A 142,818-nucleotide genomic window follows, 5' to 3' on the forward strand; every position below is an offset into this window, starting at 1 on the left:
ATGTCATCATCAATTATAAATGCAGTGTGTGTGTGTGTGTGTGTGTGTGTGTGTGCACGCGCACGCGTGTGCGCATGTGTGCGCCAGTCCTGGGGCTTGAATGCAGGGCCTGGCTGCTCTCCCTGAATTTTATGTTCACGTTCTACTACTTGAGCCGCAGCTCTACTTCCTCTCCTTTGGAGTCTTACTGCTTAAATTGTTATGAAGATTCAACTGCCAATTTGATTTTTTTTTAAAGGAGCATTGTTATTCCAAGGAAAATGGTGGCCCAAGAGCTGTAAATCTATGAGCCTCCCTCTCTGGGGATAGGATCTGGGCTTTTCTCTTTTGTGTCCCTACAGCACTGTGCATACAACTTGGGGACAGCTGCACTCACCTCATGCTTGTGGGAGTTCCTGGCTTCTACGTCTCCCCTGGAGATGGGGACTGAGTTTCACATATTGTGTCTCTGGCATCTGGGCAGAGCCTGGCCCAAAAATTGAGGGGGCCACTGAGCAGTTCTCTTAGGGGGTTGTTGCTGGGAGAATTCGTGATGTAAGCACGTGTAGGAGTTGGACACTGGAGACAAAAGCAGGGGCTTGGCTTTTCCTGCCCAGCCATCCTCCATCAGTGAGAAAAGGCAGGAAAAAAGGCAGGAAATCTGGCTCGTGTGGCTGCTGGCTTTGCAGGCCAGATTTTAAAGTAGCTCTTGCATTTTGGGGGGACAAATAAACAAAGAAAACTCCAAACTTGTCCTGTGTGAAGGACAACCCTAATCAGGCTTTGTCTTTTGTAAGTTTGGGGGTGGGAGAGTGACATGAAAGTTGGGTAGCATGATATGGAAGTCTTAATGGGGACATTGCATTTTTCTGGAGCTGTGAGGTCTCTACAATCCAGACAAGTCTGAACCAGACTGGAGGCAGCAGAAGCTAACGACATGAAAGAGCAGGGCCAGGACAGAACATTCCTCTTCCTTCTCTGGCTCCTGGCCCCACTTCACCCTTGATAGTGTGTGTATGTGTATGTGTGTGTGTGTCCCGGGCTTGAACTCAGGGCCTGGGCACTGTCCTTGAGTTTTATGCCTAAGGTTAGCACTCAACCACTTGAGCCACAGCTCCACTTCTGGCTTTTTGGTGTTTAACTGGAGATAAGAGTCGCATAAACTTTCTTGCCCAGGCTGGCTTTGAACCACTATCCTCAGATCTCAACCTCCTGAGTTGCTAGGATATCAGGTGTGATCACCAGTGCCCTACTCCTGTGTAGACAGAGGACTGTGTATCTGAAATCAGGCTAGGTAAAGTGTCTGCTCTCACCTTAGACTTAGCTGTAATGGGAGGAGGAAGAGGGTGGGTGTTGCTGATACAGCAGGAAATTCTTCCCTTAAGGTGGGTGTTCTGAGGGCAGAGCAGGTGTTAGCCTTCTCAGTCCTCTCGGTCTCTGCTCGGAAGCCTCCTCATGTCCCCTGAGATCTACCAGCCACCAAGCCCTGGAGCCATGGTGCTTGTGAAGAAGATGTGACCAGAGAAGCAAATGTCTGCTCACAGCACCAGGACTTTCCGTGGTCCTCGCTGGGAGTGGGCTGGGATGCCTCCTTCCGGAGCTGATCCCAGGGCCCTGGCAGGAGGGTGGAGAGGATGTCAGTGGGAGGCTAGAGCAGGGGAGAGGCAGGCATCTGCCTTTCAGGTGAGCAGAACCGTGGGGAGGGTTGGGGTTATCTTACCCATCACAGTCCTCTAATTGTCCTCCATGGTGAGCAATTTTATTTTGTTTGGAGCAAGCACTTTCTTTTTGCTGTCTTGTGTGTCCAGGACAAGAGCTCAGCAATGGGGCTTGGATCTGACTATACCCCTTTACCAGGAGGTGAGTCCCACTGGGTGCACGTGCACTGAAGCTACATCAGCCCTCTGTTCCCCCTAGATCGGCAGTCACACACAGGTGGTATGACCCTGTTGACCTGTAAGCTAGATCATTGCAGGCCTCAGGTAAAACCTTGCAATGAGTTCCTGCTTCATGAACACCAAACTTACCATGGCCTCTAGCTTCTGAGTTTATCATTTTCACTTTCCCACTTAGTGACTCAGTTCCATCCCTGGTCTCCCTGCAAGGCCTCCTGCCTCAGGGCCTCTGCACTTGCTGTGCTCTGTGCCTGGAGGCCCTGGCCTCCACATCTTCACCTCACTCGCTCTCACGTTTTCTTCAGACCTCATGAATGGCTTATATCTTGCCCTCCCTATTCCCTTTATTCCACCTTCCTTTCCCCCCTGGCCCTTATCACCCCTCCACTTGATAAATAGTTCTCTCTTCTCCATGAGGAGAAGTGGTCAGGGCTTTGTGCTATGTATGCTCAGTGCATACAACGCCTGACAACCAATATTGTGCTTGTGCACTGAATGACGGGCCAGCATCCAAGGGTAGCAGACAAGATCCTCTCAAAGACCTGGGGGAGTTCAAGCTAGTTCAAGGCCGGGTCTGAGTTAGAAAAGAAACCTATGTCTTGTACTTTAAAGGCATGGAGCAGTTAATCTTGGTGGTGGTGGATACAGGCAGCCTATCTGTGCATGCAGTAGTGTTTTAATTCATGCACAATTGAGCTATGTTCCAGGGGAGATAAAGGCATGAAATAGAACCTCCATTTAGCCAGTCTCCTCTGGTTATTAATAGTGGTTAAACACTAGAGTAAGAATGGAAACAGGGTCAGAGCCGGAAAGACCCTGAAGTGACACAGCAAATGGACAGCCGGGTCAGGATTAAAACCCATTCCTTCTGCTTGCCCTTAGGGCACGTGACGCACTTGACTCTTCCTCGCATTTCACACCATGCCACGGACTAGATCACAGCATTTCCAAACTGCTGTTCATCCAATAGCACATTTCACAGCCGAAGGCTTTCATTTCTCTACAGAATTAGTTAGATGAGTGTTTTGGATGGCTGGACTCTATAATCACGAAGATTTATTACATTTTATTTCTGCATACTGTTGATAACTAAGATAGGAGCTATTTGAAATGGGGTCCAAATTAGACTTGCTGTGTGCATGTGTATGTATATGTATACTTTAATTAATTAATCAAACGCTCACCCAGCTTTCTTATTGGGCTCTACTACTTCAGCCATGCTTCCATCCTGGCTCTTTGTTAACTGACGTGGAGTCCATGGACTTTTCTGTCTGGGCTGACTACCAACCACAATTCTCTGGTTGCAGCTTCTTCAGTTGCTAGGATTCCAAAAATGAGCCACTAGTCCAGCCCTTTTGCTTTTGTTTTTCAGATAGGTTGTGTTTTTCTTGAGATAAACTTGAAATGTGATCTTCTTACCTCTCTGCCGGCAAAGTAGCTGGGATTACAGATGTGCCTCACCATGCCTAGCTTGCTCGTATAGTTAAACATACAACTTGTTACAATATTACTCAACTTTGGAGCATTTTAGTGCTGATTTACATTTTTTATTTTTTTGTGCCAGTCCTAGAGCTGGAAGTCAGGGCCTGAACACTGCCCCTGGGCTTCTTTGCTCAAAACTAGCACTCTACTACTTGAGCCCCACCTCTATTTCCAGCTTTTTGCAGTTCAGTTTAAGGTAAGAGTTCCTCATATTTATCTGCCTGAGCTAGCTTTGAACTGGATCTTAGATCTCAGCCTCCTAGGAAACTAGAATTACAGGCGTGAACCATGGTGTCTGGCTTATTTTTTTGAAATTATAATCGTAGCATTTCAGCTTGCAGGGACCTTAAAAAGAAGCATGTTCAGTCTTTAAGTCATTTTCATTTTCAAAAGCTACAGCTGATCTGCAAGTCGGCAACCCTTCTTTAAAGAAGTGCTATTTTTGTCAAACACCTGTAGGCCCTGAATCATCTCTGAGGAGTCTCTTTCCAAGCTTCAAAGTGTGATCTGAGAATCATTTCCACACATTGATGGTCCTGAACAGATGGGAAACCAAGCAAGGAAAGAAGCGGAGCTGCGATCAGGACATGCATGCCACCTGTGCAACAGTGGATGCTTCCATTTCAAAGGGGCCATTGTTTTCCTGCTCGTTTCCCAAGGGTTCCAACCTTTCCCTTTTCTACTGGTTAATGATCTGTTGGGGAAGATGCTGGCAGTCTGGACTTAAATGAAGGGGTCTGGGTGACTTCAAATATATTTGGTCTCCCTCTTAGGTATGGCTGAAGGAAACTGATAGTTCCTCACCCTTCACTCCCTAGACATACTTCCTCTTTCAAGGTTTTTCTTCCTATCTTCTTCCTGTTTTTGTTTTTGTGCTGGTCCTGGGGGTTGAAGTCAGGGCCTGGGTGCTGTCCTGGGCTCCTTTTGGTCAAGGCTAGCTCTCTATCACTTGTGTCACAGCGCCACTTCTGGCTTTTTCTGTGATTTAATTGGAGACAAGAGTCACAGACTTTTCCACCCAGGATGACTTTGAACCACGATCCTCTGATCTGACTCCTGAGTAGCTAGGAGGAGTAGAATGAGGCACCTGGTACCAGCTTCCTTCTTCCTTTTCCTCCTCTCCTTCCCCACCCCTCATTGCCCCCATTTTTCTTCACCTTGTTTTGTTGTTTTGGAGACAGGTCTCACCACATGGTCCAGGTAAGCCTTAAACTCAATACCCTCCTAAGTTCTGGGATCACAGGCATGCCCCACTACCTCTGGCTCAAGTAAAATGTCAATATATACTTACCGTGAATAGGCATAAGGGTTTGGAGATGTAGTTCAGTCTAGAGTATAACTATGTCTTGTGTAACTATGTCTGGAGTTCCCTATCCAGCATCACAACATAGGAACAAACGAAAAGTAAGTAGGCCAAGACATGAAGATCTGGAATTTTACAACACTAAGTCCAGTGTCATATTCCTGGGTCTAATACGGCCAGAAAATGTAACTGAGCCAATTTTGAAAAAGCATATGCTAGAAGGAGATGGTCATCTATGTGGTCTTAGAGGGTATGTTGTTACCAGGCACTGGTGGCTCACACCTGTACTTCTAACCAGTCAAGAGGCTGAGATCTGAGGATTGTGATTCAAAGCCAGCCTGAGCAAGAAATTCCACGAGACTCTTATTTAACCACCAAGAAAGCCAGAAGTAGAGCTGTGGCCTAGACCAGTGCTAGTCTGGAAGGGGGTGGGGGGTGGGGGGGGGTCAAGGATAGCACCCAGGCCCTAGGTTCAAGTCCCAGGACCAGCACAAAGAGAAATAAAAAGAGGGGGCATTTTTGTCCACAGGAGCCAGAAGAGATAGACACATCTCTGGGAATGTAGTGGCACCAGCCTTGCTTAGGCTCCATGAGAAGTTAAACTTCTGGTTATTTCATTTCTTCAGTGGAAGGAAGTATGGGCTAGCATTTGGGTGTTGACACTGTTTTAAAGATGGGGGCGGAGGCATTTCCTTCCTTCATCTTGTTTTGCCTGGGAGATCTTATTTGAAAAAAGATTTAAACATAAACACTTGTTTATGGCTGGCTCACCTCAGGATTCAGAACTAGAAACGTCCCTCCCCTGACCCCCATTTTGAAGATGAAAGCTTTTTGGCCTACTCAGCTAGTAGGCTATTATTTGTGGCTTAGGTTCATGTTGGAGAAAACATGGCTCATGATGGTTCATGCCAAACAGAGATAGCAACATGTCTACATGTGTTATTGACATCAGATTTCCAAAGGTATTTGCTGGTGAAGAACATGTCATTCTCATCTTCCTTCTTACTTTTAGTGATGGGAATAGTCATGCACACACTGGTCATGATCTGGGGCTGGTACTATCTTTTTGACAGCCGACGAGTCCTCTTTGGTTCTACCACAGAATCAGTCAGGGAGTGAAAGGTCTGGCCATGTGTTTGCATGGGAAGGAACCAGGGCAGATCGGTAGAGAGCCTGGAACCAATCCAGTGACTACAGGGAGAGAATGTGGTAGTGAGGGAGGGGATTTCACAAACCACTACTAAATGTAATGGGCAAAGAGTTATCTTTAAAACTGGGGGTAGGGAAAAAGATGGAAGAGAAGGGTATGTCCTTTCCACATTCACCTGAGCAAGGGGCTGAGCTGGCTGTCCTACCGTATTCCATAGTGATATCTGAGATCTCAGCCAACCTGGGCAGATCAACTCAAGCAGATCAACTCAAGATCAACCAACAAAAAGCTGGAAGTGGAGTGGTAGTTCCAGTGGTAGAACACCAGCCTTGAGCAAAAACAAAGAGAGAGATCTCTGGCCTTGATTTCAAGCCCAAGTACTGGCACAAAAAGAAATAAACAAGTAAAATAGAAAAGGAGAATGTTCTCCAGGCTGCCCCTTTCCTATCCCTCCCAAGACTCTAGTGTCCAAGTTTCTGGATCATGGACTCTACTTACCTCTGTGGGCAGTACAAAGCTTGTTCTCTAATGGGTCGAGATTGGCAACTCAGGCAGTGAGGTCCCAGGAAAGCAGGACAGGATGAGAGAAGGCTGGGTTCTGTGCTGACACCAGCAGGTGGCTGTGACAGTGCCTAGCTCCAAGAGGAACAAAGAGTGGAGACACACGGAGGACAGCACGGTGCCGTGGACATGGGTTTTTATTCTCAGTGCATGACAGTATCGGTTTCTGCTCATCAGCAAAAAGCTTTATTGGTTCAAAAAAAAAAAAAAAAAAAAGAAAAGGTATCCCTTTGAAAACTCCTCTTCTTCCTGTCTCAGTGGAACAACACATTTGAATTTCAGATTTGCCCAAAGAACCATATAAATACATGCAAAAACACTGTACATAGAGCTTCAATAATATCAAAATGCAAATACGGATTTGGGTGCACTGTTAAGCTGAACTGCAAATTATGGCTACACACACACACAAGGATACACAGTACTCTGTGATCGCCGTTTGCCATGCGGACCACAAGAGTCAATCCTCTGAGGTTGGGGGTCTTTGTTTTCTGTTTTTTTGTACAAAAATACCAGTGCTTGTTATATTAGTTACCGAAGAGAAGAAGAAACTCAAAATTCCTATCTGCATGCTAATCTGAAAAGAACAACGTCCATTTGTTGGCACGTATATATGGCATAGGCAGATCCACATATGGCGTATATACAGATGGGCAGAACACAGGAACCAAGGGCCAGTTGAGCTGTGGCGAGCTCATCTCCCTCTGCCTCTCGGAATCCAGAGGGAAGGGGCTGGGCAGGCCTAACTGCCGAGTTGGGAAGGCAAAAATTCTGGCACTGAATTAAGTGGAAGAGGTCTGGTCTATTCTGAGGAAGAGGCTGGAATGGCTTAAGAATAACAGCGGCTATTTATAAGTGCCCACCATCACTGGTGCGTGGGGTGGAACCGAGACAGGAGAGGTGAACAATCGTGCGTGCACACTGGGATGGTACCATGGGTGGCTTGGGTCATAAGGCAGGGAAGTAGGAAAGAGAGGGCTGCCTTAAGAGGGTTTGGGCCCCTCTGGGTTTTCGGCAGTGAAGTAACTCACTCGGCTTTATCTGTGCAAATTTCCCCCGGAAGCTGGAAGGGAAGAGGAAACCCAAACTTTGAAGAGCCCACAGTGCCCAGAGGCGCCTCTAGGTGGTCTTGCTCTTAACCCCAATGGAGCTGGGGAATCATTTTGGAGGACACCTAAGGGAAGGACCTATTCTGAGATTATCACCTAGGACTGGAATCAGCCATTGTATCTCCCCCCCCCCCCCCCCACGGAGCTCTGTCTTACATCTAATATATTGCACAAAATCATTCTAGGGGAGGGAAGCAGTCACAGATCAGACTCTTGCACAAAGACTCACGAATGGAAAAGTCTAGGGGGAACAGGAAGTGAAAGAACCATAAAAAAGAAATGCAAATTCCAAGTCAGAGTATCCTTGAAGATCCACAATGTCTTTTGTACCAGTCTGCCAGCCAGCTGTTTAAGAAACACCCATCTAAACACAAGGCCCCTGATACTAACCACTGTTTACCAAGAAGCCTGGAAACCCATGTGTTGGGACAACACATCCAGTTCCTGGCTTCGGTCAACTTTCTCCTTCCTTGTTTTCCTTCCTACCAGTCATTCACTTCCTGTTTTTTTTTTTTTTCTCTAGGTTTATCAAGAAAGGAATCTAGGATATTTCCTCCACCTCTCCCATTGGACCCTTTACAAATCCAAAGCACCATTTTGGGGAAAAGCGTTATTTAACTTATGCCATATTCACTTACTGCTAGTGACACTGAATAGAAAAACAATAACAACACTACCGAACTATGTATTAAAAAACCATATGCACAGAAACACAAATTGACTCAACCCCATAGCAACAAAATTTCTATTAAAAAAGTCTAGAACCCAACAAATTTTCCCCCTAAGTATAAAGATGGCTGTTTGGAGAAAAGAAGTGTGGTCTATTGGCTTTTAAACCAATTACGAATATACTAACAAAAGTCATCTGTCATGTCCAACGCTCCCTACCACAAGGCTATGTGGTACACAATGACAGTACTTTATTCTAAATCCTTTAAACAAACTACATATGACTGACTCAAAAATATCAGTTTCTGAGCTAAAGAAAACTATGTTTTTGCATAATATTTCTATATTATTTCTTACTATGGAAACTAGGACATACACACACGCACACACGCGCACACACACACGCGCACACACACACGCGCACACACACACGCGCACACACACGCACGCACACACACACACACACACACACACACACACACACACACACAAAACGGTTGACTTTAAAAAAGTAGACACAAGCTGTGAGAAGTAGCCCAACAGGGTCTGCGAGGGTGTTTTGGGAGCAGAAATGGTAAAACCGCCTTGGAAGCTTGCTATTGGCTTGCTTTTGTTTTTCTTTAAATGATCTGAGGTAATAAAAGACTTGACAGAACTAAATCCTCCAATGTACTTAATACACATGGGAACACTGGATGCCTGGGTGAGCTGCTCTCCCCTCCCCCCACCATGAGTGTTTAAGACAGAGACACTGTTGAAGCAGGTGACCCTGACAAAAGTGAAATCACATCGGGTTTCTTGTTTCTTACCGATGGATGTCGGAGTGATGGGTACATTTCTTGACTCCTCCCACCTTGAACAACTCAGGTAAGAGGAAGCAAGAAGGAAGGGGCAGTAAAAAGGGCTGGAGTAGACAGGCTCCAGGTCACCTCCCCCTCCCAAATAGAAAAGTGGTAGTTGGGAGGCTCCAGTGCCCTCTTCTCACTGCCACTGCTCAGGACAGTGGGGGTTGGGGGGGGAAGGGATGTGCCTCACTGATCTCATGGGAGATGGGACTTGGGGACAGGACAGCTTCATTCGATAGCATCAGTGGGATTGAAAAAAAAAAATCAAACCCAAACTGGTACTCCTGTGAAGGTGAACGGGGTTCCACCTTGTCCCAGAGTAAGGAACACTTAAAAAGCCTCCTGGCAAAGTCAACTCCTGCGAGGCAGGTGGGCAGGGGATACGCTGGGCCGTGTTCAGGGCAAGAAGGCACAGGGTTTTCCTGGGCAGTGGCCAGAGTGGGGCATGTGAGCTCAGGGAGGAGAGGGGGTCGGTTTGCCTGAGGTCAGCACAATGTCACCAGAGCCTCTCCCTTTGGGTATGTATTTCCAAAACCAGAGGATCTTTGGGAGTTTGGAAGTGTTCTCATGAAGATGTCAATGGACACAGTGAAGAGGAGAATGAGGAAAAGTGGGGGGAAGGTCGGAGCTGGTACACAGGCACCTAGGCTCAGGGTTTCTGGGGTCTGCAGGGAGGCCTGCTCAGATCCTGTCAGAATAGCTCTCTTGCTCTACCCAAGGTTTCTCAATTACTTGCTCCCCCAAGAATCAGGTTCTATGAAGAACTGTGGCAGATGGCTTTGAAAGAAATGGTGGGCTCCATGGGAGCCCTGCCTGGATGGCCTGCCAGCGTCTGGCCCCAAGTCCCCAAGAGCAGTGAGGAGGCAGCTCTCCTTCCAACTCAGACCGATGGTAATAAAAACTACTGATCACACACTCGCAAGCCCCACAGTCAAGGCTGATCTCTCCAGCAGCTTATGTAATGGTGGTTTAGAATTAGAAGCCAACCTGGTAACAAGAGGGAACTCCCGCGGCCCTACTGGGAACTTTGCCTTTGAACGGAGAGACCAGTCGACCTCTAGGACTAGTCCAAGGGATCATAAGAGCCAGGGGGGATGAACGTTGACTCACATCCATCCACGTCCCATTCATTCTCTTAATTTTCACAACTTAAAAAGAACAAGAAAGAAAGCAACAAAGAAAGAACAGAGTGAATGGAGGGAAGGGTCACACCAGACCAACAGAACCTTGGAAAAGAGTGAGAGGCTGAGAGAAAGGGTAGAAATAACTAGAGACCTTCAGGTGTAAGTTTTCAACATGGAAACAAAATACCTTAACTATAATCACTCTACTGGCTGATTTTATACATTCCATCTCTGCCCAGACACATTTCACTTGTGGATATCTGTCACTCTCAATTTAGCTTGTAAATAACAGAGACTTCTAGGATCACTTCCAGATGTCAGGAGCTGGTGATGTAGGTAGAAACACCATGAATATTTAGGTTGGGGAGGTGCCAGGAGGATTGCTGTTACTTCTTTAAAAATGACAATTCACCAAAGGAGGTGGATTCTACCATTACCTGCCTGGGGTTTGACTGGGTCTTGCTACAAACCCCAGCTCAAATTGCAGTTGAAATCCTTGTGGGTGTGTGCGCTTGTTCTTTGTGGTCAGGTGAGGGATTTTTCTCACACTCGGGAGCAGCTGACATGACAAGTCCCATCACCACCATCATCGATGGGATGGATGCAAAGGAACTTAGAGAACAAGCAGGGGTGGGAGTCGGAGGATGAAAAGTTCAGACAGATGTCTCCAGGCTTTGGAGAGGGCTGTCCAAAGGGGAGGCCACGATGGCATTGTTGTTTTTGTTAGCATTTGGAGAGGCCTCGCCGTCCAGCAGGAGCACCCTGGTCCCACTCTTCGAACCCTTTTCAGCATCTTCTTCCTGTTGGTTCTCCAGGAATGGTGTTTGTGGCGCCTCCTCATCTATGGAGAATTCAGGGGTGCTCATGAAGTTGTGGATGGACACTTGGCTCTTAGGTTTCTTAATGAGTTCGTGGACGGAATTATGGAATACTTTGACCACTCTGATCTATAGCCGGAGAAGGAAAAGGATGATAAGAAAACAAGGAGGTGAGAACTGGCCAGCAGAACAAGGAAGGAGTGGTGCGAGGAGAGAAATAAAACCCAAACTGTAAAACGTAATTGCTCCACACAACCCCAACCAAACACGTCAGAAGCACGTCACGGGGCACCGGCAACATTATACAGCTCCAATCTCAAGCAAAAGGGCAGGTGAGTAATGACGGCACACAACGAGAATGTCTCAATGGTTACATTCACAAAAAAGTAGAAAACCCAAAGCAAAGTTAGCATTCCTTCCTCCTCCCCCCACAATGCACTCTTAAAAGAAACCAGAAACCAATGGGATTCATTAGTTCTTTTGGATAAGAGGGCAGGATGCATTGGAACTGAGTGCAAATTAATAGCCGAACTTAACAAAGGATTCGCATGGTGGCTTTCTATGCCGAGGCCAAACATTCTGTGCATGTGGAGTAGAAAAGTGACACACTAACAGTTTTGTGAACCGCGTAAAACTCTCCAAGAGCCAAGAGCTACCAGTCTTCACATAATACACAATGAGTGGCATGTGACCAGAGATAATTGTGCAGCCAGGCAGACGGACCAATCTTCATTCAGCAGCATGCAGGAAATTAAGTAAACAAAACCAACAACTATTCAATGTAATAACTGGCCTCTTCAGCCAGAAGTCATGCATATATTTATATCCCAAACCTCCACCATGTCCTCTCCTCTCAAAGGAAGCAGAACGCCACTCTATGTCCTCCCCCAGAAAAGGTGGACCAAATCAATAAAGGTGTGGAAAAGATGGCTTCCCTTGCTCACGAGGAACACCTGGCTCTCATGGCTCCTGGGCATATCTGTGGCTCTGTTGTACTGCCATGGTGCCCCACACCGGCTGCCTGCTCCAGCTATTTCCATACTGTGAACAGGAGCATGGTCTTATATGCAGGAGGGAAAGTAAGGAACCAAGAGAAAAACCTAGTCTGGGAGCCAGGCTACAAACAAGTGTTCTTTCTGATGGGATAGATGGAGAGGGGGAAGGGGAAGAAAATACAGTTTTATAGGTTCATTGGGTAAAGGGATATGCTTTGCCCTGCACCAAAGTCCTTGATCTGTTAGCCCAAAAGGAAGGGGTTAATAAATAATTTGAGAGTCAAGAGAAAAAAAAACTAATGATGGATTGCTGAGAACAGCTGTTGTTATTCCACAGCTCATTTGGGAGTTTGGCTTTTCTGAACTGTAGGTCTTTCTGGACGGTGGCTTAGAAGCTACACTGGGAGAAGTGAGAAGAGGAAGGTGAGAAAGGAGAGGAAGAGGGAGGTGGGGCCCTGGACACCGGAGAGGGAGCCCAGGGAAAGGGAAGTGGTTGTAGGCTAGTTTAAAAGAGATTGAGGGAGGTGGGAACTGCTAGTCTTGTCTAAAAAAGTCTCCTTCCCTCAGAAAACAAATGGGGAGGAGGACAGAAAGGTACAGGGGGATGGATGTTGGGGCAGGACCCCTCTTTCATTCCTGTGTTGTTTAAACAAAGGAAGTAGTAGAGCACAGTAGAAGTGAGGCTAACTCACAGGGTGAGGTTCCTGTGTCGGCAGGGCACTACCACTGTGCATGGAGACACTACACAGCCTCACCAGCAGGATGGCCGCCCATCTTCTCTGGGGAAGGCTGGGCCTCTGCAGGCTCAGGTGTTCCTTCCCTCTCTCTTCCAGGCTGCATACCTACCCAGGACTGGGGGTTCGTTAGAAGGAAAAGACCTCCTCATCACTCAACTGTATCAGCTTAACACCTTGACAAACCTGGCTCACCCCCACCATGTGAAACTGAACCACTTTCCCACCTTCTTGTGATGCCTATTGACCCTCAGATGGTGAGTTTACCCATCACACAGCCTGTGCTCCAGATTTAGGTGCGATCATTGGGTGGAATGGAGACTCTCTAACCCTTGGAAGGTCCCAAATTCTGGTGACGGGCAACACATCTCATAGAGAGGCAAGGTGACTGAATGAGTCTGAACTCGAGGCCTTCTCCCTTGGTGCTGGTACAGACCCAGTCACTGGTCAAGGGAGGAGTTCAAAGCCCACCCATCCTTGTAGGACTGATTACAGTCTGTGTTTTTCAGATACTTTTAGATGATACAATTTCTAATGACTCCTAGAGACAGCCAGCACCTGCTCACTTGCTCTTCACTGGCTTCTTTCTATCTTGGGGATTTTTTTTTTTTTTTTGGCTTGTCCTGGGGCTTGAACTCAGGGTCTGGGCTCTGTCCCTGAGCCTCTCTGTGCTCAAGGCTAGAGCTCTATCACTTGAGCCACAGTGCTACTTCCAGCCTTTTCTGTTTATGTAGTGCTAAGTAATTGTACCCTGGGCTTCATGCATGTTAGGCAAGCACTCTATCACTAAGCCACATTCCCAGCCCCTCTCGATGATTTTAAAACTTCCTGCTTTTATTTTATTTTATTTTTGTTGGTCATGGGGCTTGAACTCTGGGCCTGGGTGCTGTCCCTCAGCTCTTCAGTTCTACCACTTGATCTACAGTGACACTTCCAGTATTCTGGTGGTTAACTGGAGATAAGAGTCTCACGGACTTTCCTGCCTAGGCTGGCTTTGAAATGAGATCCTCAGATCTCAGCCTCCTGAGTAGCTAGGATTACAAGCGTGAGCCACCAGCGCCTGGTTTGCCTTTTTTTTTTTTTTTTTTTAAAGCAACTGAATACTCAGTTGAAATAATTATATGTAAAATCCAGGATAACAACAGCTTTTGAACATTAGGTTGGAGTGAGGTTCTAGAACCCTGCTTGCTGGCTTTTTCTTTTACCTGTCGGGGTGACCAATCAGACTGTTATGAAATAAAGGTGAACTGAGGGACAGGAAGGTACAGAACATAGGGAAAACTTGGGGGCAGGCTAAGAACAATCATTCAGCTAGACTGCAGGACTCTGGAGTCCAGGGAGAGCCAGTCACCTGTAAGGGAAGCCCAAGTGAAGAGGAGTCAGTGGGCTAGGGATGGAGACAAGGAAGAGGAGGGGTGGAGCGCATGAGGGGCTGTGCTAGAATGTTTCTCAGCACCCACATGGGCTCAGAGAATACATGTTGATGAGCAATCACATAAGGTATTACCAGCAGCCCTTCTGGCAGCAGGGGGGGTCTGTTGTGAGCGGTGGGCGGGCACAGGGCCTGGCTACTGAAGCAGTGTGGGGACAGCCTCGTTCGCCATCCATTCAGCCCTATAAGTCCTGCTCTCCCACAACACTGTTTTGCAAAACCTTTGGGCCATGAGCCTGGGGCCTGACAAAGGGGCAACTTTTCGTGAACACAGGATCTCTGCCTCCTGAAGTACCAGGATAGGAATGAGTGCAAAGACCACTCTGGGGGAGCTGAGCAAGTGGTCTGATGAAGAGTCTACTTTCCCCAGCTGGGACTCAGTCGTGTTTGGGGAAGAGAAGGATTAGGGTTTCCCTCCAGAGGAAAAGCTCAGCAATTACCTAACAAAGACCAGACACACATGTGAATCCATCTGGAGCTCTAGAACGGGAACAAAGGCTTTGAAAACTCCTGACTACAATCTCTAGGATCTCCAGGTAAGTGCAGGCTTTGGCCTGTCTCTCTCCCCATCGTGTAGACTTTGAAGAGGATACCCCCTTCAAGCCTCTTTGAAAGAGCTACTGGCCTCTGTGGCCTGCTTAGTTGCCTTCTACCATCTAATCACTGGGACACGTGACAATAAGCCTACCCCCTCCCCCCCCCCCCCTGCCCTAGAGGGATGACAGAGCAAAGGTAGAAGCCCAGTAGAAGGGGATGGAAGAACTAGGAGAAAAATGGAATTACATGAGGAATCTGGAAGGACTATAATGAGGGGGTCGTGGCTTTGACTGACTTTGAACCTGAAGACATAATGTCTTCAAGAATGCCAAGACCCTACACCACCCACAAGAATGTTTGTCACTGGCTAGAAAGAAAACCAACCAACAAATATAACTCTGGTCATTCTTCCCAGCTTGTAATCATGTGAACCACAAGCAGTGTATCTGTTCTTTCTTTCCTCTGTCCCAGGCCTGGGGCAGAAGAGGATAGATTAAACATTAAGTATTAACCTTAAGTATCACAATATATTCAATACAGTGGAACTCCTTCCTCATCAGATACCTTAGTAGGCTGCCTCAATGTCTCCCATTTGGGAAAGGTAAAATGGCCAGGAAGAGCAAGGTGCTAGCAAGGGTCTAACAACCTATCAGTGAGTGCTAGGACCTAAGTTGAGAGTATTCCCATTGAAAGACTGGCAAGGAAGGGGTTCCTAAAATGTTACATGTGAGATATGATATAAAGTGCTGGTTGGGCTGGGCATCATTGTGTCTCACACCTGTAATCCTAGCTACTCAGGAGGCTGAGATTTGAGGATCATGGTTTTAAGTCGGCTGGGGCAGGGAAGTCTATGAGATTCTTATCTCCAAGTAAAAAACCACCAGAAAGCCAAAGTAGAGTTGTGGCTCAAGTGGCAGAGTGCTAGTCTTGAGTGCAAAAGCTTAGGGATAGCACCCAGGCCAGGCCTGCATGTGCATGTGTACGCGCAAGTGCGTGCACACATACAGACACACACACACACACACAGAGTTAAATAAAGGGCTGGTTGGTGAAATAAACTACAGCAGAGGAGGAACAAAATGGGTTGCTCTTAAATTCCTTAATTTTTCTTTCTTTTGAGATGGGGTCTTGTTGTATAGTCACCTCGAATTCTTGATCCTCCTGCCTCAGCCTCCCAAGTCCTGGGATTATAGACATACAATTATCCTGCTCAGTTTTAAAACTTTTAGTAAATAAAAAAGAAAAGTTGATTTTGAACTTTTCATAGAGTTCTGATTCCCATATGTGAATTACTTCTTTTTGGGGGGGCTGGGAATAAGACTTGAACTTAGTATCTGACACTTTTGCTTATTGGCTGGCACTCTACCACCTGAGCCATGCCTCCAACCCCTAATTAATTCCTAAACCACAATCTGGTTGAAAGTCCCTGAGAGTAGGATAACATGGATGCTCATTTCTCTACCTCTGAGCTACAACTTTTATTGACATCAGGGCTGGTTGGAAGGATTGTTATTACAGAGCAAATTCAACATGGATTCAATTAGGCTAAGTCCCATGGCCAGTGCAGAGTAGGTCCCTACTACCTTTCTTCAGGAGTTCCCAAACTTGCTCCAGGTAGAGTCTCTGGGTTGATATTTGTCCTAATCTTACGTCTAAGCTTAGGAGATACAGTTGAGATTCAGAGGAGCAAGAGGAGGGGAGAAAAAAGAAACAAAACAAGAACAACAAAAAAGCAAAAGCCAAAACCCAAAAAGAAAAGAATGAAAATGAAAAGCAAGCAACAACAACAAAAACTCAAAGGGAAGAAATAAGCAATGCAGAGGAACATTTAGGAAACAGGATGGTTGAATTTACCATGGTGAAGATTTAGTAGCTTTCCAACATGAAAAAAAATAAGGCAATATGACCTGATTTTAGAAGTTGAATTTGTGTCTTTTCTTCCCTTAAGTCCAAAGATTGAAGAGAAAAAAAATCAAAAGAAAAGGTAACTACAAAGTGGATGCCACGTGCTCTCTTGTGGTCATTCTAGCAAATCATGCAGCACAACGGACTATCACTCACTGCCCATAGGAGATGAGACAGCAGCAGAGGTGGTGGGGGAAGGTTTGACGGGTCCAGCTGCTGCATAGGACGAGCTAGGACCCATGGTCTGTCGCTTTATGACGCCCTTAAAAGTGGCTCCCGTCTGGAATGTGTTAATTACTTCGATCTGCAAAGAACCAGAGGGTGAGACAGCTTTGCTCCACAGTCAGAGAGGAGAGGGGAAGGAAGAGGCAGGCAATGTCTGGAGGGCTGGTAAAGGGGATGGGGATGGAAAACAACAGAGTCCCTCATCCACAACTGGGGAGTGTGGAAGGGAACATGAATTGTGTATCACGCTCCCTTTAAGGAACAATTCGTTGTGGACTCCAAGTGCTCAGCCACAATCTAGTATTCTCTCTCCTCAAATCCTGGGTGGATATCTGAGGTACACAGGTATCCAAGGATCTTGAGAATTTAAAATCCTATCTTCCAAATAGCTAGACAAAGACCAGCAGCTTATCCATTGCTTTGACTGTACTCTTTTTATTTTGGGGGTCCGGTTGTGGGGCCTGAACTCTGGGCCTGGGCACTGTCCCTCAGCTCTTCAGCTCAAGGCTAGCGCGCTACCACTTGAGCCATAACACCACTTCTGGCTTTTTTTTCTTTTTGCTTATGTGGTGCTGAGGAATCGAACCCAGGGCCTCATGCATTCAAGACAAGCGCTCTACCACTGAGCCACTTTCCCAGCCCGATTGACCTGTACTATTAAAAATAAAGCATGTGCTGGGTGCTGGTGGCTCATGACTGTAATCCTAGTGACTCAGGAGGCTGAGATATGAGGATTAAGGTTCAGAGCCAGGCCAGGCAGGAAAGTTTGTGAGATTCTTATCACCAGTGAACTACCAAAAAGCTGTAGGTTCAAGTGGTAGAGGACTTGCCTTGAGCAAAAAAGCTCAGGGACAGCACCCAGGCCCTGAGTTCAAGCCTCAGTACCAGCACCAAAAGAAAAAGTTAAAAAAGGCATGTAATCTGAGATACTGAAGGGCAAAATTCATATGACTGAATTTCAACTCAATTAACTATACATTTGTTTCTGGATTTCCTAGAAAACTAACGTGTTTAAAGGAAAGCAGAGGCAGTGGAGTGGCCTGGGTGCCGTGGCCCTGGTAGAAAGGGCTGAGGACATGAGGCACTTAGCTCACCCTCTGCTAGGGGCTCTCTGAGATACGTTTTCTCCAGCTAAAGTGGAGTGCAGGAATCCACAGGCAGGGCACTGCAGCACTATGCATGGGAGATCCTGAAATCTGACAGGTCTGCTGACAGAGGAGGAGGCCGGCAGGTAGAGCTGTGGGATGGTGGTGGGGAGTGACTATACCAATATTCTTACCAAAGACAGGCAATTCATTCCAATTTATTTCAACAATGGCTATGCTCTGGGCCTCAATGCAATCCCTGACCCCTAAGCAATGCGGAACATATCAAAAGAGATCCAGGGGTCCAGGGTGCTCATGAGCACGCTCAGCCTCCTCAGCTCACAGGGTCAGGTGCCCAGTAGAATGGTACTGATTTGGCCAGTGGCATTCTTTAACAAGTTGCCTTTGATACCTGAGTTCAATGCTGTTCTAGTTCAGCTGCCTCAGGCTTCAGTGGGGAAAGGTCGACTGCGTAAAGCTATGCAGGCAATGAGAGCACAGAGAACAGTAGAGGAGATGGAAGTTGGCAGTGGAGGGGAAGAAGACCCATAAACCTCTGTCCCCATGGAGAGGACACTGGTATAGGAGTGAGGAGGCTCTGGAATGGAACGTGGGGAACCTGACTAGGAAAAAAAAAAAGAGGAAGAGGACGCAGATGATCCTGAAGGAAAGAAAAGCAAAGAGGTTATTTGGAAAAGAGCAGACCCAAGGGAAAGCACTGGGGCTTTAGAGACAGAAGCTAAAGCACCAGCTTCTGGGGGCACCTGATGGACTCAGAGGCCTGGCAGGTGGGTGGGGGCAAATCTTGACACCACGAGGCAGCTGGTGCAGGTCTCCTAGGAGGAGGAACTCAGGACGGGAAGGAGCCCCATGCTTCTCCCAATTTCCCACCTATTGTGTTGCCCATGGGAGGTGAGTTCTTACTAGGTGCGTGGTTTGGAATAGTCACAGCACCTGTCATGCTAGAAAATTAAAAAAAAAACATCTGCAAGGCCAGTTTTGGGGAGTGGAACATTTTTGGGGGATCACCAGCCAATTAGAAGAGAAATAAGCCTGGGCTCTTTTAGCAAACCTTTGCGATCTTAGAATGGACAGTTCCTTAAGATGGGGAGCCTGGGACTACAACAGTAAAGGAACATGGGGTGGGAGCATGGGAAGAGAAGTAGAAAGACCTAGGCCAGCCCATCCACCCAGAAGGGAGCCACAAAGGATGCATGCATGGAAAGGGGGAAAAAGTTACTGCAGGGCTAAGGCCAGGCTACAGGTGGGGACTTAAGAGTGCCTTCTACCCCAGTTCAGAAACTACAAGATAGTCTGGAAGGGTCTGGAGAAGTGATAGCTTCTTCCATGTCAGGAAGCAAGTCTGAATGATGTCAAGGATACTCAGGCATCGAGAGACTGCTGTTGTTTTTATACACTTAACCATCAGATTCCCCATCACGGCTTTAAACTGTAGGAGGGTGCATGTCTGTTACAGGAGCCCTCCCAAGAGCATGTGTTACCATGACAGCAGCACAGCCAGTCACAGAAGTGACTACTGGGGCTATTGGCAGAGGGATGCTGTCTGCTGTCTACTCCTTTTCTTTTCCCTCTTCAAGACAGGGTCTAGTTCCCTAGTCTAGGCTGGCCTCAAATGCATAATTCTTCTGTCTCAGTCTCCCAAGTGCTGGCATTACAGGTATGTGTCACTACACTCAGCTCTATTCCTTTAGGGCTAGTGGGAAGCTTGCTCAGCCAGCAGAAGGACTCTGCTAACAGTGGCCCAAGGCTGGGTCTACTGTCTCAAGAGGAACCCATGCACACACCCCTGCCCCTGTTGTCCGAATCCTAGGATAGAGGGCTGCCTTGTAGTGGTGAGCCTAAGGAAGGGAAGAGATGCAGGGCACCAAGACCTGCTGCCTTCTGCACCCCTGCAGAAGGTGAAGCCAGGCCAACAACTTAGTACCTGAGTCTGGATACGGCTCAAGCCCCGGCACCAGAGGACCTGGCCACGGCGTAGCTCCATCTCTGCGAGGTCAATCTCTTCGAGGCCCTCTGTATCCTTGGAGATCTCATCATTGGAAATACCATGGCCGGCCTCCTTCAGGAACTTCAGAGACTTGGTAGGTATGGCAGAGATGACCTAAGTAAACGGGGTGCACCAGAATTGGGGGAGAAGAGCCGTCAGCTAGTGTGAATGTCATAGTCAGAGACCAGAGAAATGCCCTTGCCTGCCACCCTTCCCGCCAGAGAGCAGCAGGAAAAGCACTGGTGTGTTCAGGAGCCAATCAGCAAGTGCCCCAGCTGCCCAGCTCATATTTATGGATGCATGAAAGAGACTTGCTTATAACACCTGCTTGGATAGATACTTCCTCTTCCTGCTTCAGTTCTTCCTTTCCAGTGCACTTTTTTTTGTGTGTGGGCCAGTTCTGGGGCTTGAATTCAGGGCTTTTGTATTCAAGCCTAATGCTCTACCACTTGAGCCACAGCTCCATTTCCAGCTTTTTGGGAGTTAATCAGAGTCTTTCCTGCTCAGGCTGGCTTTGAACCAGGATCCTCAGATCTCAGCTTCCTGAGTAACTAGGATTATATGTGTGAGCTACCAGTGTCGGGTGTGTCGTCTTTTAAGGGAAACAGGACTATGAAGCAGGGCATAGAGCAGGAAGGGCAGAGATCAGGACCAGCACTGGGGGAGGAGGAGGCAAATCCGGGGAGAAGATGGTCCTACTACACGTGATAGGTTAGGAGAAAGGAGCTGGCCTGTTGGTGACATGAATGGATGAAAAGATGGGAAGTTTCCCTGGGCTTGGGTAAGGAGGTGGGTGGCACAGACCATGAGGGAATGGGTGTCTGGCTATTATCAGAACACGTGGCGTGCTATGCTGCACTTGCAATCCAAAATGTATCACTGGGATCCATCAGCCAGCACTTTATAAGTGCATGCTTTATGACAGAGCTCAGAGGGGCCAGAGGGACTTCCCAGGCAGGCCAAGGTAGAGCCCACAAATATTGATTTGGAATGGGAGCTCTGGAATGTGTGGTGACGCACAGCAATGGCTGCTACCTGGCATCCGGGCTCTCAGGAGAGAGCCTCAGACAGAAGGTGAAGCAAGAGCAGGGGTAAAACTGCTTTAAGGACTTCCTGGGTATCAAACTTTAGCTAGCAGACCAGGGAGGACGAAGTGGGCTGGGCACAGAGAATGAGAGTAATGAGGAAGGCTTCAGGAGCTAGCCTCGGGGAAGCCCTGTGGCCCAGGGAGGGACCTTGGAGACTTGTTAAGGTGCAGCCTCTATGCCCCAGGTGGCAGGGCACTAAAGGGTTATTAGCTGAGATATGGGGTTTACAAAGAGAAGCACAGCCTGGTCAGAGCTGAGTGAGGATGGCATTAGAAAAGGAATGAAACTCTTACCACACTTCAGAGTCTAAGAACTACTATTAATATCTACCAAGTACCTCGTACCAGCAGGTAGTAAGTAGCTCACAACAGCCCAGTTTTCCTAAGTTGGAACACTGAGGCGGAGTGGTTAAGAAACTTGCCCACAGTGATCTAGCTTGTGAGCAGGAGAACTGGGATTGAACTCAGCCATTCTCTCAGCCCATGCTCAGAACCATGTGCCATTCTGCTTCTCCCAAGGCCTTGAAAATCTGAATTTATCTCACGTGAGTGTCACATGTTCCGCTCCGGTAACCCGGCGTGAGGCTGGGGAGCCCTGAATTATGTTTGTACTGTGGCCATACTGCTGTTCCATTAGAATAAGATTCCTTGGTTTTTAGAAAAAATGGGTTGAAAAACTGGAGTCTGTCTCAAGAGACACCAGCAGGTAGGAGCAGAAGAGACCTGAGTCTCTTAAGGGACAGGTGGTGATTAACCATTGGAGGGTTCCATGAATTGGAGCTAACCTGGAAACTTGGGAGGGAAGGTGGGGGAAGACAGCTCTGTGGGCCGGGCGAGTGCACTGGAGGGCATGCCATACTCACCTGCCCCCACAGAAGCTCTCCAATACCGATGAACAGACACCACAACCACTGCATCAGGTTGAGCTTCGTACAGCTGAAGGGCTTACCCCCAAATTCCACGATGAAAACCTACCACAGAGAAAAAAAGCAATTTGCTCTCCAGACGCCACATGGCTTTTGGCCCAGGGGTCCTTGTGGTACAGTTCCTGATTTGCTTACTGAAGCACTGGAAAGAAGCAATCTTGAAGGAGTTAAGGAGAAACAGATCCGGTCTTTGTAGACAGATAGACAGATGGAGTCTTTTGGTCGATCCTGGGCTTGAACTCAGGGACTAGGTGTTGTCCTGGGCTCAAGTAACCCTAGCTTCAGTCCCCCTTATTCGTGTACTCATTTTCCTGAGTGCTTAGGGACTCCTGGCCCCCAGCTAAGGGCTTGCATCTTTCAGACCTCTTTCTGCAACTGTGGATGGCCTCTCACCTGGGCGATGAACGTGCCTAAGACTACAGAGCAGAAGATGACGTTTCGGTGGATGCCTGCGAAGACGTTCTTTTCCCCGTGGATCTTTCGGGAATTGATTTCATTGAAGAGCTGCATCAGCACGAAGGTGTTGAAGACGATGGTATAGTGCTGGCTGGGGGGCGAGTGGAGAGGTGCCTTTCTCCCACTGTCCACGTCAAACAGCTTCTCGCCTGATAGGGAGGACAAGCATGGAGGGGCCACTGTGGCCTCAATTAAGATTCAGGTTTATTTTATTTTTTCCATTGTGGGGCTTAAACTCAGGGCCTGGGCGCTGACCCTGAGCCTCTTTGTACTCAAGGCTGGCACTCTACCACTTGAGCCACCACCACTTCTGGTTTTTGGGTGGTTAATTAGAGAGAAGACTTTCATGGGGGCTTTTCTGCCTTGGCTAGCTTGCCATCACGATCCTCAGATCTCAGCCTCCCGAGTTGCTAGGATTACAGGTGTGAGCCACCAGCACCTGTCTTCAAGTTCATTTTAGAATGTGTGGAGATAGCCATGTCAATGGCTTATGGATATTATTATTATTTTGTGCCAGACCTGGAGCTTTAACTCGGGGCCTGGGCACTTTTTAGTTCAAGGCTAGCATTCTACTCTTGACCTATAGTTCCACTTCTAGTTTTTTGGTGGTTAATTCGAGTTTCATGGACTTTCCTGCCTAGGTTGGCTTTGTACCTGGGCCCTCAGATCCCAGTCTCCTGAGTAGCTAGGTTCACAGGTGTGAGCCACCAGTGCCCGGCTGATCAAATATTTTAAATTGCAGCCCTGGTTTCAATTGATCTAACTTTGTGTCTTGGTTTTCTCCATTCATATTTACTTTCTTGCAAAAGGATATGGTGGACGGTATGTGCACCCGTTGTATAGTGGGAATGCACAGGGAGCATCTGGCGGGGGGTATCGGGGTGGGGTTGGGTGGGGCTGCTCTGCCTGGTCTGGGCTCTACCAACCCCATGTCACCTTCTTTCCTCAGGCTATTCTCTGTCCCATCTCCACTAGCAACCCAACTGCATGGCTGACCTCTGTGGCTCACCAGCAAAGACAAGGACAAAGATGACAGTGAGCTGGTAGACGGCATGCCCCAGGATGTTCTTCATCATAGTGCGAGAGATCAGAGGTTTATTTCGGCCATAGGGGCGACGCCTCAGTAGGGACTCTGTAGGGGGCTCTGTGGCCAGGGCCAGTGAAGCAAATGTATCCATAATTAGATTAACCCACAACATCTGCACGGCTTTCAGTGGAGAGTCCTGTGGGAGAGAAGAACCAGTCCTTCAAGCTTCCCTGAGAAGCCATCCTGCCTCCCTCACCGGCCCCTCCTTCCCTTTGGCTGGCTTTGTTCTCATTCCTGGTATCCACAGAGACTCTGAATCCGGCCACCAGTGACCTTGAGAAAATTACTCAGTGTCTTCAAGCTTGGGTCTCTCACTGGTAAACTAGCTTTTTAAAAACTAGCTTTTTTTTGTTTTGTTTTGTGCTGATACTGGGGCTTGAACTCTGGGCTTCGTGCTCTGGCTTAGCTTTTTTACTCAAGGCTGGGGTTCTACCACTTGAGCCACACCTCCACTGCCAGCTTTTTGCCAATTAGTTTAAGATAGATTTTCTTGGATTTGTTTGCCCAGGCTGGCTTTGAACCACGATCTTCCTCTCATAGTCTCTTACATAGGATTACAGGCGTGAGCCCAACTGCAAGCTTGCTTTTAAAGACCATGGATAACACATCATAGTGGCTGACACCAACATGCTCAACTAATACATTATTAATCACTCCACATAAGCAGATGTGCACAGTGGACTTGGTTGAGCGAACTTGTATCCCCACGTTACTGGGGAACCCTTGTAGACAACTGAACATCTACCCATAATCCTCAGCCTCTGCTTGCCCCTCTGATGTCAGCCCAGCTCATGCCCCTTCACCTGAGTGATACAGGCTCCAGTGAAGGCCACAATGACGGCCACCACGTTGACGGTGAGCTGGAACTGCAGGAACTTGGAGATGCTGTCGTAGACGTTCCGTCCCCACATCACAGCCTTCACAATGCTGGTGAAGTTGTCATCAGTCAGGATGATGTCAGAGGCCTCCTTGGCCACATCTGTGCCTGCGATACCCTGTGGGGTGACACGGGGAAGGAAGACAGTAAGGAGCAGACAGAGCAGAGCCCAGGCTCCCATTTCCTGACCCACAGGAAACCTCAGAACCAGGTGCGTCCACTAGAGGGCTCATCAGCCACACGGAAGAAAAGGAAGCTGTCAGGTCACTAGGCTGGGCCCAGATGCCATGGCCTGACTCCTGCATACATGCGGGGAGATCTCTGATCTCTGATCAGCCTTTTCCTACTGCCCTCCCCCAGAAAAGGGCAAAGTCCTATCTACCCCATCTCCAAATTCTTAAGTTTCTTTGGCTGCTACCAGTATCTCACTTAAGTCATTTTGTGCTACTAGTAGTGCTCTCCAGAACATTCTATCCTTCTTCAAAATCCTGCCACTGGGGAACCATGGAAGGTTTCTGAATAAACACAGCAATGGTTGGAAGCCATGCTTCGGACACAGTAACCTTTCCAGCCTGTCCTCACATGGAAGCCCTGATTCATTTTCTCAACCTGCTCTTATGTAACCTTTCTGCTCAACACCTATTGGCATATCTAAAATCTCCAAATCTCAAGCTGGCTGCTGGTGGCTCATGCCTGTAATCCTAGCTACTCAGGAGGCTGAGATCTGGAGGATCAAAGTTGGAAGCCAGCTGGAGTAGAAAAATCCATGAGACATTTACCTCCAATTAACTAGCAAAAAGCCCAAACAGGAGGTGTTGCTCAAGTAGTTGTGTGCCAGCCTTGAGTTAAAAAGCCAAGTGAGTGCATGAGGCTTTGAGTTCAAACCCCAGGACTGGCACAATAAACAAATGAATAAATAAATATCTCCCAAATCGCTCGTTCATTTCTAGAGTCTATGCTTCTGTTCCCACCATGTACCCCACGCCTGAAACATCCTTTTCCCCCATACTTCCAAATCCTGTCTACCCTTAGGGCCCATTCAATTAAACCCTAACTGCTTCAAGAAGCAAACCAAAGCCATATCTTGAGATTCCTGTAACCCTCTGAGTTGCTCTTTCCTTACTTTGGTAGCTATTTGTTCTCTTTACCTAGTATAGTATTGTCCTATTCAGACTGGAACAAATGAAGATTCATTACACAGTGTAATTTAGTTTCTCCATAAATCAATTCCCTAGTGTGGGGCTTGGTGGTGTACATTTGTAACCCTAGCCCTCAGGAGATTGAGGTGGGAGGATTAGAAAGTTGAGGTTATAACGCAAGATCCTGTCAGAAAGAAAGCAAGAAAAGAGTTCCCTAATATAGTGACACATTGCACTGTGGAAAGAAATACAGGGTCTATATATAACTATCATGATGGAATAATCTAATTAGTTGTTAACTGAATAAAACAATTAAGTGGAAGAGTGGGCAGAATAGAGACACTTGTCTACGGAGATAAGATATAAACATACCACACATTTGATTATAGCACTAAAGACACAGGAGAAGAATAGGCCAAAACTAGGGCAAAGGCAAAAGACAGAGGAGCCAAGCATGCCTTGTTTTGTATACTTGACTGCAGCACAATCTATTTTATACAAATAGAAAACACAATTAAAAAGCAATCTCTAAAACAGAAAGCAACATGACATAAATGAACTGCTTCTACCAACTGGTAGCACAAACTAAACCAAAGACAAATGTTCAAACTGCTTCTTAATAATAAATTTCTGTTTGGTAATTGTTAGAAATAATTATACTAGCCACGTGCTGGTGGCTTATGCCCGTAATCCTAGCTACTCAGAAAGTGGAGATCTGAGGACTGAAATTTGAAGTCAGCGAAGGCAGGAAAGTTAGTGGGACTCTTATTTCCAAATAACCATCACAAAGTGGGAAGTGGAACTATGGCTCAGTGGTAGAGTGACAGCCTTGAGCGAAAAAATTCAGGGACAGCGCTTAAGCCCGAGTTCAAGCCCCAGGACCAGCACACACACACAAACTGGGGATATGGAACAAGCCTGAGGCCCTAAGTAAGCTCCATCTCTAATACCTCAAAACAAACAAACAAACAAAGGACAAAATAATGTCTTGGATTTGTTCAGTTAATTCAGCTAAGATGGGTGCAGTGGTACATGCCTGGAATCCCAGCCACTTGGAAAGCTGAGATTTGAAGATATAGGCAAAACCTTCATGACACTTCTATTGCTGGCTCACACCTGTAATCCTTACCGTAACTCAGGAAGCTGAGATCTGAGAAGTGGAACCAGCCTGGGCAGACGAATCCTTCAGACTCATCTCCAAATAACTAGCAAAAAGTTAGAAGTGAAGGCATGGTTCAAGTGATAGGGCAATAGCCGTGTGCAAACAAGCTTATTAAGAATTTTAAGGCTCTGAGTTCAAGCCCCAGTATGGACCAAAACAACAAAAACAAAAACAAAAAAAAACTCATGAGATTTCATCTGAACAGAAAGAGCTGGATGTGGTAGCATGTGCCACCAGCTACAGCAAGATGCATAAACAGGAGGATGTGGTCCAGGCTGGCTAGGACAAAAAGCAAGGCCTCTATCTCAAAAGTAAGCAAGGCAAAAAAAGCTGTGTGCATGACTCAAGTGGTAAAATACCTGCTTTGTAAGCTCAGGGCCCAGAGTTCAAACCCCAGTACCACAAAAAAAAAAAAAAAAATCAGCTTGAGGCAAGGAAAGTGGTGAAGTGGTATTGGGTGGGATAAAAAATAAAGGCTAAAGGAAGGCAAGAGTTGAAACTGAGTGACAGACAGGCACATGGGAATTCATCATAAGATTCCTATTTTGCGTATTCTTAAAGTTTCTAGAATTAAAGCTTTGGCTTTTAAGTATAGAATACATCTTAAATTACCTTTTCTGCTACTTAAAAATCACCAACAGGTTAGTCTGTACGGGAGGCTTTCAAGCATAAGCTACTTGAATCTGAGGCCTGTACTTTGCCATCTGGGGGCTTCTAAATGTCTCTTAACATCAGAATCAGCTAGGGTGTTTGCTTAAAAAAAACATACTCATTATCTGACTTATGGAATGGTAACCCTGTTGTACAGTATCATAATAATAACAGTAAAATTATATTAAAAAATCAAACACTTATAGCACCATTTTCAAATGGCACTGATGCTCTTGGCCTCACAAAGAAAAAGCAGAGGATTGGGAAGGTGGCTCAATGGTAGAGCGCTTGCCTTGCATGCATGAGGCCCTGGGTTCGATTCCTCAGCACCACATAAGCAGAAAAAGCCGAAAGTGGGGCTGAGGCTCAAGTGGTAGAGTGCTAGTCTACAGCTGGAGAGCTGAGGGACCGCTGTCCCAAGCCCAGAGTTCAGGCTCCACAACTGACAAAAAAAAAAAAAGAAAAAAAAAGATAAAGCAGAGTGGCAAACGTCCCTCAGGCACGGTCGCATGGGGTTCTTGTAATGTGCCTAGGCAGACATCACCATCATGCTCAAGTTTCAGTTGGTAAGGGGCTCTAGGATTTCCCTGCCTGCCATCTTGTTTTCATATTACAGCGCACACATATTGTTGGCCAGATAGGGAAGAGATAGAGTTAGAGATGTAAGGGCTGCAGGGCAACAGACTGAGGGAGGCCTGTCCTGACTCCTGATGGAGAAGGTTCTGTGCACACATGGAGACTCGCTGTGCTGAGCTTACCATGGCAAAGCCAACGTCTGCTTTCTTTAGAGCGGGCCCATCATTCGTGCCATCGCCAGTGACAGCCACCACCTGCCGCTGATCCCCAACAGTGCTGTCAATGATGCCTGAGAACAACAGATATACGTCACAATGAGCCTACATTTGCCCATGGAGGATACTTGGCAAGGGCAAGACTCTCTTTCCCAGGAGAAGGGCTCTTCCTCTTCAGTTCACCTTCTCTACTACCTCCCACCCCTTCTACCTCTTTCCTACCTTTCCCCTAAGCTGGAAGTCTATAGTAATCACCCAGAGCAGCAACTGATTCCTGGGTAGCACTGTGAGCGAAAGAAGTTAGTCCTTGGCTGGATGTGGTGGCTCACACCTGTAATCCTAGCCATTCAGGAGGCTGAGTTCTGAGGATCACGGTTTGAAGCCAGCCCAGGCAGGAAAGTCTGGAAGACTCTTTTCTCAAATTAACCAGAAAAAAGCTGGAAGTGGGGCTGTGGCTCAAGTGGTAGAGCTCCAGCCTTGAAAAGAAAGTTCAAGGATGGTGCTTTGACCTTGTGTTCAAGCCCTAGTACTAGCACAGTCCAAAAAAAAAGTCTTCATCTAGTGACCTGACAGAACTAGAGAGAGAGAGAGAGAAAGAGAGAGAGAGAGAGAGAGAGAGAGAGAGAGAGAGAGAGAGAGAGAGAGAGTGTAGGTTAGAGCTGGAGAGGGAGAGTGGCACATGAATTTGAAGGCAGATACTTGGAGGTCAACTGCATTCCTTCTGCCTACCTACTAGGCAATCTGAGTAAGTTACTTGTCATTTTGGCTTCCAACTTCCTTACTGAGAAAATGGGAATGGTCTTACCTGCCAGGCTTAGTTCCTAGTACCTCTCATAAATGTTTTATTCTTAATTAATTTTTTTAATTGTAAAAGGCTTTATCAAGAATAGAAGAGAGAAAAGATTGGGACAGCAGCGAGGAGCAGACCTGACCTCACAGGGAATTAATTATTTTTGCCAGTCCTAGGCACATTCTCTGAGCTTTTGTGCTTAAGGCTAGTGCTCTACCACTTGAGCCACAGTTCCATTTCTAGCTTTTTTTTTTTTTTTTTTTTTGGTAGTGTAGTAGAGATAAAGAGTCTCATGGACTTTCCTGTCTGGGTGGCTTTAAACCATAATCCTCAGAACTCAGCCTCCTAAGTAGCTAGGATTACAAGCATGAGCCACTGGCGCCCAACTGATAAATGTTTTAAAACCCAACTTTATTCTCTGAATACTCCCCCAGGGCTCAGATGTTTGCTAAGCTGCATCTTCTCCCATTAGCCTGAGAGTTCTCACAGGACTCCCGATTTGGAACAGGAGGGTTGCTTTGGCTCTTACCTGTCCCCACCCCTCAGCTATGGCAGACACTCACTCAGGAGCCAACCTCACCTTTCACCAATGTGTGCTTATCTGTGGGAGAAGACCGTGCCAGCACCCGAAGCTTAGGCCAGATCTTGTCCAGCTTTTCTTGCTCCACCTGCCAATACCAGACCATGCCTGGGTCAGTCAAACTCAGATCAGCTCTTGTCCACCCAAGCCCAGCTTCTGGGAGTCCTGGAGACCCCAACCCAGTGGGAAATAGTATCCTGTCCTGGCCTCTTGGGGGATGAAACCCACAAGGCATTCTCCAAGAGTGGAGTCACAAGGCATTCTCCAAGAGTGGAGCCACTGATTAGAGCCACTCAGTGCCTGTGTATTTTCTTTTTCTCCTCCCAACTTCCTAGCAGGGTACCAAGCCTTTGTTCTAGAAGCCTTGCCCAGGAGGTGAGCTGGGGCCAGAAGTTGGCTCCGGAGGCTCAGGTAACATTTCTAAGGCCTCATGTGTATGTGATTTCTCTGGAGACCAGGAATCTCTGGTCTACTTGACACTTACGCCACATCCGAGTACAAACTGTAGCCACCTATTGGCTACCGGGCAGTGACGTGGAAGGTGTTAGGTAGTAGGGGAAATCTAAAAAACCATCCCATGACTGAAAGGTAGGAAGGCATGCAAAAGATCAAGTGATTTTTGTCTCACAAGATAACTTGTGAATGAAGACAAACACCCCCCACCCCCTTCACCATCTGGACAGCTTTTGTAGCAAGAGATGTTTCACTATGAACAGATTTCTGTTTAGAAGCCACCCACCTGCCCAGATGCCCCGCCCTCAGCAGCCTGAAGGCCTGGCTCCTCCCACCCAGGACCCACCTCTCCCTTCTCATTGCGGATGAGTCTGTTGAATTCTTTCCCTTCTAAGCACAAGAATTCGTCTCCAGGTGTCAGAATGCCACATTTAGTGGCAATGGCCCGAGCAGTGTTGACATTGTCACCTGTCACCATTCTGACAGTAATGCCAGCTCGTTTGCATTTGGCAATAGCTTCGGGTACCTATGGAGAAAGAAGAGAGGTGGGTATGGGGCTAGTGATACCTCACCTAAGTAGTCACACCTAACCTGCCACTGTCCAGCTACTGGCTGTACCTTATTTCTGTCCAACCCTGTATTAGTCACATCTGAATTGTTCTCATTGTCCTGCAAGTTGAAGCGAAATACCGCTTCAGAAGCCAGGTTTGAACTGAGGTGTCCCCTTAGTCCTGCAAGCTATTGGCAGGTCAGGGCAGCATCTGGGGACGAGGCCATAGCTTTCCTTCTGAGCATAATCTCAGACCAACTCTCTGTCTACCAGCCCAGGTGCCAGCACCTCATCAGCTCTTTGCAATCTCCCAAGTTCAGGACGCCCTTGCTGGACTTGGCCTTGACCAAGGCCAGCCCATCTGTCTGCATGGCTTGGGGCATGAAATGAGAAACGGGAGGCACAGAAACACCTGTATCTGCGCTGCAGCAGTAGTGGTCAGGCAACTTTCTGGGGGTCACAACTGGACTCAGAACTAGCTCTCCCTTCCTGGGACTCCATAAATGGCGTCTCATTAGGCTTGTGCTTAGGCTAGCAGCTTTTTTTTTTTTTTGGGGGGGTCTGGTCGTGGAGCCTGAACTCTGGGCCTGGGTGCTGTCCCTCAGCTCTTCAGCTCAAGGCTAGCACTCTACCACTTGAGCCACAGTGCCACTTCCGGCTTTTTTTTCCTTATGTGGTGCTGAGGAATCGAACCCAGGGCCTTGAGCATGCAAGGCAAGTTCTCTACCACTGAGCCACCTTCCCAGCCCTAGGCTAGCAGCTTTTGGGAGATAGTGGTTCATATTTTCTTGCTTTTTCTCCAAGACAAAGCCTCACCTCTGGACGCACAGGGTCCTCAATGCCCACTACGGTGATGCAGGTCAGCTCCGTGAGGATTTCATTCTCATTTTCCCACAAGGGCTCTGCATCATCGAAGTCCCGGTAAGCTATGCAGATGGTTCGGAGTCCCTCGCTGGCCATGGGCTCGATGACAGTGTGGACCATGTTATCTCGGTCCTTGCTCCTGAATGGCACCACTTCCCCTTCCTTGTTAAAGATTTGATTACACCTGGAAAAGCCCATAGTCAGACATCAGTGTTTCCTTCCCTTCCCACTCCACTGGCTTGCACAATCACAGACACTATCCCTAAAAACAGTCCTCTGTCAAAGTTCTCCTTTATCCATCACCCAGCTGAGTCCCTCTAAGGAGACAGGGATCCCAAGGATCTGTGGGGTATAGGTGGGCAGGGCACAATGTAAGACACTTGTAGATATCTGCTCTTCTGAACTCTTAAAAGTAGAGAGATCTTTTCAGCCAGGTACCAGTGGCTCATGCCTATAATTTTTGCAACTCAGGAGGCTGAGATCTGAGGATCATGGTTTGAAGTTTAGACAGAGCAGGATAGTCTGTGAGACTCTTAGCTCCAATTAACTACCAAAAGGCTGGAAGTGGAGCTGTGGCTCAAGTGGTAGAGGACTGGCTTTGAGCAAAAGAACCTGGGGACTAAGCCCCTATGGGCCCTGAGTTCAAGCTCCAGGACTGGCATGTGCGTGCACATGAATGCTCATGTGAGCGTGCATGCACACATGCTTGCCACACTCCCCCCCCCAAAAAAAACAAACAAAAAACACATAGGGTTGCTAAATAGGAATGTGTTGATGAAAAGAAGTTGGCTGAAGTCAAGCTATATGTTGAAGTTGGGGTGCTGGTTAAACTAGCTCTACTTGACCTATACTCAAGTTGGTTCAACTAGCTACTTTATGTGTGTGTGTGGGGGGGGGTATGGTATTGAAGGCTTGAACTCAGGGCCTCAAGCTTTTTTTTTCCTTTTTCACAGATGGCACTCTACCATGTGAGCCAACACCTACACTTCTAGTTTTTTGTTGGTTGGCTAGAAATAAGAAGCTCGAGGATTTGTCTACTGGGGCTGACTTTGAACCAAGATCCTCAGATCTCAGCTTCCTAAGTAGCTAGAAATTCTATTCTCTGGATCTCCTTGAACAAATTGCACAACTGCCTTGGCACCTATGTTTTCTCATGGTAACAGAGGGGTGATCGCTATGCACCTGAGTTGGGAGGATTAAATAAAAGGAGCCATCTGAAGTACTTCAAAACCAATGTTTGGTCAGTGCTTAGATGTCAGTGAGGTGTCACAGGCTGGCTGGAGGGCTTGCTCATCATTTAGAGTGGCTCAGTGTGGGGCCTGTCACCACGACCTTCCCAAGGGGATCATGATGAAGGCAAGGAGAAAGGGGGGATGGGTACTCACTTGCGCAGCATGATTTCAGAGGCGCCCTTGCTGAACATGCGGAAGCCCCCATCAGGCTTCTTGATGACGGTGCTCATGGACTTGCGCACGGAGTTGAAGGTGTAAACCTTGTACAGCGACTCCTCGGGCACCTCGTTGCGTATGGCCTGGTAATCCTGCTTCAGATCCTTGACAAAACCCAGCAGGGCACACTCCGTCTTGTTGCCCACCTGCCGTGGGAGGCCTCCCTCCTTCTCAGGAGGCTGAGAGGAAAAATATACACGTGATGAATGAATGACACACGGGGAGACAGAGGGAGAACTCAAGAAGGTGAATGTCCTGGGCAGACCCCAACTCCCAGGGAGGCAGTGTTTGTTTTTGTCTTTTCAAAGGTAAGCGTGGGTGGGGAAATCTTGATCCCAAAGCCATCCAGGTTCGAAATTTTAAATTCATTCTAGTAGCAGTGCAGGTGTCTCATCCTGTAGGGTTTAGTTTCTAAGTATTTTACTCCAGATAAACCAAGTCTGCTAAGAACATGGGATCCCTCAGAGATATCGCCATTACAGTGTAAATGGAGGACCCTCAACTTCTTTTTTTTTTTTTTTTTCCTGTGCCAGTTATAGGGCTTGAACTCAGGGTCTGGGTGCTATCCCTGAGCCTTTTTGTGCTCAAGGCTAGCACTTTACCACTTTGAGCCACAGCTCCACTTCTGGCTTTTTCTGAGTAGTTTATTGGAGGTAAGAGTCTCATGGACTTTTCTGCCTGGGCTGGCTTCAGATCTCAGCTTCCTGAGCAGCTAGGATTACAGGTGTGAGCCACTGGTGCCTGGCTGGGGCCCTTGATTTCTACAGGCATCATCCCCATCCCTCCATCTACTCCCATAGACTGATCCCCACTTTTTCCTCATACATGTTCAGTCAGGAGTGAGAAATGGGACGTGGGATGGTGATGCAGGAAGAATAAACAAGAAGAGATATGTCTCTGAGAAAACAAATGTTCTCCTCCTGGTGCCCAGGTGAAGGCAGGTTGGACTTACCAGAATCTTGGAGGTATAAGCACTGTTGATGGAAATGCTATTGACAATAAGGTCCAGGACCCTGGGCACAATGACATCAGGGCTTGGGACCTGATGGTGATGGGTCTCCCCAACATAAGCTTGTACCACTGTCATGCGATTCATGGTCAGTGTGCCCGTCTTGTCAGAGCAAATGGCTGTGGCATTACCCATGGTCTCACAAGCATCCAGGTGTCTCACCAGGTTATTGTCCTTCATCATTTTCTAGAAAGGAAAAGGGAAAGGACTTGAGAGAGGACCGACTAGGATCTCCCAAACATAGGTCAAAGGCCATGTCCTGGACAGTATCCCTCCCCATGGTCAGATACTCTTTCTATAAGATTTCATTTTCTTTCTTTCTTTCTTTCTTTTCTTTCTTTCTTTCCTTTCTTTCTTTCTTTCTTTTTTTTTGTTGGTTGTGGGGCTTGAACTCGGTCTAGGCACTGTCCCTGAACTCTTCAGCTCAAAGAGAGCACTCAACCACTTGAGCCACAGTGCCACTTCGGGTTTTCTGGTGGTTAACTGCAGATAAGAGTTTCACGGACTTTCCTGCTGGCTTTGAACTGAGATCCTCAGATCTCAGCCTCCCGAGTAGCTAGGATTACAGGCATGAGCCACCGGTGGCTGGCTTTTTTTTTTTTTTTTTAAAGAATTTACTGGTTTATTTAATCACTGAAGAAATGAAAAGCCATTGCCAGGACTTGTGTTCTTATGAGATGCTGCCGCAAATCTGAAGCAGACAGAATAGATTATCCTTCCACCAAAGAACAGAATCATTACCAGAATTATTCTCTTAAGAGATGCGTATAATTTCTTCTAAAATTTAACCTTAAGAAATCACTATAGAAATTAAATTAAAAAAAAAAGAAATCACTATAGAAAGATATGTTCAGAAGGAATGAACAAACTCTAGGGTAGCAGCGTCAAACTAACATCAAGCATCAAAATGCTACCTAGAGACCTTGTTAAAAAGTATGTGCTTCAGAGCCTGACCCTTGCCCTATAAAAAGCATGATCTTTGGGGTTAGCATCATAGAATTTCTGGTTTGAAGTCCCTCAAGTAACATTTTATTTGTCATCCCCATCTTTTAGGACACAAGCTCTAAAAGGTCGGGGATGTAGGGTTTTTCCATTCATTGTGGAATCCTCAGTGCTATGATCAGTGGCTGGCACACATTTTACTGCTCATTATTGGCTAGTGGAGGGAACAAACTATCTTCTTATGCTTTGGAAAGTATTGGAAACAGAAAATGCTTGGTTTGAATATCAACTCTGGAAACTATTAGCTATTTGACTTTGGGCTGTTTCAAGGTAATTTTGAAACTTACTGTATTTTTTTTTTAGAATTTAGAATTTATAGATTTGAAGTTAATTATTTATCACCTTAGTAAAGAAAACTCTGAAGTCAATGTAAGGATCTGAGATGACATATGTTTAAAAAAAAAACCTTTTGAAAAGGGCAGGGGATCAAGAGAAAGGGGTGGACAAATGAGTAGAGGGAGAGAATGCATTCAAAAATCCAATGTATATTAAGAAGAGTGAGGGAAGGGATAGGTAAGAGCGAAGATTTAAAGGAGTGACATTGATCAAGATATGTTATAGTCATAAACTGCTTTGTTAAATAGCAACTCCTTTGTAAACCACTTAAAGGATATATTTTTTTAAAAAAGGTTACACCCAGAAAAATCCTTCTCAAGAACGGCATCTATGATTTCTATTTAAAAACAACAACAACAGAATTGTTCCAGTCTCACCTTCACAGAATAGGCCAAAGAGATGGTGACAGCCAAGGGCAGCCCCTCTGGCACAGCGACCACCAGTACAGTGACACCGATGATGAAGAACTTGACAAAGTACTGAATGTAGATGGGTGTGCACTCACGTAGCCATGGCCTGCCCTGGATGATGAAGTTGTCGACCACAAAGTACACAATCAGGATGAGGACTGTGATAGCAGACATGAGCAGGCCTGTCCAGGAAAAGAAGGTATAAATGAGCCAGGCTTGAGGGAGTTCCCAGGGCTCCAGCCACAGAAAGACCAGCCCCAAGTTGTAGCCTTTCAAAGTTGCTTTAAGACCACCAGCTTTAGGGAGTCAGACTAAAATCTTTTAAGTCAATGGGTCTAAAGATGAAGGTTCTATTCCCAGGCCTGCATTTGTGTGACTCATGAATTTGAATTAGCCATTGATTCTCATGGGGTCCATGTACTAGATTACATTTCTCATTCATAAATAAGAGGATTGGTCTGCTTTCTGAGACAGCATCCTGTGATTCCATTCCACAGTCCCTAATACAGACACTGTATTTGTCCATTTACTGGTAGCTTATCAATTCTGACTTGTCATCTCTTAGCCTACAAATGTGGGACAATTTACAACTTTGGTGACAAGGACACCCCTGTAGCCCTAGCGCATTATCCATAGTGGTCAATCTTCTATTTCAGCACACAGGAAAGATGGCAGCAAAAATGTATATGGTGCCTGCTATGGGTCAGATGTGTCCTTCACCACCACCTCACAACCACCCTATAAGGTGAATTACTGTTTCACCCCCTCTGGCTCACCCACTTCTCTGATATTGGAGACTGATTACAGGGCCCTGTGCATGAGAAGCAAGAGCTATACCACTGAGTTCCATCCTCAACCCCATCACAGCCTTTTCAAGGTGATAAAATTAAGGTACACAGAAGCTTCTGCTATGGCACACTGGTAGGGTAACAAGCATCCTATATTGTCAAGTTTTGCCCTTGGCTTTTGCTGAGGGCCCGATGATTCAGAGGCCTCAGAGCAAGGCTGGGGGTAATGATACCAATGGAAGTGTATTCATTTGTAAGTTGGCTTGATTAGGACCAGGACAGTCACCTGTAGCACAAAACTTAGGGAGGTGCTCACTCTCTGGGTGGGGTAAGGCACTTGCCTCCTCAAGTCCTGACCTGATCTGACATATAAAACAAGCAGTAGAGACTACTGGTCAATCTTCAGAGAGCTTGCACCCCGAAGAATAATGAGGAACAGCTAGAATGGGGTTTGGTGAGGTCTCTTTAATGTTTCAAACCTGTGGACCAGATTCAATAACTTGCCTCTGTATTTCATCCCATCCAGGCTGAGTTTATATGTGAAGAGACTTCAAGATAATCAAAATTAGGCTGGGACAATACATGCCTATAGAACTTTCTATGGTGCCTAAGATGTTCTCTCTTCGTGTTGTCCAATACACTAGCAATGCAGAAGCCCTGCTTTCCTTCTGCCAGCCTTAGTGGGTGCAGAGGAGGATACAGAAGCTGGCCATCTCCAGCGACAGGCAGGCAGCGCTGGCTGACTCACCAGCTTTCCCGATCTGCACAGCCAGGCGCGTGAGCTTGCCCTGCAGCACTGACTTCTCCTTCTTGGGTAACTTGGTTAACTTCTTGTCCTTCTCCTCACTGTCTGTCCCCTCCTGGCTGTTGAGTGGTTGGATTTCCAAGGCTACCCCATCCTGGGTCTTTGCTAGGGTGTACACATAAATAGATGAGTGAGCAGACAAGGTGGTAGCTCTGAGCAGTAGACTGGTAGAAACAACAAACAAACAATAACAACAAAAATTCTATCTTCTTCTTGGAGTGCACCTTGGGCCCTGATATTAGTTCTGAGACCACCCGTCTCCCCACCACCAGGGCCTATGGAATGGTAGGCTAACAACTGGAGAGGGAGAGAGAGAGAGCGCGCGCGCGCGTGCGTGCGTGTGTGTGTGTGTGTGTGTTGGGGCATCTTTAGGGCCTGGACTTCCTCTTCAGTGGCAGCTCCCTGGCACCACTTCAGAGCCCCAGGCTAGGTTTATTCCAGCAAAGGGGCTTATCTTGCCACTAAGTGTAATTACCAACGCCATCCTTCCTGGAATCCAGTGTTTAAATAGTCAATGTTTACTGCAGAAAAGGACTAAAAGGGGAGAAGCTTCTAGAAGGTCTTAACGTACTTTGTTAAAAATGTTTCTCCCTCCTCTCTTCCTCTGCAGCCTCTCAGACCCAAGACACCTTCCAGTCCCTCCTTATGTAAGTTAAAGGATGGGGAAGGAAACCCCCCTTTTCCCTCCCAGATGTGGTGGGGGAGGGTCCAAGAGTGGGATCTGGGATTAAGTATTCCAGGGAGGGGAAAGATGCTGACATAAAAGGATCCTCAGAGTAAGAGAAAGCTGAGATTTTTGCTTTTAGAAGAATTAAAGAGATCTAAAATTAAAGCACTGTTTCCGTTCAGTCCTGGTTCTCTGACTAGGTGAAGAATTAACTGTGATGTGCTAACAAAGGGAAAAGGGTCTCTCACCACTGCTCAAGAGAGTGCTTCCTGCTACATCCCCTGATTATAGCCCAGGCCCGAGGGGTCCCATCCTGAGGGGCGCACTGTGGTGTCACACACACACAAACAAGACAGAGACAGGATGGAAAGATGGCCACCAAAAAGAGAAACACACACCAGATCAGGAGGAACAAGATAGACTGTGGCAGGAAGAAAGAAAAGAGTGGGAGAGTGAGAGGAAGGGCTCTCTCCAAGCACCCTTGAGTTAGACTAGTGCAGAATCCAGACAAGAAGACACAGATGAGGTGGCTGGGAAGAGGAGGGTGCAGGATTGTTTGGTCCTCTGCCCTCCCTTTTAAGGACTGCCAAGACATCTAACCCAGAAACCAATGACAGTGGGCAGCGAGCACCCTGGGAAGAGATCCATCCTCGCATACCCAAGAGAAGCTGGAATGTGAGTTTCTGCAAGCCAACAGCAGAGGGTGCTGCTGTCCTGTCTTAGATCCGGACTAGGACCTTTAGCCCACCCCAAATCTCTGCACCTTCCTCAGAATAAAGCATCTGGACCAGGGGTAGTAGGTAACAGATTAGTGAGAGGGAAGGGGAGAAGGCAGATGATAGCCTGGAAAAGACTGGTTTGAGCGTGGGCAGATAGAAGTGGTAATAAATGAGTGGGTGGAGAGGTTACCTTTGTTGCGATTTTCAGAAATTCCTTGTTTTTTACCTGTTTGAACAAGAAAGAGAAAAGTGGGGTGGGGACCCAAAGAGATGGGAAATGCAATTTGTTGGTCCTGCCATCAGCCCAGAGGGCTACAGTGAAGGAACAGATTGTAGGACAGGGAAATAAAAATAAAAAGACTCCCATATTTCGGCTCGTTCATTCTTCCTAAACATTCTAATGAATCCTTGGGATGGCAGGCAGAGTGATCACGTGGGTGTTCGAGCTGCTTTCTCTTGAAGCATGGCTGCCACTTGGAAAAATGCAGTGGAGGCCAAAGAGAGAGAGAGAGAGAGGTGGGCACTGTTTCTGCCCTGTGGCAAAGGCCCTGAAAGGTATCTCCATGTCAGTGCGACATCACTAGGCGACCTGCCTCCTCATTCACCTGCAGGCAGCGGTGGCAACAGTCTGCTTCTGGGATTCAGAATGTGGGCACCCACTGAATGGCCCAAGATGGTCCTCGGGCCCTGGGTGGCAGCAGCAATCCTCCTCTTCCCGAGGGGAAGATGGAAGGCTCAGAAAAATGCGTTGATTTGGTTTTCGAATCTTTTTTTTTTTTTGCTACTTCAGGAAAAAGTGATTGCTATTTCAGGAAAAAGTGATTGCTACTTCAGGAAAAAGTGACCGGCAAAGACTGGGCTAATGTTTAAGGGAGAAGGGAATGACACTGTCTGTTCCCACTCTTCTAGCTGTGTCTTTCGGCCTGGAGAGCCCATCCTTTCAGCAGGAACCAATTTTATCCTTTGAGTCAGTTTCCCCTTAATTATGATGCTTCATTTACTCCCTGATCTTTGGGGAAAAGGAGACCTGGAGTTAGAGCACCTAGCAGCTCGCTTTGAGCCAGACTGACTCAACCTTTCACTGCCCACCCAAGACACAGGGATTGAGGCTCAAATGACACCTGGCTTGGAAGCCTGGAGTCAGCATCTGGCTTCTATCAGGGCTTCCCCAAGAGCTGAGGGCTACACCTGGATCTCAGCCCAAGGAGTCTGGGGCTCTGCCTTTTCATTCTGGTAGATATTTTCATCTGGATCTGTTCTTTGGCTTTGAGTTCATCCACAGGGATGAGAAAAAAGAGAATCCCATTCTGCATGTTCTTTACCTTTCTTCTTCTTCTCCTCCTCCTGGTTATCATCATCACTGGCCCCTAAGAGGGTGAAGATGATTCCTGTCTGGGAGTTGATCCCGACAGCAGTTACTACTATTCGTCCAGAACCTTCCATCACATGGGTTCCTAGAATAGGAAAGAGAAAAGATGAGAAGGGGTGTTATTTATCCCTGGACAGGATTTTGTATGAAGCACAAATTTAAAAGAAAACATCACCCCTCCACATCACTACCACCTTTCTTAGCAGAGCGTAAAAACAAAAGGTCACAAACTGAGCCCATTTAAAACAGCCCAAGCAAGCTGAGGTTAAAGTAGGAAATGTATTTAACTTTGCAGCAATCTCTCAGGCAGCAGAGTCCCTCTAAGGCTTCTAGAAGTGCCTGCCTGTCTCATAGAAACCTCTTTTAGGTTCCCTAATACCTTTGTGTTTAACTCACTAATAGACTACTGCCCGAGCTGGTCCCAAAGGAAGAAACAGGACAGGGCTAGGAGAGAGAGTGTGAGGGGAGGAAGTTAGGCAGTAAGAGGCTATACCTGAGAGCAACATGGGGTCTTTCTCCACGGTCTTCTTGACATGGTCTGATTCTCCTGTCAGAGAGCTCTCATCAATCTTCAGATCATTCCCCTGGATCAGGACCCCATCTGCCGGAAGCAGGTCACCTGGTGCACAGGGGGAAGGAGACCATGAGGGCGAGAAGGTAGGAATCCGGTAGAGGTGGGGACCTCCAGCTTCTGCACTCCATCTCAGGCCTCCTCCAGCTGGCCCTCCCACCATAGTACTAGCCTAGCGAGAACTCATAAACTTTAAAAGCTAACTCCAGGCTTGAAGGTGGCACACTGTAAGAGTGCTTGCCTACAGTGTATAGGTCCTGGGTTCAATTCCCGAGAGAAAGAGGGGGGGAGAGAAGGAGAGGGAGAGAGAGGGAAAGGGAGAGGGACAGGGACAGGGGGAAGGAGAGAGGGAGAGAGGGAGAAAGAGAGAGGAGAGAGAGAGAAGAGGGAGAAAGAGAAAGGCCAAAGAAGGAAGGAAGAAAGAAAAAGAGAAAAAGAGAAAGAGAAATAAAGGAGTAAGGAATGGAGAGAGAGAGAAAGAAGAGGGAAAGGGGAAGGAGAAAGGAAGGAAAGGAGGAAGGAAGAAAAACAGCTAAGTTCATCAGGTGGGAACAGATTTCTTTTTAAACTCAAATGATTACTGATCCCCCAAAACAAACAAACGAATACTCCCCCTGGTCTGGCTATTACATATCCTCAACTCTAACACAGAGTACACAAGTCTGACCAATTTGAGTTTCAGCAACTGCTTTCTTTGAAATTCCTTCTATTACTTCCTTAACCTCTAGCCTAGAATCCAACACAACATCATGTGCCAGACATTTTTATTTTTAAACTTCTTGAGTCTTCTCAAAACCCAGCACACAATGGTCCTACTCCTCAAATGGGTGTGTGTGTGTGTGTGTGTGTGTGTGTGTGTGTGTGTGTGTGTGTGTGTGTGTGTGTGTGTGTGTGTGTGTGTGTGTGTGTGTGTGTGTGTGTGTGTGTGTGTGTGTGTGTGTGTGTGTGTGTGTGTGTGTGTGTAGTTGATATAAGACACATGGCGCTCTCACCGTATTTGATCTGGGCAATATCTCCCACCACTATCTCAGCCACAGGCAGCTGGATGAGCTGACCATTCCGGATAATGGAGAACTTTTGCTCCTGTTCGATGCGGCTCTGCAGCCCCCGAAATTGCTTCTCTTTGCTCCAGTCGTTGAAGGCGGTCACTAACACCACGATAATCACCGAGGCCAGGATGGCCGCCCCCTCGATCCAGCCAGTTTCTGCTTCCTCTGAATCTTCTGAGCTAGCTACGGTTTCACCACAGACTATCCAGGGAAGGGAGAGAAGGAATCACTGAGGGGCTTTTGTTGACATAAAGAATTCTAAAGTGGAAGGCCAGAGGAACAAAGCACAAAACTCCAAGGAAATCAGGACAGCAGGGTGAAGCACTGTCTCACCACCAACATTAGATCTGTTTACGCTACTTGGAAGGAAGCACATGACTAAAAAGCAGACCCTTTGTCAATGCGGGTCACACGGAAGGACTGGAAGGACCCTAGGACTCCCAATGTGGTTGGGCCCTTTCTGCTCTGTCCCAGAGTGCCATGCCACAGTGGAGTAGCAGGGTCTTGACAGTTAGCTAAGGGCAGAGGATGGATTTGATGGGAGGAGGGGAAACAAGGATGAAGTCACTGGGTTTTCTTTGAAGACCCTGACAAATGACAGTCATGTGTTGTTTTTTTACGGGTCCTTGGGCTTAAATTCTGGGGGTGCTGTCCCTGGACTCCTTGTACACAATGCTAGCACTCTACTACTTGAGCCTCAGTGCCACTTCTGGCTTTTTCTGTGATTAAGAGTCTCATGGACTTTCTGGCCTGGGCTGGCCTCAAACCACTATCCTCAGATCTCAGCCTCCTGAGTAAAGTAAGTAGGATTACAGGCATGAGCCACTGGCATCTGTCTAGGCATAACTTTTATTCTATCACCTGCAAACTACCAACAAAGGGAAAAGGCAGGGGCCGGGGGGGGGGGGGTGATCAGAGCTATTCACATACTCACTTTCATTATCTCCACCAGGGGGGCGATAGAAGGACAGGACCAGCGAGATGATGGCTGCGATCTCCAGGATGATGAGTGTGACATCTTGAAGTGCTTCCCACACTAATTCTAAGAAGGTCTTAGGCTTTTTTGGAGGGATCAAGTTCTTTCCAAACACATGTCTACGTTTCTCCAGGTCTGCAGGGTTCCCTGATAGACCTGAAAAAGAGATAGCAGATAAATGAATAAATGGATGAAAGAGAAGTGATAACAGAATGTGGGTATAAAGAGACCCTCTAAAAAGATCCCTTTAAAGAAGAGTTCTTGGTGCTGAGTGTTGGTAGCTCACACCTGTGATCCTAGCTACTCATACTCAGGTGGCTGGGATCTGAGGATCGAGGTTCAAAGCCAGCCTGGGCAGAAAGTCTGTGAGACTCATCTCCACTAAACTACCTAAAAAGCCAGAAGTGGAGTTATGTGGCTCAAGTGGTAGAGCTAGGCTTGAGCAAAAGAAGCGTAGGGACAACACCCAGGTCCTGAGTTCAAGCCCTATAATGAGTGTGCGCACATACACACACAGACCTCTTGGCTTTCTCATCTGGCTATGGGATCGACCCAGTGAGGGTGGCCAACCATCCTGATTTGCTCAGTACTCCATGGGTAAGGAACTTTTAGTTTAAAAAAATGGGCCAACTTCAACAAGTTGGCCTTAAGACAAGAGTCTCTTGTTTCATTTAGTAACCAGGATGAGCTAACCCAGAACCCAATTTTCACCTGTTCCCATGGATTACGCTCCAGGCTCTATTTAAGAACACTAATGCCAAAATGTTCCTTGGAGGCACACAGAACTTTCCATCAACATGGAAAGGCTGGTAAATGCTGAGCTAGCTCCCAACCAAGGTGTACAAATGAAGGCCAGAAACACACACACACACACACACACACACACACACACACACACACACACACACACACACACACACACACACACACACACACACACACACACACACACACACACACACACACACACACACACACACACACACACACACACACACACACCCCTAGGCCACCTGCTCCAGACCATACGAGGTGGAAACAGAGCCTGCCCACAAGTCCTGATGCCAAGTGCCTGAAGCTGCAAGGGGTCATGGGAGCAGAGGCTTGGAGACTGCAGTGGACAGGCAGGTCCCCCCCCCCCCCCCCCCCGCCCCAGGCAGCCCTATCCTGGGGCTTTCCTCTGTCTCTCACACACACTAAGTAGTGTGCACCTGTTAGGTATTAAATACTAACTAGTTCTAAGAGACATACTACTATGTAGGTTAAATAAAAAGAAAGGCTGAGCACTGGTAGTTCATATCTGTAATCCTAAGGAGGCTGAGATCCTGTAATCCTAAATACTCAGGAGGCTGAGATCTGAGGACTGTAGTTCAAAGCCAGCCCAGGCAGAAAAGTCCATCAGACTCTTATCTCTAATAATCTACTCAGAAAAAGCCAGAATGGTGCTGTGGCTCAATTGGTAGAGCAAGAAAAGTTCAGGGACAGAACCCAGGCCCAGAGTTTGGCAAAGCCCCAGGATTGGCAACGACAAACAAAAAATAAAAGAGAAAAGGCAAGGCTATGAAGATTGTGTGTGTGTGGTGTGATGTGTGTGCACATGCACACGCACGCATGCCCATACCCCAATACTGGGACTTAAACTCATGTTTTCCTTACTTGTTTTTTCACTCAAGGAAAGTACTTTCCTTACTTGAGCCACACCTCTATTTCTGGCTTTTTGCTAATTGATTGGAGATAAGAGCCCTGGGGTTTTCTCTTGCTTGGGTGGCTCTGAGATCTGATTCTCAGATCTCAGCCTCTTGAATGGCTAGGGTTACAGGAGTAAGCCCCCAGGCCCAGCTCTACACAGTTCTTGATTACCAGCTTCCTCAATCTAAGTGTGCTTGGATATCTGCACACTTGCACCACACACACCAGTCACATCCGCAACCCCACGTCACCCTGACTCACCTACCACATGCTGTACACACCAGTCACATCCACAACCCCATATCACCTGCACTATGTATCCTGCATGCAACACACACAACCCGTGACCACATACCTGGCTCCCCTTGTAGGCACAGTCCCAGGAGGATAAGACAGGCAGAATTGTTCTCAGTTGCCCTCCTGAAGATTTAAGGCCTTGGAACTGGACCCTAGAAAGGGTAGGGGTTCCTCCAGAGCCCTTAGCGCCAGATGGCACTCATCAGGTTGTTTACATACTGCAGCAAATTAGTCCTGGCTTGGGCACTGGAAGCAGTTGGCTGTCTGTTTGATGAGTTCCCTGCAGGCAGGGTAGGGCAACCTTGCTCTTAAAAACAGGTTGGCAGGGGGCAGGTGAAGAACTGGGGAAGGGGAACTTCCACTGAGCTTTACCCAGAGCAAGAGGAGAAGGTGGCCAAGTGGAAGCTGTGGGGATGGGGGGGGGGGTCTGCACTGAATAGCACCCAACAGCATGACCTCCAACAGCCATGAGCAGAGATTTGAGTTAGACCTCAGGAAGACATTAGGACAAGGAAAGCTCCTGAAGATGGGAAATGGTACGAAAGCAGTATTGTCATTAGGGTCTGAGACTGCTTCCATTTCCTATCCACAACAGAAGCGTTGGCCAGGCCCCGGTGGCTCAAGACTGTAAGCCTAGTGACTTAGGAGGCAGAGATCTGAGGATCCTGACTCAAAGTGTCAGGGCAGAGAAGACCATGAGCCTCTTATCTCCAACTAGCTACCCAAAAGCTGGAAGCAGAGCTGTGGACAAAGTGGTAGAGAGCCAGCCTTTAGTAGAAAAAGCCAAGCAAGAGCCTAAGATCTGAGTCTAAGCTCTCATGGAAACCCCCTTCCCCACTCACCAGGCCAGCGGGAGATATTCATAGATCTGGGGGAGAGGCTGGGGAGGCTGCTTGGAGGTGCACAGGGGTGGGAAGGATCGGGCCTCCACTCTGTGTGGGGAGGGTTGAGGGACAGTGGAGAGATGGTGCCAGAGGCTGTAAAACAGGCCCCCTGGCAGCCCAGGGTGAGGCCTCCCTCCTGGTCCCCTGCTGAGTGGCACAGCTGAACTCAGCAGGAGAGCAGAGTTTGGACAAAGTCCTAGAAGCAAGTTGAACTGCCTTCCAGATGTTCCCTGCTTCTTCCCCCAATGCCCTGCACAGTCAGGTTCCCAAAGGAAAGGAAAGCAAGGGCCTGGGAAAAGAGAGTCCAGGCAGGGCATCTGGATCCCCAAGCAGGCAGAGAAAGGGTGCCAGGGGGCAGGTCCTTGCTGGTTCTCCCTCCCCAGAGACCAGAGATGGTAAGGCTGTGCCAACCGGGACTGCTATGTGGGAGGGTCGAGATTGCTCAAGGGAAGCAGGAGTTCTGATAACGCATCAATCCAACTGGAATGGCTGTTTTGAAGAAGCAGGAGGATTCACCACGTAATGGGAGAAAAAGACCTTCTCTTCTTTAATAGCATATCTGGGCAGGTCTGTAATCCCAGCTACTGAGGAGGCTGAGACTCTTATCTCCAATTAGCTACCCCAGAGTTAGGAGACCATTCTGTGGTAAATCTTGACACAAGATGTTAAAATCATTTGAAGGGACATCACAATAGCCGGGTATCTGGGAGCTATCCACTCTGGGTATAGGAGGCAGCTCCATAGGAAAACCCTCTAAGCATCTCCATCTCCCAACTTCTCTTCTCTTCTTGTCTCTTCCACTCTTGCTATCTGGTTCTGTCTATTTTCAACACAGTAGCCGGAAGGATCAGCACATAGCACTCATCTACTCCCCGTGGCTTTTGCTTGGAGTCAAACTGGGTATGGAGACTTTACCATACGCTCCAGGAAGCCTAGAAGCTGTGTCACCAAGCCCAGTTCTGCTCCTTCTACTCAGAAAACACCCTCTGCACATGCTTCCATTCCAGGCCTGGGCTCCAGCCCCAGTGTCCTCTTCTCAATCCTCCTCACCCTGGCTTTGCTGTTTTCCTCCCAGACAAGTCTCCTCACCCTCTGTGCTAAGGACTTACTCATTTATTCTTTGTCTCTTACCCACCTCTACAAGGGCAGGGTTCTTTTTTCTTTTTCCCTCAGGATTGTAGCAGTACCTGGCACCACATAACACATACAAATCTACTGAGTAAATGGAAAGAAGAATAAACTAGGGTATGAACATCTGGGTGACTACTGTGTGCCTTTTCATTGAAACATCACAAACCCCAGGAGGTGCTACTATGAACCCATTTAACATACAGACAAACTAAAGCCTGGGGAGGGGATGGGGCTTTCTGATCTAGAGGACAGGGCCTATATCCCCCACAGAAGGTGACTGGATGCCAACCTATACCCAGCTGAAGCTTCATTCTGGTTTTCTGGGACTTGCTAGGTATTGATGGAGTTCTGGCCTCCTGAGAACAGCCCTCAGTGCCAGCCCACAGGGTGCTTGGCCACTCTACTGCTTGCATCACAAGGTAGGTCCACGTGTGTGTAGCTGTACTCCTCACTGTGAAACAGTCAGCACAGCTCCTGTGGTCTATAATTGGGGTGATTAGTCCTGGTGTTTTTCCTGTCCTCAGGGATAGTGACATCAGGTCTGTTAAGAGTCCAACCCATGAATCTCATACTTAAGGCCTTCTGGGGGCCCCAGCAAGCAAGGCATGACACATTATGGCCCACATAAAAACTCAGGCCTGTTCTTGCAGACATGCCATCAGTTACACGTTTGCTTCCTTTCTGCCATTTTCTCCACAAGTATCTGATCCACCTTAAGTCACCCTGAGCTGGGATAATAGCTACCTTAAGAAGTCAAGTGGCTGACCCAGTTCCCAGCAAGCCTTGCGGCAGGGTGGGGCAGGCTGGGGCTGTGAGCTAGATAGAGTAGCCTTGGGAATCCTCTCTGACACAGAGCTACAGGGAAAGACATGTGGGCTGGGAACTCGGCCAAGCTCCAATTTTTGGGGCTTTCCATTCCATTCTTTTAGCTCCAGAGGGGATCTGCAACCCTGATCTGGGCAGCTGTAATTTCACACCAATACTGTTTGGGGCCCTGATCTCTGCAGGGGTTTCTCAAATGCTTCCACAGCTTCCTGGAGCGAAGAAGGAAAACTTGGCAGGAGAGGATGCTGCAAACACAGGAAAAGGGTTTCCCCAAGAACTTCATGAGGAAAATGAGAGGAAATGTGTCCTTAAGAACAGCAGAGAGAATATCCCACCCAAACCACAAGCACTATTGGCCCCAGAGAACCGGACTGCACCCATAAGCTGGAAAGGCAAGGAGAAGGTTCAGCCATGAAGTCATCGCCCCCACCCGAGGCTGGAGCCTAGTTAGAGTGAACATCCATGTCTACTGTGAGCCTGTGCAGGGCCCAGAGCCTGGGAGAAGTGGAGCTCACCCAGCTCCCCCTCTCAGGGGCCTCCGGGAGGGAAGGGTCTGGACCACATCCTCAGACAGTAAGGGTAGTGTGGGCAGAGACACCCTTTTTCAGAAACCATTCAGCCCCAGGAAGGGTGGGGTTGCTGGGGCAGGCAGACATCAGGAAGGACTTCCCAGATGTCTGTTGATACCTTGCCAACAGAGGCAGTAGAAGCCTCTCCCACACAGATAGTACAAGGCAGAAGTTTCTCAAGGTTGACTGGCAGGCAGTTCATAGGAACAGGGATCAGAATACTTTCGAAGAGCTGGGGGTGCAGCTCAGGGGTAGAGAGCCTGCCTAGCATGCAAAGGGGTTACATTCTCAGCACCCACCCCCTCCACACACAATACATGTTATAAGCATGAACACTCACACATCATACATACATCCATTCATATATCATAAACACATGTGTACATGTATGTGCATACACACATATAAATAACAAAAAGTGCCTTTTGAGTCTTGCTTTAAGGTCCTCAACTAGGTACAAAGGGAAGGGAGTAGGTTAGAGGACCTGTGGGGTGGAGCCAGCTCCTGATGAATGCCATCCTTTCAAGGAGAGTGGAACATTTTCCCTGTTTCTGAATCTCCAGGTGACTCACTATCTGCTAGAATCCACTGAGATAAAGCAATTGAGCCAAGATCAAGGCAAGAAGATACTGGACTAGACAAGGCTCCTTCCTTTCCTCTTTGGCTCTACAGAGCCTGGCCTGCCCAGTGGGCAGTTTCCCCAGGGCATGCCTCCCTTTCTCTAGCCCCCCCCCCCCAATACTCTCTGCCTTCTTTGGAAACCTTCAGCTCTGCTCCAGAGAAGAGAAAGCTCCTGGGGGCACACTCCTCCGCCCTGTGCTCCATCACCTTCTAGACTGCATACATGTTCTTCCTTCTAACCAGTAGCACATCCCCAGGGCTCACACCTTGGAGCTAAATAGAAAGAGGGAAAGCTCCACTTCTGAGGGCAGGCACAGTATCAGCCTCAACCCAGGAAGGAGCCGTCTTCTTTCCTGCCCCCAACTGAGGGTTCAACACAAGGGCACTACAAGAAGTTTACAAAAAAAAAAAAAATCAAGCCAGGAGCCAGGCACAGGTGGCTCACACCTGTCATCCTCAGAAGGCTGAGATTTGAGGATTGAAGTTCAAAGTCAGCCCAGGTAGGAAAGTCAGTGAGAATCTGATCTGCAAGTAACTAGCAAAAAGCCAGATAGTAGAGCTGTGGCTCAAATGGTACAAAGCCAGCCCTGAGCAAAGAAGCTAAGGAACAGTGTCCAGGCCCTGAGTTCAAGTCCTAGTAGTGGCACTAAATACCTAACTAAATCCAGGGGCTGGAAGTATAGCTCAGTGGTAAAGTGTCTGGTAGCATACACAAGCTTTGGGTTCCATTCTTGGCACTGGGGGTGGGAGAGAGGTAAAGGGGAGCCCAAACTCAAAGCAAGTTACAAAACTTGCTGAGCTACAGATGGGTAGCTACATGGAGGCCTGGAGGAGGAGGGAAGAGTGGAGTGAGGACTCCTAGGTTTGGAAGATTTAGCCACATTTTCCCATCAAGATCTTTCTCATCCCTGCCTATCAGTATCATGCCAGTGAGTCCAGAAGCTAGCTACAGCCAAGGGGGGTTGGGTTGCAAAGAAGAATGAGCAGCATGCAGTTGGGCTGGGAAGACAAGGCTGACTACTGTGGCAGCCTAATTCAGCCCTAGGCATGAAACTTAAAGCAGACAGGGAAGTTCCCTTCTGGGGAGGAGGGACAGGGAGGGGACTTCCATTCTCCCCGGTCTTTCCCATTTGCCACCACCTCTTCCAGGTTTTATGAGTCCATCCCTGCTACCAAGTACTAAGAATTTCTTTCCCTTTTCCCTCCCTCCTTCTTTCTTCCCTTCCCATCTCTAAGCTTTTCTGCTCAAGGCTAGCATTCTACTTCTTGAGCCACAACTCTACTTCTGCCTTTCTGGTGGTGAACTGAAGATAAACATCTCAAAGACTTTCCTACCAAGGCTGGCTTCAAACTTTGATCCTCAGATTTCATCCTTTTGAGTAGCTATGAGCCACAGGCATTGTTGTTAACAAGTTTAGTATACTAGAAATTTCAAGACTGGGGAGTATAGCAAAGTGGTAAAAATAACTTGCCTAGCATGTTTGCGGTCCTGAGTTTAATCCCAAGTACTGTACACAAAATTTTAAAAAATGAGAAAGAGGCTGGTAATGTGGCTTAGTGGTAGAGTGCTTGCCTAGCATGCATGAAGCCCTGGGTTCTATTCCTCAGTACCACATACATAGAAAAAGCACGAAGTAGTCTGTGGCTCAAGTGGTAGAGTGCTAGCCTTGAGCAAAAGAAGCTCAGGGACAGTGCCCAGACTCTGAGTTCAAGCCCCAGGACTAGCAAAGAGAGGGGGGGATGGGAGGGAGGGAAAGAGGGAGGGAGAGAGAAACAGAGAGAAAGAGAGAGAGAGAGAGAGAGAGAGATCTGCATTTTACTCTGAAGAAAAGCCCAGTTCCTGTATATCCCAGCTAGTGGCTACATGACAACTCTTTTAGAATATGCCATTGCCCTGAAAAGGCATGGTGACAGAAAACCATAAAATCCCAGGAATCTTAAGGGAATGGGAGACACTGATCTAGTGCTGAAGTTAATGAACCACAATCATAATTCAGGCTATCTTCAAACAGATTCTTTTCATCTTCTGCCATCAAATCCCCAGAGAATCTCAGCTTCCTGCACCAAGAAGCTACTAATAATTATGAAAGCGAAGATGCTTGAACTGTAAGCCAGAAGCATTCAGGAAATGGTACAATCACCATAGAGTGTGGCCATGCTGGAGCTCCCTTGGGTAAATCCTAGATGATACAGGAGTTCCATCTCCAACCTCTATGCCCCTTCCTCTCCATACAATCCCTCTAGCTGGGTGCTCCCACAATGCCCTGCTCTCCAATATGGGCATTCTGATACAGTTTCTGAAACAGCTGCCATTTTCATGCAACTTCTTTTAGCCTGGAAGCTCTCCAGAAGGAGGAGCAGAGTCTACCTTGTGCCCCTGGTACAAGTTATGTGTGACTGAACAGGATTTGTGCCACACCACCGCTCTGTAGAGGAGATGAGATACAGGCAGGTACATGGGAACACAAAGTAGAACATCCCACCGATGTCTATTGGAAAATTATCTTTAGTCTTTTGAATGATGTTCCATGATTGATGATTTACTATGTATTGAAAACCCTCTTTTTGATGGATATTTCTAGATTTCAAGATTCCCCTGTTTCTGTTGTACTGTGAGGCACAGCATTAATAGGCTAAGAGCTAGAAAACATGAAGCGTTCTATCACATTCTATCTGGTACTAATCCCACAGGCAGGCCACTGGAATTCTTTAGCCTAGAGAAAGAGAGATGAAGTCCACCTCCATTTAGAGTTGTGTAAATAAGGGTAATAAAACCATGTTAGTGTCAGGAATGGTATTAATCCCAAGTTCCAGGGCCCTTTAGTAGCTATGTCTAAAAAAATTTTAAAAATTCCTGTCAATCTATAATATACTATTGATTCACAGAAAATACAAGGAAAAAGGTCTATATTCTATGAACCATTATCCTCAATATCTATCTGTCTGTCTGTCTGTCTGTCTCTCTCTCTCTCTCTCTCTCTATCTCTCTATTTATTTCTGAATTTTTCTATGTTGCCCAGGCTGACTTGAACTCCTGGGCTCAGGTGAATCTCTCAGCTTTGGCTCCCTGAGTAGATGGGCTGACAGGCATTCCACACCGTTCCTGGCTCTAATCTCTTTAATCTATTTCATCTTGGCATCCAACTAGAAGAAGTCAAGCCCTAGGTAAATAACTTTACTCCTATTATTAGACTGCAGGGGCCTCTGCAGGTGACAAAATTATGCTAGGCTGTCAGGCACCTGAGTGTGGTCTTCTGTGAACAGGCTAGCTTTTTATAGCACCAGCTCAAGGGGCATCTGCATTTCATGTTGTTGTTCTTCCTGCTGGCCCAACTAAATAGCTCAGGATCAGTCTTGTTGTGGGTAGAGACTCCTATATCTTAGCTGTTCGGTGTCTCCTTTGCTACCACTCTATTTCTCTCACAAACAAAGAGATCACTGTTAGAATGAGGGGCTAAAACTTAGCAATGGAAGGTTGCTTCCCGAGCAGATGGATTCTCCAGTTCTGGGACGTGCAGTATGGTAAATCTCATATGAAGATGAGTCAGAAACTAGGTGTAGTAGCAAATACCAGTAATCCTAGAACTCAGGATAAAGCAGAATATCAAGAATCAGAGGCTAGCCTGAGCTACACAGTGAGTCCCAGGCCATACTGAGACCTTGTCTTAAAGAGGATGAAGTATGGCTCAAGTGGGAGCTTGCTTGCACAGCAAGTGTAAGGCCCCAAGTTCAAACCCTAGGACTATCACTCAAACCAAACCAAGCCAAGTCAAAAAACAACAACAAAAAGACAAAACCAACCAGTAACAACCAAAATTAGGACACATATTTGTGATCTAACGAAGCTGAATGGCAGGGGGTAGCTGTGCCACTTTGGAGTACAGGGATGCAAACATGGACAGAGTCTGTAACCAGAGTAGTTCCTGCTGTCAGAAGTGGTGGCTTTTTAACACAAGACTGAAACCAGGAGTAGAAAAGAATCTAGCATCATGTACCGTGTCTATGACAGTTGATTTCCAATGTTGAGAGAAAAGTAGAAAAACGTGCTTGCTTTGGGGATGGGAGCTCCTGGGGAATCAGAAAGTGAACTGTCATGGCTGCATAAAGGGATCTGAAAGATGGAAAGCCTGCATGCATCCTGCTATTAGGACCTCCCCAGGGTACAGCCTATCTGAGCCTCTGAGGTCCACTTTAGGGGAGAAACATCTGACCAAAACAGCATGAAATGAGAAAAAGAAAAGACCCTGCTTCAATTTTTTTTGGGGGGGTCAGTTTGTGGGGCTTCAACTTGGGGCCTGGGCACTGTCCCTGAGCTCTTTTTGCTTGAGGCTAGTGCTCTACCACTATGAGCCATAGCTCTACTTCTGGCTTTTTTGGTGGTGTGTTGAAGATAAGAGTCTCATAGAGTGGCGCTGTGGCTCAAGGTAGAGCGCTAGCCTTAAGCTGAAGAGCTCAGGGTCAGCACCCAGGCCCAGAGTTCAAGCCCCACCACTGACAAAAAAAAAAAAAGAGCATACTGTATTTAGCCGGGTGCTGGTGGCTCACACCTATAATACTAGCTACTCAGGAGGCTGAGATCTGAGGATCACGGTTCAAAGCCAGCCTGGGTAGTCCATGAGACTCTTATTTCCAATAAACCACCAGAAAACCAGAAGTGGTGCTGTGGCACAAGTGGTAGAGCTCTCTCCTTGAGCTGAAGAGCTCAGGGACAGCATCCAGTCACAGAGTTCAAGCCCTATGACAAAAAAAAAAAAAAAAAAGTCTCATGGACTTTCTTGCCAGGGCCAGCTTTGGACCGTGATCTTCAGATCTCAGCCTCCTGAGTAGCTAGGATTACAGGCATAAGCCACTAGTACCTGGCGCTGCTTCAGTCCTGATGGGTGTTTGTAAAGCCTTGTATAATTGCAGTGAAAAGAGGAGGAGGTTGAAATTCACCTTAAGATCAATACTGCTTCAAAAATTGGTGAATATTTGAAATGTAGCTGGCAAGAAGTGGGCAATGTCCAAAGGCCTAGGTACCAGTTAGAGGCCAAGATTGCCATCTTAGCTAGATTTCTTTTTTTTCTTATCTTTCTTTCTTTTCCTTCTTTCTTTTCTTTCTTTCTCTCTCTTTTTTTTTTTTTTTGGTGTGTACATGTGCCAGTACTAGGGCTTGAACTTATGTTGCTTTTTTGTTGAAGGTTGATGCTCTACCATTTGAGCCAGAGCTCCACTTCTGGATTTTTTGGTGGTTAGTTGAAAATAAGAGTCTCATGGAATTTTCTGTGCAGGATGACTTCAAAAGGTGACCCTCAGATCTCAGCCTCTTGAGTCACTAGGATTACAGGCATGAGCTACCCACACCTGGCTCAGATCTCTTTTTTTTTTTTTTTTTTTGGGTCCGGTCGTGGCGCCTGAACTCTGGGCCTGGGCGCTGTCCCTCAGCTCTTCAGCTCAAGGCTAGTGCTCTACCACTATGAGCCACAGCGCCACTTCCGGCTTTTTTCTGTTTGCTTATGTGGTGCTGAGGAATCGAACCCAGGGCCTCGAGCATGCAAGGCAAGCGCTCTACCACTGAGCCACCTTCCCAGCCCTCAGATCTCTTTTTGAGATCACACCATGAGCAGGGAAGATGGCAGCCTCAGTTGCACATGCAGTAACTGCACCAGATGGAGATAAACACTGCTCTTCACACGCTCTGACTCATGTGCTGGGACACGTCCCCAGACACACTGGTTCTGTTTTAATCTGAGACAATTCATTTATTGAATCCCTACTATAAATTTGGACTTGTATAAACATTATATTCTTTAATTCCAATATCTCTAGGAGCTAGATATCACTAATATTATTTTTTAAAGAAGAAATAGATTCAGGAAGGCTGAGTGAACTCTTCAGTATTATTCTGCTAGTAAATGACTGAGGCAGGAATACATGAAGCTGGATTCTTTAGATTCTCCTTTAAAAATAGATTAAGAAGAACTATATTAGCTTGCTACTAAGAAGGCTGAGACCTAGAGGATGGAACTTCAAAGCTAGCAAGGGTAGAAAAATCAAAAGGCTCCATCTCCAAAACAACCAGCAAAAAGCCAGGCTGGAGGTGTGGCCCAAGTGGTAGAGTACCAGCTGAGCAAACAAGTTAGAGTGAAAGTGAGAGGCCCTGAGTTCAAACTGTGGTATTGGCCAAAAAGAAAAGAAAAGAAAGTTTATTAGACTAAGTGGAGTGGCTTATGACTATACTCTGCAGCTCCGGAGGATTAGAATTAGAGACCAGACAAAAGGCTAGTGAGACCCTCACCTCAACAAACAATCTGGGAGGGGGTACACATCTATAGTTGTACCTATTCAGTAGGATTATGGTCTGAGCCTAGCCCTAGGCAAAACTGTTAAGACTCTATGGGGGGGGAGGAGGGAGGGAGATTGGAAAAATAACCTAAGGGCATGGCTTAAGTAGTAGACACCTTCCTAGGAAGTATAAGGCCTTGGGTTCAAAAGCCCAGTACATACATACAAAAAAAGTATATCAGGCAGGTTCAAAAATTTTCATTGATAATACATGACAAAGAACAGATATGGTGGACACAACTATATATACCTTAAGATTTACCATCCTACATCTGTGTACAGTCCAATAAAGTGTTCAGATGGCTAGATGGAGAACTAGAGGAAGAACTGTGTCTTAAACTGTTTTGTAGTCAAAGACCGATATAGAATAAAGAACTTGAGTATTTACCAATAAAAGAGTTGGTATCATAAATAATTTATAAATTAAACATCCTCCTTTCTGTATACTGATACAGAAAAAATAATAAGGGGAAAAAATGGGCTTCAGCTGGGCACTGGTGGCTCATGTCTGTAATCCTAGCTATTCAGGAGGCTGAGATATGAGGATCCTGGTTTGAGGTCAGCCCAGAGAAGGAAAGTCCCAGATTAACCACTGAAAGGCTGGAAGTAGAGCTGTGGCTCAAGTGGTAGAGCCCTGAGTTCAAGCCCTGTGACTGACCAAAAAATATGTTTTTAGAGGATACCACAGTCCCTAAACATCAGCAATGTGGGGCCAACCCTCCTCTCCAGGCTTTAGACTTCATACTTTTCCACCAGGCAAAAACATATTAGTTGGCTCACCAGAAACGTACCTTCTCTAGAAGCTCGAAAATTCTATTTTGAAACAGCCTTCTTTTCCCAACTGCCCACCCCTAAAATGGCCTTTACCTTCCACAGGAGAGGTTTTCAGTTTAGCACAGAGATTGGCGACATTTCCGTAGCGGACACTGATATGGTTCAGGGCATCCGTTGAACGTAGTTCCATGAGCTTCCTTAGTTCCATCAACGTACAACCAAATTCCCCATCACGGGTCTCAGATACTGAGTTAGCCGGCACACTTTGTCCCGAGGAGCTCGTCATTTTGCCTGCAGTTACTAGTCCCTCAACCACAGAAGATGTGAGGTTTTCTTTTCAACTGGCCAGTGTCACCTGTGTTCTTGTCCCCACTTCTTTCTGTTTCTTCCTTTTTTCTGGGGGCCCAGTTACAAAACAGACGGACTATATCTTGTTCAGGAAGCTTCAGAATAGAAACCCCAAATCTAGATCCTTTCTTCTGAAGCCTGACAGGGGAGGGGGGAGGAAGAGGATGGGGGAACTGAGTAGAAGATGGACTTTGTGTCACGATGATTGGTGTCCCCCCCTGGAAGGGGGTGGTGATGGAAGTAGCTGTCCAGGGCAGGTAGGTTCCTAGCTTAGACTGATGTGGCCAGATGGAGGTGTAAACAGGATGAGCATGTTACCATGGAGGCAACCTTAGCAACAATCAGCAACGGTGGTGGTAGAGCGTCAGCAGGAGGAGGAAGAGGAGGGCTCCCTGGATACAGATGGCAACTGGATCTCTGGAATAAAAATTCAAAGACAGACAAAAAGAAATGATTAGAACAGCCATGAGGATCTAGGGTCTGCCAGGGCAAAAGGTAGTCAGTCATTGTAGCACAAAGGTTGAGGCCTATGCCAAGTGACCTGACCACAAGGGGCCCCAATGATGAAATAACTGAAACAGAGAGGTTATTTTAGATAATCTGTCTTCAGGCCTTACCTCTCTTATCCCAACCACATAAATCCCTCAATTTCAATGTTTCAGTGTTTCCATTTCTAATGTTCTCTGTCTGAGGGATCTGGCCTTACTTGTAAGAGGTGAGAAGAGATTAGGAAGGCAGTCCAGACCCAAGTGATCTAGAAGGTAGCCTGCCAGTGTGCCACCCTCTCCCCTGCTCCACATTCTTCCCCGCCCCAAACAGACATTTACAAACCAGAAAAGTGTCCCAATAGAAGATCCCTCAATCCACCAAGGTCCCTTAGAACAGCCTGTCCTCGCTGTATGGAAACTTGCTGTCTGAGACAGTTATCAGCCAATGATGTTGGGGCTTGGGGGCTAGGCCTACCCTCCTCCCTTTCCCAGAGGCTTCTGGGGTGGGGTGGCGGGGGAAGAAAAAAATGAAATGCTCTGGCAGTTTATGATACAAGGTAGAATCTTTTTTTTCCCCTTTCTAAAGGAGATACATATAGTTCTGAGGAGTGAAGATAGTGGGTATGCAGCTTATGAGAGTTAAAGTTTCTACAGTGTGTGAAGGATAAGGGAGCTATCAGCTCAGATAGAGCACAGGGCCCCTGCAAGGTCATCAGGAGAGAGAAGCTGGCCTGCATGTAAGGGATGCTGGGGGGGTCACATCATGATGCATGTATATACATCAGACAGGGGCAGGCATCTCTCCTGAGCAAGACAAGTGGCATTTTACATACATGCTCACTAAGGCATGGGGATGGAGCTATGGGTGAGGCGGGCAGAAGACGGAGCTGAGCTCTGTTCTCAGCTTCAGAGAGGTGCTGGCAGTGTGTCACATCAAAGGCACTGTCACACACCCACCATTCAGTATAAGGGGCTCTTTCTGAGGCCCTGGATACAAAGTCCTGATTGTCTGCTATAGGCTGATCCAGAAACAGACATAGCAGGTCAAGCTGTTCAGTTATGAGGGGGAGGCAAGGATACCCTGGGTTGGCTTATCTAATAAACACAACATTTTTTTTATCAGTTAATTTCCCCCCAAATCATAATGGCCAGAGTCTGGTTTCCAGTAGGTTCCTCTGGAACATAGATTGTTACACCCCTCTCTCTTTCAACATGCCTCCGCCACCGTGCCTACTGTTCCATATACAAAGATTTAAGCGGGCAGGGTTTTGTCTGTTTTAAATATATTTTAGATGCCATCAGGGAATCCTGGGGAACAAAATCAGAGAAGAACTTGAGCCATGGTTCAGCGTCTCTTCATTTAGCCTGATTGAAACAGGCAGGAGGGTAATCTGTTTTTATTCACTGCCCGTAGAAAGCGGATGAGGATGAGATGAGAGAGAGACAGAGAGACAGAGAGAGAGAAAGAGAGAAAAAGAGAGACACTGAGAGAGACAGAGAGAGAAAGACAGACAGAGACAGAAAGATCATATTCACATAATTTTATTCCATTTTATCTATCTATCTGTCTGTCCGGTATTAAAGTTTGAAACCTCTTACTCTCTCATGTTCACAGCTCCAGTTCCATGTTCAATTTTATTAGTTATTGTTGATTTTTCATTATGCCTCATTTATAAATTAAACTTAATCCTAGATATGTTATGCTTAGGAAAAATATGGTATGTATAGGCTCATATTATCAATAGTTTCAAACATCCACTGAGTTATCTTGGAACACAATCCAGTGGATCAGGAAGGAGTACTGTACCCAAGACTTTCTCTCACTTTAGCTTCTTCTCCAAGCCTGAAAGGAGGGGGAGGGGGACCATACCAGCAAGAAGCAAATCTTGATCCTTAATTAGAACCCAACCTTTCAAAAAAGATGCTAGGCCAAGAACTAGTGGCTCACACCTGTAATCCTGGCTACTCAGGAGGCTGAGATCTGAGGATCACAGTTCAAAGCCAGCCCAGGCAAAGAAATCTGCGAGATTATCTCTGATGAACCAGCAAAATGCTAAAAGTAAAGTTATGACTCAAGTAGCAGACCTCCAGCCTTGAGCAGAAAAGCCAAAGATGTTGGGAAACTAAGACTCGGAAGGTGTGACTTGTTTTGTGTCACCGCTTGATGAACACAGTGATTTTTCCCTATTTGCTCCCTAGTGCCTACAAGAAAACTTAACACACAGTGGCCACTCCGTTGACATTTTCTTTTCTTTTTTAAATTTAATTAATTTATTTTTTGGGGGATCCGGTCGTGGGGCCTGAACTCTGGGCCTGGGCACTGTCCCTCAGCTCTTCAGCTCAAGGCTAGCACTCTACCACTTGAGCCACAGCGCCACTTCCAGCTTTTTTCTTTTACTTATGTGGTGCTGAGGAATCGAACCCAGGGCCTTATGCATCCAAGGCAAGCACTCTACCACTGAGCCACCTTCCCAGCCCCTCCGTTGACATTTTCTAGGTCACTTCAGATGCAGAATCAGGTGTGCCCTTTCCCCAGCCAGTCACCTGTTGGCAAGTCCCTTCACCTTCTGCAGACTAGTTCCTCGCAAACTTTTTGCAACTAGGAAATGAATCACATTATCTGAAGAAAGTAATACGTGAAAATGGTATTTTAGATTTAAAAAATTCTTAGAAAGATGTCTAATGCCACTCAGGTAAGGGGTGGGGGGCAAGCTTCATTTGATCTGAAGGCAGTCTTTTTGACTTCTCCCTTTAAGGAGAAGACCTCTCCTCCAAAGAATGGAAAATTACGGGCTGGGAAGGTGGCTCAGTGGTAGAGCGCTTGCTTTGCATGCCTGAGGCCCTGGGTTCGATTCCTCAGCACCACATAAGAAAAAAGCCGGAAGTGGCGCTGTAGCTCAAGTGGTAGAACACTAGCCTTGAGCTGAAGAGCTCAGGGACAGTGCCCAGGCCCAGACTTCAGGCCCCACAACTGGACCAAAAAAAAAAAAAAAAAAAAAAAAAGAATGGAAAATTCCAAGGCAGTTTTCTTCACAATAGCCATTAATTAGGTTATAACTATTAGCAATGGCCTCTGGCAGATACAATCGAGGGACTGTAGAGTAAAAGAAGGCATAGTTTGAGTCCAGATTCCTTGCCATAGGTACCAAAGGAGAGAGAGAGTCTTCCTCTCACATAGGGAACAGACTGGAAAGGGCGCATGAGAAGAAAAGCCATGGGTCTGAAGCCTGAATGTGGAAATAGCTGAGATGTGGTGGCTGTGGGGTCAACTGGGCAGCGAGTGGTTAAGGTGGACTCTCCACAGATCTGTTGAAGTAAGGAGGTTTATCATGGTATCCAGACTTCTCTCCAATCCCTCTGAAATATGAGCTCTTTGCAACTGCTGAGCTTGCCTGGCCCCTAACCTTATTAGGCAACTGCCGAGGCACAATCTGCCCACAGCCTTTCAGCCAGGCAGGGAGGCGCACTACCTCTGTCAGGTCAGTTAATCATTTGGAGAAAGGTATTCTGGGTAAGGTATGTTCTCACTCCTGTGTCTGGCTTTTTGCCAACCTAGGGGTTGAGAGGATACAGGGGTGAACTCTCCCATCCCTCCTCCTGGGGCAAAAAAATTATATGATCATTGTATCCTTTTAATTATTTTCCTCTTAAAGTCCTGTAACATGTTCTATAATTTGTAGATAACACGTAAAATAGGCATTCTTGACAGGACCCTGCTGACCGCTGACTGCTGACCTTTGACCCCCAATACAGGGAGGCCCAAGAGAGAAAAAGTGATGGGTCTTTGGCAAGTCAAGGCCTTGACTGCCTGGTGATCTTTCTTTTTCTTCTTCTCATTCCTCTGTCTCTCCCCTTCCTTCCTTCCTTCCTTCCTTCTTTCCTTCCTTCCTTCCTTCCTTCCTTCCTTCCTTCCTTCCTTCCTTCCTTCCTCCCTTCTTTTCCTCCCTCACTCCCTCCCTCCTTTCTTTTTGTGCTACTACTAGGGCTTGAATTCAAGACCTTTCTCTCTCTTCTGGCTTTTTTCTGGTTAATTAGCAATGAGAATCTCCCTGGGCTGGGAAGGTGGCTCAGTGGTAGAGTGCTTGCTTTGCATTCATGAGGTCCTGGGTTCAATTCCTAAGCACCACATAAACAGCAAAAGCTGAAATGGCACTGTGGCTCAAGTGGTAAGAGTGCTAGCCTTGAGCTGAAGAGCTGAGAAACAGTGCCTAGGCCCAGAGTTCAGGCTCCAGGACTGACAAAAAAAAGCCTCCCTGATTTTTCTGCCCCAGCTGACTTTGAACAGGGATCCTCGGATTTCAGCCTCCTGAGTAGCTAAGGTTATAGGCGTGAGCCACCAGTGCCCTCCTTGTGTCACACTTTACTTCCTCCTTTTCTGAGAAACATCTGAGAAGCTCCTTGCTTTTGTCCTTTGGTAGAGGGGTGACCTTGAATTCCTAGGCTCAAGCGATTTACCTGTGTCAGCCTTCTGAGTCGCTGGGACTGCAAGCATTCACCCACCACCACACCCAGCTTATGAGATCCCTTAAAAGAGGCCTTTCCAGGGTACAAAAATACATGCTTCTAATCGGGGATGTCTCACCCTTTCTCTTTTACATTTCAGAGTTAATGACATCCCAGGTAACACAGTAAACTAGTCCTCTGCACTGCTGAAAAGCACAGGTCCCTCTGCTTCCTGCTAAGCCAATCTGGAGCAAGGCTCATTAGCAAGTCCCCAAAATAAGGAGCTTCCAGTGACAAAGCCCTCATGCCCTAAAGCCACCCAACTGCCAACAGCAGCCAGACACTAATTTCCTCCAATTCTGTCCAAGGAATCCCTTTCTCTTGGAAGTCTTCCCAGAGTGCTAGAGAAGAGAAAAGGGTAACTCCCTGTGGAGATTACACAGAAGGGCATCTTTGGAGATGTGGAAGAACTCCCTCCCCCCACCCCCAAATTTTCCAGGCCAAAGGCTCTTCTTGAATCTGGTGAGGCCCAGGAAGCACAGGTGGAAATGGGGAAAGGAAGCAGGGAGTGGTAGTGGTGGTGGGGGTGTATAGGCCTTGGAGCTGGTACAGCTCTATAGGACATGCCTGAAATAAATAGCAACTGCCCTCACCCTGTCCTGCTCTCTCCCTGCTTGGGATCAAGATGGTAGGTAGCATTTGTGGACATCTGGGCATCAATTCTAGGAAGGAAGTGAAAGATGAAGGGAAACCCTTGGAGGAGGGAGGTGGGCTGGTCCCACCTGTGTTCATATCCCCCATGAAGCTGAAAGCCTCCTCCGGGCCCCCAGCAATAACGCTGATCTTCTCTCTGACCCAGACTTGCCCTCATCCCATATGAGGCTCTGCTTCTCTTCAGGGCAAGGAGAAGTGGGAAGGAAGGGAGGTTATATTTCTGGAACATGTCTAACGTGCCTGGTGCTGTACTAGATACTTTATGTGAAAATTAGAGCACAATTAAATGCAGGTAATATCACTGCAAAAAGTGCCCACACAGTGGCTGACATGCAGCAGCTGATCTGTGAACAGTAGCTATGATCATTTCTACATATAGGAAGGGCCAGCATGCTGGATGGAGGTAGCTCACACCTGTAATGCCAGCTCTTTGGAGGTATATAGGAGACTTGCAGTTCAAGGCCAGCCTGATCAAAGTAATCTAAACCTTTTTCTTTTTTTTTTTAAGTTGAGGATTTAGGTTAAATGACAGAGTGTTAGGCCCTAGGTTCTACCCACCACCACATTGCCACCATTCCAAACCAGATGCCCATGCCCACGTCAGTCTAGTACCAACCAAAACTGGGATGAGGGGGCGAGGACGTGGGCTTCCTCCTTCCTCCACACTGTCATCTCCCACCCTTGGCCTTGCCACTCCCAGGGATCTGAGAGAGCCTCTTTGTGCTAATTCCTATGTGTCATCTGGACTTTTCCCTTGTGTTGGTACTGGGGACCAAACTCAGGGCCTCACAATGCTAGGCAAGGTTTCTACCATTTAAGTCCTTTTTTGCATTTGCTATTTTCAAGAAAAAGTCTCACTTTATGTCCAGAATCCTCCTCTCTGTGTTTCCTGTCACTGGGGATGACAGGTGCATGTCACTGCACCCCACTATGGTTGAGATGGAGTCACATGAACATCTTTTTTTGTTGCTGTATGTTTGTTTGTTTTTGGTCACTTGTGGGGCTTGAACTCAGGGCCTGGGTGCTTTCCCTCAGCTTTTTCGCTCACAGCTAGTGCTCTGCCACTTTGAGCCACAGCAGGACTTCAAGTTTTTTGGTGGTTAATTTGAGATAAGAGTCTCACAGACTTTCTTGCCCAGGATGGCTTTGAACGGTAACCCTCAGATTTCAGTCTCCTGAGTAGCTATGATTACAGGTGTGAGCTACCCACATCCAGCATGAACGTCTTTTTGTTGTTGTTCAGGTTGGCCTTTAACCTCAATTCCCCCTTCTCCACCTTCCCTCGAAGCAGGTAAAATTACAGGCTCAGGTCACCAAGACTGGGAAGCACCAGAATGTCTCAAGCTTTTCTGCTTCCCAAAGGGCTGTTTTCTGTCTAAAAAGTTGGCACGAACCTGGCTTTGCAGGGTGTGCTGGTGCACATACAGGAGGTTGAGGCGGGAGGATGGGAACTGTAGGCCAGCCTGGTGTACAAGACGACTCTGGCTATGGTCGGAGCAGCGTGCTATACCTGAAACAGCCTGAGCTGGCCTTTCTTGCTGAAGGCATGAATCCCACTGGAAGCTGCTCTGCTCTCATTACTGACCCCTTATTTCTATGACTCAGCTTCCCCCAAATGTGGCCACCATCTGTCACATGGCCTAGTGGCCTTCCTTGCTGTGGCCTGGGTCCCTCCTTCCTTCCTTATGCTTGTCGTGCTGAGCTAACACTGGCTGATTCACAGAGCTAGCCTGAGTACACAGCCTCCGTGGAAGGCATGGGAAGAAGGGCCCAGGGTGCAGGTGAAAGCTCAGGCAACAGCCACACTCATGGCACTTTGAGGCCTGGGCTAGAGAGTCAATGCCAATACTCTGTTAGCCCCTAAAAGGAGAACATTTGGAGAACACTGCTTCTGGGTTAGGAGGGAATATGTGTGAGCTTCCTTGCTTTCTCTCCCCTTCCTGAAGTCTGCTACTCCTAGAGTACCCTCTTCAATTCAGCAACAGAAATACAGAGCAAGAATTAGAGCAACTAGTGGAGAGAATATGTCAACCTTTGACTCCTGGGTTACAGGGATGCAGGATTCCTTTGACTCCTGGGTTACAGGGATGCAGGATTCCCCTCTCTTCCCAGAACACTTGGATGCTTCTTAGATAAATGAAGTCTATGCACACAGGTGATGCAGCTGTCTACTCGCAGCTGTATATCCCAAAGGAGCTTTCACATAGGACTCAAAGAGTGCGCATGCCAGGATGTTTATTATCCTAGTGTATCATTTGTAGTGACAGGGAAGTTGGAAGCAATCTGAGATTCACTCTCCCAGTGATGGATCACTGCAATATACTAGCTAGGGAGCATGGACTGTTAGCAACAGTTAGATGTACAGATTAAAGTGACAGTACTGGGGATATTTTTTAAAAATGCGGTGCCAATGGAAGAAAAAAAGATCAGGTCACAGCTTTACAGAAATTAAGCACAAGCATCTAAACAATGATATACATTTGAAGATATACATAGACCAATATCTACCTATATATGTGTATATGTAAGAGAGAGAGAGAGAGAGAGAGAGAGAGAGAGAGAGAAAGATCTAAGCAGGGATTCTAGTTCTTTAGGAGTCTGAGATCTGAGGATCCTTGTTCCAAGCCAGACCTGGCAGACAAATCTTTGAAAGATTCTGGAACTGGTGCTATGGCTCAAATGGCAGAGCACCAGCCATGAGTGAAAAAGCTGAGCGAGTGTGTGAGGCCATGAGTTCAAGCCCAGGACTGGCATATTACCCTGGCCCTCCTCCCCATCATCTTAGCATATTAGAAGGCTTCCCATGGCAGGAAAAGAGTGAGCAAAGAAGGGTCCTCACATAGATCACTGACAAATCCATAGGGCAATGGACTCACTCCTCTGCACCTGAAGTCCAAATGTACGGAAAAAACACACACCATGCTGCTAAGATCCTCAGCTATGAAGTGGTCGTTGAGTTGTCTAGGAAATGCTAGGAGGAGGATGGCAAAAGTTCTCAGTGGTGTCCAGATGCCTCCAGAAGGCAGGGGAAAGGAGCAGGTAGGACTCACAGATGGGACAAGTCTTCTCCACACAGTGATACCAAGAATTACCCTGGGGATCAACAGCCTGCTCTGTCATCTGACCTGCTGAGTCCCAGCCTGGGTGGGAGCCCCCAGGATGCTCCACATAACCACAGAAGTTCGGTGGCATGGGCAGGAAATAGCATGTGGGTGGAAGCAGGAATGTGTGCAAGCAAGCAATGTCACCCCCTGGGCTCCATCCTAAAATAGCATCAGTATTATAAGATGAAAAGGGCAGCCCCTTGGGCCCAAGCCACAGGGAAATCACTCTCTCCTAACAATCGGGGTCACATTGGCCAGGGTCACCTCTGTATCCTCCTGTGACTTGGAGGAGGGGCGGCAGGGGGAGTAACTCAAGGCAAGCTAGAGCTCAGGAATTAACAGCAAGCTCAAATGTACAGAATGTAAGCATAATACTGACCATATCCTTCTGTTGGTTAAGAAGGAAGAGAGCAGGTGTTAGGTGGGGGTGACTGCCATCTACAAGGCCTGTTGTTTACTGAGGGGAGCTGGCAGCCTCTCATCCCTGCCACCTGATGGTGGGAAATGCTCAGGGTAAGGGCTGGTCTGAGATCTGCTTCACACTCCTTAGAATAGGGACAGGAAGCCACCAGGCCCCAGACAGGACGCAGACTGGGGGCATGCCACTCATGCGTTCAGTTACGTACGCATGCTCTGGGACCACAGAGATTGCCTTTCTTGGGGCTGCTGGTGGTTTTTCCATGGTTTGGTTCCAAGGGAACAAAGGGGCTTTTTAGCAGCTGGATTGGATCTGGGATTATTTTTAGAAACGAATTTCAGCAGATACATGTCATGCTCCTGGAGAGGGAGAGGAGGTTCAATCTCCCCTGGCTACAGGGGTGTCAGGACCTGATCCATTCCTAGACCTCATATGGAGGAGGCCTCATCTTACTTAACATGAGCCACAGAGGGCTGTGGACAGCTGCTCTGTCCCCAGAGGCTCAGCAAAGTAATTCCTGTGGGACCTAGATTCGCATGGGGCGGGGAGGGAAACTGGGGATCTCCCTGGCTGACATTCCCACTAGCCTCTCTACTCCCTGATGACCCCCACCCCCTGCTTGTCCCAGCCTTCTCTCAGCCCCACTATCTCCCCAAGTGACAAGCAAATGAGCAAAGGCTCCGTGCTGAAGTTTATGAAAAGGGCCAGGGGCACTCCCTCCCAACCTGGCTCTTCTGGGGCCTTGTTTAATTCTTCCTTGTTCACACAGCGCACAGCCTGCAGCCACTAAGGTGGCCTGCCCTTTCTCCAGGAGACTCATCCCAACTCTCTGTACTTGTGCAGGGTTTTAGAGGAGTGATTCTCAGACATGGGTGGGGGGATGATGGGGGGGGGAGTGGGAGGTGGTGCCAAGACCCCTAGGGGGATGGTAGTGAAAGCCTAAATGCTGTGCCCTTCCCAGAACCTGGGAGGGTTGGGGCCAGACTAGACTGGACATTAACAAGGAAAGGGGCTATGGTTGCCTCAGGGAACACACTTTGAGAACACCATTGAGAGGGAGGGTGTCCCTGAAGCATGTCTGCTGCCCTGCTCAAGAAGCTCTCCAATACCACCAGGCTGGGTGCTATGAAACCTGAATGGCCAGGCCTGCCTAAAGTCTCCTCCATCCTCTGGGGAGGGTGGTCTCCCTTCCTTCAGCTTGGAGGAAAATCTTAGGAGATCCATGGGCTTCCCAAGGAAAACAGATGCGGGGGAGAAGGCATCAGAGTACGCTATATCACAGGGTTAACCAGAGATTCCAGACCCCCTGCCTGGGCCTTTTCAGATCAGAAACAAGCCCCACACACTGGGGTCCTGAGTCTCCATGGGAGATGAGGGCCAAACAAAGCCAGGGACACCCAAGACTCGATTCCCTTCTGCTCCTGTCCACGTGGACCCCAGGCTGCCTTCTCCCTGACCCCAAGGACCAGGCCCAGGGCCTCAGCAACACCCCCAGGGAGCTGCCCACTGCTCCCAGGCCAAGGGCTGGCCGTGCTGGTGGGGCGCAGCAGCTGCTGTTTTCCAGGCGGGCTGACAGCCTGTTATAAACACTCGTTTTAGGTTGCTATGGTAAAGGGAATGTGTAGCCCAGGCTACGGTGAAGCTATTTATGTGCCTGAAATGGCAGAGTGGTCTGTTTTTTATTATTTTACTTTCAAAGTTTTTCCTTTCCCAACCCCCTAAAACAGCTTAAAAAAAAAAGGTAGCAGTGTGTGTGTGTGTGTGTGTGTGTGTGTGTGTGTGTGTGTGTGTGTGTGTGTGTGTGTGTGTGTGTGTGTGTGTGTGTGTGTGTGTGTGTGTGTGTGTGTGTGTGTGTGTGTGTGTGTGTGTGTGTGTTATAATCACAACTTTCACAGGAGAAAAAAAGAGCATAGGCCAGGAAGGAGAAAAAAAAAAAAAAAAGGCCAGAAACCAGCTTATGCTTTGAGTCAAGAAGGGAAAGCTGGAAGGAGGATCCTGGATAAGCTCCTGGGAAGAAGGCTCTGGGCCACAGGCCTGCTTGATCTCCTGGGAACCTCCGCCCCACCTCCTAGCATCTCAAGGAGAGAGGCCAAACCAGGCCCGTGTCACATCCTCACAATATCCCCTTTGTCTTCTTCCTCCAGCCACAGCATTCCTCACTGTCCTAGCCCCACCTGCCTCCAATCAGGTGGAAGAGCCTCAGATCCGACCGGAACCGTGGGAAGAGCCTCAGGGCTCCCCACGCCCTCCCGCAATGGCTTCCCACTGGAGGTTTGCAGGGAACAACATCTAGAGCTGCTTCTAAAAGTCACCTGGCTCTGCACTTGTCCAGAAAACTTTCATCTAATACTCATCTCCCCAGGAACCTTGGGGTGAAGAGATATCCCTGCATAGCCCATCTAAGATGGAAGCCTGGGGACTTCTCTTTGGGGACCCCCTTGGGATGCAGAGTCTTGTTACTTTCTTTTATGGTTTCCCTTTCATTTTCAAGTAAACTCATTCTGTTTACCTTAGAACATTTTTTTTTTCTGTTCAGGCCAGGAGTAGGGGGAAGGAGAGGGAGGGACACTCTGGCCCCTGCCTTTTCTATTCTCTCACTCCAAAAGAAAATAAACAATAAGAAAAAAGAAAAAGAAAGAAAGAAAAAAAAAGGAAGCCAGGCCTGGTGGCAGCTACATATAATCTCAGCCCTTGAAAGCCTGAGGCAGGAGAATCTCAAATTCTAGGCCAGCCTAGATTACACAATGAGTTCAAAGCTAGTCTGAACTAAAGAGAGAGAGACAATAAGAAAGATTCAGGAAGCTGAGATATGAGAATCCAGTTTCAAAACCAGCCTATGCAGAAAAACAGTTGAGATTCTTATGTCCATTATCCAGCCATATCTCCAGAACTGGAGAAGTGATTCAAGTGGTAGCATGCCATCCCTGGGTGAAAAAGCTAAAGTCAAAGTTACTAGCTAATATGGTGAATGTAACACACACACACACACACACACACACACACTCTCTCTCTCTCTCTCTCTCTCTCTCTCTCTCTCTCTTAAGCTGAAAGTGTGTACTGACAGACAAACATGCTATAGGTTACTACAGGTAAGATATACCTTCTAGAAATCTCTGGTTGGAATACAGAAAATGCTGTAGGATCTTAACCCTCTTCTCCACAATATTCTATATGCTTTCTGATTGGTATGTCCTTACTAGGACAAACCTTCCCACTGCCAATGGGCATATTAACCAGATTAAAAACAAGTTTGATGTGGTTCAGTGGTAGAAAGGTTGCCTGCTAAACAAGTCGAAGGCCCTAGATTCATTCTCAAACACCACAAAATAAATAAGTAAATAAATTAACAAAATGAAGGCAGTGTTAAAAAAAACAAAAACAAAAACAAAGAGCAAAACCCACAGACTGTCCTAATTCCTTCCATCTCAAAGATAAAAGAATGCCTTCCTGATGCTGGCAAGGCTGGGGAAGGATATGGAAAATAACCCTGGTGGGGAGAATGGCGAAGGTTCCAAAAGGGAACCTTTTGCTGCCCCAGGAGAAGTCAGAAGTCCTCACTGACAGCCCTGGTTAGCTGTTAAAGTCGTGTTGGAAAAATCAGAACTTGCGATAGATATCAGTCTTGGCAGAACCTTGAGGTCAAAAGAGCAAAGCGGCCGGCATTTTGGAGCCTGTCAAACCCACTGTCATCACCACCCAAGTCCCCTGAGGACCGAAGACGGGAGGGGTGAAGAAAGGATCCAATGTCCTAGACGATGTAAGTAGGCGCCTGCTATGAACTTCAGTTCTACAGAACCAGTGTCTCTCCTAGGACCAGGGACATTGACTCCAGCTGGGTTGGCCATTACTTGGGAAAACCTAAAAAGATTACAGACACAGATGTGTCTCAGAGTCCCAAGGTAGAGTAAGCTTCCAAAAACTATAAAGAGCTATAAAGAGCATCTATTCAAAAGGCCTTGGCCCACAGTGATGGACACAGGGCGTCTTGTGGAGATAGACAAAAGGCAGGCAAAGTGGTGACTCAGCCCCAGCTGGTCACCGTTGATGGCAGTCTCTCAGGGGAAGAGAGAGTGCCGGTTCCGTGTATTTTTCTCCTGAAAGAGCTGGGGAGTTCTGCTGCCTCTCGAACTCAACCCAATGAGGCTCAGGTGTGGTGCACCATGGGCCGTCCTTTTCTTCTCTGAGCATTCATTTCCAAGGGAAGGAAGAGGAGGGGAGGTCCCGAGGGGTCTCCATCTTCTCCAAGGGAGATCAGCTGCTGTGATTCTCTTCAGTACTTCCCTCTGGGCTCTGATGTTGGTAAATTGAGGGCACTTCCTCCATATTTTCTGAGATACAGTTCCTACAGTTTGGGGGTAAGAGGAATAGTGGGGTGTGTCCAGCGCTGTAGGACTCATCCGCTCTGTGGGAACAGGCAAAGGGAAGGAGTGGAAACCATTCCATACTGAATTCCTGTGCTTGGCATCTTTTTTTGTTTTGTTTTTAGCAGTACTGGGGTTTGAACATGGGGCCTCACACTATACCAATGAGCCACGCCTCCAACCTTTTCTTTTCTTTTTTGGTGCTGGTTATTTTTGAGATAGGCTCTCATTTCCTGTCCAGCCATGATCTGCCTATTTCAGGATACAACAGGTGCATACCATAGTGCCCAGCTCTCAGATGGAACAGTCTGGCAAACTCCCTCCACCCCAAGCTGGTCTTGAATCACGATCCTCCCAATCTCAGACTCCCAAGTAGCTATAATTACAAGTATGAGCCACTGCATCTGGCCTGCACTCAGAATTCTGAGCAGCACTATCCCACCTTCAAAAAGAACCTGGGAGGAGAGGATTAGTGTGGGCAGGGAGGAGAGTAGCAGCAGGAAGTAGCAAAATCTGGATGTTTTCTGGATGATTTTGTTGTCAAGAATCATGGGGGGAAATACCTAGTCATCACTCTTTATACATCTTCATTTCTCTCTCTACCTCAGTGCTAAGCCCTGACTGTCTTCTTTCATCTCTTGGCATATCTCCCCCCAATGTGTCTATTTCAATCCTTTTCATTCTCTCTTTTTCCACATCAAAAGGGAAAGCCTAATTGGGCAGAATGTATCTCTTTTTACCTGGTTAATTCCTGAAACTGATCAGTCCAGTTCAAGTCCACACTGGCTCAGACAGAGGAGAGAGAGAAGGACGTGTGGAGAGGGTCAGGCACTGTGGGACACCAGAGCCTGCACCAACACCGAACCAGATCTGTGCCACAGCATTCATGGTCTACACAACAGGCCTCCGTGGCCACTCAGCATTCTTGAAAGTCCACCTGCAGTGCCTGCCCAGTCACATATCCACATGGCTTGTAACGACACTTGCAGCAAAGGTCAAATGCTCAGTGAGACCCAGAGGGAGGACTGTAGAGATGGAAAGGAGGAGGGCTATAAAACCATCCCTGTGGACTAACAACAAAGTCAGCACGCAGGATCCTCAGCCAAGCTCCTGTTCTAGCAGAAACAGGGGAACAGCCTGATGGAAGAAAGGGCTGGGAGATGGGGTTCTTAGAAGAGACCCCCTCAGAGCTATAGTGTGACCTTGTTCCGTTCTATGTCCCCAGAGCAAGCTGAAGATTCAGGCCCTGAGGACAACAGGCTGATTCCATCCGACCACAAGTGGCAAGATGGCTTCTTTGTCCCACCTTGTCTGAGCCTTCTGACCTTGCCTTCTGTCTCTTCCTACCCCAATGCAAGGATTTCCAGAGGGACAGGAAAAGAGGGGTGACAGGCACCCTGATGGGGATAGAGTCAAACTTGGGCAGGCCTCACACACTGCAGCCAGCTACTATGAATGAGTAAGAACTTCATTACCAGAGAACAGCCTTTTTCAGAGTGGGAGAGGGGCTGTGTTCTCCCTTTAGGGTTTCAGGCACTGAGCCTTCTCTCTGCCAGCTGCTGGCCTAAAGAGAAGCCGAGGACACGGCCTGCTGCTCTCCTCCCCCTCCAGGACCAGCTGGAGAGAAGGCTCTGCCTGGAGTCCCACGGCAGGCTGGGAGGGAGGCTACAGAAATTTGCCGTCTAAGGCTGTGGAATTCTCCCACTGGGCTCCGGCAGTTAATCATCGCAGCTCTCTGGATTCCCAACTTGGGGCTTTAAAAGGTAGCACCAGAGCGAGAAGGACAAACATGTCAGGGAAAAGAAGAAGAAAGAAAAAGAAAGAAGAAAAAGAAAGAAAGAAAAGAAAGAAAGAAAGAAAGAAAAAGAAAGAAAGAAAGAAAGAAAAAGAAAGAAAGAAAGAAAGAAAGAAAGAAAGAAAGAAAGAAAGAAAGAAAGAAAGAAAGAAAGGAGGAGGAGGAGGAGGAGGAGGAGGAGGAGGAGGAGGAGGAGGAGGAGGAGGAAAAAAACAAACAAACACTGGAATCACAGAGTAATGGAGTCATGGTGAGGAGGAGAAAGATGAAATGAGCCAACAAAAAGTAAGCACACATAGACAGACCCTGCTCCAGAATTTTCTCCCAGATTCCTAGCCAATGCTGCCATATGGGTGTGTACTCTAGACCCCACTGAGAGCTTTGCTCCTCTTGCTGAGACCCCTCATAATAGGAATGTTTTGGGGGGGGGTTGCATCTTTTAGAAGTTTTCTCCTTTTTAGCAGATCTAAAAAAGCCAGAGGTTTCTGACCTGCTTTGGGGGAGGAAGAGCCAGAGAACTCTGGGATTTGAGTCCCAGAGTCTGGAACATTCCCAAAATTGTACAAGTGGCCTCATAGGCCAGTTTGCCATGAGGATAAACAGAAGTTTGCTCTAAAGCAGGGGTAGGAGGGGAAGTGCCTTTTAGTTCCTGTGGGAATAGGTTGAGGAATAGAGCAGGGAGACAGATGTGGCAAAACGAAACGCTGCTTGCAGAGCAGGAGAAAGAACACAGATGGCCCTGCCTGGCCCCACGTGCCCTGTGAGTGCCAGAGGAAGACCTCACTGCAGGCAGATGAGGCCCAACTCAAGGCGTGAGATCACCCACAAGCGATCGGGTAGACGAGCATGTCCACCACCCCAATCTACAGGCAGGGCGTGCAGAGCTAAAAATGAGCTGCTTTGGGACAGCGAAGGCCCTCCACGGGCCCAGAGCTTCGCCTGCAACAGGCTCGGTGAGTCAATGTCCCCAGAGTGATGGGTGGAGACGCTGTTTACCAGAGCTTGGGCCTGCGCTGCTGCCCACCCGTCCATGGGCATCCCACACTGCCTCCTCATGTCCCCTGCTGACTCAGGACCCTCTTGTTCCTAAAATTAGGGTGGTAGCTCACTATTGTCAGCGGAACCCTGACATCTGGCCAAGGAACCCCTCCCGAGAATGCTCCTCAAGTGGTGGTAGCTTGACTCCCCCTAGAAAGGTGGCTAGGAGACGGAGTTGCTCTGGACTCTGCTCTCCTCAGAAGCTGAGATTGAGGTGCTGTACATTAAATACCACTTGCTCCTTGCTGCCTTCTCAAAGCAGAGGGCCAAGGGAGGGCCACAGCCAGGAGGTAGGTAAACACATTAGTAAGTTCCTGGCCTTTTCTGGGAGCGGGTCCTTTGTTTTTCTCACCAAAAAATCAAACAACTCTCAGAATCCCAGAATTGAGAAGATACTGGGGAATGTCTACTGCAGTCTCCCTGACTTTACACTTAGCATCCATGAGGCAAACACTGTCCACTAGAACACAGAGTAGAGGCAGAAGCAAATAGTGTAGAAATCTGAACTGGATGTCGAATGAAGTACAGAAGTACTCTCTGACCTTTCACCTGTCCATATAAAACACCTATATGCCCACATGGCAAGCCAACCTGGGCCCATGAGCTGTGGCAGGAGACTCACTCACAGCCAGGACATACCCTCAGAGGCTAGGTCCTACCACTGAGATGAGGACACTTTATTATCTCTTCCCAGGCTGCTGTGCATAGCTGTGTGAGGTGCACCTCCCATATGGGAACCAGCAAGGAGGTGGTTATGAGATCAAACCACAAAGTTTAGTTTGGATGGGCCTCACACCATGGGCTATAATCATCTTTCTAAAATCCTTAGCCTTCTGGGCTAGCAACTGTATGTAACTATCAATCTGGCACATCCCCTTGGACCACAAAACCCTAAGAAATATCCACAGAAGTGAATGCAGCTTGGCCAGGGATGCACTGGAGGAGCAGGGCTGGAGATGTCAAGGCAGCCAGTACCGTAAGCCCCTGGGCCAGGTCCACCTGGACCCATGCCCAGGATGTCAGAGCTGTCCATCCTTAGCAAAGCTCCCGCTCCCACAGCTTATCGACTTGGTCCTGACAGTCCTTCCCAATCTATTCTTCCTAAGCCTGAGTTGGCCTTACCTAAAAAATGGAAAAAGTAATCCAACTGGCTGCTAGTAATCCTAGCTACTCTGGAGGCTGAGATCTAAGGGTCATGGTACAGAGCCAGCCCAGGCAAACAAATCTAAGAGCTTCAATTAACCATCAAAAGCCAGAAGAGGGGGTATTGCTAAAGTGGTAGAACACCAGACAGGAGTGAAAAAGCTGTGCTAGACAATGAAGCCCTGGATTCAAGCCCTAGTACCAATGTGCATATGTGTATGTTCTAAAATCTGTAAAGGGAAAAATATTGGGTGCATGCACATACTCAGAGAAACAAACAAAACCCCAAGGCTGGGATAAAAACTCACATGGAGTAATGCATCACAGTTTTCAAAGTACTCTGATATTTCGACCTTTGTTAGTTTGGGTTGCTTTTTAAGATGGGGCCTCATTATACAGCTCTGGCTGACCTCGAACTCATAATCCTCCCTCAGCCTCCTGCGTGTTGGGATAATAGATAAGAGCCACCACAGTCAGTGTAACAATCTTTTAAATTGGACAGGAGTGACAATATTTTTCCCTTTACAAATTTAATAACACATGGTCCTAACCATGCAGCGACTCATTCAGTGATGGACATGTGACCACAGGAAGAGCATAGAAGCAGCTAAGAGAGGCCACAGCCTCGAAGGTCCTATAAAGAAAGGGAGAGAATCAGTAATAAGTGAACAAGACAGCAGCCCATACAAAAGCTCAGATAATTTTAGGCCTGATCAGGACATTGGTGCTGGGGAAATCCTGCACTGATGAGCTCAGAGCTTTTCCAACTTCCTCTTGGAGCTGCCTGAGACACACACAGTACACATTGCTGTCTGTGGTCTCTGGACAGCTCCTGATGCACTGAGGAAAAAGGTAGAGGAAGAGCCAGAGAAAGGAAGACGGGGGCCCTTTGTCTTAGGGAACCCCCAGTTACTGAAGTCTAAATAAAAGAGACAGGAAACACCCACATTAAGAAGACCTATGCTTCTAGGATGAAGCACACAGAAATTCTGCAGGGCCTCAAAGCCAAGTGGGATGCCTTGAAACAATAATGAATGACAAGGGAAGAAATGTAAAGAAACAAAAACAAAATTGCAGGAAAATAACAAAAAAGAAAGCAAGAAAACCCTCTAGCCTCAATGGCTCAAGAAAATCAAGGATGGCTAGAGTGACGATACCCCATCGCTTGCCCCAGGCACATGAAATGTGGGCAAAGGCAAGGAGGGGACCCTGAGAATCACTTTTCTCCAGGTAGTGCCTCCGGGGCCCAGTGATGCCAGGCACATTGGGAATCGGCTGAGAAGAGACCCCAGAAAGGCCTGTAGAATGACACACCCCCAGAAAAGGCCATATAATGGCATATCATCCAGGAAGGCCTGTGCAACTGTGCAACCCCAGAAGGCCTGTACAATGGCACACCCCCAGGAAAGGCCATATAATGGAACATCCCTCTTAGAGGCCTGCACAGTGGCATATCCTCCCAGAGGCCTGTACAATGGAGCATCTCTGCCCCACCACCTCAAGGAGTGGTCTCCTCAGGAAGAAAAAGTCCATGCTTCCTCTCTCCAGCTCTCCAGATAGAGACAGGCCCATGGGCAGAGGAGTAAACAAACACATACAATAGAATTAGAGGTCGAGGAAGGAAAATCTGACACATGCTCTAATATAGATCGGCCCGGAAAACACTGTGCTAAGTGAAATAAGGCAGACACAAAAGGCCAAATCCTATTCATCCTGTTTCTATGCAGCAAGGGGCAATGCTGACTGTAGCGAAGGATACCAGGGCGGGATGAAGGGAGAATGATGGCTACTGATCAGTGGCTACAGAATTCCTGCTTGGTAAAAAAACTGAGTGGCCCTGAGCTGCATACTTACACGTGCTTAGAAGGGCAAATGCTGTTTCCTAGAGATTATCACAATAGAAAAGCTGAAGAAGGGAGGACAGCAACTGGGACAAGGGCTGGCATGGAGAGGTAAAGAGGGCAAAGAAGGCAGGGAAGAACTAAGTTCTGGGCAATGGCTCCCAGCTGCTGTTCTCAACCCCATCACAATCACGGAAGTGGAGGCCAGGGGACCAAGGACAGTCACCACACAATGGCCTCTGACAGCCCAAGGGTGAGAGCCTACAGAGGGTTTGGGACAACATCAAATGATTCAACAAGGTGCCTGCTAGGCTCAGGGCCCATCCGTGGGCAGGGGCTGTAAATACTATGAGGTGGGGGAAGGGTGATAAAGGGGACTAGGCAGAGGTGGCAAGTCACCTTTTCAAGGAACAGGAGAAAGAAAGTCAGTTTTCACCTGCCCATACTCCAGCCACCAGCCCAGGGCACAGACACCTGACTTCAACAGGTAAAGCCGTGGCCTTCCTGCTCCAAGATAGAGACAAGTCTCCAGGTGTCCTGAGGATCTTCTATATTCTATTCTCGCACTTGACCGACACCAACCCTGAGAAAGAGGTGCTACTGCCCCCACTCTGCAGAGGAGGTGCAAACACCATTAAACACCCATCTAATGTGAGCCAGACCAGGCCACATTTTCCCCTTAATACTTCTTTTAAGGTGCTTGTGAGCCATGAGGGCTCTCTCTCCCAGAGACCAATCATCTCTTAAAGCATCACACAGTGGCCAAAGGCACAGGCTGAGTTTACGGCTGGGCACAGAATCCAGATATACCAGCCTTGACTGTTTTCAGGGATACTTAATGTCTTGTTCTTCAGTGTGGACTTTGATAAAATGTGATTAATAATACGACATAGTTCACAAAACTTGAGATGGTTAAACAATCCACAGAGCTCCCAAATATGGATGTATTTCACAAGATTTGAGATGGTTAGATAATCCATAGAGCTCCCAAATATACCTAGTGTGGTTGTACATACTATGTGTGTATATGTGTGTGGATGCAGCTCCAGGGATGGAATCCAGGGCCTCTTGCATACTGAACATGTCCCCTACCCCTCAATACTGTCAGTCCCAGCATTTCATTGGTTAGATCTGGAGCCCTCAGAAACTGCTCACCAGTCAAAAGTGAGGAAAAGGGTAAGGGACAGACAGCTGTTTAAGGTCTGTGACTTTGGACATGTTCCCTCCCAACACGGTGTGCCACAAGTGATCTTCTAGCATTTAATGAGTGCCATTCTGTGTCAAGCATTGCTTTGCTCCTTTTTGGGGAAAGAACTCTGAGGGGAGCAAGGCCCTGTGTTCATTCACATCCCAGGCATTCCTAAAGAGAAGAGGCAAGATTCTTCTTTTTCAGAGCCCTAGTTTGCAAACCCTTAGATTAGAATCAATACCCATGCAATCCGTTCTGTAATAATTGTGAGTCGTTATTTTAGTCTGAGACCTTGTTTCAGGTTCAGAAATCCAGTAATAAATAGAAAGCATTTTTTCATGCTTGCCTTGCACTTGGCACTATTACATATATTACGTGAAATAAGAAGATGAATGATTCACAGTGACTAATGCAGCAGCTACTCATAAAGGGAACAGTTGTTATTTTCTTTTGTATCACAGACCTTTTTTTCTGGCAATACTAGAATTTTAATGTAGGGTCTCTCAGTTCTAGGCAGGTACTTTACTACTAGAGCCACACTCTGTATCCTTTTTATTGCTTTAATTTTTAGATAAGGTAACAGTTTTGTACAGGGCTGGCCTTGAACCAATCCTTCCATTCTGTACTTCCAGAGCAGCTGGGATTACAGGCATGAACAACCACACCCAGCCCTTAAAACTGTGGGTTTTTTTTTTTTTTTGGTCTGTATGCTTTTATTGTCACAATTAAAACTGTCTTTAACTGTCACATTTTCTACTTTATCCATGTGTTTCATTTTCTTTCCTTTTCTTCCTCTCCACTAGTTTTAGAATTTACATTAAAAAAAAAAAACAACTTAGCAATCTTAACACCTATACTTAAGTTAAAAACCTGTGATAATATCTCCAGCCTCTTCCCACCCCATACAGGGATCTCAGAACACTAAAACTCCAATTACTCTGTCCCACTTATGTGCTATGGTTACTGAGGATTTTAATTATAGCCTTGTTTTTATCTTTATAAATTAGACATTGTTATCTTCCTCTTAAGCAATTTTCTTTCTTCTTGAGCTATATTTTCTTTGTAAGCTTTTCAATGTGGGTCTGTGTGTGGTGGGTGGTGACAGGGGAATGTCTATTGGTAGAAATCTCTGTGTCTGCTTGTGTCCAAAGGAGACAAGGTTTTGCTGATGTTTTTGTTTATTTCTGGCAGTGCTGGGGTTTGAACTCAGGCTTTGCACTTGCCAGACAGGTGCTGTACTTCTTAAAGCCCTGGGCCCTTGCCTGACTGTAATTTGCCTTTTTCATACTTTGCATTGTAGCCAGGATCCCAGGTGAATGCCACCTACCGATCCCTTCCGCTGAATTGAAGTTTCATGAACTCTTTATACCCAGACTAATCTCAAATCTCTAGCTTCCAGACCTTAGCCTCCTAAGCAGCTGAGATTACAAGTTTGAGCCTCGGGTGCCCGGTTTACCTGTATTTGTGATTTTTGTTTTTAAACTGGTGACAGCATTCTATAGTATGATGGCTATTTTCTTAGTACTTTAAAAATATTAATTGGGAGCCAGGCACCAGTGGCTCATTCGTATAATCCTAGCTACTCAGGAAGCTGAGATCTAAGGATTGTAGTTCAAAGTCAGCCCAGACAGGAAAGCCTATGAAACTCTTATCTCCAATAAACTACCAAAAAAAAAAAAAAGTTAGAAGTAGAACTGTAGCACAAGTAAAATAGAACTGCAGCACCAGTAGCAGAGAACTAGCTTGAGCAAAGAAGCTCAGGGACAGTGCTCAGGCCCTGAGTTTCAGCCCTAGGATGGGCAGAAAATAAAATATTACTCTATTATCTTCTTTTTTTTTATTGTTCATGTTGAAAAAGTAACTGTCAGGATAATTGTCATTCTCTTTAAGATAACTTTTGGTTTTACTTTAACCTTACTTATCCTATTACACTGTGTGTAGGGGAGAATTTTAACTTACCACCGGTATAATTTGAGTCCATATGTATGACAGTTGTAGTTATCAATTCCTAGACTTCTTTGAATGATGTCATACTCCTCTCCTTCCACAGCATTCATTAAATGTATGTTGCCATTTTGAACTATGTTCTATGTGTTGGTAAATTACAGCACATGGGCTAAATTCAGTCTGCTGCCTGTTTTTATAAATAAAGTTTTATTGACACACAGCCACACCCACCAGTTACATGTCTATGGCTGCTCTCACAATACAGCAGCACAGCTAAGCAGTTATGACAGAGACCAGGTGACCACAACAGCCTACAAGCTTCACTCCCCGGCCCTTCACAGGAAATGTTTGTCCACCCTGCTCCTATTCTCCAAGCTCTCTGCCTCTAATTTTTATCTTCATCTCTTTCATCATCTATATAATCTCTTCAGAAATATCTTTCCACTTTACTAACTTTCTCTTCAGCTGTAAGATACTATTCATGTAATGATGTCAGTATTAATTTCTGAAGGTTTGGGGGTATAGTTCAGTGCTTGTTTTGGGGGTTTGATCCTCAGCACCACTCCCCAAAAGGGAGGATCATAAAAATATCAGCTGTTTTGGTCAGTCATGGGGCTTGAACTCTGGGCCTGGGCTCTTCAGCTCGAGGTGAGTAACTCTACCATTTGAGCCACAGTGCCACTTCTGGCCTTTTCTGTTTATGTGGTGCTGAGGAATGGCACCCAGGGCATCATGCATGCAAGGCAAGCACTCTACCACTGAGCCACCTTCCCAGCACCACAACTGAATGTTTTGACTCTCTATCCTTTTTTCAATACCCAGCTACTGAAGTCCACAGTTCCCACGAGTCTGGTTTGAAGGCTATGTCTGCACCTGCCTCACTGGTAATCAGGAAATATAAACCAAGAACATGAAGAGATATTAATATCTTGACAAAAGCATTCAGTTCTGATAAGTACATGGGAGGGAGCAGATCCCCAGCATCTCTTAGTATCACTGGCGGGGTAAAATAAAACCAACCACAGCCACATTGAGAGATAACCTGTCATTATCTTGTAAAGTTCAAGATTTACAAACCAAGAGCCACTATTCCCCTTCAAGACCCATACCAACTACAGACCTACATATGGCATCAAGAGATTTGAACTGGAGTGTGTGTGGCCTTGTCATTCACAAGGATAAAGAAGGCAGATGCTGTCACCAAGGGAATGCTATATAGCAGTGAACATGAATGAGCTACAGCTATGTTCAATGGATGAAATAAGCAAGATCCAGCCCTTAGGAAGCAAAAGTAAGAGAATCTGGGCTACATGTAGAGACCCAATCTCAAAAGCAATCAGAAATCTCTCTTTCTCACTCTGTAAAATTAATGATACAATTGGCAAATAAAATGCTGAATAAAGCCAGGTGCTAGTGGCTCATGCCTATAATACCAGCTACACAGAAGGCTGAGATTTGATGATCATGAGTTTAAAGCCAGACTGGGCAAGAAACTCCAGTTAAATACCAGAAAACCAGAAGTGGAACTGTGGCTAAAAGTGGTAGAGCACTAGCCTTGAGCAAAGAGCTAAAAGACAGTGCCCAGGCCCTGAGTTCAAGCCTACAATTGACAAAAAAAAAAAAAAAAAAAAGCTGAGCTGGGCACCAATGGCTCATACCTGTAATCACAGCTACTGAGAAGACAGATCTGAGGATCACAGTTCAAAGCCAGCCTGGGCAACAAAGTCTGTGAAACTCTATCTCCAATAAAACCACACAGAAAAAAACGGAAGTGGTGCTGTAGCTCAAGTGTTACAGCACTATCCTGGCACTGAAGAGCTGAGAGACAGCGCCCAGGCCCAGAGTTCAAGCCCCATGACTGGCCAAAAAAAAAAAAAAATGCTGAATAAAAAAATTAAAATAAAGGCTGGAGAGTGGCTCAACTGGTAGAATGCCTCCTTAGCAAACAAAAGAATCTGAGTTCAAATCCCCAGTCTTGCCAACTAATTTAAGAATATATTAATCTATACCCAAGGAACAAAAGGAATACATAAGCCAATGAATGTTCATATATTATAAACCATGAGTTCTGACTTACCCAGTTTTGTGTACTTGAGAAAGAAAGCAAAAGTATAGAGGTAGGAGAGATAAGGGGGTAAGGAAGGAGGAAGGGAAAAAGCAAGGGAAGATGAAGGGGGAAAGAGATGAGGAGAAGAAGAGAAGGAAAAAAAGAAAAAGGAGAGGGGGAGAAAGAACTAGAAAAATGGTTTTCATGTACAATTTGTGTATGTGTGTGTGTGTGTGTGTGTGAGAGAGAGAGAGAGAGAGAGAGAGAGAGAGAGAGAGAGAGAGAGAGAGAGAGAGAGGAGAGAGAGAGAGAGAGAGAGAGAGGGAGAGACTGTACTGGGGCTTGAACTCAGGGGCTGGGCATTGTCCCTTAGCCTTTTTTGCTCAAGGTAGCACTCTACAGAATTACAGCTCTACCAAAAGGTGATTAATTGGAGATAAAAGTCTCACAGCCCTGATTGGGCTGGATTTGAACCCTGATCCTCAAATCTCAGCATCCTGAGTAGCTAGGATTTATAGGCATGAGTTGCCAGTGGCCAACTCCATCTGCAAAAATTTTAACCTGGGCAATCCAAACTACCAAGAGGTAGCTAGAATCAGAGATGAGCATTTCATGGCCTCACACTGCCATCCAACAATATGGTCAACACGTGGCTTATAAACCTATTAGTCTAACAAGAAAGTAGCCATGAACTTCTGGGCTGGGGAGCAGGAGTGGGGCGGGTTTAGCAGCAGCCACTGCAGCTCGGGGGTGGGGGATGGCTTGGGTCCACAGGAGCCCACACCTAACTGTGCATCTACCCTGTGTCCCATAGCCCAAGTCAGAACCCAGAACCCTTCCAGCTGCCCTGGCCTGTGGCTGGCTGGGTCTGAACCTGCAAACCTGCTGCTCCCTGCCTGAGCCTCAGGCATCAGACCAGGGAGCAGCTGCAGAAACCCATGCCTGAGCCTCAGGCGTCAGACCAGGGAGTAGCTGCATAAACCCATGCCTGAGCCTCAGGCATCAGACCAGGGAGCAGGTGCAGAAACCGATGCCTGAGCCTCAGTGTGGCTGGCCTGGCTCATCATCCCAGGAGTCCTAAATACTGGGGCTGGCCCCACCCTGGCAGCAGTGCTGGCTCACTCAGAGGACCAGTGACTCATCCTTCCCCCCTCCCTGCTCCGCCCCTGCTGCCCCTCACCCTCCCCATGACCCTTGTCCACACCTCAGGAACCTTCTAGTTCCCGCCCAGCCCTTTACCTGACTCCCCTTAACTCTGATCCCATACCCCCAGTGCTTAGACTTCTGTGAACAGGGCCTGACCACTCTGTGCTTCCTGCATGCTTAAGCACCCCGGGTCAATCAAGGGATGTATGGGGTCAGAGCAAAGGGAGAAACTGGGGGAAGTCTGGGACAGAAGTGGGGAGCAGTGCAGGGTATCATGGGCATTGCACAGGTAAGCCTGGGTGCTTTCCTCTGCAGCCAGATGTCAGACTGAACTGTCCCCTTTGAACTGTTGGGGCCTGGGCCCTGGCTGGGAAGTGGGGACTGTGACAGGCTGCTCAAGTCCCACTGTGGGAACCAAAAGTGTCTTTGGCCTAGGTTTTCCCAGTCTGTAAAAGCTTTTTCTGTCCGTACAACACAGAGAGAGAGAGAGAGAGAGAGAGAGAGAGAGAGAGAGAGAGAGAGAGAGAGAGAGAGAGAGAGAGAGAGAGTGTGTGTGTGTGTGTGTGTGTGTGTGTGCGTGTGTGTCGGTACTGGAGCTTAAACTCAGCCTGCTGTCCATTAGCTCTTTTGCTTGAAGCTAGCACTCTACCACTTAAGCCACAACTCCACTTCTGGCTTTTCAGTAGTTCATGAGAGATAAGCGTCTCACAGACTTTCCTGCCAGGCTGGCTTGGAACTGTGATTCTCAGATCTCAGCCTCTTGTGTGTAGCTGGGATTATAGGCATGAGCCATTGGCACAAGGGCAGCACTTTTATCTCTTTTCTCTTCTTTCCCTCCTCCTTTCTTTCCTCCCTCCCTCCCTCCCTTCCTTCTTCCCCTCCCCCCAGTTCCCCCTCCTCTCTCTCCCCCTTTCTCTCTCTTTTTTTTTTGTCCAAGACTGGGACTCAACCTTGCTATTTGACACTTGCTTTTGCTCATTTGCTCTACCGCCTGAATCATGCCTCCAACCCCTGAGCACTTCGATTTAGATGTCATAGTCTCTTCTCGTGGTCAGAAGGAGAGAATAATAAGGCTCAGAGGTTGTAGGACTTGCTCAAGGTCACACTGGCCGCTAGTGGCATGGTCAAGGGTGGGCCTCAATTAAGAGACACTTCAATGCCCCAAGAAGCAGGCTATGCACTCTTGCTGGGCTCACTTTCCCAGATACAGCAGTAAGAGAGTACGACTCAACTTGCTGGGGACTCCTTCTAAACAGGGAGAGCAGGGAACGGCTTCCCTTCCCTCTGGCTTCATGACCCGACAGCTGTGTATGTAGACACTCTGTGGTTTACGAAGCATATTCCCATCCCTATCTCACACAACTCTCGTAATAATCTTGTGAGGTATTCAGGATTATATCATCCTATAACTTAGCACGTCCCACAAAACACTCCTTTCTTCTCTAGATGTTGCAGGTAATTCTGTGTTAACTAACGCAATCATGAGGGATCTTCTGTATTCATAATGGAAACCCAAACCATTCCCCTCCATTTTTTTCATCTTCCTCCCCAGGAAGGGGGAAGGAAGGTGGGAGGATGAAGACTCTCCACCACCCACAGGCCAGACTGGGCAGAGTAGACCAAGGCTTTCCAGTCACACAGCAAGGCTGTGCCAGCTGGGAGATGAACCCAAGATTTCATGTCCCAGCCCTTGATCCCACACTGAGCATCTGCCAACATTCCTTGGACAAGCCTGTATCTGCCTCCGAGGCCACCAGCACTCTGTTGCTCTTGAATTAATGGCAGCCAGTTGATACAACCTCCAAAAGGCTGGGACCCGGGATAATCACTGAAGTATCCTAACTGCTGAGGGGGTGTCAAGGGCTACTGCAAGGACAGGACAGTCTGCCCCATCATGTATACTGGGCACTTCCTTTGCCGCCCCCCCCCACATGTGCCAACTAATCAACCTTCAGTGGATGGCAGCTTCCTGACCTCACAAACTCCTTTCTCTCCAACTTCCCTACTCCATTCTCAGATTTTTTTTTCAAGGGGGGAGGGGAAGGAGAGAAGAGTGTCTGGTCCTGGGGCTTGAACTCAGGGCCTGGGCACTGTTCCTGAACTTTTTTTGCTCAAGGCTGGCACTCTATCACTTGAACCATATTTTCACTTCTGGCTTTCTGGTGGTTAAGAGATCAGAGTCTCACAGACTTTCCTGCCTAGGCTGGCTTCACACTGCAACCCTTAGATCTCACCCTCCTGAGTAGGTAGGATTACAGGCGTGAGCCAAGTCTTTTAAGATATAGCTGCAGACAAAATATATTTAACCTGTTTTCACACAGCTTCATGTAAGAGAATAAAGACAGGAAAGCCCCATGGTTCTCTCTAACCAGAGACTTAGCCCAGCAGGAGTGGCCAGCTCAGTAACACCCTCAAAGTTCATAGGGGGCTTTGCTTAGGGCAAGCCTTACCTTCAGAAAGCCTGGCCTCAGCTGAGCCTGGGAGAAAGCTGCCTCTCACCCCCGAGTTGTGGGGCTCAAACTCTGGGCCTGGGCGCTGTCCCTGAGCTCTTCAGCTCAAGGCTAGTGCTCCACCACTTGAGCCACAGCGTCACTTCCAGTTTTCTGGTGGTTTATTGGTGATGAGTCTCATAGACATTCCTACCCAGGCTAGCTTTGAACCACAATCCTCAGATCTCAGCCTCCTGACTAGCTATGATTACAGGTGTGAGCCACTATGTCCCACCTACTTTGTATTTTTTAACTCTCACTTCCAACACGTTAGCCAGGTCATCTTGTTACACCTGTGTGTCTGGATGAGGGGGAAAATATCCCAAGGGCAAGAGTCCCAAGTCTTCCCAACCCTGACAGATAATCCCAGATCCTGAATTCTGCACCCCACCAGGGCCGTCTCCAGGCAGTGAGTTTCAAGGCACAAGCTGCAGGCCTCTGCACCTTTATTTATCTTCTAAAATCGCACTGACCTTTTGCCTCCAGTTGCCTGGCAGTTTCTGAATTCCACTGGACCACATGTGGGATTGACTGGTGACCAGTTATTTATGATGTAGGAAAATGCTCATGACAGTGTTGGGTAGGGAAAAAATTGAAATCATTTGATAGTCAATATGTTCCATATGTATGTATGTATGCATGAATGTATATACTTACTATGTTGCTATTGGGGCTGAAACTCAGATCCCTGCACTCTCGCTTAGCTTCCTTCTCTAAAGGCTAGTGCCCTACCACTTGAACCATATCTCCACTCTGTCTTTTTTGCTGGTTAACTGGAGATAGGAATCTCACAGACTTTTTTTGCCCTGGCTGGTTTTGAATAGGATCCTCAGATCTCAGCTTCCTGAGAAATATAGGTATTAGCCACCAGCATCCAGCCTAGATTTTATTTTTTAAAATGTCAAGTTTTGCTGGGTGCTGGTGGCTCTTGCCTGTTTGACTTAAGGATCACAATTTGAAGCCAGCTTGGGTAAAAAGTCTGTGAGGCTCCTATCTTCAATAAACTACCAAAAAGACAGAGTAGGAACTATGGCTCAAGTGGTAGAGTGCTAGCCTTGAACAAGAGCACCCTGAGGCTTGAACTCAGGACTCCCCTCCCCCCCGAAAAAAATAAAGCAAAGTATAGATTAAACTGCGTAGAGTAGTGCATGTCTGTAATTCCAGCAACTCAGGAAGCTAAAGGCAGCATGGCCATCAGTGCCCAGGAATCAGAGGCTAGCCTAAGCAATCTAAGTAAAACCCTGTCTCATATATGTGTGTGTGTGTGCGTGTGCGTGCGTGTGTGTGTGTGTGTGTGTATATATCACATATTCACATATAAAAGACTAAAGAACATAGCAAAATATCCCTGGTCTTAAAGCAATTTTTTGTTCTGAATTTCCCCAATTTTTCTAGAATGATCTTAAATAGAAACTCTATGGAGCTCAGACTGTGGAGTCCTCAAAGCAATGGTTTGAATGTTATGCCTCCCACTTAGTAGCCGTGGGAACCTGGATAAAGTATTTTCTCTTGGAGTCTTAGTTGCATTTTTTGAAAGGGAGGAAGGCATGACACCTTCCTTATAGGGCTGTCACAAGGAGGAAATGAAATCACACAATGTTAGCATCTCTTGGTGGGTGACAGTAAGTGCTTAGTGGATGTTAGATTTTATTTGTATTGCTTTTGTGCTTAGGGAGAAAGTAAACATCTTTAAAAAAAAGAAATAGTCACTTGGCTGAAAATTCACTACTTACATTAAAGGACACTTAGAAAAGACCAAAATACCTCCTGGAAGTGCAGTGCCTCGGGAAGCAACTAGAGCAGGAATGATCATGAACTGACTGTTCCATGCACATATGAAAATGAAAGGTCTAGAAGGGTAGGGGGCGAGGAAGGGGCAGTGACCATGAGAAACACAAAGCCAATGAAAGGAAATATAGATGGTTGTTATTTTTCTTTTGGTGTTGGGACTGAACCTGAGGGTAAATCTATAAGCTACTACTGAGCTACATCCAACCCTAGATGGTTTGGAGGAGGGGGGAAAATGCACAAACTAGCTGGGTAAGCTGGGTGTTGGTGGCTCACATTTGTCATCCTAGCTATTCAGGAGGCTGAGGTCTGAGAGTTGTGATTCAAAGCCAGCCAGGGCAGAAAAGTCCATGAGATTCATCTCCAATAAACCAGCAAAATGCTGGAAGTGGAGAGGTGGCTTGAGTTGTAGACCAGCCTTGAGTGAAAAAGCCAAGTGAGAGCACAAACCCTGAGTTCAAGCCCCAGTCCTGGCACCACAAAGAAGACAAAATTTAAAAAGCTAAAAAAAAAAAAAGATTGATTAAACTATAAAATAAGTGTAAGAAAAGTATACAAGCCAGGAAATAGAAGAAGAACAGGGAGGTCTTTTGCTTGGTTGGGGCATTATTAGAGGACTTATAGTTGAGGGCTCAGATAGGATAACTAAGGGTCCAAGTAGCTTAGACAGGCTCAAGTTAGCTCCAAGTTAGATAAGGGGCTTTTGGATGAACCTGTGTATTGGGCCAGACCAGGAAGCTTTGCAAAGCAACTGTTTACAAGAACAGGTGCATATGAGGAGCTAAGTGCACCCAACAGAGCAAATGAGCACATTCCCAGACCATCAATCTTATCCTAGGTGCCCTGGCCTCCACCTTTCCAACCTCTATTTTCCCTATTCTAGGTCTGCACATTCACATGGCTGCAAGACTGGGCAGACAACAAAACACAGAGGCAGGCTGAGCACCCAGCAGCAGGGTGGACCGCGTGGTGGAGGAGAAACTGCACGCCCATCTGAAGGGAGCAGTGGTTACCTAGCTCCTGCTGACCGTTGCCATGGAAAAAAGGTAGGCTGATAGCGTCAGGGCTTCTGGGTTTTGGAAAGAAACAAGAAATTTGGGTTTTGATGTGAAATCTTCTTACTTTTAAATTTTTGTAACCAACTATAATTAATCTGCAGGGTTGTTTGGGTAGGAGGAAGCAGCATGGTAAAAGTTGAAATGCCCTTGAAGTACATTTTACACAGACTATTCATTTTCTGTTTGTGCAATTTGGAACCTGGAAAGGTTTAGTGAGTTCTTAAAGGTGATAGAGTAGATGAAATGGCTCAAATCCCAGGTTTCTGATTCCTGATCTGGAACTCATGCCACTAGAACATTTGGCTGCCATTAGGAAAGATTGGCAAAAGAAGATAAACTATTGAGCAAAGATGATAATTCTGGGGGAAAAAAAAGTTGTAGAGGGGCTGGGAAGGTGGCTCAGTGGTAGAGCGCTTGCCTTGCATGTATGAGGCCCTGCGTTTGATTCCTCAGCACCACATAAGCAAAAAGAAAAAAGCCGGAAGTAGTGCTGTGGCTCAAGTGGTAGAGCGCCAGCCTTGAGCTGAAGAGCTGAGGGACAGCGCCCAGGCCCAGAGTTCAGGCCCCACAACTGGACCAAAAAAAAAAAAAAGTTGTAGAGTTTCTACTTATTTATCTGTCTACCTACCTGTTCATCTACATAACCATCCACCCATCCATCCACCTACCCACACATCCAAAGGTCCATCCATCTATCCATCCATCCATCCATCCATCCATCCATCCATCCATCCATCCATCCATCCATCCATCCATCCATCCTTTACTGATCATCATGCTATGAACCAAAGACTGCTAAACACTGTCTACTAAAGGACCACTTCTCCTTTTTACTTGAAAGTAGCTTTTGCAGGATGGTGCGTGGGTTTTGTAAAACTGCTGCATTCCAGCAACCATTCTGCCATGGCCTGCCTACGTTGAACTCCCCACTAAGATTCACATCCTTGTCTGAAAGTTACTTCCTCTGAAAGCATCTCCCAATGCTGGATGTTTCTATACCTTAGAAACAGAGGGGACTGGAGTATTCCTCCACTCCCAGAGAGCCTTAAGCCTTGAAGTGACCTACTGGAAACAAGAACAAGATGGCGCTCAAGGCCAATTCCCTTCCAGCATGCATTACCTTGACCAAGGTGCCACTTCACACCAGCCATGTCTCTGTGTGGGCGTACAGGGACATTCCAACCTAAGACTCTCTTGCTTGTTTATACACTTATCTGTTCAGTTCCAGTGCCAGCTGGCAGCCAATCTGGTGACCAAACAGTGGATGGCTCTCTTGGGCCATGATAGCTTCTAAAAAAGTGACAGCATCATTGCTTAGTCTGACTCCCTCCATCAGCAAGAGTTTGCCCACCACTGGCTCTTACAGAATCCATTCCTGGAGGAGGAATGCAAAGTGAGAGCAAACAAGACAAGGTGGTTACACTTCTCCATCTTCCCCTCACTTTATCTGGCTAAGACTTGTAGCTCAGTTATCAAGAACAACCTTAGAATTGGCACCAAAAGGATAACCTGATGTTTGGAAAGGGGAAAAAAAAAATGGAGCCCCTGGTCCAGCCCTGCAGGTGCTCTGCTGGAGAGCTGCAGGAATCTGCAGCCCCTGAGTTTTTCAGCTATCAGGAACATTTCCGTTAATGCACTGAGTCCAGAGGTTAGCAGGGGACAGGTAGACAGGCTTGATGCCATGATCTTTGAAGAAAAGAGAAATGCAGTGGTAGAAGAGGAAATATCAAAAATTGATAAGCACCTACTCTGGGCCAGACCTCCAGAACATGTATGAGTCTTTAAGTTGCACATGGACACACATCTGACCAGACTTGAGGCCAGTTCCACCTGACTCCCCTAAACCTGTGCTCTTCCAGAATAATCAGTTGCTGCTGGTATTAAGGAGAACTTGGTCATTTGGAACCCAGGAACATGCTACAGACAAAAATATTCAAAAACATTCAGGATTTGGTCAATTCTGATTCTTGGGGTGGAAAACCCTGTGGAAATAGGCATACTTTCTCTGTCACTATGGAACCTCCCTATTCTTCTTCCAAGTGCCAGGGAATAGGTTTTCCTGTTAGGGCGCCCCCAATTACAAAATAGGAAACGGGGAATCTAGCGCCAGACTTTCCTTAGACTTTTTTATATTGATTGACTTCCTAATGCCCACCCCACCCCCCATAAAAATAGACTTTGGGGTCAGGGACAAGAAGCATATCCAAAAGATACTGTACTTACTTTAGTGGGCTATTCTCTAAGGCTAGAAAAATGTCTTTCTTCCCTGATTTGGAGAAAGCCTATCTGAAAGTTTTTGTTTGTTTCATGGCTTTATTTTTTTGCAAAACTTAGGGGTCAAACCAAGGGCCTGATGCATGCTAGGCAAAGTGTCCTACCACTGAGTAACACCCCCAGTACTGCAATGGATTTTTAGTGCCAGGACTGTTTTAAGCTCAATGGACAAAAATGATTTAGATCCTTGTGCTAAGGACACATATATTTTTGGGAGGCAGCATGGCACAGGCCTTGGTGTCAGGTGGATCTGGGTCAGTTCTCAGCCTCAACCAGCCAGATGACTTCTGGGAGGGAGCTTGACCTACTTACCTGTAAAATGGGTACAATAACATGTTGGCATGTTAATAAAGGGTCGTAAGGATTAAAGATAATTGCGACAGAATGCCTAGAACATGGACATGGTGGTGCATGAAGGCCAGCCTGGGCTACACAGCAAGAACTTAAAACAATCCAGACACTTAGTAAGTCTCAGAAAAGCAAAATAATACAAACAAGTAAAAACAAACAAACCACCATCACCACCACCAAAACCCCAAATAACTAGGTATGGTGGATCTAATAGCTGTAATGACAGCTATTAGAAGGCAGAGATCTGGAGGATCACAAATAGATGCCAGTTAACAAGAACCCATTTCAACCAAAAAAAAAAAAAAGCTAGGCACAATGGTGTATGCCTGTCATCCCAGCTGTGTGGGAAGCCTAAATAGGAAGATCTGGCAAAAAGCAAGTCCCCATTTGTACAATGACAAAAGCAAAAAGAGGTAAGAGGTGTGACTTAAGCTGTGGATTACCTATTTAGCAAAGCTACAGCCTTAATTTCAATCCCCCAAAACTGCCAAACAAACAAACCTCAAAAAAGGAAAACAACAACAACAACAACAAAAACAAACTCCAAGACCGAACTAAAATGAACAAACCCATAGATTTTGGAATAAATTGTTTCCTCTTAATTTAGAGGTATCAGCCTGGGAAACCAGTGTCCTAAAGACACTGATGAGCCCATGCTCATGAGCCCACTTGGATATGAACCCAACTACAGTCCTTTTCCCATCCAGGAACACCTGACCCCACGTGCACCCCATAAGCCCCAGTGGATGAGACAGGCCTGGGTGGCCATGTCTGACCACCCTCTGCCAAGAGTTCCCAGGTAACTGGAGCAGGGGAGGACACCAGGTCTCTGCTGCAATCCACATTTCTGAGGATTTGGACTGACAGCTTGAGGGAACTGATATGGAACGCTAGACATGGACGAAGCAGCTGAGCCTGTGGGTGTGGACAAAGCTGCAGAAGTCCAGAGAAGACATGGCCTTGTGTGGGGGACAGTCTCCCACAGTGCTCTGTACCATTTCCCTGCAACTTTGTTCTTTTCTCCTGCTCCTCTAAGTGCAGGAGAGCTCCTGTTCCTATAACCAGATGATCTAAGACAAATCCTATACCTGTCTCAGAAGGTGGTTGTTGTGACATAATTGAAAAGCAGCTGGTGTTAAGTCGACATTCAATAAATGCCGTTGAGTCTCTCCATGTTTTTGTCAGCTAGTCAGTCAGCAATAGAGAGAGGAAATCCATAAATAGGTTAGACTAGGGCTGTTCCTCGGTCTTGTTTTATGAATATCTTTATGAATCTATAAAATGAAGATGGATGAGTATTGGCTTCTTTGTTGGCTGGGAATAGGAAAAGAGATTATTTGAATTTCATTCTGAACACACAGTGAACATGGACTCAGATTAAGACGTCTACTGCTGTCGTTATTTAAGGCACAAGTGTTGTCTTGGGTCTTGTGTGCTTGTGTAGACGTGGTAAGAGCAGGATGGAACACAGGGAGTGAGACAGAGAAGGATGCTTGGGGAATGGGGTCACAGGGATGGGCAGTAGACAGGAGGGACTGGATGGAGAGTGCAGGGGAGAAGAGGGAGGCACAGTAAGCTATCCCTGTATGTAACACCTGCATGTTAATGAAATGTTTTTATCTTTCGTTCTCTCTCTCTCCCCTCCCTCCCCCCCTCCGCTTCTTTCCTTCCTTCCTTCCTTCCTTGCATCCTTTCTCTTTGGTGCTGGTACTGGGGCTTGAACTCATGACCTCACTCTCTCCTTTTCACTCAAGGCTGGCTTTCTACCACTTGAGCCACAGCTCTACTTCCAGCTTTTTGGTGGTCAATTGGAGGGAAGAGCCTCATGGGCTCTTCTACCTGGTCTGTCTTTGAATCTCAATGGTCAGATCTCAGTCTCCGAATAGCTTGGATTCTAGGCGTAAGTCAAATATAGTTTCTAGAAGAGAAAACTGAGGTTCAGTAAACTTATGCCCAGGATGTACTGTTCAAAGCTGAATCCACTCCTTCATACAACACTGCCTCCAAAAGAAGGGTGGAGGGGCTGAAGAGAAAAGCAAGGGCTGGAGGAGAAACACTGGAGGCTTCCTGGAAATTGACTTTTGATTCCTATATACCTTTTCTGGGCATCCCAGAGATGTTGCATCTGTCTCCTCCATCAGAGGATCCAGACATGGCAGGAGTTTTAGCCAGGCAATGCTTTGATCTCATCCTGAGGAATGACTCCACCAGGCTGGACACACACCCAGCTTCAGCACCACAGCCTGGTCCACAAGGAGTCTTTCTCTAGCAGAGGGCAGGGCTAGCTAGATCCTTCACCGGGCCTCAGCCCCTAGCAGCCCCCAGGGGCCCAGCAGTGGAATAGCCCTTCCCAGCTCAGAGGTGTCTTAACTCCCTGAAATCAGGAGTTAACTGTGCTCTCCAGACAAACAAAGGTAAATTCTTGGGAACATTGCCACAGCAGGGGCCTTGCACAGAAAAGGCTTCCCTGAACTGCAGGCCAGCCCCTATGCCCCTCCCAGCCTCTTGGGGAACCACTTCTTCCCAGCCCAATACAGCGGTTGACATATGGTCTGCACTCATTTCACATCCATTGAATAAATACAGGAGTGAACAAGCAAGCAAACGAATGACAGCTTGGCTGTTGCCATATAAAATCAGCACGCGCTGTCACACTAGGGTGGCCCCGCCCTGTTGACTCCTAGACCCCAAACCAGGGCCGAGTCAGTGGTCAGTCTGGCTTAGTCAGCTGCCAAGAAAGAAGTGAAGATCTTCCCCTCTGCACTTCCTATGACCTTGTAAAAGAGCCATGCCCAGAGGAAAGGGCAGGGCCAGGGATACCCAGGCAGGAGGAAGGCCCTGCCCACCCCTTCCCAGGATGCCTGCTTCCCCTCTCGATTGCTCTGATTTCTCCCAGCTCAAAAGCTCCCTGTGTGAGAATAACTGGAGAAGCAGAAACCCAGCTCCATTGGACGCTGTGCGGAAGAGGGTGGTAACCAGAAGTCTTCTTTCTCATCTACATTTTCTCCAGTGCTAATAATGATCTGGATAGTTAATAATCCAAGCAACCCTGTGCTGTGTCAGCATCCTGGCTTTACAGTTTCCAGCATCTTTCTTCAACATGTTCACAACACATGACCACCTGCACCACACATTTTCCTCCAAGGGGCAGGAATGGCTCTCCACGTGAGGTGGGGAGAGACGCTGGTTACCAGGGAGGTTTGGTGATGATCTGGGTTCCAGCCCTGGCTATGTCCCCATGTCCTTAGGCAAATCTCTAGGTTTCAGTTTGCTCGTTTGTGAAAAAAGGAAATGGAACTGATTTTCCAATTTGGTCCATATCTCACATGCTGGCTCAACAAAATAAGCCATCCCCCGTTGCCCTCCTGTCAACCCAGAGCCTGATGACTGACCTGCCTGTGCAGTGTGCAAGGTCAGAAAGCTCCTGGATGTTCAGAGGCCAGCTGTGCCTGGCCTCAAATTCTAACAGATGCCGACGAGTGTGCCCCACACGGACGGCAGTGGTACAGACGGCAGGGAGGACACATCATCCTAATGGCACCATGAGAGCAGGCAGCCAGCCAGCCGGCCGCAGCTGAGACCAGATGCCATCCCGCCCGCGACACAGGCGGCGCTCGCTGGCTCAGACAGGTCTGGAGCCAGTCCAGTGGTCCAGCGGGTGGAAGTCTACAGCCTCCCTTACCTGCCAGAGCCTCTGACTCTCCGTCATGCTCAGGCACAGAAGGCAGCAGTGCAGTATTCCCTCCGACCTCTCCTTCCCCTCACCACCCTTCCATCCATCTATCCTGCTCCTCCTCCAAAGCCTGTTTGGGATCATCTCCTCCAAGAACCATTTCCAGCTTAATCCTGCTAAATTCTGGTTGGTCCATTCCCACAAATATTTCTTCAGCTCCCAGCTCCCTAAGGAAGTACTAGTCATGCATCCTTGGGTCCTGTGTGGCTTCAAGTGAGTGGGGGGGAGGGGCGGCGGGAGGAGGAGGAAGGAGGGGGTGGGGAGAGAGAGAGTGTTCTGAATCCTATCCGCCACTGGATTTGGGGAAAAGAGAGGGGATGGGTTGGGAATTAAAGTTTCCTTTGGCTTTAGCTGCCAGGCATTCAGGACAGAGGAATAATTGGGAATAGATGCATGGCGTGTTTCTCTACCTTTGGCCAGTTCCAGGAAGGCTTGTGAGAAGATCTCAATGAGAGTCTGTACACGGGCTTGGGCTACTTGTCTATTTCCAGCACCAAAAGTCTGGATTGAGAGACAGGGCACGCTGGCCTAGCAGTTGGCAATTTTACACAATTTCTCCTAATGCACTCCACAGTTCAGATGAAGATCTAACCTCTCCAGACTATAGCACTGAATAAAATCCTTAATTCCTAATGTCTAATAATGTTAATGGCAGGTTGAACCATATGAAGTCACCTTTTATTGGCTGAAAATGGTAGCCTATTGGCAGTTTCATATGGTTTAACCAAATGACTCTCTGAGGGCTCCTGTCCCTTAAGAGACAGCAAACTGAGTGAGGACCTTACCTCTAGCTGGAACTTTTATCTCCCGGTTTAGAACAGGACAGAACCAAGACCTTGGAAATACAGAATTAAGTACTTCCTCAGGGAAGTTCTTCTTCCCAAATTTCAAGAAATGCAAGTCCTTAATTTTTTTCCATTTGTACAGGGGTAAACGCACTGTATTAAATATGTAAGGTCTTATCTACGTGGGTTTGATTACAGAAACTAATAAAGTATTCTCTAAATAAAAAAAAAAAAAAAAGAAATGCAAGTCCTTTCTGGGCTTCTCTCACGGTAGAAGATAGAAGACTAAGGCGCAGATTGCTCAGCACCACTCTAGATTCTAGAGTAAATAGGGTTTATCCTAGGAGTTTGGGCCTTGAGGCTTTTGCGTCAGAAATGTCCTGTATGCCTAAATTTGGTATCCCCATCCTCAGGCAAGGTCAGACAGCACATAGAGTCTAGATCTGGACTGGGGACATTGCTCAAGTAATAGAACACCTGCCTAGCAAGTATAAGACCCTGAATCAGACTCCAGTAACATTAGAGAGAAAGACCAATAGCTACACAGAGATAGAGAGAATGCCCAGCATTGGTCATAGTCCCTCACCCATGGCAGTCCCACAGCCCTGGGAACAAGCCCCTCTCTGTCTATTCCCCTTCCAATGTCTATCTTTCTTGCTCCAGCAGGCTCCTGGAAAGACAGAAGGGGAAAGACTGAAGGATCCATAGCTCTGTCCTATATGAAGAGTCTTAAGTAACACTGGGCCTAACCCCAGGATTTACAGGAAGAGAGGAGAGCATCCCTGAAACCCTATCTCTCTCCAAAGCCAGAACCAGGCTGGGGGAGGGGGAATAGCAACATGATTATTTTGGTTACTAATACACTGTCCTGGCCAAGGGGGTACCGGAAGGTCCAGCTTAGCCAGGTATAAGGCTTTGGGCAGGTCCAGCGAGTTTTTCCTAAGAACCACCTATTTATAAACCTCCAAGGGTACAATCATGGATGCTGAACAACCACCTCTGGCTGTTGATGCAGCCCTCTTCTTACAACCTGGGACCCTCCTCAAAAAGCATGAGTAATTCTAGAAGCCCTTGGAAGAATAAGACTTGGGGGATGGATGACAAGAGTCCAGGATTCATCTAGTGTTTTTTCCTGGTGTTGACCTTGTCTCCTGTCTTAGTATATAAAAATGCCAAACCTCAAATGCTGAAAAGCTAGCCCAACAAACCATAGATCCTTCATTTAGGTTAACCAATTTGGATTATTAACACTGCCTGTTCTCTTGTATATATGCAGGCAGGCACACTCTTGATGATCTAAAATAACTTGCAGGCACTTTGCCCTAAATACTTCTATGAAATCCCTGAAAATGAGAATATTCCCTTATGAAACTCTTTTACCGTCATCACACCTAAAAAAACTTATTGCCTATTATCTAATTCCTCTATTGAAGTGTTCCCAATGGTTCTAGGATTTTGTGGGTGGTGATGTCTGGCTCAGGATCCAATTAGTTTATGTGTTGCATTTGGCTAGAAAGTTTCTACCCCTACCTTTCCAGACACAATTTTTATCTTTTTATGACATCTGCTTTTTTGAAAAGTCTTAGTTAGCTTTTATTTAGACTGGCTCACAGTCTTGATTTCTCTTTTGTCTCTCTAAATTAGATCCAAGATAAAAACTTTTTTGGGGGGAGGTCAGTACTAGAGTTTCTGAACTCGGGGCCTTGCTAGGCCTTGCTAGACAGACTCTCTATGGCCTACCACATCTGTATCCCAAGATGAACTTTTTTTTTTTAAACTAGAGCTTCTTATTGAAGATTAAGCCTCCTGGGGGAGGTTCAGTTGCTGGTCCCACTACTGCTGATGCTTGATCACTTGGTTGAGGTGTCAAGTAGTGGATCTTCCCATTTAAAGATTTTTTTCTTTTGTCAAGACTTAAATAATGAATTCATATGTGGTGTTCTGGACTAAATGCTTGTGGTAACCCCACCCCTACCTCATACCCAATTCAAGGCATTAGGAAGTGCTGTAGGACCTTTGGGAAATAATAAGATCATGAGGGTGGAGCCCTGAGGAGCAGGGTTAGTGCCTTCCTAAGACATTGGTGGTGACACCATAGTTAATGGTGACTATAGTTAATAATAATGTGTATTTTTAAACTTCTGAGAGCAGATTTCAAACATTCATGTAACATGTACAAAAGGAAGATAAATATATGATGATGGATATGTTAGTCATCTTGATTTAATAGCTCTGTAATATATATATATATATATATATATATATATATATATATATAAGCATCATTCTGGGTACTCTACAAATATGTATAATTATTTTTCAATTAAAAACTAAGGGAGGGCTGGAAAGGTGGCTCAGTGGTAGAGCGCTTGTCTTGCATGCATGAGGCCCTGGGTTCGATTCCTCAGCACCACATAAGCAAAAAGAAAAAAGCTGGAAGTGGCCCTGTGGCTCAAGTGGTAGAGCGCTAGCCTTGAGCTGAAGAGCTGAGGGACAGCGCTCAGGCCCAGAGTTCAGGCCCCACGACCGGACCCCCCCCCAAAAAATAAAAAATAAATAAAAACTAAGGGAAAAGAGAGAGCAGCAGTTGAGGGCTAATATGCAGGGTGTGTGGGTTAACATGGTAGGACCCCTCTGTACAATTAATGTACACTAATAACAATGACCAAAGGTCAACCCTTCAAGGTCATGTAACAACTGTACAGGTATATGAAAACAATCCATTCTCAGAGCAAGTAATGAAGAAGGAAAAGTTTTGGTTTTTTTGAGTCAATGTCTTGCTATTTTGTCCAGACCAGCCTCAAACTCATGATCTTCCAGCATCCCAAGTAGCTGGGATTACAGATATGAGCCAACACTTTAACTTTTAAAAAGTTCTATACTTCTATACCTGATTAGTTGGCATTTGGTTTAACTTTTCCCTTCCTGCTCTCCCTGCCTCCTCTAAACAGGAGGCAGTGGAATCTCTTTTTGTTTATTGTGTTACCATGATCTGTTTTTGGATGCTGAGTGTGGCCCCCATTTGTCTGGAGCTCCTTAAAGTGGCTCTGGTGTGCTCCACAGGAGCTTTCTGGCACAACATGGTTCACCACACCTTTCCAGTGTTGAATTTGGGTCATTTTCCAAGAAACATTGGTTTCTTCCAGTGGGAAGCAGTACTTGAAAACTCAGGCACTAGGCACTGCTTCCAGCTATTTCTGGTATAAGAACCACAGGGGCCAGGTGTTGGTGGCTCACACCAGGAGGCTGAAAACTGAGGATTGTGGTCCAAAGCCAGCATGGGCAAGAAAGTCCACGAGACTCTTACCACTAGTAAAGCAGCAAAAAGCTGAAAGTAGAGTTGTAGCTAAAGTGGTAGAGTACCAGCCTTGAGCAAAAAACTAAGGAACAGAACCCAGGCCCTAAGTTCAGGCCCTGCACAAGAACAAAAACAAACAACAAAAAAAGAAGCATTACCTTGCATTACTTTACATCTTTCCTGGTCTTTGATTGTGTATCTTTAGGATAAATTCCTATGAATAGGATTGCTGGGTAAATGCACGTTTAGTCTGTTAAATATTGCTAATTTAACCTCCTGAGGATTGTGCTAGTTTGTACCCCTGCCACTAATTCTGCAAATCACTGGACCTTCTATGAAGTGTGAGCAGAGAACTTTCCTTGAACCTAGCAGAATGTTGTTAACCTGTCTATCAAACATGGCACTACCCTGAGTCTTCCCTAAATGATGTCAGGAAGGCAACAGAACATGGTTTCATTTGTCCCATTCTAGTTCATCGTTCCCAGCGTTTCCCAGGAGTTTATGTATGAAACCAGAGGAGAAAGCAGAGGCAGAAGACAGGAAAGCAACCCATCCCTCCACACCACATTCTCCCCTCTCTTCTCTCTCCTCGATCGCTCACCCTCATACCCCATTACACAGCCTCTTCCCTGACCAGGAAGACTTGGTTGTGGTTCTAAGAAGTGCCACCTAGTTTCCCTCCTCCACTCAAGTTCATGTGGAGTAGACACTGAAGATGGAGGCAGAAGGAGAATCCTGGCTTTTCTGTTTCACATGCAGAGGAAAATAGGTCAGTGGAACAAGAATGGCCACGTAAGGGAAAGAGGAGGCAGAAAGATACTAGCAGAAGACACAGAGCACAAATCATTCCATACCATCCACGTGGACGCCATCCTCAGGCCTTGCTCATTCCTCTGACTTACAGAAAGGGGGAAATGAAGCATGCCTTATAGAAAAGAGCATGGAGGTTTAAAAAAAAAAAAAATAGGGCTGGGGAGTGGCGGAGTGCTTGCCTGGTATGCATAAGGCCCTGGGTTCCAGCTCCACCCGCCTAGCACACACATTAAAAATAGAACTACCATATGATCAAGAAATCCTACCACTGGGTATGTATCCAAAGGAAGTGAAATCAGTGTGTCAAAGAGACATCTGTACCACGTTCACTGGGGAACTACTAACAAAAGCTAAGAGATGGAAACAACTTAAGCGTCCATCAGCTGGTAACTGGGTAGAGGGAATTGTGGTTCATACACACTATGGAATATTATTGAGCTATAGAAGGAACCAGCCTGTCATGTGGGATAACACTGAAGGAACTGAAAGTCGTGTTAAGTGAAATAAGCTATACACAGATACGTATGGCAAGATCTCCCCTCTGTGGGAAGAGCTAGCTGATCTTCTAGGAGTTGAGCATGGAAGTGGTTACCAGAGGCTGGGGGCGGGGGAGGGAGGGAGGTGAGTAGGGGCTAATCCATAGGTCCTAAGAGTTAGGAGAAATAAGTTCTGAGTGGAACTGTGGCTCAAGTGGTAGTCTTGAGCGGAAAAAGCCTAGTAAGAGCATGGGGTCCTGAGTTCAAGCCCCAGTACTGACACTAGAAAAAAAAGGTTCTGGTATTTCATTGAACTATCTCTAGAGACTAAACCATAACTGTCTATTTCAAAAGAGCCAGGAGGTAGTGATTTTGAATTTTCGTGACGAATAACATTTACTTTGATTTGTGTGTTACACAATGTGTACATGTATCAAAACTTTCATATGACAATTTAAAATAACTATGAACTATGAACGTCAAGGGGGGAGTGGAGGGGGGGAGGGGGGACTCAATTATCCTAGAGAAGGCAGGCCTAGGGCTTTCTCCTGCAAGATCACCATACTTGTTTCTTGTTCTGGGTGGCCAAGAATGAACCTAATTTTTTCTCTCCTTCCTGAGTTTAGAGGCTCTGGAATGTTCTATCCTGGATGGGAAGGGTTGGCCCTTGATGTGGGTGCTGGTTTCCAAGGCCAGGAGCTTGTAACAAAAGCGCCCAGGGCAGAGCGGGAACTGACTGGGAAGTTCAGGTTGAGGCTTGTACTGCTGACAGGGGGCAGCGCTGAGCGGCCCAGCCCCCTTCAGAAAGAGAGTGGGGGGGATGGAGAAGGCTTCCTGACCTTTCTGCCCAGCAACTTAGATGGGCCACCTTAGGCCACCCAGGCCACAATAGGTCTTCCAGCACCTGTAACCTGGGCAACTTCTAGATGCTTCCCCTTTTGGTTTTCTTCTGACAATCTCACAGATGGGAGTCAGCCACTCCCCACACCTAACAGTGACTGTGGGGAGCAGGCTTCCTGGTGTGCAGAGGGGAAGCTGAAGATCACAGAGCCAGTTAGGGCTCCCCTCAACACCCCTGGATGTGGATGATACCAGGCTCATCTATGCGGCCCTTCCTTTTCTCAAGTGCACCTTGCTGGGCGCTGGGACTGCTAGGGACTTCACCTTGAATCTAGAGATGCAGAGGTCCCAAAGAAGGACTGGGGCGTGGCAGGCCCAAGGCAGGAAACCCCAGCTCCCCAGCTCTGATATCCCCCCACCCCCCACCCCTGCTCTGATCGGCTTCTCTCCAGCAGGAGAAAGGGGGCTGCAAAGGCTGCAGAGGGATGGAGGGCTGTGGGTTTGCTGCAGTGACCTCCCCCCTTCCCGGCCCCTTCTCCCGTGGACTCCTGCGGGGTGCAGATTTCTGTACCATCCTAGGCCCCGGACTCAAGGCCACGGAGCAGGGTCCCACGGGCTTGCCAGCGAGTCGGGAAGCCCTCCCCAAGTCGGCCACACTGACACCCAGTCAGGGTCCTGAAAGGAGGAAGGCGGGCTACAGGAACAAGGGAAGAAGTCAGCAGGGGAGGGGCGTGAAGGGCAGAGGCGGAGCTGAGTGATTTCAGGGTTGAACCTTAGCCAGCTGAGGCAGGAAGGATGGGGACTCCCCAGGCAGAGCAGGGATCCCCACCCCTTCCGACAAGGCCATTAATTCCCTCTTGGGGAAGGCCACTTTGCAATGAGGTGGCGCTGTCTAACCTAGGGGTGCAGTGACATCCCTCACCCCACACCTGGAAAGGACAATGGGTTGGGGTGGGGGGCGCCCAGGCCTTCTAGCAGACAGCCTTCCCAGTCTCCCATGGGCTTCTAGCCAGGTCTATGCTTATTCCTGCAAGCACAAGCACGTGAGCTGGACCTCCAGCTTTACCCCACAGAGAGTCCCTCAGGGCCCAGGACCTGCCCCCTCCCCCAGCACTCTTACCAACAGGCTATCCACCCTCCTACCCTATACAGCCTCCTCTCCAAGGATAGCCTAGCTCACGGGGGGGGGGGGGGGGGGGGGTGTAAAAGGTGTGCGGGGTGGGGGAGGGTCACAGCCTCTTGGGGCCCTTCTCCTAAATCCTCTCCACCCAGTCCCCTTCACCCTTAGTTTCCCTCTCCAAGCCTGTCTCAGCCAGGAATGGCACGGGTCTCCTCCCTTCCAGGTAAGGAGAACCCCCAGCCAGGAGAGGGTTGCAGCAGGAAGGGCCTGCGGGAGGAAGAGCTTTTTTGGGGAGGGGGGGAGGGCAGTGCAAAGGATGGAGGGAGAGGATGTGAAGATTCCCTGCCAGACACCCCACCCAGAGGAGGCGCTGCAGAATGGGCTTTCGGGCTGTTGTTTTTTGTTTTTCCCTCCCTCCTTCCCTGCATCACAGATGCAGCAGAGTGCCCGCCGGTTTCTTCATCTGACACCCCCACTTATCAGGCCAGCAGGCGCCAGCGTCATGGCTGCAAGTTATTGGAAGTCCGGTAGAAATGCCCAGGAGGGAGGTGCCCCGGGCTGACCAGCACCCACTCTGCCCAGGAGGAGGCTGGCAGCCCCTCCCTCACCCTCCACATCTAGGTAGAAAAAGAGCAATGGGTACCCTTGGAGTAGGTGGATGGGTGTGAGGCCTGACCCCTGGTATAAGGGTGCGGCCACCTCCTCCACCAGGAGGAGAGAGAGAGAGAGAGAGAGAGAGAGAGAGAGAGAGAGAGAGAGAGAGAGCGCAAGAGTGCAAGAGCGCAGGCGGGCGCACCGAAGGACAGAATCCCAGCCTTAACATCTAGCTCTCCAGCAAGCCAGTTGGGGGCCCTATCAAGAATGCCTGCCTGCAGCCCACTCCAACCAGCCTCCCAAGTCTCTAGCCTTGAAACAAACAAACAAAACTTTCCAACTTCTACCCTTTCGCCTGCCTCCCCTTGGGGGACGCCCGGAGATGCCTGGGGCGGTGTCCTGAGGGACACTCATACAGTTGGTTCCGGGGTGCTCACACTCAAACAACAGCAGTACAGGGAACTCCCAGCTTTTTCCACAGCTAATTATAGCCGTCAAAGTCTGAGGATGTTTTGTAAGCAGCAGAGAGGAATTACTGAGGTTTCTCTGTGAAGACATGACATTGGGGCGCTTCAAATCCTCCCCACCACCCCCAACTTCTCCATCCCAGCAACCCTCCCGCCCCAGACCCCCCTATTCCCCGGCCCACCCCCATGAAGATCTCTCCCTTGGTTCCCTCCTCCCCATCTCTCTTTCCGGCTTTTGAGAAAGGGAACGAACAGACGCGGAAAATATTTTTTGCAACAGTTTTCCATTCTGCGTCTCATTCCCAAGCCAGAGGGGGAGGGGAGGGGGAGGGCGGACGCAGGGAAATAAAACGCTCCCCCCTCCGAGTTCCCTTTGAGTGTGAAAACACCATCCCTCCATTTCCCCAGTCAGCCTTCCTCCCCCCCCCCCCCCGGGCCCCGGCGCCACACGAACTACGAGAAGAAAAATACATCACTTGTTTGATCGCGTGGCTGCTCAGAACTGAGGCCGGGGACGAGCGACGGGCGCCGGCGGACCCGTGCACGCGCACACGGATTTCCCCCAAACCACCACCCGCACCGCGACCCGCACCGCGGGGGCCCCAGAGCCCCGCAGCTTCCGCAGCCGCGGGGAGCCGGGAGGAAAGTTTGCCCCCCGCAGCGTCCGCGCGCCCGCCGCCTGCCTACCTCGCCGTCTAGCAGAGGTCCGGGCGTCCGCCGGCGGGACTCGCCGTCCGCGTTTCCATGGAGGGCTGGGCTGGGCGGGGAGACCCCCCCCCCCGCCGGGCTCCCCGCGGGCGGCGGCCGCGCTGGAGGCGCGGGCTCGGCTGCGGCTCCCGCCGGTCCCGCACAGCAGCCCGGGAGTGGGCTGGGTCTCCCCGCCACCCGGCCCTGCCGTCAGACCGCGGGGACCTTCCTGGAAGAGAACGCGTGCGGGGAGCCCGGCCGGCGTGGGGGGCCGTCTCTGCCCGCGCTCTCCCCGCAGTGATGCTTCCCCGGGAAGTTCGCGCGCCCCTTCCCACCCTCCCGCGGCTCCGGACCGTCTCCGCCGCGGCGCGTTCTGAAGAAAACGCTTGTCATGGAAACCGCTCCGGCCAACTCGGGCCAGACTCGGGCTCCCCAGCTCCGCGGGGCGGGGCGGGGCGGGGGCGGGGCCCGGCCGCGGGGGCGGGGCCCGGCCGGGGCGGAGCTTGGCGCCGCGCCAGAACATTACTCTGCTCTTAAGGTGGCTCCGCCCGCTCGGCTCTCGGCGGCCACGGCCTCTCGGGGGCGTCTTAAGGGGGAAATGGGCCGGACCGGGGAGCCAGGCTGGTTCCTCCCGCGCTGGCGGTCGGGCGGGCCCTCACTTGTGGAAGGGAGCAGCGCCGGGGTGGGGTGGGTGGACGCGTGGGGTGGATGTGGGCGGCGGTGTTCAACCGTTGCTGCGGGGAAGGGAAATGAAGGAAGCGTCTGCAAACCCTGGGCTTCCTGCAGCTCCTTCCTACCGGCTGGAGAGCCTGGGAGACCGCGACCCCGAGCCCCGAGGGGGCCGCGGCCTCGTGGACGTCTCCCCGGCATCCTGCTGCTGTCACCGCTGAGGCGGGGGGCGGGGAGGACGGCTCCGGGGCTCCCGCATTCTCGCCTCTGCATCCACGTGGCACACAGGGGTCACCCCCCCCACCCCCCGCGTCCCCGTCCCCGCACAGCACAGCATGGCTGCCGGCTACACCGACTCTGTAGATCCTACAGCGAGGTTGCTAACCCTCAGGACGATCTGGAAAGGTTCTTATCCCCACCCTCCTCTTGGAGTGGAGAAAATTGAGTTGCTGGCCCAAGGTTAGAAATCGAGTTAAAGGCCGAGCCAGGCTCCAAGGCCAAGTCAGACCCAGCTCCTCCCGGGGTCATGCGGTGGCCCACATTTCCATTTGCACACGCACAGACAACCCTGCACACTTGTACAGAACCGGTAAACTATCACACCCCCGCACCTACACACCCACCAGCACTGAGCAACAGTGCCACCCATAGATCCTGCGTGGAACCGTAAAAGCTTTCAAGTACCAACACGTTTGTCAGCACACACACACACACACACACACACACACACACGCACCTTCACGATACATTCCCGCCCCCACCTCAGCACGTTTCCCTGCTGCACGAAGCTAACCAGATCTCACAGGTTGTGCTTGTAAAATCATGCCAAGTGACCAGCTCCAACTTCCCAGCCTTTTTATTTTGGTGCAGGTACCAGGGTCTTAACTCAGGACCCAGGCACTCTCCCTTAGCTTTTTTGCTGAAGGCTGGTGGTGCTCTACCACTTGAACCACAGCTCCATCTTCTGCTTTTGGGGTGATTTAATTGGAAATTAGAGTCTTGTGGACTTTCCTGCACTCTGCAGTCTCCCCTAGCTTTTTTGCTCTAGCACTTGCTCCACTTCTGGCTTTTTGGGTGGTTACTTTTCCTGCCTGAATCCTCAGATCTCAGCCTCCTGAGTAGCTAGGATTATAGTTTCCAGCTTTCCAGCTTTTTAAATAGGGTTTTGAGCTCTTTGATCTTATTCTACCATCAAATCTCCTCTGTTCTCCTAGGCCTCTCCTTGCCCTCCCTCTCTGGGCTGTAGAGCCAAGGCAAGTAGACGAGACCTCACACCCTCCTTAATTTCCTATTCTTTGGGTTCTTTCTTTCCTCTTTTTGTTTCCTATGCCTTTATTTCCTGTTCCTTTTCACCTCCTATTTCAGAGCCAGGGAAAGTTAAACAGACAAAAGTAAAGAAACTATTTTGGAATCTGAGCTGGGCTAGTTCAGTACTTAGAGTTCCCTGTGTGGAGGAGATTGTTTGCTATCCTCTATCTTGGGAATAAAATCCAAAATAAGTCCCTGGCCATGCTAGTGCCTCTCCTCTAGCCCAGCCCAGTGTAGCTGAAAGCAAGCTGCAAGGGTGAGGGAAGATTTCTAAGGAGACCCTCAACCGGAAGCCATCCATGATCATTCCCCAAACAGTACTTTCTTCCTGGAATTAGAAATCTCACCTTCAAAAGGTACTCAGAGGACATTGCAGGTGAAATTTGTTCTCATTTGTGTTTGGGACCTTTCAGCTCTCCAGTTCCTTTTGCTTCCACGGAGATTTTATTGGAAGATAGATGGTAACCCTGTCAGATGGATTAGGTCCAACTTCAGGAGGTCTAATCATTTGTTGGGGTAGACATGGGAAAGGATAGAAATCAGCTCAGTGGGGCTTCTCGCTTGTCTGGCTAGCTGCTGATGGCAACACCTTGACATTTGGGCACCCAGTTGCATCTCAGGCGAGAGCCAGTCTCTGAAAGGACTCTTTAAATGTATGAAAGCGTATTTTAGGCTTGTCTGTAGTGGTCAGTGGAGGCATTGTCTAATTATCTAATACACTTGTCTTGGGGGACTTGTGTGGTCCTGTTAAAGGAGAAGCCAGCTTTGGTTGTTTGGCCTGTGTGGAGGGGGAGGGGGGCTGGGAATAATGATCTCTCATAGGTGGTTATTATTGATAGGCCAGATCCTTTCCTCCTTTCCTCAACCTCTAACTTTGTGTTCAAAGGAGACAAGCACTCTGTGTGTGTGTGTGTGTGTGTGTGTGTGTGTGTGTGTGTGTGTGTGTGTGTGTGTGTGTGTAACTGGGAATGGGCTCTGATGACATCCCATCTAAATAGTGATTTCTATCTTTTAGACAATGTTCCCCTGCTCCTGGCTGGGGGCTTATAGGCTAGAAGAAGGCTCCCCTCCTACCCTCAAGCCCCTGTAGACAGCGTAGGAAAGGTGGCCAAGGTGTAGCCACTGGAGCCTGTGTTCTGAGGAAGCCTAGAAGGCCCTGTGCCTTGTTCTTCCTGCAGCAGTTTTGAAGTTGACAAGGGTTAAAAATAAATCCATCCATAAAAATAACCACTAGATGTGGGAAAGTAGAGTTGCCCTTCTAGAGCCAGAGGGAGGGAGGGCCCTACCCTACCTTCCCTGCCTGATCCCTGGATGCACGTACGTCAGGGTGACCTCAGATAGTGCTCAGAGAATGCAGCCAAACTGGGTAATGATGCCTGATACGTGTAATCCCAGCTACTTATGAGGCTGAGATCTGAGGAGTATGGTTTAAAGCCAGCTCCCGAAAAAAAAAGTCCATGAGATTCTTGTCTCTATCTAAGCACCAAAAAGGGGAAAGTAGCACTGTCTCCCTTAGATGTTCACAGAATATGTCTATGTCTCTCTGTCCCTCTGCCTGACATCTGATAGAGTCCCCTAGCCCCCCTCATCCTTTTCCTGACTCCTTTGGAGGCAAACAGCATCACTTCTACTTGGATATCCCCTCAACTCTCTTCCCCAGGCCCAGACCCAGGGCTTCTTCAAGATGCTCCTTCTCCTTTCAGTTAAGACAGGAGCGGTTACTGTATTAGAGGTCCCACCCCATCCTGACCCAGGGTCAATCAATAACATCATTCCCTGGGATTTGTGAACTGAAGATCGGTCAGAGAATAAAGCTCAGTTCAGCAGTGAGCACAGTAAGTAGGTGGGAGAATCTGGAAGCATCAGGACCCTTGGACCCCCCCCCCCCCCCCGCCTCCATCTCAGCACGTAGAAGAAGCTAGCCAATGAGAAAGAGTAAAAGGTCACAGGAGAGAGGGAACAGAGTATAAGCTGGCACTGAGTCTGTGCTTGTGGTATCTGATGCCTGCCTTTCCTCCAGATGCATTCCAGGACCCACCATCTAGCTACATACTCCATGAAGCTGGGGCTTTGGTCTCTTGTATGGAATCCTAGGGAAATAAAATACAGAAAGTAAGTATTCGCTGGTACTGGGGCTTGAATCTAGGACCTGAGCCCTGTCAGGGTTTTCTTTTTGCTCAAGGCTAGCACTCTACCACTTGAGCTACAGCACCACTTCTGGGGTTTTCTGAGGGTTAATTGGAGATAAGAATCTCATAGACTTTCCTACCCTTGCTGGCCTTGAATCATGATCCTAGATCGCAGCCTCTTGAATAGCTAGGATCACAGGCATGCGCCACGGGTGCTGAGCTAGAAAGTAATTTTGAAACCATTTGAGCTAATGCCTCCTTGAAGATACACTCATTTCAGTACATTTATTCATTCAAATACCTGCAACTCAATTCAGTATATATGTATTGAATATTTACCGTTTCTACATCTACTGGGCTCAGATGAGGTGTTTAGAGAATTAAGATTATAGTTTAGTAAGAAGGAGGAAGAGTTACACATAGAAATAGCTACAATATGGGCTGGGAAGGTGGCTCAGTGGTAGAGTGCTTGCCTTGCATTCCTCAGCACCACATAAGCAAAAAGAAAAAAGCCGCAAGTGGCGCTGTGGCTCAAGTGGTAGAGCGCTAGCCTTGAGCTGCAGAGCTGAGGGACAGCGCTTAGACCCAGAGTTCAGGCCCCACTACTGGACCCCCCAAAAAAAGAGAGAGAGAGAAAGAAATAGCTACAATAAATAGTGTTATCATGCCAGGCAGACCTGGTAGTGCATATTTATAATCCCAACTACTCAGGAGGCCAGGGTTTGAGACCAGATAGGGAAAAATATGAGACCCTATCTGAAAAAAAGCAAAAAAAAACCCCAAAATCTGAAAATGTAAAGTCTGGGAGAGTTGCTTAAGTAGTAGAGCCTTTGATTAACAAGTAGAAGGCTCTGAGTTCAATCACTTGATTTCAGTTAGGCTAAAGGGAAGAAAGCAGGGAAGGAGGAAGGGAAAGAAGAGAAAGGGAAAAAAAAGAGACGAGGAAAAGAAAAATCACTTTTGTTTGTCTAAGACAGGATCTCAATAGGGAACCCAGGCTGACCCTAGAAATTCATCCTTTTGACTCCAAGTGCTGGAATTACAGGCGTGTGCCACCGGTCACCATGCTGCAGTTATTCTTTTAAGCATATATATTAGGTGCTAGTCTTCCTTAAAAGGTGAAATGTGAAAATACTCCTGTAGAAATTAAAGGAGAGGATGCTTTTTAGAAGTTCTAGAAAAGACAGTATCCTAAGAACCTTGAAGACTAGGCTTTAAGCTGTTTGGGATGGGGATGAGGTGGCGTGGAACAGCCAGGGAACAGGTAGAACACAGTCATGAGCAAAAGTCCTGAGGTAGAAAGAATAAAGGGTGGGTAGATGGTTTGGGCTGGTCCATGAAGGGACCCAATCTTGTCAGAGTGGCTACAGGTTGTAGAATAGATCAGAAACTGAGAGATGATGGGTAGGGGACCGTCCAGGCTCAGCATAATGCTGGGCAATTTTATAGAACCATTAAGTAAAAAATTATGAGACCATTGTTTTGGGCTAAAGCTTCTGCACTGGCCCCTAACATAGACCAGACTAGAAATAAAAATGGAGTCACTCAGGCCAAAGTTCCACATTACCAGCAAGAAAGTTAACTGTCCTTCCAAGAAGACAAGGGAGAGAAAATAATTCCAAGTTTCTCTAGCTTCAATTGGCCAGAATAGGACATTATCTACTTGACCCCTTCCATGAAAAAAGAAACCACAGACACCTGGTCTTAACTAATCAGTTGTTTGTTTAATGTTTTGTTTGTCTCCCTGTTCCCTGACTTATAGGAAAGTAACTCTGAAATTACCATCTGCCTTTTTGTTTTCTGTTTTCTGTTTCAGGTTTGTTTTTTCTTCTCCCAGCCTTTCTTTGTCTACAAAACCAGCCTCCTCTGACCGTTCACTGGAACATTAGTTCTAGTTTGGGGAATGAAATGTCTGATTCTAGAATTGCAAACTAAAGCCAATCATGGTCTTTGAATTGGCTGGGTGTGGTGATACATGCCTGAAAATCCCAGCCCTTGGAAGGTAGAGGCACGAAGATCTGGAGTTTGAGGCCATCCTGGCTACCAAGCAAGATCCTGTCTCAAACCACAGCAACAACAAAAATCTTTAGGTTTGTTGTATTTTTTTTTTTACATAAAGTACATACTCTCTGCCTTCTAGAATCCTCTGATCTAGTTGTAGAGACACATAAAACAGGCAAAAGTATAATGAGGTCTACGTTTCTGCCTAAAACTTGGAGATCCAGATGAAAAACTCAGAGCAAGTTTCATGAAGGGGAAGCTGAACATGGACTGGACCCAGGGAAGAGGGGTTTGGACTTGGTGGGACTCCAGGTGGACGCCAGGATTCTCCTAGTGTTTTCATTTCTACAGAACAGGCCTGCTGATGGCTAAGGGGAGGGCAAAGGCACGTCACCAAGTAATATCTGCTCATGTCTCAGGTGTCTGCCCAGGGCAACAGATCCAATGGGGAACACAGCTTGTGATTCTAATATAGCGGCAGATTGGCTCCAGAGGCTTGCTGTGAATTCCAGCAAAAGGGCTGGGGATAACAATGCAGATTAGACCATGGACTTAGCCTGGGCCTAGACAGGAGATAAGAGAAGCTACCAGTTAGATGGAAACAGATAGCCAAGATTCACCAAGCAAGACGAATTCCTCTGCAACTACCACTAATTCTCAGCTGGGCCTGATGGTTCACACCTATAATCCCAGCTACTCAGGAAGCTGAGATCTGAGGATTGTGGGTTCAAAGCCAGCTCAGGAAAGGAAAGTCTGTGAAGACTCTTATCTCCAATTAACTAGCCAAAAGCTAGAAGTGGAGTTGTGCATCAATAGTGGAACACCACCTTAGAGTGAAAAGGAAAGCCCTGTCTCTGAATTCAAGCATTTGATATCAGCAACACACACACACACACACACACACACACACACACACACACACACACACACACACACACACACACACACACACACACACACACACACACACACACACACACACACACACACACACACACACCCCTAACTCTCAGATGGGCAAGACGGATCACACCTCTAATCCCTGCTACTTAGGAAGCAGAGATTGGGAAAATGAAGATTCAAGATGACCCTGGGTAAAAAATATACAATAAAATAAAATTAAAAAATTAAAGCCTTGTCTCAACAAATAAAGCTGGCATGCCCCTGCCATTGTAATCCCAGCTACATCGGGGGCATATGGTAATCCGTGTCAGATGGAGCAAAGCCAATAGATGCTTTTGAAAAATAAAGAACAAGAAGGGCAGAGGGATGTGGCTCAAGTGAGAAAGTGCTTGCCTAGCATGTGTGAGGTCTTGAATTCAAAACCCCAATACCAACAAACCCAAAACCGAACAACCTACCTAGTCTTCACATAGCTGTGAGATTGGCTTTAGGAACTAGAAGTGAGGACTCTGCTAACAGAAGATGCTGATGACTTCAGCAGGGAGGGCCCAAGAGCAGTCAGGGTAGACAGTTCTGGCTAGATACCTATGAGAATTAAGCAAAGCCAGGCTGTGTCTCCACTGAGGGAACCCAGCAGAGTCTCCACAGGGGCCTGTCTTCCAGTTCACCCCATGGTGAGTCGGGGGGGGGCATGTATACCCATGTTTCCAGAAGCAACAATTTAATTTTTTTTTTACACTTCTGGGGATTCCTGTGGAGACGGAGGAGGCAACTCTCCCTTAGATGATGAGGTCTGAATTTGCAAGGCTGGCTTCAGATGCTGTTCTCAGAGGACCATCGAGTCACTGTCACCACAGAGACCTCTGTGGCTCAGTTTGCTTGTTGGCTTTTTTTTTTTTTAATGTATGCGTGTGCTTTGTTGCTTTGCTGGTTTCATGCTCTGATTCAAGCAGTAACAGGGTCTAGGGGTGGTGCCAAGGTCTGTTTTGCTCTGAGACCTCAGCTGTATATTCTGTTAGAGGAACGCTGGAAGAGGACAGTTGGATAGGGGGAAGTTGTCACAGACAAAGCCTGTGCCAGGCTGTGTGCTCCTAGAGGGAAGAGATGGATTGTTTCTTTTTCTCTGCATTGCCAGTGACAGCACATCTGTTTGTTTGTTCTACTTGAGACTGGGTCTCCCTATGGAGCTCAAGCTAGCCTTGAACTCATGATTCTCCTGCCTCCACCTCCAGAGTGCTGGAATTTCAGGCTTGTACCTCCTCTGCTGACATGAAATGCAAAATCAGATAGAGAACATCCCCGAACAGAGATGAAAGCCAGAGGTCTCATTTTGAGACCTTAATAATATGCAGAATCAGTTTGATTTACTTGGCACATATTCTTGCTATTCAGATTTCATTCTGGGTCAATTGCTGTGGAATTGCCATGGTGTGGTCTCGATTTCACTTTGAACTCATTAACTGGCTTTTTGTTTTGCTTTAAACTCAAGTTTTGGTTTTGTGATTTGTTTTCCTAACAAAATATTTGTCTCTCATTTGTTTCAGGGTGGAGAAAATTAGTGCCATTTAAAAATAGCTTTTGGTTAATGGTTATGCTCACTAGAGCTGAGGAAGTGAGAGTAGAGGGAAGGGAAAAGTGATCATTTTTAAATTTTAATCCTAATTAGAGTATCAGCAATGTCCCAAATGCTCATTAAGTCTCAAATGAAGATCAAAGAAAACCCAATGGAAGGACTTTCTGACTCCTAGGCTAACAGGAAGAGCTTACCCACCTGTTCCCACATGGTCCAGTAGCATAACTTTTTGGCGCCTCTTGTGTTCTTGAGGGTAGGACAGGAGAGGAAAATGGGGAAGAACAATGAGAGGGGTGACACTGACTAAGAAGCATTATATTAATAACCTGACTTATGAAATTGTAACCTTTGTACAACTATATCATCATCTGCAGCTGCAGCAGCAGCAGCCTCCTGTGTAGCTAGGCACCAGTGGCTCACCCCTGTAATCCTACCTATTCAGGAGGCTGGGATCTGAAGAGTGAAGTTTGAGACCAACCAGAGCAGGAAAGTCCATTAGACTCACATCTCCAATTAGCCACCAAAAAGCTGGAAAATGGAGCTGTGGTTCAAATGGTAGAGTGCCAACCTTGCTCAAAAAAGCTAAGGGACAGCACCTAGGCCCTAAGTTCAAGTCCCAGTATAGCACAAATAAGTAAGTAAGTAAATAAATAGATAAGCCTCCTGTATCTGCATAGGACTTTGAGTTTACAAATGACTTTTTCTATATAAAAGTTCAATTTAATCCTTGCAAACTTCCTCTACGGTAGGAAGAATAAGACCTCTGGGCTCGGTGTGGTGGCAAGTTCAAGGCTCCCTCCCTTCCTGTCTTCATTGGACTTATTATTCATCTTAACCGAGGCTCAGATAGGTTGATTTAATAGTTCAGTATCACTGTAACCAACTCTTTCCACCTCTGCCCCTTTAGCTGACAAGATTTCTTGCCCTCTATGTCCTAGGCCTCAGATCTCTAGAGTTAAGGGGTCTGGGGAGACCCAAGGAGTCCTGGGAAGAGCAACTCTCACTGGGCGGGGTGGTAGGGAAGGCAAAGGTAGAGAGCCAGGGGCTGAGGGCGGCTGGGGTAGGACAACGTGACTATCTCCATTTTAGGAACTGGTTCTTAGGCTGACATTTGATTCTAGAATTTCCCCTTCGCTCTCCTTCTCACCTGGAGAAGACATTGTCTCCACTTGACTTCTCCACAAACATCAAGTCAGCTATTCACAGCTCCCAAGATAGTTTATTCCTGGCACCAGTCTCTTGATGGATAAATTCACCACCCACCAACCGAGTGATCTGCCGTCTCTGGCACCTTGGCTAGGTAGGTGTTGCCTCTCACACATACCTGCTTCCAGTCCCCAGTCCTGGCTTTCCATTTCTCTTCCCCAGAGAGATTCTGTGGCCAGAGAGATTTTTCTCACCTTCTTCTGTATCATGAGAAGCAAAATCTCCTTGCTGGATATCAAAATTCTTCCATCTTTCTTCAAAACGATTGTAATCCAAGTTGTCAGATCTTGGAGTTAGAAAAATTGGAGTCTCCTGAATGATGAAAACTAGGATTCCCCATGTCATTTCTTTCTCTCCCCCATCTCTCTCTCTCTCTCTCTCTCTCTCTCTCTCTCTCTCTCTCTCTCTCTCTCTCTCTCTCTCTCTCTCTCTCTGATGGGGTTTTATTCGCTAAACACTTCATTTTTCTTGAGCTCACAATTTTCCTAAATGCATTGAGAAGTTATGTTAACAGCACTGACTTCCTGTCAGTCTTTTAAGACTTAAAAAAAAAAACATGGAAAAGAAGTCAATCTGGGCTAAGTAGTAAGTTAAAGTCAACCTAGACTAGGAAGGGAGATCTTGTCTAAAAACAAAACAACAACAACAAAAAAAAGGACATAAGATGGCTGGGAAGGTGGCTCAGTGGTAGAGTGCTTGCCTAGCATGCATCAGGCCCTGGGCTTGATTCCTCAGTACCACATACACAGGAAAAACCAGAAGTGGTGCTGTGGCTTACGTGGTAGAGTGCTAGCCTTGAGCAAAAGAAGCTTAAAGGACAATGTCTAGGCCTGGAGTTCAAACCCCAGGACTGGCAAAAAAAAAAAAAAAAAAAAAGAAAGAAAGAAAGGAAAGAAGGAAGGAAGGAAGGAAGGAAGGAAGGAAGGAAGGAAGGAAGGAAGGAAGGGAAGGAAGGAAGGAAGACAGTCCTATAAAATAAACATGCTTTCTATCCCTCATTTTTTTAAGAAAAAGGAAGCTGAAACGAAGAGCTATGTCAGGATTTGAACCTGTGTGTGGTCAAAATACTTGCTTTTCTCATCTGCAGGGCTGCCTGCCACCCACCCACCCACCGGCCCACGGTCCCTCCTTCCTGTATGTCCCGGTGACTCACTCTTTCTTGGCAGAAGCTGTGGTTTGCAGACCTTGTGGGTTTTGATAACTTGCTAAATGAAGTCATCCTGTTGTTGCTTTGGTCCTGGCTGCTGCAGATTCTCCCGCCATGCCCACTGCCTGGTGTCCTGGTGCTGCTTAGGACTCCCAGCTGCTAGGGCCCCAACTTTGTTACCACTGTGGCTTTCTTGCTTGTATAGTGTCTTTCCCTAGAGGTGGAGCCAAGGTCATGTAAGCACTCTGTTCAATATTATCTTTAACAAGCTTTCCCTTTTAAAGAATTTATTTATTTTTATTTTTTTCCAAACTGTAAATTGAACCCATACCCTTGTGCACGCTAGACAAGAACTGAGCTACGTCTCCAATTTGTTTGTTTGTTTTGGCTGTAGTGGTGTTTGAACTCTACCACTTGAGTATCTGCCCTGCTATTCTCAAGGTTTTTGTTTTTGAAAGAGAGTCTTGTTATGAGTGCAGGTTAGCCTCACACTCATGATCTTCCTACTCTAGCCTCCCATCTGCTGGGGTGACAGCTGTGTCCCACCATGCCCAGATAGCCTACCACTCTTAAGCTTTTTTTTTTTTTAATCTTGTGATACCAAAACACTCTGGGGTTGAAGTCAGGGCCTTGCATTTACTAGGCAGGCACTCTAACACTTGACACATACCCTCAATCCTTTTTGCTTTTGTTATTTTAGGATTGAGTCTCAACTTTATTCTCTGATTAGCCTGGATTATGATCTTCCTGTTCTAAGCTTCCTGAGTAGTGTGTGTGTGTATGTCTCTGTGTGTGTGTGTGTCTCTGTGTGTGTGTATGTGTGTATACCTATCGTCCAGGGACTTGAACTCAGAGCCTGGGCACTGTCACTGAGGATTTTTTTTTTTTTTGCTGTTGTTGTTCAGTGGTAGCATTCTACCACTTGAGCTACTGCTCCACTTCTAGCTTTTCCGGTGGTTAAACTGGAGATAAGAATCTCACAGACTTTCCTGCCTGGGCTGGCTTTAAACCTTCAAGCCTCACATCTCAGCTTCCTGACTGGCTAGGATTATAGGCATAAGCCCCTGGCATCTGGCCTGAAGTTGCTGTTTTGATAGGACTTATCCTTTAAGTGACAGGGAACCACTAAAAGTATCCAGCAGGCTGTTGAGGGATTCAAATGATGCTGTAGGAAGATTTGTCTGCCATCAGGAAGTAGAATGGATGGCCCAGAAGGGAGCCCAGAGCTTCAGGAAGCTGAGGAGGTGTCTATGCCCATGATGCTGGAGTCTCTTCCAGGGGAGTGCAGACACAGAGTGGGGGGCAGCTGCAAGTCCCTGAGAAGCAGGAATCACCTGCCTTGGTCACTGAGGCCAGACATGACTGGGAAACCCTTCCTTGTGTTAGTCATTTAGGGTCCTGCTGGGTGTGGTGGTGGATGCCAAGCTGGGTGAGCTGCAGAAGCAGAGAAGACAGGAGATGCTATGTGGTTAGAGATGGCCATGTTCCTGCCTCAGCAGGGCTGGCCTAGGCAACCTGCTTCTGGGGACCAGGCCTGGGCCTTTGAAAGGTCTGTTTCCCAGCCCAGGGCACAGCATGGCGTGTGCTCAGTAAATGGTAATTGGCTGTGGTGAACTCAGAAGCGTCTCTGAAATAGAGAGTGAGCAATGCTTGTTTACAAGCTCTCCTGTCCTTGGCTGGAATCTAATGCCTCCTCCTTTCTTAATGAGGAAACTGAGGCTCAGAGGTTCCATGGCTTCTTTCCCACGGCTGTCTGGAAAGCCAGAGGGCAGGGCTAGGGTTCAATGCCTCATCCTCAGCTCTGACCTGGAGCCCTGCTGCTTCCCCAGCTCTTCTCTCTTTTTTTTAATGAGAAGCTTCCCATGGCCAGGGCAGTTTACAGTTTACACACCTGCTTCCCACCCATTATCGTATTTGATCCTCATAGCAACTGAATATTATTCCACTTAGCCTGCAGATGAAGAAACTGAGGCCCAAAGAATTTGAGGCTGTGGCCACTGAACTGTGAGTAATAGAACTAGAATTCAAGTCCGCAGCTCTTCTCAGGAGGTCATGAAAATACTAAAGCCAACGAAAGCTAGAAGAGTCCAGGGTGAAGCAGGGGAACTTAGGGAGGCAGAGAAGGTAGTGTGGACGGTGCCAGAGGGACCAGGTTAAACATGACCAATGCTCTCTGGTGGTTAGAATTGTTCATCGCAAACATGGCTGTGGGGGAAGGTGAGTTGTCTGCCTAGAAGGTTCTTCCCAAAGGCAGACCTATAGATCTTGTGAAGATAAAGAAACCAGAGAAAGAGGAAAAGTCTGAGGTGTCAGCATTTGTCTTTCAGATGCTCTATAAATTAGGTTAATGGGATGGGTGGATAGAAGGAAAGAAGGAAGGACAGGTGGATGCATAGGATGGATGGCTGGACAGTGAAATAGATGGAAGGATAAGATTTAGGGAAACTGCACATTAACTTAGGCAAGTACCTGTCCAATCCACAGTCTATCTATCTATCTATCTATCTATCTATCTATCTATCTATCTATCTATCTATCTATCTATCTATCTATCTATCTATCTATCTATCTATCTATCACTGCATGCATTCATTGTACCAGGAGAGGTGATGGTGTGTATTCACCTGGGCCAGGGACCATGTGGTAGCTGACATTTAACACCCCCTGACTCCTGCTGCTCCGTGCACCTGTCATTCATATGCTAGCCAGCTCTGTGGCCTGTCTCACCCACGCCAGACCCCATGCCATTCCAGAACCTTCTCCTTTACAAGTTGTCCTGTGCCCCTGTCTGTTTTCAGGGACTGGGGCTATATGTAAGCACACCACTGATGGGTCCTCTGAGGAGAGGATAACCTGTCCAAGGTGGTACAGAATAAGAAGTAGAGGCTGGACTCCAGTCCATGGCTCTCCAGGGGCTGGTGGCTGCCTACTGGTGGACAGCTTCCTTCACTAGAGTAAAGTAAGCACAGCAGTTAGGGATGTGAGCCCTGAGTTCAAGTTCAAGCATTACTAACTCATAACCTGACTTATGGAATTGTAACCTCTTGGTACAACTAATTAACAATTAAACATAAATAATAAATAAACAGAGGGATAGACTTGGAGGATCAGAAGCCATGGTAAGCCAGGTATAAAAGGAGAGAGTTCAAGGTCAGCCTGGATTTCCTAAAAAGGTCCTGCTCAAAAAAAAAAAAAAAAAAAAGAAAAGAAAAGAAAAAGAAAAAAAGGAAAGAAAGAAAGAAAAAGAAAAAACTCCAATAAAAAAACATCAGTTGACTGTAAAGATGCCCTCCAATATTGGATATGATTTAAAAATATTTTTAGATAAAGCCTCACTATAGAGCCAAGCTGTGTGGATCTTGCTGTTACCCCCAAGCTCTTAATTCTGCTGCCTTCTGGGATTACAGGTGTGAGTTACCACACTTGCTCCCAACCCTCCTTTCTTTTGAGATGCAGTCTTGTTATGTAACTTAGGTTGACTTCAAACACTCAGTCTTCCAGTCTCAGCCGCCAGGAGTTTGGGAGTACAGGTGTTACCACCAGGCTCTTCTGTGGTTTTACTGAAGTTCCTGGGTTTCCTTCCCAGCAACACACACACACACACACACACACACACACACACACACACACACACACACACACACACACACACACACACACACACACACACACACACACACAGCATAGTGAGATACTTTGGGGAAGGGAGTCTGATTTCTGACAACCACTCGCTCTGTTTCTCTGGCTGGGAGGGCTGGGACATGGGGTACTGCGGGTCCCCATCTGTGGCAGGTCCTGTCTTACTAGGCTTGCCTATAGTGTTACCTGGGCCCTGATTCTCAGTGGACACAGCCCAGGCTGGAGCCACCAAGGAGTGAAAACAGCCCAGATATACAGCCAGAGAGACCCGTGGAAATGCCACAGACTCTCCAAACCTAGACACCAGCTCCACAAGCAGCGGAACTCCAGCCACCACCATTCTAAGCCCCCAGCTCTGAGCTAAATATAGTGGCAGGAGGGAAGGTGGTGTGCATTTGGGGGGTGGGGAGGGACTAAGCAGAGGGCGGGAAGGAGGGAGCTGGAGGAGAATGGGAGGGGGCGGAGCGGAAGGATAGTGAGGAGGCCTGGGAGAGGCAGAAAAGAAGCTGAAGGCTTGCAGAGTGAGTATAAGGAGAGTAAGAGAGGTGCAGAAGACAGGTACAGGGAGATGGGAGGAAAACAGATGGGACAGAGGACAGTTGAGTGTCCCTGCAATGGAAGTTGTGGGGAGCACAGGGGTAACAGCAGGAACACCAGGCAGGCCCCCATCCCAGAGCCCTCAGCAATGGTTTATCTGTTACAGCCACATTGGACTAGAGACAGCAAGCCTCTCCTGACCCCTGACCCCTCCCGTTCTTCATTAGGGACTGAGGCCTGGCACCTGTATAGAGCTGGCCAGAGGCTAGCAGCCCTGAGCTTTTCTGTAATAGAGGTTATGGTGATGGTGGCTGTGTACTCTGTCCTTCAAGGAGGGCTTGAGGATAGACAGAGAACACAATTGTGGATCAGCAGAGCAAGAAGGGTCAGGCTGGGTGTTGATGGCTCACACCTGTAATCCTAGCTAGCCAGGCAGGGCAGAAAAGTCCATGAGACTCTTGTCTCCAGCTAACCACCAAAAAGCCAGAAGTAGAAGTGGAGTGTGGCTCAAGTGGTAGAGCATCATGACGCATTGGATGGAAAAAGCCAAGCGAGAATCTGAGGCCCTGAGTTCAAACCCCAGTACCAGCACAAAAAAAGGGGAGGGGCAGCAACGAGGTACTTGACAGAAATCTGCTGTCTTTGCTCCTTGAGCTTACAGACACCTGCCTCCTCTCATGAGCAAAGGGCATGCTGGGAGCAAGCCCAGGCAGAGGGTGAGCCCCGGTGGACTGCACCAGACTGGCTGGCACTGTGACCAGGTGAAGGAGGGCACTGGGAAGAGAGAGGGATGCTGAAGGTTGGGCTTGGAGGAAGAAAAGCAGGACCTGGAGAGGGAGAAGGGTTGGCAAAGAGGCTTGGGAAGTTCACTGCGTTTTGGTCTAAAAACGAGAAGCAAGCAAATATCACAGTCATGCAGATTTGTCTTCTGGGCCATTTGTGTGGAGGCCACAGCTGTAGACCCTCTGGGAGATTGTAGGATGGGGATGGGGTGGGTGGGGTCTGGCTGGGCCGCCAGGCAGGTAAGACTGGGCTGGACACCTGGGGAAGGGAGAAAGGGCAGCTGTGCTTTCTGGCTGGACAGAGCAGCACGCAGTAACTGCTCAGTAAACATCTGTGGGTGGTGTTGAGAGACAGGTGTGCTGGGAGGATCGGGGGAGTCTGGAGTACTCCCTCCTCGGCCTTATCCCATGTTCCCTTCCACGAAGGCTCTGGGAGGAAGAAATAGCTAGGAAAGAGGGGTGGGGGAAGGAAGCCTTCGATGAGAGAGCAAGAGATAAACGAGCCCTGTCACCTTTCTCTTAGGCTCCGTGGAGCACAACCATCGAGGTCCCTCCTGGGAAGAGGGACCATTATTTACGAGCGAGGCTGGAGGGGGCGGGCTGGAGTAGCTGGCTGTGCTCCCCTCCCCCACAGCTGGGGAGGGGGGTGGGGAAGCCCGGACTGCCTGAGTGTTTGGCTTTCTTAAAGGCACAGGAGGCCCTGCTGGGGAACTGGATGGCCCATCTGGTTCACCAGGAGCCCTGACAGCTTCCAGTGTAAAACAACAACAACAACAACTGGATCTCACCTAGGGCAGGAAGAACTCCACAGTGCCAGGGATCTGAACAGCAGCAGGGTAGAGAGAAACAAAGAGCATGTGGGTCCTCTACTCACTTGTTTCTGGCTCTGGTAGTGCTGCCTCCAGCCCTGCGCCCCTACATCCCACAGGGCCAAGCTCTCAAGGCCCTGAGGAATTTGGAGGAATAGGTGAAGGCCTGGGTACAAGAAGAACGTGGGTGCCACTCAGCCTGTAATCCTAATTACTTACTCAAGACGTTGCGATCTGAGGAGGTTGAGATCTGAGGATGGAGGTTCAAAGCCAACCTGGGCAGGAAAGTCTACTGAGACTCTTATCTCCAATTAACCACCAAAACACCAAAAGGAGAGGTGATGCTCACGTGGTAGAGCACTAGCCTTGAGCAAAAAGCTAAGTGACCGTGCCCAGGATCTGAGTTCAAGCCCCAGTACTAACACACACACACACATTCGAACACACATTCACACACACAGGGTGAACCCCCAAATTTCCATATCCCGTCTGGAAACACGATGAATAGCCTTACCTCGCCTCATTAAACACAGACTAAATGGGCACCCGGGGCTCAAGAAAAAGAGGCCAGGGCAGAAAATGAGAAGATGAGTGTGCAAGAGAGGAAGGAGAGGGTGGAAAGCAATCATCACAGCCTCAGGAATGGGAAAGCCGGGCAGAGAGGTCAAGGAAAGGTCTATGGCAATGCACATTTAAGATAAAAGGGGGGACCCAGAGGGAGGGCCCGCCAAGCAGGAAAAGAGACCCTGGGGAGCCAGGAGGAGGGCAGGGGCAGAATGTGGGAAAACCGAGATTCTCGGCAGGTACAAGAGCAGACTGTGGAGGGAGAGGCGGGGGAGATGGAGGCGCGGAGCTCTGGGAGCTGGGAGGGGAATCTGAGGCGGGCGGCGGGCGGGTGGGGTCTAGCTGGGAGGGAAGGGTGTGGGTGGGCTGGCAGCAGAGGGAGGGCCGGGAGAGCAGCAAAGGGAGTCGGCTGCTTTTTCTTCTTTCATTTCAATTGCTATCAATAATACATTCCTGAGGAGCCGCCTTTGACAGCAATTAAAAAAGCATTTATGCTTCCAGAGAAAAATCAAAATGATTTCCTCCCACCTCCCTTCGCTCTCTGGACACCCGTCCCTAAGCGGGGATGATCCCTGATGATCCTGGTGGGGTGGTGGCACAGAGTCCAGACTGGGGACCAGCGTAGGAGGGGTGGAAGCAGCCGGGAGTGTTCTCCACTCCTCCCTCCCCAGAGGTGGTGTGTCTTGAATGTTTTTCCCCAGGCTCTGCATGTGTGGGTGGCTGTGGGGAGATGGGGGGGGGATGCAGAAGCGGGGGATTTTATCCATGGCGTCAAGAGCCCTCTTTGATGATCGAACCTCAGGGAGGAAGAAAGGGAGGCCGACTGCCTCTTCAGCCTGCGGCTGGAGGTGACCTTTGTTGCTCTTTGCTGAAGGACTGAGAGCCTGGACAGCTGAGGGATACTTTCACCAAGCCACTACTACTACATGCCTGGAACTATGGCAGTGGAAGAGGGGGACCCCAGAAGGTGACAGGTCATCCTTTCCCAGACGATATGTCTGGTGGGTAAGACACACATGGACAAAGAACTGGGATGCCAGGCAGATCCTGTAAGGAGGTGTTAGACATTAGGAACCTAATAAAGCAATGGAGGAAGGGAGGAGGAGAGGAGAGAGGGACAGGGCCAAGGAAGGAGCTCCAGCTTGGGACCTGGGAAATAAGTACAGACAATCGTGGCCCTGAAAGTTCAGTACTTCCCTGAGAAAGTGTGCTGGGTCCTGAAACTACTGTATTTGAACCCTGGTAACTACATCATGTGTCCCTAAACTGGAAACCAAAGGGCAGAGAGGTTATAAAACCTCTAGAGATTGCATTGGCAAGAAACTGGATAGATGCTGTCAGTCAACTCTTGGATAGAGGTCTACATTGAGTGGAAGCTGTCAGTAGATTCTTTGCCTTTCTATTCTGTCTCCTGTTGGGACTGTTCCATTCCAGAGCCTGTGTCCTCAACAATTTTACATCCAGAAGTTGGCCTAAAGTGGCCTTGCATGTCTCTTACTGTCATTCTTTTTAACAGCCAAAGATTAGAAATGGGTATGGGCAGTAGCTCCATGGTCCAGTCCTGGTTTAGCATGTACAAGATCCTGGGTCCAATTTCCAGCAACCACTGCCTCTGAAAAAAAAGAGATAGGAAAGAATCCACATGTCCACCATGGAGGTTTGGTGAGAGGGACACTTGGCAGTCATCAAAAGAAATGGAGAGCATGTCAGGTCTAGACAGGGAACAATCTCCAGAACACATTGTTTAGTCAAAATGCAAGCACATTGCCAGGAGTTGGTGGCTGATGCCTGTAATTGTAGCTACTCAGGAGGCTGAGACCTGGAGGATCATGGTTCAAAGCCAGCCTGAGCACAGGAGTTTTGGAGAGACTCCATTTTCTTTTTTCTTTCTTTTTTTCTTTTTTCTTTTTTCTTTTTTTTTTTAGAGAGACTCCATTTTCAATCAGCCAGCAAAAACCAAGACTGAAGCCAAGTGTCAGTAGATCTTGTAATCTTAGCTACTCAGGAAGCTGAGATCAAAGGATTGTGGTTCCAAGTCAGCCCAGGCAGGAACACCCATGAGACTTTTATCTCCTATTAACCACCAAAAAAAGCCAGAAGTGGAGCTATGGCTTAAGTGGTAGCGAGCTAGCCTTGAGTACAAAAGCTCAGGGACAGTACCCAGGCCCCAAGTTCAAACCCTAGGACGGGCATAACAACCAAAAACAAGGCTGGAGGCATTACTCAAGTGATAGAACAGCGGTCTAGAAAGTGTCAGGTCCTGAGTTCATACCAAAAAACAAACAAGCATATATAAATGTATGTAGTATTCTATTGGTTGTGAAGAGAGTCCCAGAGAAATATAACTATTACTAATTTGCACAACGTATGTATAGAAAGAGAAGATACTTTTCATAGGCCCCTCTTTGCAGTTCATGAGTTTCAATTATTTGACTATAGGATATATTAAAAATAAAGAGAAAACAATCATTTCCAGTCTCAATGCATAGGAAGCTGGAAAAGTTTATGGGATGAGGAGAGGGCGTCAGGATTCACTTTAGAAAGACCTGGATTTTCTTTTTTTTCTTCCTTGTGCCAGTACTGTGGCTTGAACTCAAGCCTCACACTCTCCCTGGGCTTTTTCACTCACAGTTGGTGTTCTACTACTTGAGCCACACCTGCAGCTCTCACATTTTACTGGTTAATTGGAGAACTGTGGGTTTATCTGCATAGGCTAGCCGTAATCCATGATCAGCAGGTCTCAGCTGCCAGAGTAGCTAGGATTACAGGTGTGAGCTGCCCAAGTCTCCGCCTCAAGGGTTCTTTCAGTGAGATCCATGCGTGACAACAAAGTACTGTGCTCAGCAGAGGCATCAGAAGATGGCAGCTCAAACTGTGGTAGGTCCTGGAAGATGCCAAGGGGAACAGAGCCTGGGTGTGGGGCTATAATAAGGAAGTGTGTGCCGGCTTCTCTAGGGCTCCGGAGCTAGGTAGGCAGATGGGTGCTGCTTGACAACCCCATGTGTTGTCTGAGCCTCCAGTGTGTGTTGGGCCGGGGCGGTGGTGTGGCTCACTAGGCAGGGATGGAGTTGACCTCCATAAGAACCATGGAACCCCCTCCCTCAAAGGCTTCACTGGCAGAACCTCCAAAGGATCCCCTTCACTGCCTGGACTTCCAGCTTCCCATTGTCCTCAGAGAACCCTGCCCCCAGCCCACAGGCAGAGAGGCCTTCCTAGAGGTTGTGGTTTGTGAAGGGCACATCAGAGGAGCAGAGGGGCCAAGCAGGGTCAGGGTCATGTGAGAGACTGCGATCAGAAGACTTGGGTCGCAACTGGGAGCTCCAGATCCATCTCTCCATCTCTAAGCCTCAGTTTCCTCATCTATAAAATGGAGATCTACCTGTGAAAGTCAAAGGTATGGTAAACACTGTGTGTGTGTGTGTGTGTGTATGTGTGTGTGTGTGTATGTGTATGTGTGTGTGTATGTGTAAGCAGATGGGCTGCATGAAGCCTGCTTCTCCTCTCTTCTCCTCTCCTCTCTTCCCTCCCCTCTCCTCCTTCTCCTCGCCTCTCTTTTGCAGTGCTGGGAATCAAATGTAGGGCTCCAGGTGTGTTAGACAAATGCTCTGCTACTAACCGTCACTCCTGGTCCAATTAGGATAGTTTTAATACAAATATCTGAATATCATAGAGACTGATGAATGGGTAGATAAACTCCTCAAACGGAGATCAGCAGGAGCTTCAAAGGAATTCAAGTAGAGTACCTGAGATGCTGCTTCTACTGGGGTGGGGGCCTAGTTGTGGGCAGAGGAATGGTTGGTGGGGGAGACTAAGTGGACAGCTGCAGAGATTTTTTTTGGAATTTTTCACCACTTGGTCAACAATTACAATGGTGTCCCTTTATCAGTCTTCCTGGGGAAGTCCAAGGGAAGGGAAGGCCCCAACAAGGGACATGGCTGAACCCACCCCTGCTTACCAGGAGTTGTAGTACAGGCCGTGTGTGTGTGTGTGTGTGTGTGTGTGTGTGTGTGTGTGTGTGTGTGTGTGTGTGTGTGTGTGTGTGTGTGTGTGTGTGTGTGTGTGTGTGTGTGTGTGTGTGTGTGTGTTCTGGGGCTTGAACTCAGGATCTGGGTACTATCTTTGAGCTTTTTTACTCAACCACTTGATCCAAGCTCCACTTCCAGCTTTTTCTTTTAGTGGCTTAATGGGAAATGAGAGTCTTACAGGCTCTCCTTCCCTGGCTGGCTTTGAACAGTGATCCTCCGATCTCAGCCTCCTGAGTAGCTGGGATTACAGGCGTGAGGAACCAGGCTGGTATGGCCATTTTCCCATGAGCAAATTCTCGTTGTGTCAGGTGACTATGTGAGAATTAAGGAGATGTGGGGGGAGAGGAGGAAGCCAGGTCAGAGAACTGACCGGAAGCCATCAGCCACTGAGAAAGTGAAGCCTCTCCTCCCCCTCCCTCTTCCCCCTTCCCACACCCCGGCTCCTCTGGGAGGTCTGTGGGGCAGGTGGCCATTGCTTGATGCTTAAAGGAGTAGATGGGAAGGGCTGCTGGGGCCGGACTGGAGCCCTGGAGGGCAAATGGGTCTCCCCCACAACCCTTCTAGCCAGGGTGAATAAACTGCTTCCTACTGTCAGCTGGCTTTACCTGGTCCACTACGATAGAGCTGTGAACCCAGGGCGGGGATGGGAAGAGCTGCCCCAAAGAGACAAGGGTGCGTATCTGTCCTGGCCACTGGAGTCTCAGCGCGTGGCCAGCTCCTGGCTTTGGGATGCCAGAGCTGTCTCTTCACGCGCGCAGTGTCTGCACTGAAGCCCGCCCACGCGGGAGCTGCTCCGCTGCCGCCCTGCGCTGCGCACCAGGCCTGTGGAGTCACATAAATATTGATCGTCTGCTCAGCCATCCGAGCAGAGGGGGGGGGGTGCTGGGCTGCAGAGAGGCCCTAACAGGCAGCCCGCCTGTGAGCGGGCTGGGGTGGGGTGGAGGGGTACCTAGGGATGACAAGCCAGAGCTATAGTCAGCAGGGAGGAGGAGAAACAGGCCATCAGGGAGGGTAGGCAGGGTCTACAGTGGTGTAGTAAATGCCCAGTTGGCTTTACCCCCATGGGGGCATGAGTTTCTTCGTGCTATCTCCTTGTATGGCTGAGTGGTTCATGATACAAATTCATCAAGTGACCTTGAGAAATCATGCAGTCCTTCCCACAGCCTGCAGGGCAAGCCAGCAGCGGGGCACAGGCAGCTGGTGCTGGGGTTTAAAACTCTCCGAAGGAAAGGAATCTGCTGAGATCTAAGGGTGGAGGTGCAAAGCCAGTCTGGCAGGAATGTCCATGAGACTCCGATCATCAATGAACCACGAAAGAGCTGGAAGCCGAGCTGTGGCTGAAAGGGTAGCGTGCTAGCCTTGAGCAAAAAAGCACCTTAACCCTGAGTTCAAGCCACAGTACATAGCACACACACAATGGGATTCCCCAAGCCCCTGCACAGTCCAGGCCCACCACCGTGTTCCCTGCTTCCTCCAGCTTGGTCGTGGTCATGGTGACCCACCATTCTCAACTGAGGGTGTATCTTGAGATGGGGAACTTCATCCTGGTCTTTGTGTGTTGGGGAGTCCTGGCTTCTGATTGTATCATATCTTCTTTATTTTTTAAAAATATTTTGATCAGATCTTTCTCTTCTTCCTGTTTGTCTTTTCTTGTTATTACCTCCACCCAGCACACCCTCACCTTCCTCGGTACCTTTCCCTTCCCTTCCCTCTTTCCCTTCCTTTCTGACACCTGGGGCCAGGGGCCTGGCTGGCTCCACTCTCTCTGGTCTACATGACTGTCCTTAGGGAGTCCAGTAAGCTCCTACATGTGCAATCAGTGTGCTCCCCGCAGGCTGTGCTACCATCAGTCTCCAAACCCCAATGGCTCCGCCTCCTTCCCTAGGCCCCTGGCCTCCATCCGGGCCTTACAGCCACCCACCATGAAGCTGGGAACCTGTTGTCACTATGCCTGTCTGGATGACAGGTTTCTACCAGAAGCCTGGGGGGAGGAGACAGTGTTTGGAGGCCTGGAAAGTGGAAGCTACACTGCCTACACAGCAGACAACCAACAACCAACAATAAACGGAAAGCAAGTTTCTTGTCTACTTCATCTTATCTCTTATTTATTTACTTAGGTCATTTATTTTTTTGAGACAAAAGATAAATGTGACTTTGAAGTCAGCCTGAGCTCTAATAGCAAGGCCCTGCTTGTTCCCCAAGCTGGCCTAGCACTCATGATGGTCTTGCTTCAGCCTCCCAAATGCTAGGATTACTGATGTGTGCCACACCATGCTCAGCCTGCTCTTTGGGGTAGAGGTGCTGAGAATGGAAACCAGGACTAGGATTGCTCTCCCATGAAGCCACACCCTGACTACTGAGGAGCCGTACCATTTAGAACAAAGCAGATGCAATCAGAGAAGAATCCTTGGAGGAGGTGAATATGAGGCAGAGACTTCTTACCCAGGAAAGTACCCAGACAGAGAACAGTGGCCTGGGAACATTCAGGACAGGGGGTTGAAGGTGCCTGGATTGTGTTGTCTTCAAGCACCAAGAACTGGAGACAGGCATCAGAATGAAAGCCTGGCTGGGAAGGAAGGGGTAGGGCCTCCTTTAGAATCCAGGGTGTCAAGGGCTGGGAAGGTGGCTCAGTGGTAAAGCGCTTGCCTTGCATGCCTGAGGCCCTGGGTTCGATTCCTCAGCACCACATAAGCAAAAAGAAAAAAGCCAGAAGTGGCACTGTGGCTCAAGTGGTAGAGCACTAGCCTTGAGCTAAAGAGCTGAGGGAGAGTGCCCAGGCCCAGAGTTCAGGCCCCAGGGTGTCAGACTGCCAGTCATCAGATGCACAGGGGTGGAGCTGCCCTGTCACTTCCTCCCTGGGAAAGATGCAAATGGTGCCAGCCCTGCATCAGGGTACTCTGACTTCTGGGAGAAACCTACCCAGTGTGGGCGTTGGGGGGGGGTGGAGTAGACAAGGAGGAGAGGAGAGCAAGGGCTAGTAGGGTCATGTAATTGTCTGTTACAGACACCACTGTCTCCACCAGTTCCAAATCCTCAAATTCAACCAATCAAGGATGTAAAAAATGAATTGAAAATAAATTGCCTCCATGTAGCACATGTAAAGGCCTTTTTCCCCCTATGCCATTATTTCCTAGACAGTACAACAGAGCAACTGTTTACACAGCGCTTACATTACATTAGGTAGTTTAAGTAATCTAGATGTGACTTGAAAGTATATAGGTGAAAGGGCATAGTGGTGCATGCCTGTAATCCCAGCACAAGAGGATTGTGAGCTGGAGGCCAGCTTGAGGGACATAACAAGATTCTGTCTTAAAACACCAACAAGTTATATAGGAGGATGTGTGTGAAATGTACAGGCAGAAATCCTACAGCACTTGATATGGGGACTTGTGTATCCGTAGACTTTGTTCTCAAAAGAACAATGTAGCCCAGGCTGGACTGGAACTCGTGGGCCCAAGGGATCCTCCTTCCTCGGCCTGCTCAGTAGGTGGGACATCAAACCCAGCTGGAAACTAGTGTTTCACAGACTTTCCTTTCTGGGCTAGCTTCAAATCTCCATCCTCAGATCTGAGCCTCCTGAGAAGCCAGGATTACAGGTGTAAACCAACAGAACACAGCTTTACTTGGTAGGATTTCTTGGGAAAATAGCTCAATGTGTCAATAAGAGCCAGAGAACAGCTCAACAGACCCTGGCTGGTGGTTTTAGCAGCTCTCTGGCTCCTAGTAATGAATTATTCATTTTGGCTATGTAGGGAGGCAGTTCAGATGAGGGTTATGATACACACGCAGGAGAGAGAGAGCCGCTCGCCCGCCACTGACTGAGGCAGGACTGAGGCAGGTTTCCAAGCATTCAACAAGGAGGTAAAGCAACAGATGGAGAGGAGAAGGGGTTGATGCCAAGGGACAGGCAGGGAAGGCTGAATGAGGGTCTTCAGGAGGGGTGAGTGGGCAACATAGTTGCCTAAGGAAGTCAGGTCACTTCTGGAGACCAGGAGTTCCAGCAGAAAGCAAGCTGGGCATGGTGGTGCCAGCCTGTAATTCCAGCACCCAGGAGACTGAGGTGGGAGGATTGAGAGTTCAATACTAACCTGACCTGCATCATGAGACCCTGTCTCAAAAACCATGAGAAAGCGAGGCAGCAGCTGCACAGCAGGCGGCTGAGGGTGGCTGGTCACACAGAGGAAGGCCTGGCACAGAAAGTGGGAGGGGACCCTGCAAAGCAGGAAGCAGTGCTAAGTCAGAGCGGCTGGACAGGCGGCAAGGAGGGCCAAGGTTCTGCTCACCCAGGGTGTCAGCCTTGTAGGAGAGGGAAGGTGGCACTGAGGAGAATGGGGAGGGGTAAACCGGGGAAAGGTGGGAGAGACCACCGAGGCTTGCTGGGTGCAGCGGGGCGGGGTGGGGGTGCTCTCCACACACTGAGTGGACCTCTGGGTAAACTGACCCTGGCAGGCAAGTCTCCTGTGACTCTTCATCTCGTGTCCAACTGCGGGGAGGGGCCCTAAGCTTGGGAAAGGCGAATCTACCTGTGCTGGGTGTAAGGATAATTAGGTCCATTTGGGGTCACATGTATGACAGCAGTCCCCTGAGATCCCAAAGGAGCCCAGTGACATGGCACAACACCTGACTCTTGTGTCCACGTGCTGTTAGTGTAAGCAAAGCCGCCGCACCACCACCATAGAAGACTCGTCCCACTATGTGTGGTACATAGTACTGGATAATGAGGGAGAGTGGCCATGTTACTCATTTATAGAGTGACTGTGCTGGCTGTGCTTGACTGTTTTTGGAATGTGGTCCATTATATAGCTCAGTCTGGCCTAGAATTCTGCGATCCTCCTGTTTGGCTTCGGATTGGGATTACAGGGGTATGTCACTATACCTGGTGGCCTGGTCTTATACTTTGTTATTTTAGAATGTATTCCTTCTGCTTACAACAAAAATTCTCCTGTAAGCCGGGCGCTGGTGGCTCACGCCTGTAATCCTAGCTACTCAGGAGGCTGAGATCTGAGGATCGTGGTTCAAAGCCAGCCCGGGCAGGAGAGACCGTGAGACTCCTATCTCCAATAAACCACCAGAAAACCAGAAGTGGCGCTGTAGCTCAAGTGGTAGAGCACTTGCCTTGAGCTGAAGAGCTGAGGGACAGCGCCCAGGCCCAGAGTTCAAGCCCCACGACCGACAAAAAAAAAAAAAAAAAAAAAAAAAAAAAAATTCTCCTGTAAACCAGCATATAATAGTACATTGGCAGCAACCTCAGACATTGTTAATCTTTCCCTCCCTCTTTCCCTTCCCTTCTTTCTTCCTTCCTCCCTTCCCCCCTCCCTCCTTCCTTTCTCTTTCCTTTTGAAAGAGGGAGTGTTTACCCTCTCTCTGTCTCTGTCTCTGTCTTTCTCACTCTCTTTCTCTGACTCTCTCACTTAAAGCTTTGAGCTCACCAAGTTCTTCTGGCTGACCTTAGCCTCCTGAGTGCTGAGGTTACAGGTGTGTGCTACCATACCTGGCTCTTGTTTACTTCATCTCCTAATTTCACTAAAGGAGATCACGTAAAGATCTTGAGTTACACCAGCTAGGTTTGTGTATGTGCACTTTATCATGTTCTCACAAGGAGGAAATTGCCTCAGCATGCATTTCTTTTTTTTAATTTTTTTTATTTTTTGTGGGGCTGGTGATTGAACCCAGGAACACGCACACATGCTACACAAGCATTCTACCTCTAAACCAGCATCTCTAGCCCTTAAATGGGTGTATTTCTCAGAACCTATCACTGTTGTTAAGTGATATAGGATTCTCTCTTAAACATTTTATTTTATTTTCCGTGGTGCTGGGATGGATTCCAGGGTCCCACCACATGCTAAGCAAGCACTTTGCTCCCAGTTGAATACTTCAATATGGACTCACTTCTGCTACACCTTCCTTTCCCTCTCCTCACCCTCCTTTTTCCCAGGCTCCTTCACTTCAAAACCAAAAATGAGCTTCCCATTTTCTTACTTTGTCTGGGACTGGGATCACACTATGACCTGCCCAGAAAAGAGCTTGAGAAGTTCAGAACTCCTCCAGGAGGCTGGGTGTGCTCTGTGAGCTGGAGTTATTGTTACATCCTTTTAGAGTTCCATCCCTTGCAGTTGGTGGTATCTTTAAATTGATGGCGAGACATAAAGCCTTCTCCTAATCAATGTGCGGATCTGTCTGTGGGTGCTAAGAATTCATGGGGGAAGAGATCCATTAGTAGCAAATGAAAAGCAGATAGAAGCTAGAGAACAGGGCCTGAGATCAGGGCCAAGACAGGCACAAGAAATCCTCGGCCTCTTGTCGGAGGCCTGTGGAGTAGGGGCCCTGGGAACCACATCCAGAAAGCCCAAATTAGGGAGCTAGGCACGGCCCTTGTATTCATCTCTTATCTTTGCCATGTTCCTGGCAGACAAGACACTAGACACTTACGCTTCCAAGGACATCCAAAGGGGTGGCATGATCCGAATTATAAGCCTAAATAGAGGTGAGCGAGATCCAAGGACGGGGCTCTCTCTCCCAGCAGAGCGGGAGCCACACCGCTCTGTGATCTGGAGCAAAAGAAGCAGAAGGAAGCTGCCGCAATTTGAATTTTTATGAATCTTATTATGATCTGTGGGGTTATAAATGATGAATAAGGCATTGGAATGGGAGGCATTGTCCGGTGGCAAGAAAGGCAGGAGGGACGATGAATATTTATTGAGAACAACAGACATCAGGATTTCTGCTTGGAGCTTGCACACATGTTGTCCGGTGTCATTCAGCCTAGGTTAACTCCTTCCTGCTCACAAATTGCCCTTGTTTTGTCTCCCCTCCATCAGGGTCTTTGGGAGAAGAATTTCTAAGGCTCCTCCTCCCCTGGCCCCCGGCCTGGGACCTGTCTAGGAGCCCAGCATCTGGGGAACAGGTTGTTAGAATGACTCTCAGGTACAATCAAGCAGAGTCAGATAGAGACTTGGGAAACATGGATGGAGAAGGAGGAGGAGCAGGAGGAGGGGAAGAGGAGGAAAGGGAGAAGAGGAAGAGCAGGAGGGGAGGGGGAAGAGGGAAGACAAGAGGCAGAGGGAGGAAAGGAAGAAGAGGAAGAGGGGGAAGGAAGGAAGAGGAGGAAAAGGGAAAGGAGGAGGAAGAGAGGGAAGAGGAAGAAGAGAAAGGGAAGGAAGAGGAAGATGGAGAAGAGGAAGTAGAGGAGAAAGAGGAAAGCTGGCATGTTTCTGATCATCACAAGCATCTTCCAATCAGCACAGTGACCTTTGCTCCAGACCTGGCCTCCAGGAAAAAGGCTATATTGGTGTCGCTGCCTGAGCCCTCTCCCCTCTCCTCTCCTGGTGCTGTCTGGGAGCAATAGTGAAGGCCCTGGGGTCCCTCCCTAGTTTGGCCAAACTCACCCACTTTTCCTTGAAGTCAGAAGTTGTCAAGCCAACCTCTGACGTAGGAGGAGCCACAGAACATAAGCACCTGCCTGGAACTGAACCTAGCCCCAGTGGACCTCCAAAGATAGTTTTGAATGAATCTCTTGTCCTTTCTTCCTCTCCAATGACATTCGTTCCCAGGAAGCCCACCTATTTTATACCAAAATTCGGGAAACTGAAGTTGGGTCCCACAATTTCCCTGTTTCTTATCAGCAGCTCCTGGCCCTAGGGTCTCCTGGTCACCTGTGGGTCCAGCTCTGGGGGGGTGTCTTCCATCCCCCTAACTGTCTCCTGCTGTGACAGCCCCCCAAGAGGTAGGAAGGCAGGAGGCGCTATCTGCCTGCTCTGAACTGGAGGACAGTTAGTCATTGTCATTAGCTTTGCCCCACGGCCACCTATGACCCAGCTCCTTTTTAATTTTTCCCCTCCATGAGGGGAGCTCCCCGTTTTCTTCGTAGTTGTACCTCCCTTCCTGGTGATGAACGGGGAGGGACTGGGCAGGCAGCCTGCCAACTGTCAGCTAAAAGGCAAAGCCGGCAGCCATGGCAGGGACAGTGCCAGCAAAAGGACGGACGATTAAAACAAAATGATTCATCTTGGGGATGAGTGAAAATCGCTTTCCACTTAACAGGAATCGAGGCTGGGCTCCAAACTGTCTTCGTGGAGGGGGGAGGGGAGGAGAGGACGTTGGAGAAGCCATTGACCGTTAAATAATGAGCCTGTTCCTAGTGCTCCCCACTGACTTGGTGGAGGGAGCATGTGGCCGGCAGTGTGGGCGGGGAAAGCCAGGGAACCGGCAGTCAGGACACCAGGAACAGCAGCTGTGAACCAGAGCTCTTGAGTGGTGGGTCCTGGGCGCCCTTTATTAGAAACATCTGGAAGAGACAATTGGGCAAGGGCCACCTGTGTGGGGGGAGTCTCACAAGGCGGTTCGAAGAGCATCTGCTGTGTGCCAACCACAATGCCAGGTGCTGGGGAGAACGAATCACAGCTCTCCCCCTCAAGAGACTGGGCTGAGTGGTTGGCAGACACCATTACCCCATTTCTCCACTCTATTGCTATGACCCTGCATGCACGCCTTCCTTCCAGAAACCCTGTATGTGTTCATTGGTGTCTGGGGCCTTAAATTGCCTGTGTCTCCCGGTGTCTCTGACTTCTTTCAATAATCCGCTTTCCTCACTGGGCTGCCTCTGGGATCCTGACTGGGCCTGCTGCTCCACCTTGTATGTTTTCATAGAACCACCCCCCCCCCCCGATCTTTCTGGGGATGGAGCCCACATCTGCGTGGTGGGCTGCACCCTTCTCTCCCTTAGAAGCCTGTTAGACACGTGGCCTCAGTGAGTCTACAAACATCCAGTCCTCCCCTCTGTCCTCCCCCTCTTTCCTGGTCCTCTAGCACAGTATGTGGCAAATGTCTTCCACTTTGACAATGGCAATCAACTCCTACTTGGTCTCCCTGCCTCCACACAAATGTATCTCTCATGTCACCATCAGTGTGACAATCCTAACATGAAACCCCTACCATATCACAACCTGAGGAAATCCCTCAATGACTCGCTGTCACCTGCAAAGTCTCCGCGCCTGTCTCCTGCTGTCTCCCAGCTCATCTCAGGTGCTTGTCTGTGCCCACTCTGAACTGACCCAGGAATGATTTGCTCATGCCTTTTCTGGGGGGCTGAGTGGGAGGGCTGGAGCCCCTATGACCTTACTTTCCACGACTAACTCAAACTTCAGCACTGAACTCAATGGGCACCTTCTGCCTCCAGGAAGCCTCTTTGCATTCATTCTTTTTCCCTTCCTGCCTTCCATCCTACATTTCTTCTCTCTCTCTCTCTCTCTCTCTCTCTCTCTCTCTCTCTCTCTCTCTCTCTCTCTCTCTCTCTCTCTCTCTCTCTCTCTCTCTCTCTCTCTTTTTGCCAGTCCTGGGGCTTGAACTCTGGGGCCTGGACACTGTCCCTGAGCAACTTTTTGTTCAAGGCTAGCACTCTACCACTTGAGCCACAGCACCACTTCCAGCTTTTTCTAGTGGTTAATTAGAAATAAGAGTCTCATGGCCTATCCTGCCTGGGATGGCTTTGAATCATGATCCTCAGATCTCAGCCTCCTGAGTAGCTAGGATTAGAGGTATGAGTCACCAGTGCCCAGCTTTGCTTTTTTTTTTTTTTTTTTTTTTTTAAGATAGGGTCTCTCTATGTAGCCCAGGCTGACTTCTGACTTGATCCTCCTGCCTCAGCTTCCCAAGTGCTGGGATTACAGGCACGTGCTACCACACCTGGCTCATTACTATTATTATTTTTCTTATGGGTATCAGTTCTTGAGTAGACCTCTGTCACTGCATGCTTTGGAAACCTGAGGTGTACTTGTCTTATATAAAGTCATGTGCCTTTATATCCTTGGTGCCTTGGCATGGTGCCTGGCATGTTGTAGGCATGCTTGATACAGAGGCAAGCGCTTTGTCTCTGTCTCTCTCTCCCTCCTGTGGGGGTAAGCTCTGCGGGATTCCTGCTCCAGCCCTTGGTCCCTTGACTGTTGGACCTTGCTCCCCCTCTTCTGCCTCACCCACTCCATCCCTAGCCCCTGCTTGGCCCCTATGGGCACCTTCCCCGGGTGCTTCCTCCCCCGCCCCTTCCCTTTTCTCCTACAGATCTCACTACCTTCCCATATCTTTCCAGATGCCTCTCTCCCCCTCTTTCCCGGGGAGGGAGCACTCAGGGCAGCATCTGCCCACTCCTGGCCCAGGTGTCTGCGCAGGCCTGTGTATAATTGCCTTCACCATGGGGTTTAATGACTGCGAAGCACTGCCGTCTCAGCCCACACAAGCCGGGATTTACAGCCGCTCCAGTTGGACACCCCCTCCTCCCTGCAGGCTGCTCACTCTTTTAGATGAACCTTCATAGCCCTCTGGAGGAAGAGGGCCACTGGCGAACAGCTTTTCTCTCTCATTCTTGTAAGCATCGAGCTTTCCGTCCAGTACCCTGCCTCTGTGGTGAGGACCCCAGGGGGCCCCTTGGCAGACACTGTGCTGTGTTGTAAGCCAGCCTTCCACCATATGAGGTGTCTCAGGTCTGGACACACCATTCTGTGGTCCTGCACATTCCTGAGCTCCCTGGAAGGCCGCCCATGGGGGCTGGGGTTGAGCAGATCAGTGGGCTGACTCTGGCATCTTCCTGTTTCACCAGGAAGTCCTCACATGTGAGTCCTAGTGGAGCCAGGACTCTGTCTTTGCGACACAGGCGATGGCGCAGGTGTCTGTCTCGAGGCTCCCCTACCCGGGCCGCATGGGCAGAGGGAGGGCAGAGGGAGGCTGGGTCCTGGAATGGGAGCTTGGCCGGTCTCTGTCCCATTGGGGTATTCAGAACTTGGCAGCTGGGGAAAGTGACAAAGGGGTCGTGGGCAGTAGGCAGGCATTCATACATGGCAACCATGCCTAGCAGTGCCCCCAACAAGAGCCTCTCTGCCGTGTGAATGAGAGGGCGTCCCCGTTCCCAGCTCCAACACTTCATTCCAAGTGGAAACTGGCCTTCTGGACAGGACCTACCCCAGGCTGGTGGCGACAGTCTCTCCCCTCCTAGGAGACACCTTCCGCTGGGCCGTTCCTGACTTGTCCTCCCTTGAGTCCCTTGGACCTTCCAAGAAAATCACCAGGCTTTGGGGGTGATCAGTGGAAGGGTAGATGTGTGGATGGAAGGATGAGGTACCCTCTGCCTTCACCTGAGGCCCCCATGTGTCAAGAAGACCTGTTGAGGCAGACTAGCTACTCAGGAGGCTGATATCTGAGGATTATGGTTCAAAGTCAGCCTGGGCAGGAAAGCCTGCGAGATTCTCATCTCCAATTAACTACCAAAAACCAAGAAATGGCACTGTGGTTCAAACTGGTAGAATACTAGCCTTGAGCACAAAAGCTCAGGGAGAGTGCCCAGGCCCTGAATTCAAGCCCTAGGACCAGCAAACTAAAACAAAAGAACAAAACAATAACAATAACAAAAGCCTTCCTTTCCTCTTTTCTTTCTTTTGCCAGTACTGGGGCTTAAACTCAGGGCCTGCACATTGTCCCTTAGCTTTTTCACTCAAGGATGGCACTTTATCACTTGAGCCATACCTTCACTTCTGGACTTTTGGTGGTGACTTATAGATAAGACTCAGGCTTACCTGCCTGGGATGGATTTGAACCTCAATCCTCAGATCTCAAGCTCTTGAATAGCTAGGATTACAGGCATGAGCCACAGCTCAAACTTCGTTTGACCTATGATCTTGCTCAAAGAAGGCATCCCCTTTCCAGAACCCTCAGATGGTCCCGGGCAAGCACTTGACCCTTCTACACCCAAAGCAGCTGTGTCTTGGTGGCATGAACAAATGAAGGTGTCCACCTTGAAGTCATACTTTGTGACCCCTCCCCGGCCATCAGCCCCTTGCTGCCCTCTCCTCTAGTGTAACCTGTTTTGCTACCCAGAATGACATGGAGTGTGGGGGGGTGATTCTGGAGGGGGAGGTGCAGGAGACACCCACACCCCACGGGCTCCACCCACACCCACAGGCTCCACCCACACCCCACGGGCTCCACCCACACCCCACAGGCTCCACCCACACCCCACAGGCTCCACCCACACCCCATGGGCTCCACCCACACCCACAGGCTCCACCCACATCCCAAGGCTCCACCCACACCCCACAGGCTCCACCCACACCCCACGGGCTCCACCCACACCCACAGGCTCCACCCACACCCCATGGGCTCCACCCACACCCACAGGCTCCACCCACATCCCAAGGCTCCACCCACACCCCACAGGCTCCACCCACACCCCACGGGCTCCACCCACACCCACAGGCTCCACCCACACCCCATGGGCTCCACCCACACCCACAGGCTCCACCCACATCCCAAGGCTCCACCCACACCCCACAGGCTCCACCCACACCCCACGGGCTCCACCCACACCCCACAGGCTCCACCCACACCCCATGGGCTCCACCCACACCCACAGGCTCCACCCACACCTCACGGGCTTCACCAGAGCCGATGGAGGCGGGGTGGGGCACCACTCCACCGAGCGGGGGATGGGCAGAACAATCTTTTTTTTTGTTTTTAAATTTCTCTTCTCCCTGTAGATGGGCTGGGCGCGTGGAGCTGAGGGGGTGTGGGGGTGGTGTGAGCTCGCGCCTGCGTGTGCGGGCGCGTGTGCCTGCGTGTTCAGCTGTGTGGGAGGGCGTGTGGCAGAAAGCTTGAAGACAGAGAGGCCTTTCCTGGCCCACCGACTGGAGCTGCCAGCGCTCCCACTGATTCGGCCTTAGAAAGTTTTCCTAGTGCTGACAGCAGAGAGGCAGGAGAGGCAGATACAGGCTGTACAGTCCCCTTGGCAACCTGGGAACAGGCTGGGGAGGGGAGGAGGGGAACGGCGCGCGGGAGGGCCTGGGCTCCACCGCTTGGCTCTGTCCCCCACTTCTCCACCCCTTAAAATAGCTCAGGATAAAATGTGAGCCTGGCCCGCTGGGAGGGAGGAGGGAAGACGTGGAAGGAAAGCAGAGATGCTGTTCTAGAACCTGCGTCCTCCAGGAGGACCTACACACATAGCCTGCTACTTCTCCCCCTCCGCCGCCCTCCTGTCTCTGGGCTCCTGAAGGAAACCCAGCAGCTCAGGTTCCCTGCTGGAGAGGCTGTGACTGGCAGGGAGGGAGGAGGGGGTGTCTCCCCTTCTGCCACCCACTCAACCTCTGGCTCCATCTTCCTAGAAAGCAGGAGCGTGAACTGAGTCGGAGGCGGTAGACAGACTGTTCATTAAGAACAAAAGACATTTATTAGTAATTAGGGATGCTCCCTCCCCTAGGACGGGGTCCCCTCCCCAGGAAATGGGCTCACAGCCCCTGCCCTAGGAGCCCGGCCTCAGCTTCCAGGAACATTCTGGACAGTCCTTTCCTAAAGTGGAGGCCGTGGGATGTAGTTCGGCCGGATCCCTGGCCCCTTTGTCCTTAGACTTCCTTTGGAGAGGTTCCAGAGACTGCTGGTGACATTTTCAAAAGCAAACAACCCCAACACTACTCCAGGGCTGCAATTCCCTTTAGTGGTGGTCTTAGATCCTGCCGGTGGCCCAACTCAGACCTCAAGAGAGGGGACCCCCCGCTGGGGTCAGGACAGTTCTTGTCAGGATGTGGGATGTACTTAAGGAGAGGTTGAAAGGACCAGAAGAGAGCCAAGGAGCAAGGAGCGAGGTCCCTAGGACCCATGTTCTCCCAGGCTCCTGGGATGAGTCAGGCTGGAGGCTGAAGGGAAGGAAAGGGGCCCAAGGTCTACCCTGGCACAGGCTTTGACCAGCTGTGAGTGGGAGGAAGACAGCCATACTTCTGGTGGCCACATTCTAGGACCATTAGGACAGACAGTCTGACACTGGGATCTGCAGTGGAACAGATGGTGGCTGTGATTCTGCTCCCTTAGCTAAGGCTGATTTCCAGCCCTCCCATTTCCCCCCATGCCTGCTCAGTCCTGGGTGCTGGGTCAAGATCTGCTTGGCTCTGTCTTCCATGGAACCAAAGATCCCAGGGCCTCGTCACTCTGCCTCCTCCCCATCAGCTGCCCCTGTGCATGGTGACTGTCTGTACTTCATCTGTCTGTACTTCCTCTCTACTCCACTCTGTCAAGATAACAGCACCCCGCCTCTGCTCCTTAGGGGTTCCATGAAAGACCTCAAGGCACAGGGTACGACCATGCTAGGGGAAGAGGGGCAGCAGCCCACCATCCGGCTCTGAGTTCACCCACAGGCAACAGAGCAGGAAACCCACACAAGGGAGCAGAGAGTACTGAATCGTAAGCACCTCTGCTCCAGCTCTGAGGAGGGACCAGGAAGCTTTGGGAATGTGACAAAACTCAGGAGCTCTGATAGATGGTTAAGAAGGTAGGCGAGATGTCTAATAAGAGGGAGGAGGGTATTAGAAGAGGCAGGGGAGATAACTTGGAAGACCTCAGACTTCTTTCTCTTACCTACTTTTTTTTTTTTTCTTTGTGAGTACTGGAGCTTGAATTCAGGGCCTCTTGTTCTTGCTTAGCTTTTTTCATTCAAGGCTGGCTCCATACCATGTGAGCCACACCTCCACTTCTGTTTATATTTTTTTGTTGGAAATTTGGAGATAAGGGTCTCAGAGAATTTTCTATCTAGGCTGGACTTCAACCCACAATCCTCTGATCTCAGCCTCCTGAGTAGCTAAGATTACAGGTGTGAGCCACCAGCACTCAGCTTACTTTATTTCTATACTTTTGTTCCGCTCTTCTACTCTGAGATTTCTTTTGATTTTCTTGTTTTTGTTTTGCTTATGTGGTGCTGAGGAATTGAACCCAGGACTTCATGCATGAGAGGCAAGCACTTTACCACTGAGCCAACTTTCCAGCCCTGAGATTTCTTTTGAATGCCCTGTGTTTTTAAAATTTTTTTTGTTGGTTGTGGGGCTTGAACTCTAGGCCTGGGTGCTGTCCCTAAGCTCTTCAGCTCAAGGCTAGTGCTCTACCACTTGAGCCACAGCGCCACTCCTGGCTTTTTCTGTTTATGTGGTGCTGAAGAATCAAACCCAGGGCCTCATGAATGCAAGGCAAGCGCTATACTGCTGAGCCACCTTCCCAGCCCCTGAATGCCACATTTTAAGGAAGGGTACTTCCCCAGATACCTTGATAGGAGGAAATGGGCATTGATTGTCTCTTTTATATAGGTGTCATGTCTTGGGGTTTCTGAATTCCTATTTTGAATACTGGGTTCTTGATGGCCACTGGTTCGACCTCTCTTAACCTAGCACTTGTTATGGTTAGTTCCCTGTCCCCACTGGCCTAGGACATAGGCGAGGGACCATGGTTGATGGCCACTGTCTAAGCTTCTGCTTGTAGACTGTAGTTATGAGGAGGTCATCTTAGGAGGGCCCAGGCCCCAGAGGGCATCAGTGCTCAGGAGGAGGGAAGGTACCCATACATGCCAATGAAGCTGGGCTTTGTATATGTCTGCCAAGATTGGGGTGCTAGGTAATAGAATCTCTAGGCTCTGAAGATGCTGTGCTGGGTAACTCTGGTGACAAGATGCCTGGGCCACCAAACTGGGTGATATCTTTAGGGCTCTATGAGACCAAGGAGACGGGGCCCCTCTGGAGCCTTTCTGCCCAGATCCCTTGTACCATTTTCCTAAGGCCCAAGTAATGATTTATAGTAACAGAAGTTGGGCAGTCAGAAGTCAAGGTGCTGGTGGGATTGCTTCCTGCCAGAGGCTCAGAGATAAACTCTGCTCCATGCTCTTTTCCTATGGTGTCTCGTGGTGGCCCACAATCCCCGGTGCTCCTGCCTTGAAGAGGCATGCATCCATCTCCTGTCTTCACGTGGCATTTCTTCCCTGTATCTCTTCTTGCCAGCAATCAGTCATGGGCATAGGGTCCACCCCAAATTCAGGATGGCATTAACTCCACCTGCACAGACAATTTTCAAAGAAAGACATGGCCTAATGTTCTAGGGGGCATTGAATTTGGGAGACACAGCTTTCCTGAACTCCACTCCCCTGCCAGAGCTCTGGTGGACCTGAGAACTCCGAGACTAAGCACCATCTCAGGGTGGGATAAGCAGAGGGTGCCTCAGACCGGATGTCCTAAGCTACCTCCTTGTCATGCTGAACTTCCTAGAAAGTAGCAAAGCAAGCTGGGTGCTGGTGACTCATGCCTATAATCCTAACTACTCAGGAGGTTGAGATCTGAGGATCACAGTTCAAAGCCTGCACAAGCAGGAAAGTCCATGAGACTCTCATCTTCAATAAACTACTCAGGAAATGCTGGAAGTGACACTGTGGCTCAAGTGGTAGAGTGCTAGCATCGTGCAAAAGAAGCTCAGAGACAGTGCCCAGACTCAGAATTCAAGCTCCAGGACTGGCAAAGAAGGAGGTGGAGAAGAAGGAGGAAGACCATGAGGAAAAAGAAGACTATAAAGCAAAAGTAATCCAACTTCATTCCCCAAGAGTGGTCTTCCCTCATCCCCAAAGGGAGGCACATGTCTTTGGAAAACGTATTACCTCCTCAGCTACTTTTTGTTATGTGGATTGGTGTCTCCCTTCTGCCTACCTTCTTAATCCATCTTGCAGAAGCTCAGCATTCTTCCCTGTCCTTGGTCTGCCTTTGAGGTTGAACTGCCTCTTCTGATCTGCCACTCTCCCAGTGCTCAGCCAGCACCGGCCGCGTGTTTCTGAGTCTATGGTTTTTTTTTTTTTTTTTTTTGCCTGCGGATAGTGTATTAGAGGCACTTAGAAAACCAGAGATGAAACAGCCCACCTAGCTGTACAGGTCTGGCATTTTGTCTATGAGTCATGTCAGCTATTAGTTTGTGTCCTTCCCTTGGCAATTGCTGCCCAGGGCTGGTGACAAGCTGAGCTGTGTCTCTCTCCTCGCCTCCTAGCCCTTAGTGCCACCCCCCATCCTCCATCATCTCTGCACAGTAACACTTTAGTGAAAGAAAATGCAGGAGGATACGCTCCAGGTAGCATGGCCATCAGTGGCCCCAGCCAGTGGCACCAGCAGCCGTGATGGTGATAAATGGCTTCGGAGTTCCCATCACAAATGGCGCTGCAGAAGGAAGAAGTCAGATTTAGATGGCAGCTCCCACTGACTTCTACTCCAGTTGGCATTTTAAGGAGAAGTGAGGCCAGCAGGGCAGTATTGGATTTTTCTTCTTTAGAATATGACAGAGGCAAGGGGTCAAAGGGACGGGGACACTGGAATGGGAGGGTCAGAGGACTGAGATTAGAGAGGGTGGCGGTCTGGACTCTGTCCAGGCAGAGCCCCAGGGTAGATGAAAACGGCAGTTCTCAGGAGAGAGTTCTCAGGAGAGAGCTTGGGTCACAGGTGCAGAGACACTCCACAGGCCACAGACCACAGACCACATCTTCGTCTGAACTTTTAAGGTCCAGACCCTGGCTGCTGTATCTTTTCAGAGCCATGGATTTCACCTGGGGGGTGAGGACTGCTTAGCTTTAGAGTACTGCCGGCCAGGCGCAGGTGGCTCACACCTATAATCCTAGCTACTCAGGAGGCTGAGGTCTGAGGACCATTGTTCAAAGCCAGCCCAAGCAGAAAAGTCCACGAGACTCTTCATCTCCTATTAACCAGCAAAAAGCAGGAAATGGAGCTGTGACTCAAGGGGTAGAGCACCAGTACTGTTGAGAAGCAGAGCACTACTTGTCTACATATGCAAGGGCCTGGGTTTGACCTCTTGTACCACAAAAAGGGAAAAACAGTATGAATCTTGCCTAAACACAAAGTACCATTATTTTGTGCTAGGCTCTGTGCTCTGGATTTTATGTATTGTTGTGTTACTCAGTTTCTTGTTACTACGACAAATAGCTGAGACAATTTAAGAGGAAGAAAAACTTATTTTGTCTTATGGCTTCACATCCTTTTGGGGGCTACATCATATCTCACCCATAACATTCACCTCATACCCCCAAATAGCTCACGTCTAGCTCATAGTGCAACATCTATCCAATCCATCTCCCAAAGTCCCAACAGCTCCAACATTGTGCAAGAATTCTGAGACTCTATGCAACCTCTTGGTGAGTCCCTATAAAATTCCAAAAGCAAGTCACACACATTGTGTGTTGGATAACACACAATAGCACTGAGCAAAGAGCCACATTCCAAAAGGGGGCCACGGGAGCACAGAGAGGAGGGATGGAACCAAAGCAGGACTGCAGCCCAGCGGGACAAACGAACTCCGGCCGCTCTGTATCCAGTGGCCACAGTGCACATTCGAAACATCATAGGTTTTCACTCTTCTGAGCTCCTGTCTGAACCACGCGCTCATCTCCGCTTCCAGCATTCAAGGCCTTCTGTAGCATGCTTCTCCAAATGTCCCCCAATTCCTCCCACAAACCAAGTGTTTGGGGGGCTCCTGAAGCACACTGTCAGGTGGAGTTGGAGTGGAGACCCCACCTCTCAGGTACTGAATTCCGTTCGTTTTTCGTCACTGTGGCAAATACCTGAGTGACAGAATATAAAGGGAGGAAAGTTTTCTGTAGGCTCACAGTTTCAGAGGTTTCCATTCATGGTCAGCTGGTTCCTAGCTTGGGGGAAGAGGGGCACTGTGGGAAGATAGAACACCATGATCAAAGGGTCAGCAGAGTAAAGGTGGCCAGGAGAGGTGGGGGAAGGGGAAGAGAGAAGAGAAGGGAGAAAGGAAAGGAGGAGGAGGGAGAGGGGTTCAAGACAAAATATTGTTCCAGGAACACATCCTCAGTGACCCAGATCCTCTTATCCACTCCCCATCTCTGAATGTTTCCCTCTCCTCCCACTAATGCTGTGCAATTATGACTTTGTCAGTATCTCTCAATCCATTGGTTGGGTCAGAGCCCCAGTGATCTAATCACTTCTACTACGAAGTGGTGCTGTGGCTCAAGTGGTAGAGTGCCAGGCTTGAGCTGAAGAGCGCCCAGGCCCAGAGTTCAAGCCCCATGACCAAAAAAAGAAAAAAAAAAAAAGAATTGCCTCTGCCAGTGGAGATCAAGCCTTCAACACATGAGCCTGGGGGTGGTGGGTGAGTGGGGACTGCGAAAGGAAACCATTAGAACTATTTAATCTATTTATTTTCTTAATCATTCATTTATTTTCATTTCTTTATTTTTTTTGGTTTGGGTCCTGGGGCTTGGACTCAGGATCTGGGCACTGTTCCGAGGTGTGTGTGTGTGTGTGTGTGTGTGTGTGTGTGTGTGTGTGTGTGTGTGTGTGTGTGTGTGTGTGTGTGTGTGTGTGTGTGTGTGTGTGTGTGTGTGTGTGTGTGTGTGTGTG

At 48.2% G+C, this 142,818-nt stretch overlaps 1 protein-coding gene across 6 annotated transcripts; it reads right to left on the reverse strand.

Moving 5' to 3' along the window:
• Nucleotides 1–6,489: 6,489 nt before the first annotated feature.
• Atp2b4 (ATPase plasma membrane Ca2+ transporting 4) lies at nt 6,490–102,746 on the reverse strand. 6 transcript variants are annotated; one of them, XM_070041775.1, is made up of 22 exons: nt 102,328–102,746; nt 55,626–56,297; nt 42,377–42,574; nt 41,386–41,643; nt 40,316–40,441; nt 39,776–39,907; nt 38,644–38,679; nt 37,011–37,172; nt 35,442–35,656; nt 33,670–33,912; nt 32,655–32,896; nt 31,222–31,453; nt 30,202–30,381; nt 29,403–29,490; nt 28,000–28,106; nt 24,216–24,407; nt 23,335–23,548; nt 22,263–22,474; nt 21,807–21,914; nt 19,794–19,970; nt 16,759–16,842; nt 6,490–11,064 (listed from the first exon to the last, which is right to left on the reverse strand). In XM_070041775.1, exons 2-22 carry the CDS (start codon nt 55,816–55,818, stop codon nt 10,771–10,773), a joined length of 3,693 nt encoding a protein of 1,230 aa, XP_069897876.1. In that variant the 5' UTR covers nt 55,819–56,297; nt 102,328–102,746; the 3' UTR covers nt 6,490–10,770. The 6 variants fall into 6 exon arrangements, with proteins under 6 accessions (XP_069897876.1, XP_069897871.1, XP_069897872.1 ...); XM_070041773.1 differs by having other exon boundaries at nt 10,943–11,064; nt 16,695–16,842; XM_070041770.1 differs by lacking the exon at nt 16,759–16,842 and having other exon boundaries at nt 102,328–102,745.
• Nucleotides 102,747–142,818: the final 40,072 nt, after the last annotated feature.

This window comes from Dipodomys merriami, unplaced genomic scaffold (genome assembly GCF_024711535.1).
Source record: "Dipodomys merriami isolate MVZ:Mamm:240054 unplaced genomic scaffold, mDipMer1.0.p SCAF_31, whole genome shotgun sequence".
NCBI classification, from domain to species: domain Eukaryota; kingdom Metazoa; phylum Chordata; class Mammalia; order Rodentia; family Heteromyidae; genus Dipodomys; species Dipodomys merriami.

What these genes read in the sequence shown, in the direction of transcription:
- Atp2b4 (XM_070041775.1), bottom strand. Translation starts at nt 55,818, where the DNA reads ATGACGAGCTCCTCGGGACAAAGTGTGCCGGCTAACTCAGTATCTGAG. An exon ending in AGACCCCATGTTGCTCTCAG is followed by an intron (nt 39,908 to 40,315) that starts GTATAGCCTCTT and finishes TTCCTATTCTAG; the next exon opens with GAACCCATGTGATGGAAGGT. An exon ending in CTTTGTCCTTGTCTTTGCTG is followed by an intron (nt 22,475 to 23,334) that starts GTGAGCCACAGA and finishes CCTCCCTATCAG; the next exon opens with GCGAGAAGCTGTTTGACGTG.